The sequence below is a fragment of the Phoenix dactylifera genome, chromosome 6 (assembly GCF_051530095.1).
Source record: "Phoenix dactylifera cultivar Ajwa chromosome 6, Ajwa_hap1_PhDact_Kaust_v1.1, whole genome shotgun sequence".
NCBI lineage: Eukaryota > Viridiplantae > Streptophyta > Magnoliopsida > Arecales > Arecaceae > Phoenix > Phoenix dactylifera.
This window is the reverse complement of record NC_143195.1, coordinates 26,618,662-26,730,000: the sequence shown is the minus strand read 5'-3', so window position 1 is coordinate 26,730,000 and position 111,339 is coordinate 26,618,662. Positions and strand designations below refer to the sequence as shown.

Sequence of the window (111,339 nt, the reverse complement as noted above, 5' to 3'; positions counted from 1 at the left end):
CGAGCCTTCCCTGTAGATGACTGTCAACCCATTAGAGACATTCATAGCTATAGGAAGGGGTAATCACTCCAGATATTAGATATTTTTAATTAAATGGCAATATGCTTGCTCATTTAAAGTTTTCTTAATTGAGAATTACATCATAACTTAACAAAATTTTCTTTATTAAGAATTTAACCATAGCTTAACATTGAGAGGAAACATATAGCTGGTCATTTCTGGATTCACAACTCGGCACCATATCATAAGTAAACCGAGATTTGTATAGACACAGAGAAGAACATAGAAAATTCAGCCTTGAATAAAATGAGATACATGTAGCATCTCGGGTTAGGATTTCATCATTTCTTCACAATCATTTCTTTCTCGTAATATCTCCTTTTTGAGCGATCCTTCAAATACTCATAACCTCCCTAGTTGTTAGTCAATCTAAACTAAAATTAATTGTAATGTATTTTGATTTTTTAAATCATCAGGAAGAAATCTCATTTAATTTACAATAACTCATCGAAAAATGATCATATGCAAGTTCAAATTATTTCATTAATAAAGTTCTCAATAAAAGAGTGAAGCATTCATAATTTCAATGTAGCGTTGAGAGAGTGGCCCATAATGGTTATAATGCTGATTTCATCAAACATTTATTGAATGAAGGAGAGGACCTTTTCACAATTTTTTAGGTTTTCTTTCATCTCCTTCTAGACTCCAAGGGCTCGTTTGGTTCGCGGGAAAAGAAGGGGGGAAAGTGTGGTCAACGGGAAAGTAATGAGATGCCTCTTGTTTGGTTGGAGTTTTCAAAGAAGAGAAAAGGGAAAGTTGTATTCCCATGGGAATGTGATTTCCACATTTCATGGGAAAGTCTTTCCCATGAGAAACATGGGAAAGTTACTTTCCCATGAGGCGGGAATCACTCCATTTTTACTTTTTCCCAAAAAGTCCCTTCAGCATTAAAGAAGCATTAAAGAGGCATTAAAAACCTAATTTTTATTAAGGGCATAATAGGAATTATATATAACTTTCCTAGAAAAGTGGATGGCCAACCAAACATAAGCACCTTGGAAATTTGTCACTTTCCCATGGTCAACCAAACATGCCAAAAGTACTTTCCTAGGCATCCTCTTCCTAGGAATTTGTTTCCCAGGAATCATATTCCTAGGAAGGAAAATGCTTCCCGCGAACCAAACGAGCCCCAAATGGTATAATCTTCAGGATCATATTCTAGATATGCATTTTCTATAATATTCTATGAATTTTATGAGATGAATGAAGTTGATCTTTTCTTTCCTTTGAGAGAATGAAGTGATAGTTTTAATATTAAAAGTAGAATAATTTGGTTTGAAATACTTACACTATTATTTATATCTATCATCTAACTGATTTTTCTCTTTTTCTTATATAATATCACAATAGCTTGCTTGGAACTTGGTTCCAATACTTAATTTTGTTCATTCTTCCAATACAGAGGAGGTGAATGGTGAATGTAAGAAGAAATAAAGTAAAAAGGTTTTATTGATCTTTCCTCGTATGTAGCAATGTTCTCGTATTCTCGCACCCATGACTTTTAAGATAGTCATGAACACTCAAACTGGAGAAATTAGTCATGCACATGTTCCACGCCACCAAACTATCTAGTAATTGTTAATATCTATTCAAAAGGAAAACGATAGGTAGTAACTATTCAAATCATCACCAAAAAAGTCATAAATAAAGACAGAATCTGATCACACAGATCTTCTATGCTACCTATCTATCTAGCATTTGTCAATATTTATTCAAAAGGAGAAAGAAAGGTGGTCTCTATTCAAACTATGTTGCTTTCGTCATCATCATGATCCTTTTCTAGTATGCCAACAATTTTCTTGGGCACATCTGGTGAGACTTGTTTGCTAATAAGTTTCTTTGGCATGCTTGGTAAGGTTGCCGTGTAGCCATCATCATGCTGCTACATTTGGAGATTGACAAAGCAATTAAGAGTAAATTGGCCATCATACTTAGGCCACTTATGGAGCGATACATGACATCTTTGACTTTAGCGGCAAACTGGTCGAGAGACTTGTTTTCAATATGAAAAACTAATATTTTAAGCCACAACATATTCCTGTGTATACTGTGGCATGATTAACCGATTCTGCTCTATGGTGAATGAATCGGCTATTGGTTATTACATCATGAAAACTAGCAACAAAGCCATGGTTGAAAAAGTTATGTATTAGGAAAAATTTAAATGCGCACGTGACCCGAAATTTGGCCGCGTGCATGTTTGAGAAAAAGGAATGGCCAGCAGGCGTTACGCGTTTGAAAACGGACGCGCTTGAAAACGCATCCGCAAAAGACCATTTTGCCTCCGTTAAAAATTCTATATAAACCCCTATATTTCATCTCTTTTAAAACACGAAAAATTACAGAAAAATAGTAGAAAAACTCTAGAGAAATTCTTGCTCCTCTTAGTCACTTTTGCTTTTTTGCTTGTATATATTTATTTAGTTTATTTTATTCTTTCCATTCCACTCTTTGCTGGATCTGCAAGTCCGATCAGGTTCATTTTGACTTCTTCTGAGACGTGCTGAAGAAGAAGTTGTAGGGTCGTCGTATCTCAGAGGAAGATTGCCGAGAGATCCGTACGTGGGGTCAAATACTTCTTTGGGACAGTCTACGCGCTTCGACCTATCTTCAATTAGGCTAATTTCTTCTACTTTTATTTTTGATTTAATATTAGTAGATTTATAGGATTTGAAATTCTATTATATAAATTTATTAAATGCATATATTTATCTTGTGCTAGAATAGATTTATTTGCATTAAAATAAAATTATTTGGATGCCGAATGGTATATATATATATAACTCCTTTTAAGATTTTCCATTAATTGCATTTATAGATATATTTGTTTATTTAGATAATATATTGCTAACAATCCAAATCTGTTTATTTTTTATTAGTAATATATAATTCATTAAATTCACTTTTACAATTGTGGCATATTAGATTTTAATTGTAATAATTATTTTTGCTAGTACATAATTAATAATAAATTATTCTAAAGAGGTAATAATTTATTTAACCTCCAAGAGGTTTATTATACCTCTATTTAGACTCCTCAAGAAGTAATTTTCAGATCCCATTCAAACAAAAAATTCAAAAATTGGTTAATATATAATAATTAATTTATTGAATTGACTTATTAGATCTCAATCAATTATTCTAATAAAGAAATAAATCTTTTAATTCATTGAATTGACATTTTAGATCTTAATTACAATAATTGATTTGCCATAAAATTAGTAATCAATTATTCTAATAAGGCAATAAATCAATTCTAACATATAATTCATTAAATTGACATTTTAGATCTTAATTAAAATAATTGATTTGCTACTACTAAATTTAGTAATCGATTGTTACTAATTCGGAAAAATCAAACGGAAAATTCAAAAGTTAGTTAATCCATAATAGCAAATTTAAGTTTGCACTTAGGTTATTTTAAAAATTGAATTTGTGTGATTTCTAGTGACTAGATTCACTAACTAATAGTGTCTAGGAAAAGCTTGTCAAGAAGGCATACGTGCCTAAGAAAGGCTGGTACTTAAGTGAGCCTAGTACTCCACCAGCGATCTGGAGTTGATCTGGCTATTAGTTTTTTTGGATATATCAATTAGACATTAATATAAATATTAGTGCAAACTTTTAACATAGATTTTTTTGCCTTCATTCAAGTTTCTGTCTCTATGCTGTAACCTTGATCCTATGGCCTCAAACACTAGTGACCACCTTAGTGCCAAACCTGAAAAATTTGATGACCATAATTTTAGGAGGTGGCAGAACCAAATGCGGTTCTAGCTCCCTACTGAAGTTGATAACGGGTCCAACCCAACTACTTCATGATATACTACTCACGAAAACTCAACCTCCTCCAACACTGAACCTTCTGCCTCCACTAGCACACCCTCTAGGACACCTGATGAGATAGACTATCATTGTATCCATAGAATCCTAGGTGCCATTTCTGAGAGGCTGTATGATATCTATTACACAGCCAAGAGTGCCAAAGAACTCTGGGACATCCTAGAAAGTAAATATGGTCTAAATGATGCTAGGGTGAAGATGTTCAAGGCCTCTGACTTCAACAACTTTAGGATGGTGGACTCAAAGCCTATGAATGACCAAATCCATGATTTTGAAATTCTGATCCAGCAGCTTAGGGCTAATGGAACCAATTTGGTTGAACCATTTCAGGTAGCCTGTCTGATAGATAAACTACCTAACTCCTGGTTTGATTTTGCTAAGACTCTGAGCCATACCTAAAAAGATCTGACCTTAACCCAAGTTTTGAACTTCATGCTAGTAAGCTCAGGAGTACCAAAAAATTTGTGGGGGAAGCTCTACTTTCAACTTATTATATTCTCCATAGGATTCCCTCTAAAAATAATGATCTAACCTTATATGAAGATTACAAACATAGAAAACCTAATCTTAGCTATTTGAAAGTGTGGGGGTGCCTGGCAAAAGTAAAAATACCTAATTTTAAGAGAAAGAAAATAGAGCCTAAAACAGTGGATGCTATATTCATAGGATATGCAGCCAATAGAAATGCCAATGTAAAAATGAACAGGCACTTAAAAGTACGTCATAAATCATTAAAATATAAATTGAAAAATAATGTTATTGCCTTGAATTTTATAAAATCAGAAAATAATTTGGCTGATCAGCTTACAAAAGGTTTATCTAGAACGGTGGTTCTAGAGTCGTCGAGGGGGATGGGGCTTAGCCCATAAAGATAGATCACCACGGTGGGAACCGAACCTTAAAAGGTTCAATGGGTAAAAACAAACTGGAGCGTGACTAAGAGGAGCACTATTTCTTGTTTTCCTCATCCCTATGGCGCTAGTGCTCATAAAAGCAAGCGGTAGGATGAGTTCGTTTGCATAACTCTTAATAAGTCCGAGACCCAAGAGACAGGAGCTTCCTTGCTAGCTTCCTTATTAGGACTCACCTATATGTGCAGTCGTAAGGCCGCGATTATGAAAAATGGGCGATTCCCTAAAAAGCACATGATAGATACCTGCGCATGGTCATAATAGCGCAACCCGTTTAGAATCCAGATCGGGCTATATTATATGTGCTGTTGATTTATTCTGAGCTATGGACCGAGGTTTAAGGTTAAGACCACCTTGGCTCCACAGATATAATCAACTATCACTAAGTGAAGGTTCAAACCGAAAGGTACCTACACCTATTACATAATATAAGATATCCAGCATTTTATTTTGATTTTAAAATTATTTAAATTTTTGAAGAGGATTGTTAGGAAAAATTTAAATGCGCACGCGGCCCAAAATTTGGCCGCATGCGCGTTTGAGAAAAAGGAATGGCCAGCGGGCGTTACGCGTTTGAAAACGCGTCTGCAAAAGACCATTTTGCCCCCGTTAAAAACCCTATATAAACCCCTCTATTTCATCTCTTTTAAAACACAAAAAATTACAGAAAAATAGTAGAAAAACTCTGAAGAAATTCTTCCTCCTCTTAGCCACTTTTGCTTTTTGCTTTTATATATTTATTCAGTTTATTTTATTCTTTCCATTCCACTCTTTGTTGGATCTGCAGGTCCGATCGGGTTCGTTTTAACTTCTTCCGAGACGTGCCGAAGAAGAAGTTGTAGGATCGTCGTATCTCAGAGGAGGATTGTCGGGAGATCCGTACGTAGGATCAAATACTTCTTTGGGACAGCATCTACGTGCTTCGACAGGTCTTCAATCAGGCTAATCTCTTCTACTTTTATTTTTGATTTAATATTAGTAGATTTGTAGGATTTGAAATTTTATTATATAAATTTATTAAATGCATAGATTTATCTTGTGCTAGAATAGATTTATTTTGCATTAAAATAGAATTATTTGGATGCCGAATGATTTATATATATAAATATAACTTCTTTTAAGATTTTTCATTAATTGCATTTATAGATATATTTGTTTATTTAGATAATATATTGCTAACAATGTGCGCGCGCGCGTGTATATATTGCTACTGAGGACCAGTTTGACCCAGGTGCTAAGTAGAAGAGATGTTGAAAGGCTTGGTGGAGAGCTGCTCGAGTCGTGTGAGGCTACTATTTGGAGTGGAAGGTTGTGTCCAAGATCTTGTTCTGCAACCGAACTCTGACCTGAAATAGCAAAGACAAAGAAGTTCTCTTGCTGGAGTATATTCGACAGAGGACCGTCCAATGCTCAAGTCAAAAAGACACTTAGGGAATAGGGGAGGTTCTCAGTGGTTTGTCAGGGCGCTAGAGCACTTACCTGCAAGGTTCCTTGGAGAGTGGATGGTATAAGCAAAGGCAAGCATCTATTGCTCAGAAATTCGGGCACGTGGGTCAACTGGGATTAGCAAGCCTTCACATGCTCCAAGAATCAGGCATGGGTATTTCGCACGTGGATCACGCCTTGCCCATTTTGCTAGCGAGATTTCAGAAACCACTCGGGATTATGGAGGGAGTCTTTTAATTTGAAACTATAATCAACCTACATTATAGAGAGTCTTTTCTCTTTTTGTTTCTTTTTCCCTTTAAATTGAATGAAATTACATTAGAGTAAATCATGTAATGAAGAACCAAATATGTGATTATTCTGCATTAATATTTCTGTATCTAATGAAAAACAAACCTGTAGGAGATCACCAATGTTAACTATTAAAGTTCCTGGCAAGGGAGGAGCATCAACCCATTGATTTTGATGCACCACCTATAAGCCACCAATCTGGTCTTGTAGAAGGATGATCAGGAAGTCTGGATCAGAATGTTTTCTAGCTCCAAGAGTGAGGTGAGGTTCCGTGCAAGGTGGCCAACAACAGCAAGTACTTTGGTGCATTCCATTTCATTAAGATGATCACGATTAAGGCCGAGTGCCTCGGAAGGTAGCCCAAAGAGAGAGATACCCAGTTTTTGAATATGATTCGCATACTGGAAGGTTATTTCTCCACACGAACAAGATGTGGATCCATAAGATGGCCAACTGAAACTTAAACAGGATATATACCATGTCAAATTAAATTTATTTTTATGTTTTTTTAATAGAAAATGGGAAGTCCCGTTAAATTCATTAAGAGTGTGAATTGAAGTTAATGCCTGACAAAGTAATCAGGAAGTTGTTGAGAAATTGATATCTCAAATTAATGTTTCAACTTATTTATAAATTACTTCTATTTTTTTGAGCAAAAAAATGGACAAACTACCATATGTTTAATTAGGGATGAAGTGGTACAAGAGGGAGAAGAAAATAGAACACAATAGAGTGAGAATAAAGAGGAAAAAATAGAAGACCAAAAAAAATAAAAATAGGGAAGCCCAACAGCCCAAACAATGCAATCCCAAAAGTTCAATCCTACTTGGGCCAATGTGGGCCACTTGCAGACCTAGGAGGCCCATAAAATAATTCAACGTCTAAGAGACCACCCGGATCCTACTACACATGCGATGGGGGGACTGATTCACCTAACCTATTAATGTTATTCACCAACGCAACTTTGATGTCGACCACGAAATCTATTCATTGTTCACCAGCTACCTCCTCGACCACCCTCTTCCATCACCCTCTTTCATTGTTCACCGAGCCTTCTCTATGACACGGACTCACACTTAGATAGGGAGGCCCCCCCATGGCCTCGGTTTTACTTCATCCTGTTGGATCCTTCTCCATCCCGGCATCCCTTAATAAGAGACTTACATAACTAATAAGCATTATGATGTACAACAGACCTCGCTTTGATACCACTTATTATGGACTTGCAGCCTAAAAGTTTAAGCTATTGAAAGGAGGACCTGCCTAAACTAATAAACCTTTGTAGCCCTTTTATCAATACATATGAGACTATGATAATCTCTTCTACCTAATCTCATGATGCCCTTATCACGATTGACTCTTACTCGAGAAAGAAGGCACACACATGGCCTAGGTCCTACTCAACTCTGTTGGATCTTCCTTAACCCTGGTATCCCCTAATGAAAGATTTACATGACTAATAGACGTTGTGATGCACAATGACGTTGGCTCGATATCACTTGTTGCATACTTATATTCCCAAAGCTTAAGCTGCTAAAAGAAAGTGCAGGCAGATGAATGAGAAAGTTTGGAGTGCTTTGAGAGGTGTAAGGGGTGTGATCCAATGGTCAATGCTGCGAAACATACAACCTAAATTTGGAGCGGCACATGCTAATAAATCCATCTGGCATATTTTTTATTTGTCAACATGGGACTTTTAACATATGGCTTGTGAAAACCGGCCCATATGGGCCCATCCTGGATTGAAGTCGGCAACACCCACTGACTTCAATTCAAAAATTCAAAAAAAGAAGAAGATTGGAATAGAGGAATCGCGTTCCCCTGTCCGATCCGCCAGCTGTTGAGAGGATAAGGCCATAGAGTCGTGGCTGGTGATGACTCTCAGGCCTTTCAAATAGCTGCCGACTGTTAGGTCATGCATAACCGCTGCCATGATCGCTGGTAGGTGTAACGTTCGCCAAGCTAACTCCCATCCAAAACTTGTATAAATCCCTCCTTTCCTTTTGCTTGATCAATCACAGGGCCTTTTCCCTACTTCTCCTTAGTCTCTGACGGCTGACGTGCAGCCACAATAGACTGCAGCCGCTCAAGATCTCCTCTTTCTCTCTAGCTTTCCCGACCGCTCTCTTCTTCTTTTCCTTTCCTTGTTTTGAGCATTGCTACCACAAAACCATCGGAACCAGTTGTCGTCGGCCGAGCTCCAATGGATGCCACCACTCTTGGTGAGTCCCTCACCTTCTCCATATGGTTATCCGATGAACAAACCCGAAACCGAACCCCATTCTCCTAATTTTGGGCAAAATCGAGACTTTCTTCTCGATCTTGACACCTCCCCAGATTGCTACTGCAGTCACCGCCATCTCTGCCACTGACTCCACCTTGACTGGCCGCCGGATCTCTAGCACCCGCAGTTGGACCTTTTTCTTCCTTTCCTTTTTCTTCTTCGATCTCATTTTTCTTCCTATTTTAATTTACTTTATTTATTTATTAATTTCTATATATATACATACATATAAATTCTGTTTTTCTTCCATGGCTTTTTTTTTTTTTTCTAGCCCACAGACATGATGCATAGGTGATTTTTTTCGATAGACAACCGAACCTTGACCCTTTATTGAATTTGAATTGAGACACTCTCTCTTCTTCCTCTTTCCTCTCTAAGCCAGATCCAAGGATCTTAGTTCAAAGTTCTAACTCTTTTTGTTTAGATTAAAGTTGACCTCTGAATGGAGGATCTGAATCGCTATAGTACCTAAGCAGCGTACCGATCTAATTCTTTAGTCTCATCAAATTATTTCTAAAATTTAATTATTTTTAATATTTATTGAGCCACTTAAATTATATCTCGGTAAGTTCAACTTACTTTGCTCAAACCAATTCATGAAGCCGGTACTTGTTTGAATAAAATCGGTGATACATGCAGCAGCGGGGAAATAAATAATAATAATAATAATAATAATAATAATAAAAAAGCGGTAAAGAAGCATCCACTGAAAGTTGTGGGGACCACTTTGCCATGATACATGTTTACTGTCATGCTGTTAAACCTCACCTACCATCTTCCACCCAGCCCGGTGGAAAGCCATGTCCCCCGACTACGACCGGGCCCGGGAGATCAAAGCCTTCGACGAGACGAAAGCCGGCGTGAAGGGCCTCGCGGACGCTGGCATCACCAAGATCCCTACCTTCTTCTTCCAACCCCCCGACGACTTCGACGATATCGATCCCGCCGATGCTCGCCTGCAAATCCCCGTCATCGACCTCCGAGGCGTCGACTCTGGCGGCGCCCGGCGGGAGGAGGTGGTCTGCGACGTGATACGGGCGGCGGAGACGCTGGGGTTCTTCCAGGTGGTGAACCACGGTATCCCCGCGGCGGTGCTCGACGAAATGCTTGCAGGGGTGCGGAGGTTCCACGAGGAGAAGACCGAGGTGAAGAGGGAGTACTACTCCCGGGATTCTAGGACGAAAGTGAGCTTCTACAGTAATTTTGATCTTTATAAGGCGCCGGCGGCGAATTGGAGGGACTCCGTGTTCTGTTGGATGGCGCCGGAGCCTCCGGAGCCGGAGGAGTTGCCCCTTGCTTGCAGGTATTCAATCTATTTCAAAAGTCAAGACTCCCTTTAATTCAGTTTCTTGATATTAGATGCGAAAGGAAAAAGGAGAGATTTTTCTTGCTTGATGGGACTGAGAACATTCCTAACAGATTGCTGATTTTATTGAAACGCGGTGCCGACTAAGTAAGAATTGAAACTGCTGCAGCTTTTGTTAAATTCCTTGCCTAGTTGCTTTACAAAACCACTTCCAACATGGATCTGGATCCAGTAGTTCCTTTACTGGTTTCCAAGCTGTAATAGATGCCGAGAATCTTCTTCTAAATTACTGCAGTGACCTCACAACTGGTGACACAACATAATTTCTTCCACAAGTTTATCATTTTAGGGAATTTACCTGCCAATGTTTATAAGAGGACACCCTTATTTTGGATCATGGAGAAAGTCTCCGTATTCTCTTATCCAGATCTTTCTAAATTTCTTTAGATTTTTTTTCTAGACAAAGTAGATCTTCCTAATTTTCTTCCTTGTAATTCCATTCTTTTCTAATTGGATTATAGCAAGGAGACTTCGCTGAAGTTTCTCATTCTATTCGATGCACCTGGTCATGCCTGCCAAAGCGTTGGACTCTGAATGTAGTAATATCTCTAATATTAAGCTGATTTATCCTCTTCCCCTTGGCAATGGAACAGATAAAATTCAACTCATATTGTCTGTATATTGTATCTCATATTATTTTGGCACATTCCATATATCTTTATATATATATATATATATATATATATATATATATATATATATATAATTCCAGATTCCTCTTCATCAAGAGCATTTATTAAACAATGCCTTTGTAGTTCAGTGGTCATAGTGGTGCGCCACCTGACCAACAATCTTTAGTTTCTGTCATATATATTCCATCTTCATTAGACTACTTTGGAGCAGTGCGCTAGTTTGGGATAGTCCTCCATACCAAGTTTCCATGCTGAATATCAGCCATTTCGTGGTTCACGGTTAATAAGCTCTCTATCAGATGCATATAACTTTTATAGTTCTGGTTTCTGTATCCTTTGCACTAGATTGTAGCTGGGCAGCTTTCTTAGCGACTATGGTTCCATTTGGGGAAGCTTTTGGAGGGCCAAAAAGCACTTTCTGGCCCTCCAAAAGCACTTTTGGTAAAAATTTCAGGAAGCTGTTTTAGCTTTTTTAGAAAGCTAAAAACAGCTTTATGGGAGAAATTCTATTTTGGAGCTTTCCGAAAAAGCTGTTTTGAGCTTTGTCGGAAAGTTATTTTTTTAACCAAAATACTTGTAATAAAATATAACAAATATATACTTTATAATCTGCTGGTGCCCTAACAAAAAACTCTAGCCGTGGATCAAGCTTTCGTTCGTGCAAAAAAAGGTATTCTTGTTTTCTATTATTGTATTATACTATAAATATAATATTATATTACATTATATCATAATACATTAATATGTTATGTTAAATAATTTAATATTATATTATATTATGAAAAATTAATGTACACTAATAATTATAATATTTTGTACCTTTATTATTGTATTATACTATAAATATAATATTATATTACATTATATCATAATACATTGATATATTATGTTAAATAATTTAATATTATATTAAATTATTATGCTGTAGTATACAATGTTATATTACTATATTATAATAATATTATATTAGATTACAGTAATATTATATTATATCATATATTTATGTATTAATATATATTATATTTTATTATGCTCTGTTGTATAATACTATGCAATATGGTAAATTTGTCATTACAAAAGTACTTTTATAGTTTGTTTACCAAATACATGTTAAAGTGCCACAGTACTTTAGAAATATAGTTACCAAACAGCAAACAGATTTTTATAAAAACTTTACTTTAGAAGGCTCTACTTTCAAAAGCTCTACTGCCAACAGCTCTCTTAAATGGGCCCTAACTCTGTTTGCATAGTTGGTAACTTTGTTATATTGATACCTCAGTTTTGACATCTTATTTAGAAAGAAAAAATTTTATCCAAGTGATAAAAGGGATCTTACAATGGTCTCCTGATTCATTCGAGATGAATTTTGGGCACTCCATCTTCATCTCATTATGATCCACCTGGGAATTTACAAAAGACCAATCATATCAATTGCAACTCTAGTGGCATTGCTTGGATCGGGCCTATTTTGCTTGCTTCTGATTGCAACTCTGCTTTCCATTGGTCCATCTGTACTTTGTTGGCAAACGACTGAAGGAGAACACTGAAACCACCACACACAATTCTGCCAATTGAACTACTATGCACAAGTACTTGAGTTGACTACACAATTCATTGGATATTGGGATCTTTACTTTTCTCACAGACCTAAAATTTACTGCAGATTTTTGAACTGAAAAGATGCAAGCAATAAATGAAATAACAACTATAATTATGTAGATCATGGTGATTTGTGATCGTAGTAATTTAAATAGTATCTATAGAAGTAGGAGGAGCAAGAATAATTAGAAGAAGGTAGTTTGTATTGAATGAATCTGCCCACTTTAACAATCTCTCTTCATTGTATTACTGGGTGAATTTCATATCAATATCCTTTTGTTAATTAGGAAACCACATAAAAATTTTAGTAGATAAAAATTATTTGTTGATTCAGGTTTACCTCTTCATTCAACATCCTGGAGTAAATTTAGCTACCATGTCATATGTCTGTGTTTCTCATGTTATCCCTATTTATGAAGATAAGTGTACATCTGATGAAATAGCGATTGATAATCTTTGTTTAAAAAAAAAAGAGGTGCCCCAGTGCTCAGAAAGGAAGATGACTATCCCAAAGATAAAGCAGCCCAAAATCAAGGTCTCAACTATGTCAGTCTCTATGCTCAGGTATCAAGTGGAGGGCACAGTTGCTTTCTGGGTCCTGTACTTGTTGACTTATGGTTGAGGCAGTCTTTGTTCTAGGGTGCAGTCTTTGTTTTGAACCTGATCAACTAAGCAGCTGACTGCTTCCATTGTTTTTTTTTGCTTCATCATGGCCGGGAAAATAGTGATTGATCACCTAAAACTTCTTTAATGGAGAAGTAAACAACACATAATGAGGTATATAATTCAGATTTCAGGAAATACGACAGTAATCATCTCAATGGGCTTTTTCTTTCTATCTTTGTAGAATTCAATAAACCTTATCTATAAACTAATTTTCACTCCTAAAAAAATGGGTGATTTCTGCAATGTTTTCAACAGATCTAAAGTGTACCAATTATTCTTGCACCCTCAGGATCAGAAGCAAATTTAGAGTCACATGAGTTCCTTTTGAAATGTATACCATTTTTCTTTTTTTCTTTGATAGGAATTTATATTAGATCTTTAATTTATACCATTTTTTACTAAGAATTTGCCTGTGACATGCAAATCATTATTATGAATAACACTATTCTTGTTTTGACTTCATTTTTAATTGGAAAAAAATGGAATCGAAACAAATAATACTGTTATTCATAATATTTATTTGCATGTCACAGGCAAATTCTTCGTAAATGACAGTTTAATTGAAAATCTGAAAACTGATTAACGAACTTTGCTACTTTGCCTAACTAATCCTCTCTTCGAGTTTGTAGACAAATAACCTTTGAATATTCAGATCATGTCAAGAGACTGGGAAATGTTTTGTTCGAATTACTATCAGAAGCCCTTGGCCTTCCCTCCAGCTACTTGAAAGAGATGGAGTGTGCTAAAGGGCATGCCCTTGTTTCAAACTATTATCCACCATGTCCAGAGCCACACCTCACTCTTGGAACTAGCAAGCATTCTGATCCAGACTTCCTTACCATCCTTCTACAAGACCATGTTGGTGGTTTGCAAGTACTTCATCAGCAACAATGGGTGGATGTACCTCCCATGGCAGGGGCTTTGGTGGTTAACATAGGCGACCTTCTACAGGTATGTTTCCATCTAAACAACACGTATGCTTGTATTCAGGGACGCTGATGCCAAATGTCTTATGAGATGCATAATATTCACATCTAGTAAAATTTTTCTTTTTAGTGACACTACAGTTTAATCATATAATTCGCAGAATTAAGCTTTTGTGGGCCTTTGTGATTCATTTTGCAAGATCTCCATCTTTAAATGTTTCTTGCTCTTTTGAATGCCTTTCTGTATGCAGTTGATCTCCAACGACAGGCTCAAAAGCGTCGAGCACAGAGTGCTTGCGAACAATGTAGGCCCAAGAGTTTCAGTTGCATGCTTCTTCACCATGCATCTTTACCCATCCTCAAGGCTATATGGTCCGATCAAGGAGTTGCTATCTGATGAAAGCCCGCCATTGTATAGAGAGATCCTACTCAGGGATTTTATCTCGTACTATGACTCAAAAGGACTCGATGGACAATCAGCTTTAAGTTATTTTAAGTTGTAATGAAGAGTGAACAGAACCTGTATCCAAAAAAAAAGGAGTGATCCAAAACATTTGTATTTTATATAAAAATACAATAATCACCTGCTCAAGAAACATCTTTAAATTAAGGAATTACAAATACTTAGTGTTGATGGTAATAAAATTAATTCATCAATTGCCTCTTAATATATACAACAACCGACATCTTGAAATTAAAAGTCATTATGGAGTGAAAAAGATAATCGGGACCATAGTTGGCTGGTTTTAGTACCATTACATTATATAAAGAAGCAGCAATCAGGAATTTCAACTCGAATCTCTCAATAAAATTTAAAAAAATAAAAAAAATGAAAATAGGATTTATGTTCTTTTTTTTATTGATGATCCACACCTCAAAAATTGAGGTACATAATCTTATTTATAATAGTAGCGAGGTCCAGCCTTTTACACTTTGGATTGGATTCCTCTTTTAGTTGTATATTTTGAAAAATAAATATAACTAATAAAAATAATTATAAAAAATACTAAAATTCTAAAAAAAGATAGTTTTTGATTTTTATATCAACTTTGCTTTCATCGCTTTGCCTAATTCTTCATATATTGAAAAATACGCCATGTCAAAATCTTTTTCGAAAAAAAAAATTTATTTGATTCGCTTGCTTTAGAGCACAAATGATAGAATTGTAGTATATTTCAACCCTATAAGGGGTTGGCCAAAAGTTATAAATCTCAAAAAGTTACCTAACTTAAAAAAAAAAAAGATCATTTTAATCAGGGATCGTATGACCAAGTTATTGTCTCTAAAAGTTTGGTTTGCTACTCAGCTCTATTAAATCCTTCTTATAATGGCCAAAATAATCAACATCGAGTTGGGTGATTCTTCTAGATACCTGAAGTGGCCAACATGATCCACGTCAAGTTTGGTGATCCTCTTGAATATCCATAGTAGTCAAAATAGTCCACATTAATCTAGTGATCTTGTTGAATACTTTTGGTGGCTAAAGTGGTCCACATGGAGTCTGGTGATCCTCTTAAATTAAGACTTCCCTTGTTTAGGATATTTAGCTCCTGCTAAGTAAAAACGGAAGATGGAAAAATGCTTGCTTCCTTGCCTCACGGTTGAACCACTTGGTTTTGCACGAAGATGATTTTTGGCTTTGGTCATCTCATCTCAAGATATAGGAAATAGCTTTGCTATAGAAGTTGCTGGTGCTTGTGTTTATAGACATGATGTTGGAGAGTTAGATAATATTCTCCCCTTTTTTAGTAATTATTTGATAGATTTTCACTATTCTTCTTATCTTATTCATATTTCATCACTTCAATAATTGTTTGTGCCTTTAAGGAGCACAGAGGGCTGCACATACGATGGTAAAGAAAGCAAAGAGATTCCTGACAAAACCCAAAAAACAAAGATACAGAGATCCATACAAGGTAAATGTTTTCTCATCATGCTGTAGCAAGCAATAGTGTACCATGTCAATGCATTTGGTGAGTTGTGCAGTCTTATCTTCATGTGTTGTATTGTCCCTTGACATAAATTGATGATATCTGAATTACATTTTAAGGAACTTCTTGCATATAATTCTGCAAAAACAACATTACAATCTGGTGTTTGTGCCATTAGTGGTCATTAGAATGCTTCCCAACTTGTAGAAGGTTTTTTTTTTCTTTTTCCCTCCAGTTTTAGGGCTATATGGAGCTACTTTTGGTTCCTTATTTGGAGGTCATTTAGTCGGAGTTCTGAAATGTTCTCTTCCAACCACTGTAAATGTCTCATTTTTCCCCTCAACTTGCCGCTTTTTTTCCTGAGCATTTTAAGGGTTCCAAATGATACCCCTTTGTTTTGCGCTGCTGCTACTTTTCTTCCTGCAACCCTGTCGCCCCTCCTTTAGGTCCTTGTAGGAGATCTCACACTCTTGCTATAGGTAGCTATGCTTAGTTTAATCAAAAGTGTGTGCAAGATACAACTACCTCTCTTTCTTCATGCTTGGTTTCCTTCTTTTACCCTTTTAACATCCTCTTATTCTTCCATTTTCCACATTTCCCCATCCTTTGCGTTTTGCTCCTTGTTCAGTAGTTTGCTATTTACACAAAGCAACATATATTCTGGCTCTATTTACCTCTTCCACTCTTCCTCCATTCCCATCTATTTCTCTAACCACTTATTTCCTACTCTCTTTCAGCATATATTCTGACTTACTTCCTCTCAATTGCACCCTTACTCATTTGCACTTTCTCATTATCTTATTTATTTGGGCCTTTCTACTTGGTTGCTGCACCACCTTCTTCCAATAGTACGCTAGTATCATGTTCCCTGTGAATGACCTTTCTTGCATTACGTAGTTATACTTTTTTGTAAGCAAGATTTCTCCAAGGGTCTACATTTGTTGAACCATGCTAGGCCAGTACAAACATCAACACGAGGTCAACATGGAACCCACTGATTCTGTTTTTTTCTGAAATCTGAACCTTTTTATTTTTATTTAGGTATTTTTTTCAGTTTCGAGATGAGATGGCACAATAGGCCCTTGCTAGTAACACTCGATTCCTCAATTCAAGCTTATTTCAGGAACATGACAGGAATGCCAGCATTTGGATTCAAACCTGGTACCTCCCCTTAACAAGACCAAGTTCCTTCAGGCAAAGTATATCTTTCTCGAGTTCCTATTTGACTCTCAGGGCACCATTCCTCAATTCTCTTTTACTTTGATCAATCGATAACTCCTCAAGCAGATGCCTAAGCTGGTCTAATTGGCCTTGTGCACTATTGACACCTATTCCTGAAGAAGCCTTTTTTGTTCTCATTTACTAGTTCCTTGAGCACTTACCTAGTTCTTCGTTTCCAGGAGAGCGGTAAGCTTTTCACTTGCCTCCTAAGTTTTGTTCCAGACCGCAGTCTGGGCAGCAGGGTAGATCCTGTGTTAGAACTGAACAGAACTGCAACCATGCGCATCAGCCATGCCTGCAAAACACAGAGACTGATGGAAATTGTCTGTCAGTATTAATTTGTCTTCACCATTGTCTTCACAAGTTGCAATTATCAAGCCACTGACAAGCTAGCCTTTACCATATTTAATCAATTTCTTCCAGCTATGAGTCATTTCTTATGACTATTCTCAATATCACAATACAAAGGTGGAACTAAGCTATGTGTCTGTCAGCAAGCGATGATTAATTCTTAGTTAAACGGATCACTATAAGGCATGCCAATGGACTTGCAACTTTATTCAGGAGCACGACAATGATTTTGCAAAAACATTTTTTCCTAGTTTATTAGATGGTCATGAAGAATGTGCTGCTTCGAATTTGTATGAAGTTGGTATAGAAGCTCTAGCATAGAAGCATTTGACAATATGTTTACCTCAACTCAAGCGTGAAATTATACTTTTCCTGCCCACTTTTAGTTTTTGGTTGTTGCACTAATATCATTGATGTCCTCATTGTTGCCTACGAAAATAAGATTCTTTTTCTTCAGTGACGCTGAATAAGGCTTTCAATCCAATGATAAGAGATCAAGGCAATGATTCTTATACCACACCACACATGGACCAGTGTAGTATAACACAGTACACTCAGTATCTACTTGCAGTTCTGTGATAAAAGCACAAAAGAGAAACATGTTTAATAACTATCATAAGGTTCCAAGAGCTTTGACAAGTCTATCACAAAAAGTTGGAATTCACTTTCTCAAATTCATGTGCATAGAATCAAATAAGCACGATCAAGATTCACAGACAGGCTACTCAAGTAATCTGCCACTCATGATGGTAAAACAGATTTCCTAAAACTGTGTAAGATACTTGACATTTTAAAAGTGTTTATGAATAATATCTCTTTAAAATGTCCTGCTCAAAAAATTATCTAATGCTGGTGCATCATATAGTTAACGTATCTCGTAAAAGTCCTAACTGTGAAACTTATGCAACTAACATATTCAAGTCAAACAGAAGTGGAAGGTGATCAACTCAGCTGAAATTCAAGTCGCTAGATATCCTACAAGAAACATATTGCATTGGAGGAGAATCACAATTCAAGAAGTATTGAAGTTGGTGGGGAGGAGTGGGTGGAGATAATTTCAGGTGACCATAGGATGGTGCAGCTTGTCTGATACATGAATTTTTATCTTAACTAGTATCTGTGCCCCTAATTTATTCGATAAGGTATCGTACTATTACCAAAACGTACACACAGAATTTATTTGAAATTTCTACTTTGCCATCATGAACAACTGTGGTTTTTCGTTGTGGCGATGTGAGGTGAGGCCAAACTGAACCAGTTGCAGCAACGAACTCCCATCAGTCATGATGTCCACTCACCAAAACATTACAAGACACGAGCTTCATTCTTCAACTTGTCAACGAGCTCATCCACATAGGAAACGATAACACCAGCTTTCCTTTTTGGAGGTTCAGTGACCTGAACCACCTCTAGATCTGACTTAATCTCCACATTTAACTCTTTAGGAGTAAATTTCTTGATGACCTTTGATTTAGCTTTCATTATATTGGGGAGCGTTGCATATCTTGGCTGATTTAACCTCAAGTCCGTGCTGCAACAAAAATAAAACCATGTCCAAAAATTAACTGAGAAATGGACCTGATAAAAAAGATACTGGCTTGGTACCAGTCAAATACTAAGGTGATAAGCCAAAGCAAATTGAAATTTTTAGTACTAATGTTTTCATGAAGGTGGATCATACCTGGTTTCCAATTAATGTCAAGCAAAATATTGAATTTTTAAAAGTCAAATACTAATTAGCAGCATGACATGCAATAAAGCCAACACTGAAGCAAATATAAGATATGGTCGATAAAGAATATCTTAACCTGCCCATGTTAGAACATACTCGAAATTTTGCACCTAAAGCTCATGAATCAACATCATGCAGTATTGCAGTAATGTTCTTATTTGACATACGGTATGGTCCGACTAAGTTGATTTAATAAGATGAAATAAATTTATCTAACATAGATGATCAAAATGCAGCCTATGCAAGTGATGCTTGGTTGACTGAAGGTCATAATTGATGATTCAGCAATCACTTTTCTTCTTTCAGCATGATCGGACCGGACCGGAACCCCTGCTTTAGCCCTGACCAGGACGGACTTGGGCTCTTGGCTTTTGTTCTGTAATAATAATGTGTTGGACCAGGATTAGGTTGAGGGGTGGCCAAATTTTGTCTCACTTGCTCAACTGATACAGCCTTGCTTGGCAAAAGATTGGGTCCATACAGTATATAATCACTGTTCAACTTTCTGGCATGGACAAAAAGAAATTGTCCAAATCTAAGACCGAGCCAGGTTTAGTCTACAAATTCAGACAATTTGGACTCTTATCTATGGCTTTTGGAAATCTGGACAATCCAGATTCTTACTACTTACCATAACACTTTTCGACCGGAGGAAATCTGGTTGGCATCAGATTGACCTAAGTGAAACCATATTAATTTTATAGAACTTTACTCTTAAATTGTATGCAAGATTTTAATGTTTAGGTTAATCAAATCGAGTCAGGAAAAAAAAATTTATCGCTATAGATTTAACCCAAATCGAACCCGAGCTAGAATTTTGCCACACCTAATACCATGGTTTGGAAGCCATGTATTCAAATCATTTGAGGTTATTTTTGTTCTGCAACAGCTTTTCCTCTATCTTCTCTACTCACTAAGCTAGAGTGTAGTTGTAGAACTTCATTATTCTTCATAAAACAGAAATTGATTAGATTAAGTGAGGTCATGAGGCTCATGGATTGTCTAAACACAAATATATTTTGCTAATACGTGCCAACCTGAATATAATCTACCTCTATTTTGATCAAAATTTTTGACCTGAACACAGCCATTTTGTGGGGATTGTTTCAGGTGGTGAACCTTGGGATCACAATTGGTGTGCTGGAGGACATGCTTAAAGGTGTAAGAAGGTTCCATAAGCAGGATAAGGAGGAGAGATCAAAATTCTACAGTCATGAATCTATGAGGAAAGTAAGATATACTAGCAATTTTGGTCTATTCAAATCAGGCACTGCCTATCCTGTTTCATCGATGATATGTTGGATACCAACAGTATGCCGTCAATTTGCAAGTATATATTACATCTTAGGTTGGCTATTGATTAGATTAGATAAGGATCGTGAGGCTCATGGCTTGTCAAAACAAAAATATATTTGGTAATAAGTGCCAATTTGAATATAATTTGCCTATATTTTGATCAAAATGTTTAACCTGAACATAGTCATTTTATTAATAGGTGTTGGAATATTTCAAAATTCCAAGTCTGCCCTTCTTTGTCTTTTGTCTTTTATCTTTTGTCTGGTGTATTTTCTTTAGTCCCATATTGGAAAGAGATAAAACTCAAAAGGTCTTTATGTAGTCTTCAACCTTTTAACTTGGTGAAGCAAAGAAAGTAAGTAGCCCACGCGCGCATGAGCCCAATAGAGGTCCAAGCCAAAATTGGCAGATTCGATTCGGAAACGTGTTAACCGGGCGTGTCGCGCTCGATCATCGCGTGTAGGGGAGGTGTTCGATAGAGTCACTGCATCTGCGAGTGTACGCTTCGAGATTCATTCTCCGAGGGGCGCGATCTATTCTTAAGGACAGTGAAATTACGCCTCAACTGATAACTTATTTACTTTGGCTCCATCAATACAATCAACTTGAACTGGATTCTTATATCTTTTGCAATGATTTCTACTACTTTATGTCGTCTATGTGATGCCTTGCCACCTAAAATAAATGTGCTACATAATTCATTTTATCTAAAATTATTTGAATAATTTACCCAATCATTTTAGTTAAATAACATTGCTATTTAACTCTTATTACTAATAGTCTTGTTGAATTATAGGAAGTGCCATATATGATATAGCAGATATTGTGAGTTAGTATAACAATTGAGGATGATTTAGAATCTCATTTAAAAAAGCTAGTTGGAAGGTATTATTGAATTATTTTGTCCTGTATAAATACCCAAGATTTTTTTAATGCATAACTTTTATGGAATTAAACACACACCCACATGGTCCTAACATTCTTCCCCCATTTAAGTACCATAATTAGCCCGCGATCAACCTTAAAATGCCCATGCTATAATGTCTCTAGTTTATATGGGTTATAGAATGAGTCCCCTCTAATATCATTTGTAATGACCCATAATCTCATTTACAGGCTAATTAGAAGGTATTATTTGAGTCTTTTTGGCTCTCTATAAATATCCAAAATCTGTCCAGTACATAATTGTTATGATCTAAACACATGCCCACATAGGTCCTCGCAATGAGTTGTTATTAGAGGCTTTTAAATTGAGTCTAAATGTCTAAAAGCATTAAGAACAATAAAAGACATCTCCTTTCATATTAATTGAGATAAATCGATATCGGTTCGTCTTAGTGTCACCTGCTGAGAATATTGCTAACATTTCAAGATGTAGAATCCATTCTATGAATTAGTACAGACCTTGTGGAATCATGAGGACCTGCAACAAAATACTTCATACAATTTCTCCATTACAATAAACACAGATATCTATATATATCTTCAATCCTTTGGATTTCAGTGAAATTCGGCAGACTAAATTGTTCTGACTTTTAATCATATCTTAAAATAGTTCAGTGCTGATTGTCCATCAAGTCCTTTCGAGTTGTAGTAGGTGACATAATCCTTCACTGATACTTCTTTATACATCGGTCTTTCGTTGGATAATAACTTCTTGATAGGGCCATAGAGCTTCGTAGATGGGTAAAAATGTGTGGTAAAGAAGCATGCCACTGAAATTCTAGGGCCCACACTCTTATTTGCAAGCACCCTGTGCTCCACGCTCTTAAGCCTATCATTGGAGATCAGCTGTAGATTCCAGAAATACAATAGGAAAATGATAATCTAGCAATGAGAATCTATATCCTTCGAATTTAATACTATAATCAGGCTATGTTAGAGTGAATCTTTTCCTTCTTTCTTTGTTTTTTTTTTTAATGAATGAAACTACATTAGAGTAAATCATGTAATGAAGTACCAAATATGTGATTTTTCTGCATTAAAACTTCTGTACCTAATGAAAAACATACCTGTAGTAGATCACCAATGTTAACTATTAAAGCTCCAGGCAAAGGAGGCACATCAATCCATTGGTTTTGATGCACCACTTGTAAGCCACCAATCTGGTCTTGTAGAAGGATGGTCAGGAAGTCTGGATCAGAATGTTTGCTAGTTCCAAGAGTGAGGTGAGGCTCCGGGCAAGGTGGATAGTAGTGGGCAACAACACCAAGTCCTTTGGCACATTCCATTTCATTAAGATGATCACGATTAAGGCCGAGTGCCTCGGAAAGTAGCTCAAAGAGAAAGATCCCCACTTTTTGAATATGATTTGCATACTGGAAGGTTATTTCTCTGCACAAACAAGATGCAGATCCATGAGATGCTAAATGAAACTTAAACGGGATTTTACCAACAATATATCGAATTAAAGTTCTTTTTATATTTTTTAAATAGAAAATGGGAAGTCCCATTAAGTTCATTAAGAGTGTGAATTGAGGTTAATGCCTGATAAAGTAATCAGAAAGTTGTTGAGAATTTGGTATCTCAAGTTAATGTTTCAACTTATTTATAAATTACTTCTAATTTTTTGAGCAAAAAGATGGACAAACTACCATATGTTTAATTAAGAATGAAGTGGGTACAAGAGGGAGAAGAAAATAGAACATGATAGAGAGAGAATAAAGTGAAAAAAATAAAAGAGAAAAATAAATAAAAATAAGAAAGCCCAACAGCCCAAACAAAGAGTTCCCAAGGATCAATCCTACGTACAACCCGCACATCCCAGGTCCAATGTGGGCCACTTGCAGGGCTAGGAGGCCCATAAAACAAAATACAATGTGTAAAGGGCCACACGGATCCTACTACCCATGCGATGGGGGGACCGATTCACTTAACCCGTTAATGTTATCCACCAATGCTACCTCTGATCTCTACCACAAGAACTATTTATTGTTCACCAGCTACCTCCTCAGCCACCCCCTCCATCACCAACGACATTGCTGGTTTGTCTCGAGGCTTCTCTTATGTGGCATGGACTGATGCCCTTATTATGGTTGGCTCGAACTTTGAGAGAGGGAGGCCCACCTATGGCTTCGGTTCTACTCGATCGTATCGGATCCTTCTTGACCTTGTTATCTCCTAATAAGAGGTAGAAAGAATCTCGCTTTAATACCACTTATCATGGACTCGCAGCCTAAGAATTTAAGCTATTGGAAAGATACTGATAAGATACTATGTTTTCGAGGTATATGATATTTCGAAAACATTGCTTCTCATGCGGAAACTAATGTTCAGGAAATCAATATTCGCTTCCAAAGAGTCGAGCACGCGCGCCCGTGGTCATTAGCCTAATTCCATAAAGCATGATTTGGGCTTCTTGGAAAAAGAAATCTATTTAAACAAGAAGACTTGCTTCCACATATCTGATGGAAGACTAAAAAAAAAGAGTTTTAAAATCTTTGAAATACTTAACACATATCACACAAGATTGGTTTTATTTTTTAAAATTTAAATCTTTTCATAAGTTACAAACTCCAAATATGCTCCACTTCAATCAAAAAGGGAGAGAAGGGAGAAGGAGATGGGGAGAGAGGGTGTGTTTTCCGGCCATGTATGCCAAAGAACCCAATTGGAACACACTTGGACCCTCTCTCGCTATCTCTCTTTCTCCCTCAAAATCTTAGACCTCTTCTTTAGAAAGGGCTAGAGAGAAGTTAACAAGGTCCTTAGTTACCCATAGACTATTAAAGTTTTGAAGAAGTTTTTGATAAATCGATATATCAAATTAAAGTTTCAAGTTATCTATATAAATTGGTATAATTAAACTAAGAAAAACTAAGATAGCATTTGATTGGAAAATTAACTGAGTAGAATAAATACACATACGGCAAATTCAATCTTGGACCATATGATCTTGGACTACTACATCCATGATTGCGGGGCTGGATCTGATCCACCATACCCGAACTACAAAGGATCTAAATTTTAATTAACAAAAATGCTTTAGTAACTAAAAAAAATCTAATTGTCAAAAAAACACTTAGCTGGTTTGTTGCATTCTCATTGCTCCCTTTGTATTTTCAGTTGTGAATGGTGCCTCATAATGAACCAATGGAGTGCTGGCAAGTTAGTTGAGCGATCTTTTTTAGAGTGGTTCTTCTGAATTACCGTAGCATTTCTCTCATTTAAAAACTTGTAAACACAAATAGAAATTAAATAACTCGCGATATGAAAGGAGAGTAGGGCGCGATTGCCATCCCAATCTAAACCAACGGGTCAAATACCTGCAAGCCAGAGGCAGTTCATCCGGTCTTGGAGGTTCCGGCGCCATCGCACAGAACATGGTGTCCCTCCAATTTGCCGCCGGCGCCTGGTACAGATCGAAATTACTATTGAACTGCACCTTCTTCGCCGGATCCCTGGTGTAGTATTCCCTCTTCACCTCGGCCGCCGCCTCGTTAAACGTCCTCACTCCTGCAAGCATTTCGTCGAGCACCGGCGCAGGGACGCCGTGGTTGACCACCTGGAAGAACCCCAGCGTCTCAGATGCCCGCCTCACCTCGGCCACAACCTCCTTTCGCCGGGCGCTGTCAGAGTCGGAGCCTCGGAGGTCGATGACGGGGATTTGGAGGCGAGCAGTGGCACCGTCCGAGTTGGAGGGGTTGATACCGTCCAAGTGGTCGGGTGGCTGGAAGAAGAAGGGAGGGATCTTGCGGATGCCGGCGTCGACGAGGCCCTTCACGCCGGCTTTCGTCTCGTCGAATGCTTTCATCGCACCGGCCCGGTCGTCGTCGATGGACATGGTGGCTACTTTGAATTGAGTGCTATGCGTTATGAGAATTGTGGGAGGAGGGTGTGTGGTTTTAAAGTACTCCACTGGGAGGGTGGTGGGTGAGGGGAAGACCTTTTCTGTGGCGGATTTTTCTTTCCAAAATTAGTACTGCGGAGTGTATTTGGAAGAGATCAACATTGAAAGAGAAACAAAACAAACCGGAGTTGGATTGCGGTATGGGACAGGGCTTCTCTCACTGTCGAAGTAACGTGGGCAAACAAAAGACTTATCTGTGGGAAAAATTAAATGCTGCGTGCACTGTTTGGATTTGGAAACGGTCGGACGCCAAAGAAAAAATTAAATACGCATGCGGACCGAAACTCGATCCACATGCGCATTTGAGAACGAAAATAGCCGTATGTATTTGAAAATTAAAACGTCCGTTGGACGTTTTAGGTATTGAGCCAGCGCTTGTGTGCGCTTAATTATCGCATGAAGAACGCGGACGCATCCACGGAATGCGCCCGCATGTCCGAAAAATGACCAAAATGTTCCATTAAAAATTTTTATATAAACCCTCCATTTCATCCTATTTTAAAGACAAAAAAATAGTAGAAAAACTCTGGAAAAATTCTTCCTCCTCTTAGCCACTTTTGCTTTTTTGCTTTTATATATTTATTTAGTTTATTTTATTCTTTCCATTCCACTCTTTGCTGGATCTGCAAGTCTGATCGGGTTCGTTTTGACTTCTTCCGAGACATGCTGAAGAAGAAGTTGTAGAGTCGTCGTATCTCAGAGAAGGATTGCCGGGAGACCCGTACGTGGGGGCAAATACTTCTTTGGAACAGCGTCTACGCGCTTCGACCTACCTTCAATCAGGCTAATTTCTTCTACTTTTATTTTTGATTTAATATTAGTAGATTTGTAGGATTTGAAATTCTATTATATAAATTTATTGAATGCGTAGATTTATCTTGTGCTAGAATAGATTTATTTTGCATTAAAATAGAATTATTTGGATGCCGAATGATATATATATATAACTCCTTTTAAGATTTTCCATTAATTGCATTTATAGATATATTTGTTTATTTAGATAATATATTGCTAACAATCCAAAGAAGTACTTGTTTATTTTCTGAAGTTGATAACGGGTCCAACCCAACTACCTCTTCCAATACTGAATATTCTGCCTCCACTAGCACACCCTCTAGGACACATGATGAGATAGATTATCATTGTATCCATAGAATCCTAGGTGCTCTTTCTGAGAGGCTGTATGATATCTATTACACAGCCAAGAGTGCCAAAGAACTCTAGGATATGCTAGATAGCAAATATGGTCTTGATGATGCTGGGGTAAAGAGGTTCAAGGCCTCCGACTTCAATAAATTTAGGATGGTGGACTCAAAGCCTATGAACGACCAAATCCATGATTTTGAAATCCTGATCCACCAGCTTAGGGCTAATGGAACCAATTTGGATGAATCATTCCAGGTAGCCTGTCTGATAGATAAACTACCTACTTCCTGGTCTGATTTTGCTAAGACCCTGAGCCATACCCAAGGAGTTCTCACCCTAACCCAAGTCTTGAACTTCATTAGGATTGAAGAGCAGCACAGGTTGAGAAGTAATACCTCTACTGGACCCAAGAAAAATGCATATAATGTAGAGGCCCCTCCTAAGAAAAATCAGAACCGACCCTTCCGTAAGAATTTCAAAAAGAAACCCTACAACCCTAGAAAATCAAACCACCACTACAATGGGAAACCTATTCAATCCCAAGAGCAGCAGAAGAAGAAAGAGGAAGGTGGTGCTTGTTTCTGTTATGTGTGTGGTCGGACCAACCATTTGTCTCTCCAGTGCTCCTATAAAAAGACTGCACCTCTTCAATCTAAGAAGAAGGGTCCACACACAACCAGTGCTCAAGTCAACATGGTGACTTCCGGCGTTGGCTCTCTGAGACAGCTTTCAGGTCTGTTTCCTTCACTCCTTAAGTTAACATAACTTTATAAGCACTTGATTGGTGGATTGATACCGGAGCTGGTATTCATATTTGTTCGGATCGCTCCTGGTTTTTTTCTTACCATATCTCAAATGGAGGAGCTGTGATCATGGCAAACAGCTCGGAGGCACGTGTGCTAGGAGTAGGACGTGTGGACTTAAAGCTTACCTCTGGTAAAGTCCTGTCACAAAGCACTCCCTTATCTAAGGATTAGGTTATGGAACGTTTCCCCCCCAACCCCCTCGGGGGGAGTGTTTATATGGACGTTTCCCCCCCAACCCCCTCGGGGGGAGTCCTTACAAGTGAAAGTTTCTCCGACACAACTCCGATCGGAGAAACTGCACGGCGTTCAACATGTTCCAGTTGTTAGAAGAAACCTCATTAGTGGTTCCTTGCTTATCCAGCAAGGCTTTCGTCTTGTTTTGAGTCCAATAAAGTTGTAATTTCTCATAGTGTAATGTTTATTGGAAAAGGATTCCTTAGTGAAGGATTATTCAAGTTGAATATAATAGCTCCTTCAATAAATGAAAATTCTTTGATTATGAATATAGAACCCCCTTCTATCTAGCATGGTAGATTAGGTCATGTAAATTATAATTCAATTAAACAACTTATGAACCTAAATCTAATACCAAAAAGTGATCTCAAGGACCATGAGAAATGTCAAACTTGTGTAGAAGCCAAACTCCCTAGGAAGCCTTTTAAATCTGTTAATAGGGATTCAGATCTATTAGAGTTGATCCATAGTGATGTTTGTGACTCGGGTAGAACTTCTAGGGAAGGTAAGAGATATTTTGTGACCTTCATAGATGATCTATCCAAATTCTGTTTTATCTATCTAATTAAAACCAAGGATGAGGTGCTCAGCAAATTTAAAATTTTTAAGATCGAAGCTGAGAACCAACAGGAAAAGAAAATTAAAATCCTTAGATCAGATCGGGGAGGTGAATATACATCTAATGAGATAACTCAATTTTGTGAAGATCATGGAATCATTCATGAAGTGACTGTTCCCTATTCTCCCCAATCAAATAGAGTAGCAGAAAAAAAGAATAGCACTTTAATGGATATGGTGAACTCCATGCTTATAAGCTCAGGAGTGCCAGAGAATTTGTGGGGGGAAGCTCTAGTTTCAGCCTGTTATATCCTTAATAGGATTCTCTCTAAAAATAATGATCTAACCCCATATGAAGTTTGGAAACATAGAAAACCTAATCTTAGCTATTTGAAAGTGTGGGGGTGCTTGGCAAAAGTAAAAATACATGATTTCAAGAGAAAGAAAATAGGGCCTAAAATAGTGGATGCCATATTCATAGGTTATGCAGCCAATGGTAATGCCAATAAATTTCTGGTGATAAATTCAGAAGTAAGTGATATTAGTAACAACACTATCATAGAAGCCAGAGATGCAACATATTTTGAAGACACCTTTCCACTTAGGACTAGAGTAGATAGCGGTATAGCTAATAGCTCTAGTAGAATAAGGACAAGAGAAATAGAAGTAGAAGCAGAACCTAGGAGGAGTAAAAGATCCAGGGTAGAGAAAACATTTGGAGATGATTTCTATACCTTCCTTATAGAAGACTCTCCAACTACCTTTGAGGATGCAATGAAATCTTTGGATTCACCTTTTTGGAGAGAAGCTGTGGACAATGAGATGCAGTCAATTATCCAAAATCATACTTGGGAATTGACTAATCTTCCTCCTGGTTGTAAAACTATAGGGTACAAATGGATCTTTAAGAAGAAACTTAGGCCTGATGGCTCTATAGATAAATTTAAGGCTAGATTAGTTGCCAAGGATTTTACTCAAAGACCTGGGGTAGATTTCTTTGATGTTTATACACCTGTAGCTAGGATTACTACTATTAGGGTCCTTATAGCATTAACCTCCATTCATAGATTAGTGATTCATCAGATGGATGTTAAAATAGCTTTTCTAAATGGAGACTTAAATGAAGAAATTTATATGGAATAGCCAGAGGGATTTAAAATTCCATGCCAAGAAAATAAAGTTTGTAGACTAGTCAGATCTCTCTATGGTCTTAAACAAGCACCCAAGCAATGGCACTTGAAATTTGATGAAACCATACTGACATTTGGATTTAAAATCAATAGTACAGACGAATATGTATACCACAAGAGAGTTGGACACAAATATGTGATCTTGTGCCTCTATGTAGATGATATACTGATCTTTGGGACAAATCTTCAGATAATTGATGAAGTAAAACAATTCTTAAGTCATAAGTTTGATATGAAAGACTTGGGACAAGCTGACTTAATTTTAAATACCAAAATAATTAGAAGTGGAAATAGTATTGAGCTATCCCAAAGTCATTATGTTGATAAAATACTCAATAAATTCAATTATACCGATTGTCAGCTTGTCTCTACTCCATTTGATCCCTCTACTCATCTTAAGAAGAACTTAGGAACTCCTGTCCTTCAAAGTCTATATGCTCAAATCATAGGCTCACTAGAATTCCTAACAAATTACACCAGGCCAGACATAGCATATGCTGTAAATAGACTTAGCAGATATACTGTTAATCCAAATAGAGATCACTGGACAATATTAGAAAGGATCCTTAGGTATCTTAAGGGTACCAAGTCTTATAGTTTGCACTTTAGTGGATTTCCAGCTGTTCTAGAAGGCTATAGTGATGCCAACTGGATCAGCGACCCTTAGATGTTAAATCCACCACAGGATATGTCTTTTTTCTAGGAGGAGCTGTTGTGTTTTGGAAATCTACCAAACAAACTTTGATATCTAGGAGTACCATGGAGTCTGAACTGATAACTTTAGACACTACTAGCACTGAGGCTGAATGGCTCAGAGATCTACTAATAGACCTTTCAGTATATGAGTCACCTTTACCACCTGTCTCCTTACATTGTGACTGTAAATCTGCAATAGATAAATGCAACCAAGAAAATGCCAATGTAAAAATGAACAGGCGCTTAAAAGTACGTCATAAATCATTAAGATATAAATTGAAAAATAATGTTATTGCCTTGAATTTTGTAAAATCAGAAAACAATTTGGCTGATCAGCTTACTAAAGGCTTGTCTAGAACAGTAGTTCTGGAGTCGTCGAGGGGGATGGGGCTTAACCCATAAAGATTGATCACCACGGTGTGAACCCAACCTTAAAAGGTTCAATGGGTAGAAACAAATCAGAGTGTGACTAAGAGGAGCACTATTTCATGTTTTCCTCATCCCTATGGTGTTAGTGCTCATAAAAGCAAGCGGCAGGATGAGTTCGTTTGTATAACTCTTAATGAGTTCGAGACCTAAGAGGCAGGAGCTTCCTTGCTAGCTTCCTTATTAGGACTCACCTATATGTGCAGTCGTGAGGCCGCGATTATGAGAAATGGGCGATTTCCTAAAAAGCACATGATAGATACCTGCGCATGGCCATATTAGCGCAACCCGCTTAGAACCCAGATCGGGCTATATTATGTGTGCTATTGATTTATTCTGAGCCATGGACCGAGGTTCAAGGTTAAGACCACCTTGACTCCATAGATATATCAATTGTCACTAAGTGAAGGTTCAAACAGAAAGGTACCTACACCTATTACATAATATAAGATATCCAGCATTTTATTTTGATTTTAAAATTATTTTAAAAAAAATTATTTTTTTGTGGGGGATTGTGGGAAAAATTAAATGCGCACGCGGCCGAGTCTCGGTCCGCGTGCGCGTTTGGATTTGGAAACGGCCGGGTGCTAAAGGAAAAATTAAATGTGCACGCAGTCGAGTCTCGGTCCGCGTGCGCGTTTGAGAACGAAAACGGCCGTACGCGTTTGAAAATTAAAACGTCCGTTGGACGTTTTTAGTATTGAGCCAGTGCCCGCGTGTGCTTAATTATCGCGTGAAGGATGCGGACGCATCCACGGAATGCGCCCGCGTGTCCGAAAAATGACCAAAATGCCCTATTAAAAACCCCTATATAAACCCCCCATTTCACCCTATTTCAAAAACGAAAAATTATAGAAAAATAGTTGAAAAACTCTGGAGAAATTCTTCCTCCTCTTAGCCACTTTTGCTTTTTGCTTTTATATATTTATTTAGTTTATTTTATTCTTTTCATTCCACTCTTTGCAGGATCTGCAAGTCCGATCGGGTTCGTTTTGACTTCTTCCGAGACGTGCCGAAGAAGAAGTTGTAGGGTAGTCGTATCTCAGAGAAGGATTGCCGGGAGAACCTACGTGGGGGCAAATATTTCTTTGGGACAGCGTCTACGCGCTTCGACCTACCTTCAATCAGATTAATTTCTTCTACTTTTATTTTTGATTTAATATTAGTAGATTTGTAGGATTTGAAATTCTATTATATAAATTTATTAAATGCATAGATTTATCTTGTGCTAGAATAGATTTATTTTGCATTAAAATAGAATTATTTGAATGCCGAATGATATATATATATATATATATATATATATATATATATATATATATATATATATATATATATATATATATATATATATATATATATGTATAACTCCTTTTAAGAGTTTCCATTAATTACATTTATAGATATATTTGTTTATTTAGATAATATATTGCTAACATTATCAAGAGATGCGGTAAAGAAGCATCCACTAGGGTAGCATGAGCAGCCGAGCCCGGTGGAAAACCATGTCCCTCCGACTACGACCGGGCCTTGGAGATCAAAGCCTTCGACGACACGAAAGCCGGCGTGAAGGGCCTCGTGGACGCCGGCAGCACCAAGATCCCTCCCTCCTTCTTCCAACCCCCCAACCACTTCGACGATATCGATCCCGCCGACTCCGCGAGGAGGTGGTCAGCGAGGTGAGATGGGTGGCGGAGACACTGGGGTTCTTCCAGGTGGTGAACCACGGAATCCTCGCGGCGGTGCTCGACGAAATGCTTGCAGGGCTGTGGAGGTTCCACGAGGAGAAGGGCGAGGTGAAGAGGGAGTTCTCCTCCCGGGATTCGAGGAGGAAAGTGGTCATGGTGGTGCTCCACCTGACCAACAATCTTTAGTTTCTGGCAAATATATTCCATCTTCATTAGACTACTTTGGAGCAGTGCGCTGGTTTAGGATGGTTCTCCATACCAATGTTCCATGCGGTTTCATGGTTTTCCATTAAGGAGCTCTCTATTGGATGCATATAACTTTCATGGTTCTGGGTTCTGTATCCTTTGCACTAGATTGTAGCTAGGCAGCTTTCTTAGTAACTAAGTAATTTAATTTCAAAAATAAAATCATTGTAATTACACGACGTACGACTAAGTTATTGTCTTCGGAAGTTTAATTTGTGACTCAGCTTCTTGATGTGGCGGATCTCACTTCTGAATTCTATTCAATCATTCTTGTAATAGCCAAAATAATCCACATCGAGTTCGGTGATTCTCCTAAATATCTGTAGTAGCAAACGTGATTTACATTGAGTTTGGTGATCTTTCTGAATATCCATAGTAGCCAATGTGATCCACATTGAGTTTGATGATTTTTCTAATATTTGTAGTGGCGATTGTAGTACATATTGAATTTAATGATCTTCTTAAATACTTATAGTGGCTAAAATGGCCCACATGGAGTCTGGTGTTCCTTAAAGATTAGCGCTCTCTTTGTTTAGGAGATTTAGCTCCCGCTAATCAATACAAAAGATTGGAAAATGCTTGCTTCTTTGCCTCGGGGCTAAACCACTTGGTTTTGCTCGAATATGATTTCCAGCTTTGGTCTTCTTTACTAAATGATAGATCTTCATCTCGAGATGTTGGAGATAGTTTTGCTATAAAAGTTGCTAGTACTTGTGTTGAAGGTGTCGCCAATCGAGACATGATCTTTATGAGTTAGGCAATATTCTTCTTTAGTTGTGTGAGATGTAACTTTATCTTATAATCCATCAAAGTAGAACTAGCAGTTATACTCATCTTTATCCTTCGATGTACATCAAGCATGAATAGCCCTTCTCTCAACTGCTTGTACCACTTGCGCATCTGAACCATGCACTAAAGTTTCTATAGATGTAGAGGATTGAAGCTCTGATACCAACTTGATTCGATCAATCAAGTTAGAATTTTGCTAGGTAAGAGTATGACTCTGATACCAACTTGCCTCTGTAGATGTAGAGAAACTTGGCTATGATACTAACTTGATCCGATTGTAAAGAAGAAAGAATTTCTTCAATCTGCACAACTCAAATCTCTCAACAAAAAATTAGAAAAAGATAAAAAAATTCAAAAGTAGAATTTACGTCTCCTTTTCTTTTATTGATGATCCACACCTCAAAAACTAAGGTACATATTTCTTATTTATAATAGTAGTGAGATCCTCTCTTGCATAATTCAGATTAGATTTCTCTCCTAGTTCAAATAGATTTAGATCTCCAAAAATAAATATGACTAATAAAAATAATTATAAAAATTTAAAATTCTATAGAAGATAGATCTCGACTCTTACATCAATTTTTTCTTCTATCGCTCTTCATGGACTGAGAAATACGCTCAGTCAAAATTATTCTCAAAAAGAAACCTATAGTTTGACCAGCTTGAATATCCATAGTGGTTAAAATGGTCCACATCGAGTTTAGCGATCTTCATGAATACTCGTAGTAGCCAAAGTAATCCACATCGAGTCTAATAATCTTTTTGAATACTTATAGTGACTCAAATGATTTACATCGAGTCTGGTGATTCTCCTAGATTATATTTATAAAAACTTGTTCAAAGGATCAATTCTTACTGTTGCTATAAAATGGTCCATGTGGCATATCACTTAGGTTGATTCTCACTTAGGGTGTACGTGCGCCGTGCTCGTGCGCACATAGGCTACTTACTTTCTTTGCTCACTAATTTAAAAAGGTTGAGAACTATATAAAGACCATTTGAGTTTCATTTCTTTTCAATGTGAGACTAAAAAAAGTACATAATAAAAAAGAAAGGTAGGCTTGGAATTTTGAAATACTCCAACACACTGTAGATGATTGCCATCCCAATTAGCTGATGTACAAGACCTTCAAGACAGAGGTGCTATGGTAAACTAAAAAGTTTTCTTTATTGAGAATTTAACAGTGTAGCTTAACATCGAGAGGCAACATAGAGGCATTCCATAACTATAGCTGATCATTTCTTGATTCACAACTCGACACCATGTCATAATCAAACGAGATTAGTGTAAACACAAAGAAAAAACTATATAAAATTCAGCATGGAAACAAAAAAATATAGGATTTGATTAATTCTTTCACCATTATTTCTTTCTCACAATCTCTCTTTCTTTCACCATAGGAAGGTGTTAAAATCATCTACGGAGCTGTTACAATCATCTGCAGAGCCTTAAAACAAATGTAGAAGACCTTTAGGACAAAACTGTTACAATCATCTGCAGAGCCTTAAAACAAATGTAGAAGACCTTTAGGACAAAACTGTTACAATCATCTACCGAGCCTTCTCTGTAGATGACTGTCAACCCATTAGAGACATTCATAGCTATAGGAAGGGGTAATCACTCCAGATATTAGATATTTTTAATTAAATGGCAATATGCTTGCTCATTTAAAGTTTTCTTAATTGAGAATTACATCATAACTTAACAAAATTTTCTTTATTAAGAATTTAACCGTAGCTATTAATATATTATGATATAATGTAATATAATATGTTGGTCTCTATTCAAACCTAATAGGAAACAAGAAAGAAAGGTGGTCTCTATTCAAACTATGTTGCTTTCGTCATCATCATGATCCTTTTCTAGTATGCCAACAATTTTCTTTGGCACATCTGGTGAGACTTGTTTGCTAATAAGTTTGTTTGGCATGCTTGGTAAGGTTGTCGTGTAGCCATCATCATGCTACTACATTTGGAGATTGACGAAGCAATTAAGAGTAAATTGGCCATCATACTTAGGCCACTTATGGAGCGATACATGACATCTTTGACTTTAGTGGCAAACAGATCGAAAGACTTGTTTTCAATATGAAAAACTAATATTGTAAGCCACAACATATTTCGGTGTATACTGCGGCATGATTAACCGATTCTGCTCTATGGTGAATGAATCGGCTATTGGTTATTACATCATGGAAACTAGCAGCAAAGCCATGGTTGAAAAGTTGTGCGCACGCGCGTGTATATGTTGCTACTGAGGACCAGTTTGACCCAGGTGCCGAGTGGAAGAGATGCTGAAAGGCTTGGTGGAGAGCTGCTCGAGTCGTGTGAGGCTACTATTTGGAGTGGAAGGTTGTGTCCAAGATCTTGCTCTACAACCGAACTCTGACCTGAAATAGCAAAGACAAAGAAGTTCTCTTGCTGGAGTATGTTCGACAGAGGACCGTCCAATGCTTAAGTCAAAAAGACACTTAGGGAATAGGGGAGGTTCTGGGTGGTTTGTCAGGGCGCTAGAGCACTTACCTACAAGGTCCCTTGGAGAGTGGATGGTATAAGCAAGGCAAGCATCTATTGCTCAGAAATTCGGGCACGTGGATCAACTAGGATTAGCAAGCCTCCGCATGCTCCAAGAATCAGGCATGGGTATTTCGCACGTGGATCACGCCTTGCCCGTTTTGTTAGCGAGATTTCAGAAACCACTCGGGATTATGGAGGGAGTCTTTTAATTTGGAACTATAATCAGCCTATATTATAGGGAGTCTTTTCTCTTTTTGTTTCTTTTTCCCTTTAAATTGAATGAAATTACATTAGAGTAAATCATGTAATGAAGAACCAAATATGTGATTATTCTGCATTAATATTTCTGTACCTAATAAAAAACAAACCTGTAGGAGATCACCAATGTTAACTATTAAAGTTCCTGGCAAGGGAGGAGCATCAACCCATTGATTTTGATGCACCACCTGTAAGCCACCAATCTGGTCTTGTAGAAGGATGATCAGGAAGTCTGGATCAGAATGTTATCTAACTCCAAGAGTAAGATGAGGTTCCGTGCAAGGTGGCCAATAACAGCAAGTACTTTGGTGCATTCCATTTCATTAAGATGATCACGATTAAGGCCGAGTGCCTCGGAAGGTAGCTCAAAGAGAGAGATACCCAGGTTTTTGAATATGATTCGTATACTAGAAGGTTATTTCTCCACACGAACAAGATGTGGATCCATGAGATGGCCAAATGAAACTTAAACAGGATATATACCATGTCAAATTAAATTTATTTTTATGTTTTTTTTAATAGAAAATGGGAAGTCCCATTAAATTCAGTAGGAGTGTGAATTGAAGTTAATGCCTGATAAAGTAATCAGGAAGTTGTTGAGAAATTGATATCTCAAATTAATGTTTCAACTTATTTATAAATTACTTCTATTTTTTTGAGCAAAAAGATGGACAAACTACCATATTTTTAATTAGGGATGAAGTGGTACAAGAGGGAGAAGAAAATAGAACACAATAGAGTGAGAATAAAGAGGAAAAAGTAGAAGAGAAAAAGAAATAAAAATAGGGAAGCCCAACAGCCCAAACAACGCAATCCCAAAAGATCAATCCTACTTGGGCCAATGTGGGCCACTTGCAGGCCTAGGAGGACCATAAAGCATAATTCAACGTCCAAGAGACCACTTCACCTAACCCATTAATGTTATTCACCAACGCAACTTTGATGTCGACCACGAAATCTATTCATTGTTCACCAGCTACCTCCTCGACCACCCTCTTCCATCACCAAAGACATCTCATGTTTGTCACCGAGCCTTCTCTATGACACGGACTCACACTTTGATAGGGAGGCCCCCCCATGGCCTCGGTTTTACTTCATCCTGTTGGATCCTTCTCCATCCCGGCATCCCTTAATAAGAGACTTACATAACTAATAAGCATTATGATGTACAACGGACCTCGCTTTGATACCACTTATTATGGACTTGCAGCCTAAAAGTTTAAGCTATTGAAAGGAGGACCTGCCTAAACTAATAAACCTTTGTAGCCCTTTTATCAATACATATGAGACTATGATAATCTCTTCTACCTAATCTCATGATGCCCTTATCACGATTGACTCTTACTCGAGAAAGAAGGCACACGCATGGCCTAGGTCCTACTCAACTCTGTTGGATCTTCCTTAACCCTGGTATCCCCTAATGAAAGATTTACATGACTAATAGACGTTGTGATGCACAATGACGTTGGCTCGATATCACTTGTTGCATACTCATATTCCCAAAGCTTAAGCTGCTAAAAGAAAGTGCAGGCAGATGAATGAGAAAGTTTGGAGTGCTTTGAGAGGTGTAAGGGGTGTGATCCAATGGTCAATGCTGCGAAACATACAACCTAAATTTGGAGCGGCACATGCTAATAAATCCATCTGGCATATTTTTTATTTGTCAACATGGGACTTTTAACATATGGCTTGTGAAAACCGGCCCATATGGGCCCATCCTGGATTGAAGTCGGCAACACCCACTGACTTCAATTCAAAAATTCAAAAAAAGAAGAAGATTGGAATAGAGGAATCGCGTTCCCCTGTCCGATCCGCCAGCTGTTGAGAGGATAAGGCCATAGAGTCGTGGCTGGTGATGACTCTCAGGCCTTTCAAACAGCTGCCGACTGTTCGGTCATGCATAACCGCTGCCATGATCGCTGGTAGGTGTAACGTTCGCCAAGCAAACTCCCATCCAAAACTTGTATAAATCCCTCCTTTCCTTTTGCTTGATCAATCACAGGGCCTTTTCCCTACTTCTCCTTAGTCTCTGACGGCTGACGTGCAGCCACAATAGACTGCAGCCGCTCAAGATCTCCTCTTTCTCTCTAGCTTTCCCGACCGCTCTGTTCTTCTTTTCCTTTCCTTGTTTTGAGCATTGCTACCACAAAACCATCGGAACCAGTTGTCGTCGGCCGAGCTCCAATGGATGCCACCACTCTTGGTGAGTCCCTCACCTTCTCCATATGGTTATCCGATGAACAAACCCGAAACCGAACCCCATTCTCCTAATTTTGGGCAAAATCGAGACTTTCTTCTCGATCTTGACACCTCCCCAAATTGCTACTGCAGTCACCGCCATCTCTGCCGCTGACTCCACCTTGACTGGCCGCCGGATCTCTAGCACCCGCAGTTGGACCTTCTTCTTCCTTTCCTTCTTCTTCTTCTTCTTCGATCTCATTTTTCTTCCTATTTTAATTTACTTTATTTATTTATTAATTTCTATATATATACATACATATAAATTCTGTTTTTCTTCCCTGGCTTTTTTTTTTTTTTTCTAGCCCACAGACATGATGCATAGGTGATTTTTTTCGATAGACAACCGAACCTTGACCCTTTATTGAATTTGAATTGAGACACTCTCTCTTCTTCCTCTTTCCTCTCTAAGCCAGATCCAAGGATCTTAGTTCAAAGTTCTAACTCTTTTTGTTTAGATTAAAGTTGACCTCTGAATGGAGGATCTGAATCGCTATAGTACCTGAGCAGCGTACCGATCTAATTCTTTAGTCTCATCAAATTATTTCTAAAATTTAATTATTTTTAATATTTAGTGAGCCACTTAAATTATATCTCGGTAAGTTCAACTTACTTTGCTCAAACCAATTCAGGAAGCCGGTACTTGTTTGAATAAAATCGGTGATACATGCAGCAGCGGGGAAATAAATAATAATAATAATAATAATAATAATAATAAAGCGGTAAAGAAGCATCCACTGAAAGTTGTGGGGACCACTTTGCCATGATACATGTTTACTGTCATGCTGTTAAACCTCACCTACCATCTTCCACCCAGCCCGGTGGAAAGCCATGTCCCCCGACTACGACCGGGCCCGGGAGATCAAAGCCTTCGACGAGACGAAAGCCGGCGTGAAGGGCCTCGCGGACGCTGGCATCACCAAGATCCCTACCTTCTTCTTCCAACCCCCCGACCACTTCGACGATATCGATCCCGCCGATGCTCGCCTGCAAATCCCCGTCATCGACCTCCGAGGCGTCGACTCCGGCGGCGCCCGGCGGGAGGAGGTGGTCGGCGAGGTGATACGGGCGGCGGAGACGCTGGGGTTCTTCCAGGTGGTGAACCACGGTATCCCCGCGGCGGTGCTCGACGAAATGCTTGCAGGGGTGCGGAGGTTCCACGAGGAGAAGGCCGAGGTGAAGAGGGAGTACTACTCCCGGGATTCGAGGAGGAAAGTGAGCTTCTACAGTAATTTTGATCTTTATCAGGCGCCGGCGGCGAATTGGAGGGACTCCGTGTTCTGTTGGATGGCGCCGGAGCCTCCGGAGCCGGAGGAGTTGCCCCTTGCTTGCAGGTATTCAATCTATTTCAAAAGTCTAAACTCCCTTTAATTCTGTTTCTTGAGATTAGATGCGAAAGGAAAAAAGGAGAGATTTTTCTTGCTTGATGGGACTGAGAACATTCCTATCAGATTGCTGATTTTATTGAAACGCGCCGCCGACTAAGAATTGAAACTGCTGCAGCTTTTGTTAAATTCCTTGCCTAGTTGCTTTACAAAACCACTTCCAACATGGATCTGGATCCAGTAGTTCCTTTACTGGTTTCCAAGCTGTAATAGATGCCGAGAATCTTCTTCTAGATTACTGCAGTGACCTCACAACTGGTGACACAACATAATTTCTTCCACAAGTTTATCATTTTAGGGAATTTACCTGCCAATGTTTATAAGAGGACACCCTTATTTTGGATCATGGAGAAAGTCTCCATATTCTCTTATCCAGATCTTTCTAAATTTCTTTAGATTTTTTTTCTAGACAAAGTAGATCTTCCTAATTTTCTTCCTTGTAATTCCATTCTTTTCTAATTGGATTATAGCAAGGAGACTTCGCTGAAGTTTCTCATTCTATTCGATGCACCTGGTCATGCCTGCCAAAGCGTTGGACTCTGAATGTAGTAATATCTCTAATATTAAGCTGATTTATCCTCTTCCCCTTGGCAATGGAACAGATAAAATTCAACTCATATTGTCTGTATATTGTATCTCATATTATTTTGGCACATTCCATATATCTTTATATATATATATATATATATATATATATATATATATATATATATATATATATATATATATATATATATCTTTATATATATATATATATATATATATATATATATATATATATATATATATATATATATATATATATTGAAATCTTTAATTCCAGATTCCTCTTCATCAAGAGCATTTATTAAACAATGCCTTTGTAGTTCAGTGGTCATAGTGGTGCGCCACCTGACCAACAATCTTTAGTTTCTGTCATATATATTCCATCTTCATTAGACTACTTTGGAGCAGTGCGCTAGTTTGGGATAGTCCTCCATACCAAGTTTCCATGCTGAATATCAGCCATTTCGTGGTTCACGGTTAATAAGCTCTCTATCAGATGCATATAACTTTTATAGTTCTGGTTTCTGTATCCTTTGCACTAGATTGTAGCTGGGCAGCTTTCTTAGCGACTAAGGTTCCATTTGGGGAAGCTTTTGGAGGGCCAAAAAGCACTTTCTGGCCCTCCAAAAGCACTTTTGGTAAAAATTTCAGGAAGCTGTTTTAGCTTTTTTAGAAAGCTAAAAACAACTTTATGGGAGAAATTCTATTTTGGAGCTTTCCGAAAAAGCTGTTTTGAGCTTTGTCGGAAAGTTATTTTTTTAACCAAAATACTTGTAATAAAATATAACAAATATATACTTTATAATCTGCTGGTGCCCTAACAAAAAACTCTAGCCGTGGATCAAGCTTTCGTTCGTGCAAAAAAAGGTATTCTTGTTTTCTATTATTGTATTATACTATAAATATAATATTATGTTACATTATATCATAATACATTAATATGTTATGTTAAATAATTTAATATTATATTATATTATGAAAAATTAATGTACACTAATAATTATAATATTTTGTACCTTTATTATTGTATTATACTATAAATATAATATTATATTACATTATATCATAATACATTGATATATTATGTTAAATAATTTAATATTATATTAAATTATTATGCTGTAGTATACAATGTTATATTACTATATTATAATAATATTATATTAAATTACAGTAATTTTATATTATATCATATATTTATGTATTAATATATATTATATTTTATTATGCTCTGTTGTATAATACTATGCAATATGGTAAATTTGTCATTACAAAAGTACTTTTATAGTTTGTTTACCAAATATATGTTAAAGTGCCACAGTACTTTAGAAATATAGTTACCAAACAGCAAACAGATTTTTATAAAAACTTTACTTTAGAAGGCTCTACTTTCAAAAGCTCTACTGCCAACAACTCTCTTAAATGGGCCCTAACTCTGTTTGCATAGTTGGTAACTTTGTTATATTGATACCTCAGTTTTGACATCTTATTTAGAAAGAAAAAATTTTATCCAAGTGATAAAAGGGATCTTACAATGGTCTCCTGATTCATTCGAGATGAATTTTGGGCACTCCATCTTCATCTCATTATGATCCACCTGGGAATTTACAAAAGACCAATCATATCAATTGCAACTCTAGTGGCATTGCTTGGATCGGGCCTATTTTGCTTGCTTCTGATTGCAACTCTGCTTTCCATTGGTCCGTCTGTACTTTGTTGGCAAACGACTGAAGGAGAACACTGAAACCACCACACACAATTCTGCCAATTGAACTACTATGCACAAGTACTTCAGTTGACTACACAATTCATTGGATATTGGGATCTTTACTTTTCTCACAGACCTAAAATTTACTGCAGATTTTTGAACTGAAAAGATGCAAGCAATAAATGAAATAACAACTATAATTATGTAGATCATGGTGATTTGTGATCGTAGTAATTTAAATAGTATCTATAGAAGTAGGAGGAGCAAGAATAATTAGAAGAAGGTAGTTTGTATTGAATGAATCTACCCACTTTAACAATCTCTCTTCATTGTATTACTGGGTGAATTTCATATCAATATCCTTTTGTTAATTAGGAAACCACATAAAAATTTTAGTAGATAAAAATTATTTGTTGATTCAGGTTTACCTCTTCATTCAACATCCTGGAGTAAATTTAGCTACCATGTCATATGTCTGTGTTTCTCATGTTATCCCTATTTATGAAGATAAGTGTACATCTGATGAAATAGCGATTGATAATCTTTGTTTAAAAAAAAAAGAGGTGCCCCAGTGCTCAGAAAGGAAGATGACTATCCCAAAGATAAAGCAGCCCAAAATCAAGGTCTCAACTATGTCAGTCTCTATGCTCAGGTATCAAGTGGAGGGCACAGTTGCTTTCTGGGTCCTGTACTTGTTGACTTATGGTTGAGGCAGTCTTTGTTCTAGGGTGCAGTCTTTGTTTTGAACCTGATCAACTAAGCAGCTGACTGCTTCCATTGTTTTTTTTTGCTTCATCATGGCCGGGAAAATAGTGATTGATCACCTAAAACTTCTTTTTTTTTTTTTTTTTTTTTTTGGTAAATCGGCCGCTCACACATGACGGGCGTGAAGCTGGCCTACAAAATCAGAAAACAAAATGCTACGCAAGGACGCAGGCACAGCATCGTGGCCCGCCCAAAGAAAATCTCCCGAATGATGAGCCGCGAAAGAAGCAACCCAGTCAGCCGCACCGTTTGCCTCCCGATATACGTGCGAGGCTTGGTAGGAGACAGTCTCCCCCAGCGCTCTACGAATATCATGAAGCAGCGGCCGGTCCTCGACTGAGTACCCCCCTTCCCGGATCCACCCAACCACCGTGGTCGAGTCTCCCTCGAGAAGGAAGTGACCCTCACCAAGTACCCGCCTCGCATAGGAGACACCCTCCCAGGCCGCCTGAAGCTCTGCGGTCGCCACTGATGAGTCAAAAATCCTGCGTCCACCTGCCGCCACAAGTCTGGCATCATGATCCCTAATGATAAATCCCACACCTCCGCAGCTCCCATCCGCTGATACACTGCCATCGAAGTTCACCTTGAGAAAGCCAGGGGGTGGGGGCACCCAGGATACAAGTATCGTTCTAGACCTAAAACTTCTTTAATAGAGAAGTAAACAACACATAATGAGGTATATAATTCAGATTTCAGGAAATACAACAGTAATCATCTCAATGGGCTTTTTCTTTCTATCTTTGTAGAATTCAATAAACCTTATCTATAAACTAATTTTCACTCCTAAAAAAATGGGTGATTTCTGCAATGTTTTCAACAGATCTAAAGTGTACCAATTATTCTTGCACCCTCAGGATCAGAAGCAAATTTAGAGTCACATGAGTTCCTTTTGAAATGTATACCATTTTTCTTTTTTTCTTTGATAGGAATTTATATTAGATCTTTAATTTATACCATTTTTTACTAAGAATTTGCCTGTGACATGCAAATCATTATTATGAATAACACTATTCTTGTTTTGACTTCATTTTTAATTGGAAAAAATGGAATCGAAACAAATAATAATGTTATTCATAATATTTATTTGCATCACAGGCAAATTCTTCGTAAATGACAGTTTAATTGAAAATCTGAAAACTGATTAACGAACTTTGCTACTTTGCCTAACTAATCCTCTCTTCGAGTTTGTAGACAAATAACCTTTGAATATTCAGATCATGTCAAGAGACTGGGAAATGTTTTGTTCGAATTACTATCAGAAGCCCTTGGCCTTCCCTCCAGCTACTTGAAAGAGATGGAGTGTGCTAAAGGGCATGCCCTTGTTTCAAACTATTATCCACCATGTCCAGAGCCACACCTCACTCTTGGAACTAGCAAGCATTCTGATCCAGACTTCCTTACCATCCTTCTACAAGACCATGTTGGTGATTTGCAAGTACTTCATCAGCAACAATGGGTGGATGTACCTCCCATGGCAGGGGCTTTGGTGGTTAACATAGGCGACCTTCTACAGGTATGTTTCCATCTAAACAACACGTATGCTTGTATTCAGGGACGCTGATGCCAAATGTCTTATGAGATGCATAATATTCACATCTAGTAAAATTTTTCTTTTTAGTGACACTACAGTTTAATCATATAATTCGCAGAATTAAGCTTTTGTGGGCCTTTGTGATTCATTTTGCAAGATCTCCATCTTTAAATGTTTCTTGCTCTTTTGAATGCCTTACTGTATGCAGTTGATCTCCAACGACAGGCTCAAAAGCGTCGAGCACAGAGTGCTTGCGAACAATGTAGGCCCAAGAGTTTCAGTTGCATGCTTCTTCACCATGCATCTTTACCCATCCTCAAGGCTATATGGTCCGATCAAGGAGTTGCTATCTGATGAAAGCCCGCCATTGTATAGAGAGATCCTACTCAGGGATTTTATCTCGTACTATGACTCAAAAGGACTCGATGGACAATTAGCTTTAAGTTATTTTAAGTTGTAATGAAGAGTGAACAGAACCTGTATCCAAAAAAAAAGGAGTGATCCAAAACATTTGTATTTTATATAAAAATACAATGATCACCTGCTCAAGAAACATCTTTAAATTAAGGAATTACAAATACTTAGTGTTGATGGTAATAAAATTAATTCATCAATTGCCTCTTAATATATACAGCAACCGACATCTTGAAATTAAAAGTCATTATGGAGTGAAAAAGATAATCGGGACCATAGTTGGCTGGTTTTAGTACCATTACATTATATAAAGAAGCAGCAATCAGGAACTTCAACTCGAATCTCTCAATAAAATTTAAAAAAATAAAAAAAATGAGAATAGGATTTATGTTCTTTTTTTTATTGATGATCCACACCTCAAAAATTGAGGTACATAATCTTATTTATAATAGTAGCGAGGTCCAGCCTTATACACTTTGGATTGGATTCCTCTTTTAGTTGTATATTTTGAAAAATAAATATAACTAATAAAAATAATTATAAAAAATACTAAAATTCTAAAAAAAGATAGGTTTTGATTTTTATATCAACTTTGCTTTCATCGCTTTGCCTAATTCTTCATATATTGAAAAATACGCCATGTCAAAATCTTTTTCGAAAAAAAAAAATTATTTGATTCGCTTGCTTTAGAGCACAAATGATAGAATTGTAGTATATTTCAACCCCATAAGGGGTTGGCCAAAAGTTATAAATCTCAAAAAGTTACCTAACTTAAAAAAAAAAGATCATTTTAATCAGGGATCGTATGACCAAGTTATTGTCTCTAAAAGTTTGGTTTGCTACTCAGCTCTATTAAATCCTTCTTATAATGGCCAAAATAATCAACATCGAGTTGGGTGATTCTTCTAGATACCTGAAGTGGCCAACATGATCCACGTCAAGTTTGGTGATCCTCTTGAATATCCATAGTGGTCAAAATAGTCCACATTAATCTAGTGATCTTGTTGAATACTTTTGGTGGCTAAAGTGGTCCACATGGAGTCTGGTGATCCTCTTAAATTAAGACTTCCCTTGTTTAGGAGATTTAGCTCCTGCTAAGTAAAAACGGAAGATGGAAAAATGCTTGCTTCCTTGCCTCACGGTTGAACCACTTGGTTTTGCACGAAGATGATTTTTGGCTTTGGTCATCTCATCTCAAGATATAGGAAATAGCTTTGCTATAGAAGTTGCTGGTGCTTGTGTTTATAGACATGATGTTGGAGAGTTAGATAATATTCTCCCCTTTTTTAGTAATTATTTGATAGATTTTCACTATTCTTCTTATCTTATTCATATTTCATCACTTCAATAATTGTTTGTGCCTTTAAGGAGCACAGAGGGCTGCACATACGATGGTAAAGAAAGCAAAGAGATTCCTGACAAAACCCAAAAAACAAAGATACAGAGATCCATACAAGGTAAATGTTTTCTCATCATGCTGTAGCAAGCAATAGTGTACCATGTCAATGCATTTGGTGAGTTGTGCAGTCTTATCTTCATGTGTTGTATTGTCCCTTGACATAAATTGATGATATCTGAATTACATTTTAAGGAACTTCTTGCATATAATTCTGCAAAAACAACATTACAATCTGGTGTTTGTGCCATTAGTGGTCATTAGAATGCTTCCCAACTTGTAGAAGGTTTTTTTTTTTCTTTTTCCCTCCAGTTTTAGGGCTATATGGAGCTACTTTTGGTTCCTTATTTGGAGGTCATTTAGTCGGAGTTCTGAAATGTTCTCTTCCAACCACTGTAAATGTCTCATTTTTCCCCTCAACTTGCCGCTTTTTTTCCTGAGCATTTTAAGGGTTCCAAATGATACCCCTTTGTTTTGCGCTACTGCTACTTTTCTTCCTGCAACCCTGTCGCCCCTCCTTTAGGTCCTTGTAGGAGATCTCACACTCTTGCTATGGGTAGCTATGCTTAGTTTAATCAAAAGTGTGTGCAAGATACAACTACCTCTCTTTCTTCATGCTTGGTTTCCTTCTTTTACCCTTTTAACATCCTCTTATTCTTCCATTTTCCACATTTCCCCATCCTTTGCGTTTTGCTCCTTGTTCAGTAGTTTGCTATTTACACAAAGCAACATATATTCTGGCTCTATTTACCTCTTCCACTCTTCCTCCATTCCCATCTATTTCTCTAACCACTTATTTCCTACTCTCTTTCAGCATATATTCTGACTTACTTCCTCTCAATTGCACCCTTACTCATTTGCTCTTTCTCATTATCTTATTTATTTGGGCCTTTCTACTTGGTTGCTGCACCACCTTCTTCCAATAGTACGCTAGTATCATGTTCCCTGTGAATGACCTTTCTTGCATTACGTAGTTATACTTTTTTGTAAGCAAGATTTCTCCAAGGGTCTACATTTGTTGAACCATGCTAGGCCAGTACAAACATCAACACGAGGTCAACATGGAACCCACTGATTCTGTTTTTTTCTGAAATCTGAACCTTTTTATTTTTATTTAGGTATTTTTTTCAGTTTCGAGATGAGATGGCACAATAGGCCCTTGCTAGTAACACTCGATTCCTCAATTCAAGCTTATTTCAGGAACATGACAGGAATGCCAGCATTTGGATTCAAACCTGGTACCTCCCCTTAACAAGACCAAGTTCCTTCAGGCAAAGTATATCTTTCTCGAGTTCCTATTTGACTCTCAGGGCACCATTCCTCAATTCTCTTTTACTTTGATCAATCGATAACTCCTCAAGCAGATGCCTAAGCTGGTCTAATTGGCCTTGTGCACTATTGACACCTATTCCTGAAGAAGCCTTTTTTGTTCTCATTTACTAGTTCCTTGAGCACTTACCTAGTTCTTCGTTTCCAGGAGAGCGGTAAGCTTTTCACTTGCCTCCTAAGTTTTGTTCCAGACCGCAGTCTGGGCAGCAGGGTAGATCCTGTGTTAGAACTGAACAGAAGTGCAACCATGCGCATCAGCCATGCCTGCAAAACACAGAGACTGATGGAAATTGTCTGTCAGTATTAATTTGTCTTCACCATTGTCTTCACAAGTTGCAATTATCAAGCCACTGACAAGCTAGCCTTTGCCATATTTAATCAATTTCTTCCAGCTATGAGTCATTTCTTATGACTATTCTCAATATCACAATACAAAGGTGGAACTAAGCTATGTGTCTGTCAGCAAGCGATGATTAATTCTTAGTTAAATGGATCACTATAAGGCATGCCAATGGACTTGCAACTTTATTCAGGAGCACAACAATGATTTCGCAAAAACATTTTTTCCTAGTTTATTAGATGGTCATGAAGAATGTGCTGCTTCGAATTTGTATGAAGTTGGTATAGAAGCTCTAGCATAGAAGCATTTGACAATATGTTTACCTCAACTCAAGCGTGAAATTATACTTTTCCTGCCCAGTGTCAGTTTTTGGTTGTTGCACTAATATCATTGATGTCCTCATTGTTGCCTACGAAAATAAGATTCTTTTTCTTCAGTGACGCTGAATAAGGCTTTCAATCCAATGATAAGAGATCAAGGCAATGATTCTTATACCACACCACACATGGACCAGTATAGTATAACACAGTACACTCAGTATCTACTTGCAGTTCTGTGATAAAAGCACAAAAGAGAAACATGTTTAATAACTATCATAAGGTTCCAAGAGCTTTGACAAGTCTATCACAAAAAGTTGGAATTCACTTTCTCAAATTCATGTGCATAGAATCAAATAAGCACGATCAAGATTCACAGACAGGCTACTCAAGTAATCTGCCACTCATGATGGTAAAACAGATTTCCTAAAACTGTGCAAGATACTTGACATTTTAAAAGTGTTTATGAATAATATCTCTTTAAAATGTCCTGCTCAAAAAATTATCTAATGCTGGTGCATCATATAGTTAACGTATCTCGTAAAAGAGTCCTAACTGTGAAACTTATGCAACTAACATATTCAAGTCAAACAGAAGTGGAAGGTGATCAACTCAGCTGAAGTTCAAGTTGCTAGATATCCTACAAGAAACATATTGCATTGGAGGAGAATCACAATTCAAGAAGTATTGAAGTTGGTGGGGAGGAGTGGGTGGAGGTAATTTCAGGCGACCATAGGATGGTGCAGCTTGTCTGATACATGAATTTTTATCTTAGCTAGTATCTGTGCCCCTAATTTATTCGATAAGGTATCGTACTATTACCAAAACGTACACAAAGAATTTATTTGAAATTTCTACTTTGCCATCATGAACAACTGTGGTTTTTCGTTGTGGCGATGTGAGGTGAGGCCAAACTGAACCAGTTGCAGCAACGAACTCCCATCAGTCATGATGTCCACTCACCAAAACATTACAAGACACGAGCTTCATTCTTCAATTTGTCAACGAGCTCATCCACAGAGGAAACGATAACACCAGCTTTTCTTTTCTAGATGATCAAAATGCAGCCTATGCAAGTGATGCTTGGTTGACTGAAGGTCATAATTGATGATTCAGCAATCACTTTTCTTCTTTCAGCATGATCGGACCCGACCGGAACCCCTGCTTTAGCCCTGACGAGGACGGACTTGGGCTCTTGGCTTTTGTTCTGTAATAATACTGTGTTGGACCAGGATTAGGTTGAGGGGTGGCCAAATTTTGTCTCACTTGCTCAACTGATACAGCCTTGCTTGGCAAAAGATTGGGTCCATACAGTATATAATCACTGTTCAACTTTCTGGCATGGACAAAAAGAAATTGTCCAAATATAAGACCGAGCCAGGTTTAGTCTACAAATTCAGACAATTTGGACTCTTATCTATGGCTTTTGGAAATCTGGACAATCCAGATTCTTACTACTTACCATAACACTTTTCGACCGGAGGAAATCCATCAGATTGACCTAATTAAAACCATATTAATTTTATAGAACTTTACTCTTAAATTGTATGCAAGATTTTAATGTTTAGGTTAATCAAATCGAGTCAGGAAAAAAATTTATCACTATAGATTTAACCCAAATCGAACCCGAGCTAGAATTTTGCCACACCTAATACCATGGTTTGGAAGCCATGTATTCAAATCATTTGAGGTTATTTTTGTTCTGCAACAGCTTTTCCTCTATCTTCTCTACTCACTAAGCTAGAGTGTAGTTGTAGAACTTCATTATTCTTCATAAAACAGAAATTGATTAGATTAAGTGAGGTCATGGGGCTCATGGATTGTCTAAACACAAATATATTTTGCTAATACGTGCCAACCTGAATATAATCTACCTCTATTTTGATCAAAATTTTTGACCTGAACACAGCCATTTTGTGGGGATTGTTTCAGGTGGTGAACCTTGGGATCACAATTGGTGTACTGGAGGACATGCTTAAAGGTGTAAGAAGGTTCCATGAGCAGGATAAGGAGGAGAGATCAAAATTCTACAGTCATGAATCTATGAGGAAAGTAAGATATACTAGCAATTTTGGTCTATTCAAATCAGGCACTGCCTATCCTGTTTCATCGATGATATGTTGGATACCAACAGTATGCCGTCAATTTGCAAGTATATATTACATCTTAGGTTGGCTATTGATTAGATTAGATAAGGATCGTGAGGCTCATGGCTTGTCAAAACAAAAATATATTTGGTAATAAGTGCCAATTTGAATATAATTTGCCTATATTTTGATCAAAATGTTTAACCTGAACATAGTCATTTTATTAATAGGTGTTGGAATATTTCAAAATTTCAAGTCTGCCCTTCTTTGTCTTTTGTCTTTTATCTTTTGTCTGGTGTATTTTCTTTAGTCCCATATTGGAAAGAGATAAAACTCAAAAGGTCTTTATATAGTCTTCAACCTTTTAACTTGGTGAAGCAAAGAAAGTAAGTAGCCCACGCGCGCATGAGCCCAATAGAGGTCCAAGCCAAAATTGGCAGATTCGATTCGGAAACGTGTTAACCGGGCGTGTCGCGCTCGATCATCGCGTGTAGGGGAGGTGTTCGATAGAGTCACTGCATCTGCGAGTGTACGCTTCGAGATTCATTCTCCGAGGGGCGCGATCTATTCTTAAGGACAGTGAAATTACGCCTCAACTGATAACTTATTTACTTTGGCTCCATCAATACAATCAACTTGAACTGGATTCTTATATCTTTTGCAATGATTTCTACTACTTTATGTCGTCTATGTGATGCCTTGCCACCTAAAATAAATGTGCTACATAATTCATTTTATCTAAAATTATTTGAATAATTTACCCAATCATTTTAGTTAAATAACATTGCTATTTAACTCTTATTACTAATAGTCTTGTTGAATTATAGGAAGTGCCATATATGATATAGCAGATATTGTGAGTTAGTATAACAATTGAGGATGATTTAGAATCTCATTTAAAAAAGCTAGTTGGAAGGTATTATTGAATTATTTTGTCCTGTATAAATACCCAAGATTTTTTTAATGCATAACTTTTATGGAATTAAACACACACCCACATGGTCCTAACATTCTTCCCCCATTTAAGTACCATAATTAGCCCGCGATCAACCTTAAAATGCCCATGCTATAATGTCTCTAGTTTATATGGGTTATAGAATGAGTCCCCTCTAATATTTAAGATGATCACGATTAAGGCCGAGTGCCTCGGAAAGTAGCTCAAAGAGAAAGATCCCCACTTTTTGAATATGATTTGCATACTGGAAGGTTATTTCTCTGCACAAACAAGATGCAGATCCATGAGATGCTAAATGAAACTTAAACGGGATTTTACCAACAATATATCGAATTAAAGTTCTTTTTATATTTTTTAAATAGAAAATGGGAAGTCCCATTAAGTTCATTAAGAGTGTGAATTGAGGTTAATGCCTGATAAAGTAATCAGAAAGTTGTTGAGAATTTGGTATCTCAAGTTAATGTTTCAACTTATTTATAAATTACTTCTAATTTTTTGAGCAAAAAGATGGACAAACTACCATATGTTTAATTAAGAATGAAGTGGGTACAAGAGGGAGAAGAAAATAGAACATGATAGAGAGAGAATAAAGTGAAAAAAATAAAAGAGAAAAATAAATAAAAATAAGAAAGCCCAACAGCCCAAACAAAGAGTTCCCAAGGATCAATCCTACGTACAACCCGCACATCCCAGGTCCAATGTGGGCCACTTGCAGGGCTAGGAGGCCCATAAAACAAAATACAATGTGTAAAGGGCCACACGGATCCTACTACCCATGCGATGGGGGGACCGATTCACTTAACCCGTTAATGTTATCCACCAATGCTACCTCTGATCTCTACCACAAGAACTATTTATTGTTCACCAGCTACCTCCTCAGCCACCCCCTCCATCACCAACGACATTGCTGGTTTGTCTCGAGGCTTCTCTTATGTGGCATGGACTGATGCCCTTATTATGGTTGGCTCGAACTTTGAGAGAGGGAGGCCCACCTATGGCTTCGGTTCTACTCGATCGTATCGGATCCTTCTTGACCTTGTTATCTCCTAATAAGAGGTAGAAAGAATCTCGCTTTAATACCACTTATCATGGACTCGCAGCCTAAGAATTTAAGCTATTGGAAAGATACTGATAAGATACTATGTTTTCGAGGTATATGATATTTCGAAAACATTGCTTCTCATGCGGAAACTAATGTTCAGGAAATCAATATTCGCTTCCAAAGAGTCGAGCACGCGCGCCCGTGGTCATTAGCCTAATTCCATAAAGCATGATTTGGGCTTCTTGGAAAAAGAAATCTATTTAAACAAGAAGACTTGCTTCCACATATCTGATGGAAGACTAAAAAAAAAGAGTTTTAAAATCTTTGAAATACTTAACACATATCACACAAGATTGGTTTTATTTTTTAAAATTTAAATCTTTTCATAAGTTACAAACTCCAAATATGCTCCACTTCAATCAAAAAGGGAGAGAAGGGAGAAGGAGATGGGGAGAGAGGGTGTGTTTTCCGGCCATGTATGCCAAAGAACCCAATTGGAACACACTTGGACCCTCTCTCGCTATCTCTCTTTCTCCCTCAAAATCTTAGACCTCTTCTTTAGAAAGGGCTAGAGAGAAGTTAACAAGGTCCTTAGTTACCCATAGACTATTAAAGTTTTGAAGAAGTTTTTGATAAATCGATATATCAAATTAAAGTTTCAAGTTATCTATATAAATTGGTATAATTAAACTAAGAAAAACTAAGATAGCATTTGATTGGAAAATTAACTGAGTAGAATAAATACACATACGGCAAATTCAATCTTGGACCATATGATCTTGGACTACTACATCCATGATTGCGGGGCTGGATCTGATCCACCATACCCGAACTACAAAGGATCTAAATTTTAATTAACAAAAATGCTTTAGTAACTAAAAAAAATCTAATTGTCAAAAAAACACTTAGCTGGTTTGTTGCATTCTCATTGCTCCCTTTGTATTTTCAGTTGTGAATGGTGCCTCATAATGAACCAATGGAGTGCTGGCAAGTTAGTTGAGCGATCTTTTTTAGAGTGGTTCTTCTGAATTACCGTAGCATTTCTCTCATTTAAAAACTTGTAAACACAAATAGAAATTAAATAACTCGCGATATGAAAGGAGAGTAGGGCGCGATTGCCATCCCAATCTAAACCAACGGGTCAAATACCTGCAAGCCAGAGGCAGTTCATCCGGTCTTGGAGGTTCCGGCGCCATCGCACAGAACATGGTGTCCCTCCAATTTGCCGCCGGCGCCTGGTACAGATCGAAATTACTATTGAACTGCACCTTCTTCGCCGGATCCCTGGTGTAGTATTCCCTCTTCACCTCGGCCGCCGCCTCGTTAAACGTCCTCACTCCTGCAAGCATTTCGTCGAGCACCGGCGCAGGGACGCCGTGGTTGACCACCTGGAAGAACCCCAGCGTCTCAGATGCCCGCCTCACCTCGGCCACAACCTCCTTTCGCCGGGCGCTGTCAGAGTCGGAGCCTCGGAGGTCGATGACGGGGATTTGGAGGCGAGCAGTGGCACCGTCCGAGTTGGAGGGGTTGATACCGTCCAAGTGGTCGGGTGGCTGGAAGAAGAAGGGAGGGATCTTGCGGATGCCGGCGTCGACGAGGCCCTTCACGCCGGCTTTCGTCTCGTCGAATGCTTTCATCGCACCGGCCCGGTCGTCGTCGATGGACATGGTGGCTACTTTGAATTGAGTGCTATGCGTTATGAGAATTGTGGGAGGAGGGTGTGTGGTTTTAAAGTACTCCACTGGGAGGGTGGTGGGTGAGGGGAAGACCTTTTCTGTGGCGGATTTTTCTTTCCAAAATTAGTACTGCGGAGTGTATTTGGAAGAGATCAACATTGAAAGAGAAACAAAACAAACCGGAGTTGGATTGCGGTATGGGACAGGGCTTCTCTCACTGTCGAAGTAACGTGGGCAAACAAAAGACTTATCTGTGGGAAAAATTAAATGCTGCGTGCACTGTTTGGATTTGGAAACGGTCGGACGCCAAAGAAAAAATTAAATACGCATGCGGACCGAAACTCGATCCACATGCGCATTTGAGAACGAAAATAGCCGTATGTATTTGAAAATTAAAACGTCCGTTGGACGTTTTAGGTATTGAGCCAGCGCTTGTCTACGCGCTTCGACCTACCTTCAATCAGGCTAATTTCTTCTACTTTTATTTTTGATTTAATATTAGTAGATTTGTAGGATTTGAAATTCTATTATATAAATTTATTGAATGCGTAGATTTATCTGGTGCTAGAATAGATTTATTTTGCATTAAAATAGAATTATTTGGATGCCGAATGATATATATATAACTCCTTTTAAGATTTTTCATTAATTGCATTTATAGATATATTTGTTTATTTAGATAATATATTGCTAACAATCCAAAGAAGTACTTGTTTATTTTCTGAAGTTGATAACGGGTCCAACCCAACTACCTCTTCCAATACTGAATATTCTGCCTCCACTAGCACACCCTCTAGGACACATGATGAGATAGATTATCATTGTATCCATAGAATCCTAGGTGCTCTTTCTGAGAGGCTGTATGATATCTATTACACAGCCAAGAGTGCCAAAGAACTCTAGGATATGCTAGATAGCAAATATGGTCTTGATGATGCTGGGGTAAAGAGGTTCAAGGCCTCCGACTTCAATAAATTTAGGATGGTGGACTCAAAGCCTATGAACGACCAAATCCATGATTTTGAAATCCTGATCCACCAGCTTAGGGCTAATGGAACCAATTTGGATGAATCATTCCAGGTAGCCTGTCTGATAGATAAACTACCTACTTCCTGGTCTGATTTTGCTAAGACCCTGAGCCATACCCAAGGAGTTCTCACCCTAACCCAAGTCTTGAACTTCATTAGGATTGAAGAGCAGCACAGGTTGAGAAGTAATACCTCTACTGGACCCAAGAATAATGCATATAATGTAGAGGCCCCTCCTAAGAAAAATCAGAACCGACCCTTCCGTAAGAATTTCAAAAAGAAACCCTACAACCCTCGAAAATCAAACCACCACTACAATGGGAAACCTATTCAATCCCAAGAGCAGCAGAAGAAGAAAGAGGAAGGTGGTGCTTGTTTCTGTTATGTGTGTGGTCGGACCAACCATTTGTCTCTCCAGTGCTCCTATAAAAAGACTGCACCTCTTCAATCTAAGAAGAAGGGTCCACACACAACCAGTGCTCAAGTCAACATGGTGACTTCCGGCGCTGGCTCCTCTGAGACAGCTTTCAGGTCTGTTTCCTTCACTCCTTAAGTTAACATAACTTTATAAGCACTTGATTGGTGGATTGATACCGGAGCTGGTATTCATATTTGTTCGGATCGCTCCTGGTTTTTTTCTTACCATATCTCAAATGGAGGAGCTGTGATCATGGCAAACAGCTCGGAAGCACGTGTGCTAGGAGTAGGACGTGTGGACTTAAAGCTTACCTCTGGTAAAGTCCTGTCACTGCACGGCGTTCAACATGTTCCAGTTGTTAGAAGAAACCTCATTAGTGGTTCCTTGCTTATCCAGCAAGGCTTTCGTCTTGTTTTGAGTCCAATAAAGTTGTAATTTCTCATAGTGTAATGTTTATTGGAAAAGGATTCCTTAGTGAAGGATTATTCAAGTTGAATGTAATAGCTCCTTCAATAAATGAAAATTCTTTGATTATGAATATAGAACCCCCTTCTATCTAGCATGGTAGATTAGGTCATGTAAATTATAATTCAATTAAACAACTTATGAACCTAAATCTAATACCAAAAAGTAATCTCAAGGACCATGAGAAATGTCAAATTTGTGTAGAAGCCAAACTCCCTAGGAAGCCTTTTAAATCTGTTAATAGGGATTCAGATCTATTAGAGTTGATCCATAGTGATGTTTGTGACTCGGGTAGAACTTCTAGGGAAGGTAACAAATATTTTGTGACCTTCATAGATGATCTATCCAAATTCTGTTTTATCTATCTAATTAAAACCAAGGATGAGGTGCTCAGCAAATTTAAAATTTTTAAGATCGAAGCTGAGAACCAACAGGAAAAGAAAATTAAAATCCTTAGATCAGATCGGGGAGGTGAATATACATCTAATGAGATAACTCAATTTTGTGAAGATCATGGAATCATTCATGAAGTGACTGTTCCCTATTCTCCCCAATCAAATGGAGTAGCAGAAAGAAAGAATAGCACTTTAATGGATATGGTGAACTCCATGCTTATAAGCTCAGGAGTGCCAGAGAATTTGTGGGGGGAAGCTCTAGTTTCAGCCTGTTATATCCTTAATAGGATTCCCTCTAAAAATAATGATCTAACCCTATATGAAGTTTGGAAACATAGAAAACCTAATCTTAGCTATTTGAAAGTGTGGGGGTGCTTGGCAAAAGTAAAAATACATGATTTCAAGAGAAAGAAAATAGGGCCTAAAATAGTGGATGCCATATTCATAGGTTATGCAGCCAATGGTAATGCCAATAAATTTCTGGTGATAAATTCAGAAGTAAGTGATATTAGTAACAACACTATCATAGAAGCCAGAGATGCAACATATTTTGAAGACACCTTTCCACTTAGGACTAGAGTAGATAGCGGTATAGCTAATAGCTCTAGTAGAATAAGGACAAGAGAAATAGAAGTAGAAGCAGAACCTAGGAGGAGTAAAAGATCCAGGGTAGAGAAAACATTTGGAGATGATTTCTATACCTTCCTTATAGAAGACTCTCCAACTACCTTTGAGGATGCAATGAAATCTTTGGATTCACCTTTTTGGAGAGAAGCTGTGGACAATGAGATGCAGTCAATTATCCAAAATCATACTTGGGAATTGACTGATCTTCCTCCTGGTTGTAAAACTATAGGGTACAAATGGATCTTTAAGAAGAAACTTAGGCCTGATGGCTCTATAGATAAATTTAAGGCTAGATTAGTTGCCAAGGATTTTACTCAAAGACCTAGGGTAGATTTCTTTGATGTTTATACACCTGTAGCTAGGATTACTACTATTAGGGTCCTTATAGCATTAACCTCCATTCATAGATTAGTGATTCATCAGATGGATGTTAAAATAACTTTTCTAAATGGAGACTTAAATGAAGAAATTTATATAGAATAGCCAGAGGGATTTAAAATTCCATGCCAAGAAAATAAAGTTTGTAGACTAGTCAGATCTCTCTATGGTCTTAAACAAGCACCCAAGCAATGGCACTTGAAATTTGATGAAACCATACTGACATTTGGATTTAAAATCAATAGTACAGACGAATATGTATACCACAAGAGAGTTGGACACAAATATGTGATCTTGTGCCTCTATGTAGATGATATACTGATCTTTGGGACAAATCTTCAGATAATTGATGAAGTAAAACAATTCTTAAGTCATAAGTTTGATATGAAAGACTTGGGACAAGCTGATTTAATTTTAAATACCAAAATAATTAGAAGTGGAAATAGTATTGAGCTATCCCAAAGTCATTATGTTGATAAAATACTCATTAAATTCAATTATACCGATTGTCAGCTTGTCTCTACTCCATTTGATCCCTCTACTCATCTTAAGAAGAACTTAGGAACTCCTGTCCTTCAAAGTCTATATGCTCAAATCATAGGCTCACTAGAATTCCTAACAAATTACACCAGGCCAGACATAGCATATGCTGTAAATAGACTTAGCAGATATACTGTTAATCCAAATAGAGATCACTGGACAATATTAGAAAGGATCCTTAGGTATCTTAAGGGTACCAAGTCTTATAGTTTGCACTTTAGTGGATTTCCAGCTGTTCTAGAAGGCTATAGTGATGCCAACTGGATCAGCGACCCTTAGATGTTAAATCCACCACAGGATATGTCTTTTTTCTAGGAGGAGCTGCTGTGTTTTGGAAATCTACCAAACAAACTTTGATATCTAGGAGTACCATGGAGTCTGAACTGATAACTTTAGACACTACTAGCACTGAGGCTGAATGGCTCAGAGATCTACTAATAGACCTTTCAGTATATGAGTCACCTTTACCACCTGTCTCCTTACATTGTGACTGTAAATCTGCAATAGATAAATGCAACCAAGAAAATGCCAATGTAAAAATGAACAGGCGCTTAAAAGTACGTCATAAATCATTAAGATATAAATTGAAAAATAATGTTATTGCCTTGAATTTTGTAAAATCAGAAAACAATTTGGCTGATCAGCTTACTAAAGGCTTGTCTAGAACAGTAGTTCTGGAGTCGTCGAGGGGGATGGGGCTTAACCCATAAAGATTGATCACCACGGTGTGAACCCAACCTTAAAAGGTTCAATGGGTAGAAACAAATCAGAGTGTGACTAAGAGGAGCACTATTTCATGTTTTCCTCATCCCTATGGTGTTAGTGCTCATAAAAGCAAGCGGCAGGATGAGTTCGTTTGTATAACTCTTAATGAGTTCGAGACCTAAGAGGCAGGAGCTTCCTTGCTAGCTTTCTTATTAGGACTCACCTATATGTGCAGTCGTGAGGCCGCGATTATGAGAAATGGGCGATTTCCTAAAAAGCACATGATAGATACCTGCGCATGGCCATATTAGCGCAACCCGCTTAGAACCCAGATCGGGCTATATTATGTGTGCTATTGATTTATTCTGAGCCATGGACCGAGGTTCAAGGTTAAGACCACCTTGACTCCATAGATATATCAATTGTCACTAAGTGAAGGTTCAAACAGAAAGGTACCTACACCTATTACATAATATAAGATATCCAGCATTTTATTTTGATTTTAAAATTATTTTAAAAAAAATTATTTTTTTTGTGGGGGATTGTGGGAAAAATTAAATGCGCACGCGGCCGAGTCTCGGTCCGCGTGCGCATTTGGATTTGGAAACGGCCGGGTGCTAAAGGAAAAATTAAATGTGCACGCGGTCGAGTCTCGGTCCGCGTGCGCGTTTGAGAACGAAAACGGCCGTAGTTTGAAAATTAAAACGTCCGTTGGACGTTTTTAGTATTGAGCCAGTGCCCGCGTGTGCTTAATTATCGCGTGAAGGATGCGGACGCATCCGCGGAATGCGCCCGCGTGTCCGAAAAATGACCAAAATGCCCTATTAAAAACCCCTATATAAACCCTCCATTTCACCCTATTTCAAAAACGAAAAATTATAGAAAAATAGTTGAAAAACTCTGGAGAAATTCTTCCTCCTCTTAGCCACTTTTGCTTTTTGCTTTTATATATTTATTTAGTTTATTTTATTCTTTTCATTCCACTCTTTGCTGGATCTGCAAGTCCGATCGGGTTCGTTTTGACTTCTTCCGAGACGTGCCGAAGAAGAAGTTGTAGGGTAGTCGTATCTCGGAGAAGGATTGCCGGGAGAACCTACGTGGGGGCAAATACTTCTTTGGGACAGCGTCTACGCGCTTCGACCTACCTTCAATCAGACTAATTTCTTCTACTTTTATTTTTGATTTAATATTAGTAGATTTGTAGGATTTGAAATTCTATTATATAAATTTATTAAATGCATAGATTTATCTTGTGCTAGAATAGATTTATTTTGCATTAAAATAGAATTATTTAAATGCCGAATGATATATATATATATATATGTATATATATATATATATGTATATATATATATATATGTATATATATATATATGTATATATATATATATATATATATGTATATATATATATATATATGTATAACTCCTTTTAAGAGTTTCCATTAATTGCATTTATAGATATATTTGTTTATTTAGATAATATATTGCTAACATTATCAAGAGATGCGGTAAAGAAGCATCCACTAGGGTAGCATGAGCAGCCGAGCCCGGTGGAAAGCCATGTCCCTCCGACTACGTCCGGGCCTTGGAGATCAAAGCCTTCGACGACACGAAAGCCGGCGTGAAGGGCCTCGTGGACGCCGGCAGCACCAAGATCCCTCCCTCCTTCTTCCAACCCCCCAACCACTTCGACGATATCGATCCCGCCGACTCCGCGAGGAGGTGGTCAGCGAGGTGAGATGGGTGGCGGAGACACTGGGGTTCTTCCAGGTGGTGAACCACGGAATCCTCGCGGCGGTGCTCGACGAAATGCTTGCAGGGCTGTGGAGGTTCCACGAGGAGAAGGGCGAGGTGAAGAGGGAGTTCTCCTCCCGGGATTCGAGGAGGAAAGTGGTCATGGTGGTGCTCCACCTGACCAACAATCTTTAGTTTCTGGCAAATATATTCCATCTTCATTAGACTACTTTGGAGCAGTGCGCTGGTTTAGGATGGTTCTCCATACCAATGTTCCATGCGGTTTCATGGTTTTCGATTAAGGAGCTCTCTATTGGATGCATATAACTTTCATGGTTCTGGGTTCTGTATCCTTTGCACTAGATTGTAGCTAGGCAGCTTTCTTAGTAACTAAGTAATTTAATTTCAAAAATAAAATCATTGTAATTACACGACGTACGACTAAGTTATTGTCTTCGGAAGTTTAATTTGTGACTCAGCTTCTTGATGTGGCGGATCTCACTTCTGAATTCTATTCAATCATTCTTGTAATAGCCAAAATAATCCACATCGAGTTCGGTGATTCTCCTAAATATCTGTAGTAGCAAACGTGATTTACATTGAGTTTGGTGATCTTTCTGAATATCCATAGTAGCCAATGTGATCCACATTGAGTTTGATGATTTTTCTAATATTTGTAGTGGCGAATGTAGTACATATTGAATTTAATGATCTTCTTAAATACTTATAGTGGCTAAAATGGCCCACATGAAGTCTGGTGTTCCTTAAAGATTAGCGCTCTCTTTGTTTAGGAGATTTAGCTCCCGCTAATCAATACAAAAGATTGGAAAATGCTTGCTTCTTTGCCTCGGGGCTAAACCACTTGGCTTTGCTCGAATATGATTTCCAGCTTTGGTCTTCTTTACTAAATGATAGATCTTCATCTCGAGATGTTGGAGATAGTTTTGCTATAAAAGTTGCTAGTACTTGTGTTGAAGGTGTCGCCAATCGAGACATGATCTTTATGAGTTAGGCAATATTCTTCTTTAGTTGTGTGAGATATAACTTTATCTTATAATCCATCAAAGTAGAACTAGCAGTTATACTCATCTTTATCCTTCGATGTACATCAAGCATGAATAGCCCTTCTCTCAACTGCTTGTACCACTTGCGCATCTGAACCATGCACTAAAGTTTCTATAGATGTAGAGGATCGAAGCTCTGATACCAACTTGATTCGATCAATCAAGTTAGAATTTTGCTAGGTAAGAGTATGACTCTGATACCAACTTGCCTCTGTAGATGTAGAGAAACTTGGCTATGATACTAACTTGATCCGATTGTAAAGAAGAAAGAATTTCTTCAATCTGCACAACTCAAATCTCTCAACAAAAAATTAGAAAAAGATAAAAAAAATTCAAAAGTAGAATTTACGTCTCCTTTTCTTTTATTGATGATCCACACCTCAAAAACTAAGGTACATATTTCTTATTTATAATAGTAGTGAGATCCTCTCTTGCATAATTCAGATTAGATTTCTCTCCTAGTTCAAATAGATTTAGATCTCCAAAAATAAATATGACTAATAAAAATAATTATAAAAATTTAAAATTCTATAGAAGATAGATCTCGACTCTTACATCAATTTTTTTTTCTATCGCTCTTCATGGACTGAGAAATACGCTCAGTCAAAATTATTCTCAAAAAGAAACCTATAGTTTGACCAGCTTGAATATCCATAGTGGTTAAAATGGTCCACATCGAGTTTAGCGATCTTCATGAATACTCGTAGTAGCCAAAGTAATCCACATCGAGTCTAATAATCTTTTTGAATACTTATAGTGACTCAAATGATTTACATCGAGTCTGGTGATTCTCCTAGATTATATTTATAAAAACTTGTTCAAAGGATCAATTCTTACTGTTGCTATAAAATGGTCCATGTGGCATATCACTTAGGTTGATTCTCACTTAGGGTGTACGTGCGCCGTGCTCGTGCGCACATAGGCTACTTACTTTCTTTGCTCACTAATTTAAAAAGGTTGAGAACTATATAAAGACCATTTGAGTTTCATTTCTTTTCAATGTGAGACTAAAAAAAGTACATAATAAAAAAGAAAGGTAGGCTTGGAATTTTGAAATACTCCAACACACTGTAGATGATTGCCATCCCAATTAGCTGATGTACAAGACCTTCAAGACAGAGGTGCTATGGTAAACTAAAAAGTTTTCTTTATTGAGAATTTAACAGTGTAGCTTAACATCGAGAGGCAACATAGAGGCATTCCATAACTATAGCTGATCATTTCTTGATTCACAACTCGACACCATGTCATAATCAAACGAGATTAGTGTAAACACAAAGAAAAAACTATATAAAATTCAGCATGGAAACAAAAAAATATAGGATTTGATTAATTCTTTCACCATTATTTCTTTCTCACAATCTCTCTTTCTTTCACCATAGGAAGGTGTTAAAATCATCTACGGAGCTGTTACAATCATCTGCAGAGCCTTAAAACAAATGTAGAAGACCTTTAGGACAAAACTGTTACAATCATCTGCAGAGCCTTAAAACAAATGTAGAAGACCTTTAGGACAAAACTGTTACAATCATCTACCGAGCCTTCTCTGTAGATGACTGTCAACCCATTAGAGACATTCATAGCTATAGGAAGGGGTAATCACTCCAGATATTAGATATTTTTAATTAAATGGCAATATGCTTGCTCATTTAAAGTTTTCTTAATTGAGAATTACATCATAACTTAACAAAATTTTCTTTATTAAGAATTTAACCGTAGCTATTAATATATTATGATATAATGTAATATAATATGTTGGTCTCAATTCAAACCTAATAGGAAACAAGAAAGAAAGGTGGTCTCTATTCAAACTATGTTGCTTTCGTCATCATCATGATCCTTTTCTAGTATGCCAACAATTTTCTTTGGCACATCTGGTGAGACTTGTTTGCTAATAAGTTTGTTTGGCATGCTTGGTAAGGTTGTCGTGTAGCCATCATCATGCTATTACATTTGGAGATTGACGAAGCAATTAAGAGTAAATTGGCCATCATACTTAGGCCACTTATGGAGCGATACATGACATCTTTGACTTTAGTGGCAAACAGATCGGAAGACTTGTTTTCAATATGAAAAACTAATATTGTAAGCCACAACATATTCCGGTGTATACTGTGGCATGATTAACCGATTCTGCTCTATGGTGAATGAATCGGCTATTGGTTATTACATCATGGAAACTAGCAGCAAAGCCATGGTTGAAAAGTTGTGCGCACGCGCGTGTATATGTTGCTACTGAGGACCAGTTTGACCCAGGTGCCGAGTGGAAGAGATGCTGAAAGGCTTGGTGGAGAGCTGCTCGAGTCGTGTGAGGCTACTATTTGGAGTGGAAGGTTGCGTCCAAGATCTTGTTCTACAACCGAACTCTGACCTGAAATAGCAAAGACAAAGAAGTTCTCTTGCTGGAGTATGTTCGACAGAGGACCGTCCAATGCTTAAGTCAAAAAGACACTTAGGGAATAGGGGAGGTTCTGGGTGGTTTGTCAGGGCGCTAGAGCACTTACCTGCAAGGTCCCTTGGAGAGTGGATGGTATAAGCAAGGCAAGCATCTATTGCTCAGAAATTCGGGCACGTGGATCAACTGGGATTAGCAAGCCTCCGCATGCTCCAAGAATCAGGCATGGGTATTTCGCACGTGGATCACGCCTTGCCCGTTTTGTTAGCGAGATTTCAGAAACCACTCGGGATTATGGAGGGAGTCTTTTAATTTGAAACTATAATCAGCCTATATTATAGAGAGTCTTTTCTCTTTTTGTTTCTTTTTCCCTTTAAATTGAATGAAATTACATTAGAGTAAATCATGTAATGAAGAACCAAATATGTGATTATTCTGCATTAATATTTCTGTACCTAATGAAAAACAAACCTGTAGGAGATCACCAATGTTAACTATTAAAGTTCCTGGCAAGGGAGGAGCATCAACCCATTGATTTTGATGCACCACCTGTAAGCCACCAATCTGGTCTTGTAGAAGGATGATCAGGAAGTCTGGATCAGAATGTTATCTAACTCCAAGAGTAAGGTGAGGTTCCGTGCAAGGTGGCCAATAACAGCAAGTACTTTGGTGCATTCCATTTCATTAAGATGATCACGATTAAGGCCGAGTGCCTCGGAAGGTAGCTCAAAGAGAGAGATACCCAGGTTTTTGAATATGATTCGTATACTGGAAGGTTATTTCTCCACACGAACAAGATGTGGATCCATGAGATGGCCAAATGAAACTTAAACAGGATATATACCATGTCAAATTAAATTTATTTTTATGTTTTTTTTAATAGAAAATGGGAAGTCCCATTAAATTCAGTAGGAGTGTGAATTGAAGTTAATGCCTGATAAAGTAATCAGGAAGTTGTTGAGAAATTGATATCTCAAATTAATGTTTCAACTTATTTATAAATTACTTCTATTTTTTTAGCAAAAAGATGGACAAACTACCATATTTTTAATTAGGGATGAAGTGGTACAAGAGGGAGAAGAAAATAGAACACAATAGAGTGAGAATAAAGAGGAAAAAGTAGAAGAGAAAAAGAAATAAAAATAGGGAAGCCCAACAGCCCAAACAACGCAATCCCAAAAGATCAATCCTACTTGGGCCAATGTGGGCCACTTGCAGGCCTAGGAGGACCATAAAGCATAATTCAACGTCCAAGAGACCACTTCACCTAACCCATTAATGTTATTCACCAATGCAACTTTGATGTCGACCACGAAATCTATTCATTGTTCACCAGCTACCTCCTCGACCACCCTCTTCCATCACCAAAGACATCTCATGTTTGTCACCGAGCCTTCTCCATGACACGGACTCACACTTAGATAGGGAGGCCCCCCCATGGCCTCGGTTTTACTTCATCCTGTTGGATCCTTCTCCATCCCGGCATCCCTTAATAAGAGACTTACATAACTAATAAGCATTATGATGTACAACGGACCTCGCTTTGATACCACTTATTATGGACTTGCAGCCTAAAAGTTTAAGCTATTGAAAGGAGGACCTGCGTAAACTAATAAACCTTTGTAGCCCTTTTATCAATACATATGAGACTATGATAATCTCTTCTACCTAATCTCATGATGCCCTTATCACGATTGACTCTTACTCGAGAAAGAAGGCACACGCATGGCCTAGGTCCTACTCAACTCTGTTGGATCTTCCTTAACCCTGGTATCCCCTAATGAAAGATTTACATGACTAATAGACGTTGTGATGCACAATGACGTTGGCTCGATATCACTTGTTGCATACTCATATTCCCAAAGCTTAAGCTGCTAAAAGAAAGTGCAGGCAGATGAATGAGAAAGTTTGGAGTGCTTTGAGAGGTGTAAGGGGTGTGATCCAATGGTCAATGCTGCGAAACATACAACCTAAATTTGGAGCGGCACATGCTAATAAATCCATCTGGCATATTTTTTATTTGTCAACATGGGACTTTTAACATATGGCTTGTGAAAACCGGCCCATATGGGCCCATCCTGGATTGAAGTCGGCAACACCCACTGACTTCAATTCAAAAATTCAAAAAAAGAAGAAGATTGGAATAGAGGAATCGCGTTCCCCTGTCCGATCCGCCAGCTGTTGAGAGGATAAGGCCATAGAGTCGTGGCTGGTGATGACTCTCAGGCCTTTCAAATAGCTGCCGACTGTTAGGTCATGCATAACCGCTGCCATGATCGCTGGTAGGTGTAACGTTCGCCAAGCTAACTCCCATCCAAAACTTGTATAAATCCCTCCTTTCCTTTTGCTTGATCAATCACAGGGCCTTTTCCCTACTTCTCCTTAGTCTCTGACGGCTGACGTGCAGCCACAATAGACTGCAGCCGCTCAAGATCTCCTCTTTCTCTCTAGCTTTCCCGACCGCTCTGTTCTTCTTTTCCTTTCCTTGTTTTGAGCATTGCTACCACAAAACCATCGGAACCAGTTGTCGTCGGCCGAGCTCCAATGGATGCCACCACTCTTGGTGAGTCCCTCACCTTCTCCATATGGTTATCCGATGAACAAACCCGAAACCGAACCCCATTCTCCTAATTTTGGGCAAAATCGAGACTTTCTTCTCGATCTTGACACCTCCCCAGATTGCTACTGCAGTCACCGCCATCTCTGCCGCTGACTCCACCTTGACTGGCCGCCGGATCTCTAGCACCCGCAGTTGGACCTTCTTCTTCCTTTCCTTCTTCTTCTTCGATCTCATTTTTCTTCCTATTTTAATTTACTTTATTTATTTATTAATTTCTATATATATACATACATATAAATTCTGTTTTTCTTCCATGGCTTTTTTTTTTTTTTTCTAGCCCACAGACATGATGCATAGGTGATTTTTTTCGATAGACAACCGAACCTTGACCCTTTATTGAATTTGAATTGAGACACTCTCTCTTCTTCCTCTTTCCTCTCTAAGCCAGATCCAAGGATCTTAGTTCAAAGTTCTAACTCTTTTTGTTTAGATTAAAGTTGACCTCTGAATGGAGGATCTGAATCGCTATAGTACCTGAGCAGCGTACCGATCTAATTCTTTAGTCTCATCAAATTATTTCTAAAATTTAATTATTTTTAATATTTAGTGAGCCACTTAAATTATATCTCGGTAAGTTCAACTTACTTTGCTCAAACCAATTCAGGAAGCCGGTACTTGTTTGAATAAAATCGGTGATACATGCAGCAGCGGGGAAATAAATAATAATAATAATAATAATAATAATAATAAAGCGGTAAAGAAGCATCCACTGAAAGTTGTGGGGACCACTTTGCCATGATACATGTTTACTGTCATGCTGTTAAACCTCACCTACCATCTTCCACCCAGCCCGGTGGAAAGCCATGTCCCCCGACTACGACCGGGCCCGGGAGATCAAAGCCTTCGACGAGACGAAAGCCGGCGTGAAGGGCCTCGCGGACGCTGGCATCACCAAGATCCCTACCTTCTTCTTCCAACCCCCCGACCACTTCGACGATATCGATCCCGCCGATGCTCGCCTGCAAATCCCCGTCATCGACCTCCGAGGCGTCGACTCCGGCGGCGCCCGGCGGGAGGAGGTGGTCGGCGAGGTGATACGGGCGGCGGAGACGCTGGGGTTCTTCCAGGTGGTGAACCACGGTATCCCCGCGGCGGTGCTCGACGAAATGCTTGCAGGGGTGCGGAGGTTCCACGAGGAGAAGGCCGAGGTGAAGAGGGAGTACTACTCCCGGGATTCGAGGAGGAAAGTGAGCTTCTACAGTAATTTTGATCTTTATCAGGCGCCGGCGGCGAATTGGAGGGACTCCGTGTTCTGTTGGATGGCGCCGGAGCCTCCGGAGCCGGAGGAGTTGCCCCTTGCTTGCAGGTATTCAATCTATTTCAAAAGTCAAGACTCCCTTTAATTCAGTTTCTTGATATTAGATGCGAAAGGAAAAAGGAGAGATTTTTCTTGCTTGATGGGACTGAGAACATTCCTAACAGATTGCTGATTTTATTGAAACGCGCTGCCGACTAAGTAAGAATTGAAACTGCTGCAGCTTTTGTTAAATTCCTTGCCTAGTTGCTTTACAAAACCACTTCCAACATGGATCTGGATCCAGTAGTTCCTTTACTGGTTTCCAAGCTGTAATAGATGCCGAGAATCTTCTTCTAAATTACTGCAGTGACCTCACAACTGGTGACACAACATAATTTCTTCCACAAGTTTATCATTTTAGGGAATTTACCTGCCAATGTTTATAAGAGGACACCCTTATTTTGGATCATGGAGAAAGTCTCCATATTCTCTTATCCAGATCTTTCTAAATTTCTTTAGATTTTTTTTCTAGACAAAGTAGATCTTCCTAATTTTCTTCCTTGTAATTTCATTCTTTTCTAATTGGATTATAGCAAGGAGACTTCGCTGAAGTTTCTCATTCTATTCGATGCACCTGGTCATGCCTGCCAAAGCGTTGGACTCTGAATGTAGTAATATCTCTAATATTAAGCTGATTTATCCTCTTCCCCTTGGCAATGGAACAGATAAAATTCAACTCATATTGTCTGTATATTGTATCTCATATTATTTTGGCACATTCCAAATATCTTTATATATATATTGAAATCTTTAATTCCAGATTCCTCTTCATCAAGAGCATTTATTAAACAATGCCTTTGTAGTTCAGTGGTCATGGTGGTGCGCCACCTGACCAACAATCTTTAGTTTCTGTCATATATATCCATCTTCATTAGACTACTTTGGAGCAGTGCGCTGGTTTGGGATAGTCCTCCATACCAAGTTTCCAGGTTTGGGATAGTCCTCCATACCAAGTTTCCATGCTGAATATCAGCCATTTTGTGGTTCACGGTTAATAAGCTCTCTATCAGATGCATATAACTTTTATAGTTCTGGTTTCTGTATCCTTTGCACTCGATTGTAGCTGGGCAGCTTTCTTAGCAACTAAGGTTCCATTTGGGGGAGCTTTTGGAGGGCCAAAAAGCACTTTCTGGCCCTCCAAAAGCACTTTTGGTAAAAATTTTAGGAAGCTGTTTTAGCTTTTTCAGAAAGCTAAAAACAGCTTTTTGGAAGAAACTCTATTTTTGGAGCTTTCCGAAAAAGCTGTTTTGAGCTTTGTCGGAAAGTTATTTTTTTGACCAGAATACTTATAATAAAATATAACAATTATATACTTTATCTCTTTATAAACCTAAAAATCTGCTGGTGCCCTAACAAAGAACTCTAGCCGTGGATCAAGCTTTCTTTCGTGCAAAAAAGGTATTCTTGTTTCCTATTATTGTATTATACTATAAATATAATATTATATTACATTATATCATAATACATTAATATGTTATGTTAAATAATTTAATATTATATTATATTATGAAAAATTAATGTACACTAATAATTATAATATTTTGTACCTTTATTATTGTATTATACTATAAATATAATATTATATTACATTATATCATAATGCATTGATATATTATGTTAAATAATTTAATAATATATTAAATTATTATGCTATAGTATACAATGTTATATTACTATATTATAATAATATTATATTAGATTACAGTAATATCATATTATATCATATATTTATGTATTAATATATGTTATATTTTATTATGCTCTGTTGTATAATACTATGCAATATCCTTTATGCTAATTTTGTCATATAAAAGTAATTTTTCAGTTTGTTTACCAAATACATGTTAAAGTGCCAGAGTACTTTAGAAATATAGTTACCAAACAGCAAACAGATTTTTATAAAAACTCTACTTTAGAAAGCTCTACTTTCAAAAGCTCTACTGCCAACAGCTCTCTTAAATGGGCCCTAACTCTGTTTGCATAGTTGGTAACCTTGTTATATTGATACCTCAGTTTTGACATCTTATTTAGAAAGAAAAAATTTTATCCAAGTGATAAAAGGGATCTTACAATGGTCTCCTGATTCATTCTGAGATGAATTTTGGGCACTCCATCTTCATCTCATTATGATCCACCTGGGAATTTACAAAAGACCAATCATATCAATTGCAACTCTAGTGGCATTGCTTGGATCGGGCCTATTCTGCTTGCTTCTGATTGCAACTCTGCTTTCCATTGGTCCATCTGTACTTCAGTTGACTACACAATTCATTGGATATTGGGATCTTTACTTTTCTCACAGACCTAAAAGTTACTGCAGATTTTTGAACTGAAAAGATGCAAGCAATAAATGAAATAACAACTATAATTATGTAGATCATGGTGATTTGTGATCGTAGCAATTTAAATAGTATCTATAGAAGTAGGAGGAGCAAGAATAATTAGAAGAAGGTAGTTTCTATTGAATGAATCTACCCACTTTAACAACCTCTCTTCATTGTATTACTGGGTGAATTTCATATCAATATCCTTTTGTTAATTAGGAAACCACATAAAAATTTTAGTAGATAAAAATTATTTGTTGATTCAGGTTTACCTCTTCATTCAACATCCTGGAGTAAATTTAGCTACCATGTCATATGTCTGTGTTTCTCATGTTATCCCTATTTATGAAGATAAGTCATACGTCTGATGAAATAGCGATTGATAATCTTTGTTTAAAAAAAAAAGAGGTGCCCCGGTGCTCAGAAAGGAAGATGACTATCCCAAAGATAAAGCAGCCCAAAATCAAGGTCTCAACTATGTCAGTCTCTATGCTCAGGTATCAAGTGGAGGGCACAGTTGCTTTCTGGGTCCTGTACTTGTTGACATATGGTTGAGGCAGTCTTTGTTCTAGGGTGCAGTCTTTGTTTTGAACCTGATCAACTAAGCAGTTGACTGCTTCCATTGTTTTTTTTTGCTTCATCATGGCCGGGAAAATAGTGATTGATCACCTAAAACTTCTTTAATAGAGAAGTAAACAACACATAATGAGGTATATAATTCAGATTTCAGGAAATACAACAGTAATCATCTCAATGAGCTTTTTCTTTCTATCTTTGTAGAATTCAATAAACCTTATCTATAAACTAATTTTCACTCCTAAAAAAATGGGTGATTTCTGCAATGTTTTCAACAGATCTAAAGTGTACCAATTATTCTTGCACCCTCAGGATCAGAAGCAAATTTAGAGTCACATGAGTTCCTTTTGAAATGTATACCATTTTTCTTTTTTTCTTTGATAGGAATTTATATTAGATCTTTAATTTATACCATTTTTTGCTAAGAATTTGCCTGTGACATGCAAATCATTATTATGAATAACACTATTCTTGTTTTGACTTCATTTTTAATTGGGAAAAAAATGGAATCGAAACAAATAATAATGTTATTCATAATATTTATTTGCATGTCACGGGCAAATTCTTTGTAAATGACAGTTTAATTGAAAATCTGAAAACTGATTAACAAACTTTGCTACTTTGCCTAACTAATCCTCTCTTCGAGTTTGTAGACAAATAACCTTTGAATATTCAGATCATGTCAAGAGACTGGGAAATGTTTTGTTCGAATTACTATCAGAAGCCCTTGGCCTTCCCTCCAGCTACTTGAAAGAGATGGAGTGTGCTAAAGGGCATGCCCTTGTTTCAAACTATTATCCACCATGTCCAGAGCCACACCTCACTCTTGGAACTAGCAAGCATTCTGATCCAGACTTCCTTACCATCCTTCTACAAGACCATGTTGGTGGTTTGCAAGTACTTCATCAGCAACAATGGGTGGATGTACCTCCCATGGCAGGGGCTTTGGTGGTTAACATAGGCGACCTTCTACAGGTATGTTTCCATCTAAACAACACGTATGCTTGTATTCAGGGACGCTGATGCCAAATGTCTTATGAGATGCATAATATTCACATCTGGTAAAATTTTTCTTTTTAGTGACACTACAGTTTAATCATATAATTTGCAGAATTAAGCTTTTGTGGGCCTTTGTGATTCATTTTGCAAGATCTCCATCTTTAAATGTTTCTTGCTCTTTTGAATGCCTTTCTGGATGCAGTTGATCTCCAACGACAGGCTCAAAAGCGTCGAGCACAGAGTGCTTGCGAACAATGTAGGCCCAAGAGTTTCAGTTGCATGCTTCTTCACCATGCATCTTTACCCATCCTCAAGGCTATATGGTCCGATCAAGGAGTTGCTATCTGATGAAAGCCCGCCATTGTATAGAGAGATCCTACTCAGGGATTTTATCTCGTACTATGACTCAAAAGGACTCGATGGACAATCAGCTTTAAGTTATTTTAAGTTGTAATGAAGAGTGAACAGAACCTGTATCCAAAAAAAAAGGAGTGATCCAAAACATTTGTATTTTATATAAAAATACAATAATCACCTGCTCAAGAAACATCTTTAAATTAAGGAACACAAATGATAGAATTGTAGTATATTTTAACCCCATAAGGGGTTGGCCAAAAGTTATAAATCTCAAAAAGTTACCTAACTTAAAAAAAAAAAAAGATCATTTTAATCAGGGATCGTATGACCAAGTTATTGTCTCTAAAAGTTTGGTTTGCTACTCAGCTCTATTAAATCCTTCTTATAATGGCCAAAATAATCAACATCGAGTTGGGTGATTCTTCTAGATACCTGAAGTGGCCAACATGATCCACGTCAAGTTTGGTGATCCTCTTAAATATCCATAGTGGTCAAAATAGTCCACATTAATCTAGTGATCTTGTTGAATACTTTTGGTGGCTAAAGTGGTCCACATGGAGTCTGGTGATCCTCTTAAATTAAGACTTCCCTTGTTTAGGAGATTTAGCTCCTGCTAAGTAAAAACGGAAGATGGAAAAATGCTTGCTTCCTTGCCTCACGGTTGAACCACTTGGTTTTGCACGAAGATGATTTTTGGCTTTGGTCATCTCATCTCAAGATATAGGAAATAGCTTTGCTATAGAAGTTGCTGGTGCTTGTGTTTATAGACATGATGTTGGAGAGTTAGATAATATTCTCCCCTTTTTTAGTAATTATTTGATAGATTTTCACTATTCTTCTTATCTTATTCATATTTCATCACTTCAATAATTGTTTGTGCCTTTAAGGAGCACAGAGGGCTGCACATACGATGGTAAAGAAAGCAAAGAGATTCCTGACAAAACCCAAAAAACAAAGATACAGAGATCCATACAAGGTAAATGTTTTCTCATCATGTTGTAGCAAGCAATAGTGTACCATGTCAATGCATTTGGTGAGTTGTGCAGTCTTATCTTCATGTGTTGTATTGTCCCTTGACATAAATTGATGATATCTGAATTACATTTTAAGGAACTTCTTGCATATAATTCTGCAAAAACAACATTACAATCTGGTGTTTGTGCCATTAGTGGTCATTAGAATGCTTCCCAACTTGTAGAAGGTTTTTTTTTTTCTTTTTCCCTCCAGTTTTAGGGCTATATGGAGCTACTTTTGGTTCCTTATTTGGAGGTCATTTAGTCGGAGTTCTGAAATGTTCTCTTCCAACCACTGTAAATGTCTCATTTTTCCCCTCAACTTGCCGCTTTTTTTCCTGAGCATTTTAAGGGTTCCAAATGATACCCCTTTGTTTTGCGCTACTGCTACTTTTCTTCCTGCAACCCTGTCGCCCCTCCTTTAGGTCCTTGTAGGAGATCTCACACTCTTGCTATAGGTAGCTATGCTTAGTTTAATCAAAAGTGTGTGCAAGATACAACTACCTCTCTTTCTTCATGCTTGGTTTCCTTCTTTTACCCTTTTAACATCCTCTTATTCTTCCATTTTCCACATTTCCCCATCCTTTGCGTTTTGCTCCTTGTTCAGTAGTTTGCTATTTACACAAAGCAACATATATTCTGGCTCTATTTACCTCTTCCACTCTTCCTCCATTCCCATCTATTTCTCTAACCACTTATTTCCTACTCTCTTTCAGCATATATTCTGACTTACTTCCTCTCAATTGCACCCTTACTCATTTGCTCTTTCTCATTATCTTATTTATTTGGGCCTTTCTACTTGGTTGCTGCACCACCTTCTTCCAATAGTACGCTAGTATCATGTTCCCTGTGAATGACCTTTCTTGCATTACGTAGTTATACTTTTTTGTAAGCAAGATTTCTCCAAGGGTCTACATTTGTTGAACCATGCTAGGCCAGTACAAACATCAACACGAGGTCAACATGGAACCCACTGATTCTGTTTTTTTCTGAAATCTGAACCTTTTTATTTTTATTTAGGTATTTTTTTCAGTTTCGAGATGAGATGGCACAATAGGCCCTTGCTAGTGACACTCGATTCCTCAATTCAAGCTTATTTCAGGAACATGACAGGAATGCCAGCATTTGGATTCAAACCTGGTACCTCCCCTTAACAAGACCAAGTTCCTTCAGGCAAAGTATATCTTTCTCGAGTTCCTATTTGACTCTCAGGGCACCATTCCTCAATTCTCTTTTACTTTGATCAATCGATAACTCCTCAAGCAGATGCCTAAGCTGGTCTAATTGGCCTTGTGCACTATTGACACCTATTCCTGAAGAAGCCTTTTTTGTTCTCATTTACTAGTTCCTTGAGCACTTACCTAGTTCTTTGTTTCCAGGAGAGTGGTAAGCTTTTCACTTGCTTCCTAAGTTTTGTTCTAGACCGCAGTCTGGGCAGCAGGGTAGATCCTGTGTTAGAACTGAACAGAAGTGCAACCATGCGCATCAGCCATGCCTGCAAAACACAGAGACTGATGGAAATTGTCTGTCAGTATTAATTTGTCTTCACCATTGTCTTCACAAGTTGCAATTATCAAGCCACTGACAAGCTAGCCTTTACCATATTTAATCAATTTCTTCCAGCTATGAGTCATTTCTTATGACTATTCTCAATATCACAATACAAAGGTGGAACTAAGCTATGTGTCTGTCAGCAAGCGATGATTAATTCTTAGTTAAATGGATCACTATAAGGCATGCCAATGGACTTGCAACTTTATTCAGGAGCACAACAATGATTTTGCAAAAACATTTTTTCCTAGTTTATTAGATGGTCATGAAGAATGTGCTGCTTCGAATTTGTATGAAGTTGGTATAGAAGCTCTAGCATAGAAGCATTTGACAATATGTTTACCTCAACTCAAGCGTGAAATTATACTTTTCCTGCCCACTGTCAGTTCTTGGTTGTTGCACTAATATCATTGATGTCCTCATTGTTGCCTACGAAAATAAGATTCTTTTTCTTCAGTGACGCTGAATAAGGCTTTCAATCCAATGATAAGAGATCAAGGCAATGATTCTTATACCACACCACACATGGACCAGTATAGTATAACACAGTACACTCAGTATCTACTTGCAGTTCTGTGATAAAAGCACAAAAGAGAAACATGTTTAATAACTATCATAAGGTTCCAAGAGCTTTGACAAGTCTATCACAAAAAGTTGGAATTCACTTTCTCAAATTCATGTGCATAGAATCAAATAAGCACGATCAAGATTCACAGACAGGCTACTCAAGTAATCTGCCACTCATGATGGTAAAACAGATTTCCTAAAACTGTGTAAGATACTTGACATTTTAAAAGTGTTTATGAATAATATCTCTTTAAAATGTCCTGCTCAAAAAATTATCTAATGCTGGTGCATCATATAGTTAACGTATCTCGTAAAAGTCCTAACTGTGAAACTTATGCAACTGACATATTCAAGTCAAACAGAAGTGGAAGGTGATCAACTCAGCTGAAATTCAAGTCGCTAGATATCCTACAAGAAACATATTGCATTGGAGGAGAATCACAATTCAAGAAGTATTGAAGTTGGTGGGGAGGAGTGGGTGGAGATAATTTCAGGTGACCATAGGATGGTGCAGCTTGTCTGATACATGAATTTTTATCTTAACTAGTATCTGTGCCCCTAATTTATTCGATAAGGTATCGTGCTATTACCAAAACGTACACAAAGAATTTATTTGAAATTTCTACTTTGCCATCATGAACAACTGTGGTTTTTCGTTGTGGCGATGTGAGGTGAGGCCAAACTGAACCAGTTGCAGCAACGAACTCCCATCAGTCATGATGTCCACTCACCAAAACATTACAAGACACGAGCTTCATTCTTCAACTTGTCAACGAGCTCATCCACAGAGGAAACGATAACACCAGCTTTCCTTTTTGGAGGTTCAGTGACCTGAACCACCTCTAGATCTGACTTAATCTCCACATTTAACTCTTCAGGAGTAAATTTCTTGATGACCTTTGATTTAGCTTTCATTATATTGGGGAGCGTTGCATATCTTGGCTGATTTAACCTCAAGTCCGTGCTGCAACAAAAATAAAACCATGTCCAAAAATTAACTGAGAAATGGACCTGATAAAAAAGATACTGGCTTGGTACCAGTCAAATACTAAGGTGATAAGCCAAAGCAAATTGAAATTTTTAGTACTAATGTTTTCATGAAGGTGGATCATACCTGGTTTCCAATTAATGTCAAGCAAAATATTGAATTTTTAAAAGTCAAATACTAATTAGCAGCATGACATGCAATAAAGCCAACACTGAAGCAAATATAAGATATGGTCGATAAAGAATATCTTAACCTGCCCATGTTAGAACATACTCGAAATTTTGCACCTAAAGCTCATGAATCAACATCATGCAGTATTGCAGTAATGTTCTTATTTGACATACGGTATGGTCCGACTAAGTTGATTTAATAAGATGAAATAAATTTATCTAACATAGATGATCAAAATGCAGCCTATGCAAGTGATGCTTGGTTGACTGAAGGTCATAATTGATGATTCAGCAATCACTTTTCTTCTTTCAGCATGATCGGACCGGACCGGAACCCCTGCTTTAGCCCTGACCAGGACGGACTTGGGCTCTTGGCTTTTGTTCTGTAATAATACTGTGTTGGACCAGGATTAGGTTGAGGGGTGGCCAAATTTTGTCTCACTTGCTCAACTGATACAGCCTTGCTTGGCAAAAGATTGGGTCCATACAGTATATAATCACTGTTCAACTTTCTGGCATGGACAAAAAGAAATTGTCCAAATCTAAGACCGAGCCAGGTTTAGTCTACAAATTCAGACAATTTGGACTCTTATCTATGGCTTTTGGAAATCTGGACAATCCAGATTCTTACTACTTACCATAACACTTTTCGACCGGAGGAAATCTGGTTGGCATCAGATTGACCTAAGTGAAACCATATTAATTTTATAGAACTTTACTCTTAAATTGTATGCAAGATTTTAATGTTTAGGTTAATCAAATCGAGTCAGGAAAAAAAAAATTTATCGCTATAGATTTAACCCAAATCGAACCCGAGCTAGAATTTTGCCACACCTAATACCATGGTTTGGAAGCCATGTATTCAAATCATTTGAGGTTATTTTTGTTCTGCAACAGCTTTTCCTCTATCTTCTCTACTCACTAAGCTAGAGTGTAGTTGTAGAACTTCATTATTCTTCATAAAACAGAAATTGATTAGATTAAGTGAGGTCATGAGGCTCATGGATTGTCTAAACACAAATATATTTTGCTAATACGTGCCAACCTGAATATAATCTACCTCTATTTTGATCAAAATTTTTGACCTGAACACAGCCATTTTGTGGGGATTGTTTCAGGTGGTGAACCTTGGGATCACAATTGGTGTGCTGGAGGACATGCTTAAAGGTGTAAGAAGGTTCCATAAGCAGGATAAGGAGGAGAGATCAAAATTCTACAGTCATGAATCTATGAGGAAAGTAAGATATACTAGCAATTTTGGTCTATTCAAATCAGGCACTGCCTATCCTGTTTCATCGATGATATGTTGGATACCAACAGTATGCCGTCAATTTGCAAGTATATATTACATCTTAGGTTGGCTATTGATTAGATTAGATAAGGATCGTGAGGCTCATGGCTTGTCAAAACAAAAATATATTTGGTAATATAAGTGCCAATTTGAATATAATTTGCCTATATTTTGATCAAAATGTTTAACCTGAACATAGTCATTTTATTAATAGGTGTTGGAATATTTCAAAATTCCAAGTCTGCCCTTCTTTGTCTTTTGTCTTTTATCTTTTGTCTGGTGTATTTTCTTTAGTCCCATATTGGAAAGAGATAAAACTCAAAAGGTCTTTATGTAGTCTTCAACCTTTTAACTTGGTGAAGCAAAGAAAGTAAGTAGCCCACGCGCGCATGAGCCCAATAGAGGTCCAAGCCAAAATTGGCAGATTCGATTCGGAAACGTGTTAACCGGGCGTGTCGCGCTCGATCATCGCGTGTAGGGGAGGTGTTCGATAGAGTCACTGCATCTGCGAGTGTACGCTTCGAGATTCATTCTCCGAGGGGCGCGATCTATTCTTAAGGACAGTGAAATTACGCCTCAACTGATAACTTATTTACTTTGGCTCCATCAATACAATCAACTTGAACTGGATTCTTATATCTTTTGCAATGATTTCTACTACTTTATGTCGTCTATGTGATGCCTTGCCACCTAAAATAAATGTGCTACATAATTCATTTTATCTAAAATTATTTGAATAATTTACCCAATCATTTTAGTTAAATAACATTGCTATTTAACTCTTATTACTAATAGTCTTGTTGAATTATAGGAAGTGCCATATATGATATAGCAGATATTGTGAGTTAGTATAACAATTGAGGATGATTTAGAATCTCATTTAAAAAAGCTAGTTGGAAGGTATTATTGAATTATTTTGTCCTGTATAAATACCCAAGATTTTTTTAATGCATAACTTTTATGGAATTAAACACACACCCACATGGTCCTAACTTTCTTCCCCCATTTAAGTACCATAATTAGCCCGCGATCAACCTTAAAATGCCCATGCTATAATGTCTCTAGTTTATATGGGTTATAGAATGAGTCCCCTCTAATATCATTTGTAATGACCCATAATCTCATTTACAGGCTAATTAGAAGGTATTATTTGAGTCTTTTTGGCTCTCTATAAATATCCAAAATCTGTCCAGTACATAATTGTTATGATCTAAACACATGCCCACATAGGTCCTCGCAATGAGTTGTTATTAGAGGCTCTTAAATTGAGTCTAAATGTCTAAAAGCATTAAGAACAATAAAAGACATCTCCTTTCATATTAATTGAGATAAATCGATATCGGTTGGTCTTAGTGTCACCTGCTGAGAATATTGCTAACATTTCAAGATGTAGAATCCATTCTATGAATTAGTACAGACCTTGTGGAATCATGAGGACCTGCAACAAAATACTTCATACAATTTCTCCATTACAATAAACACAGATATCTATATATATCTTCAATCCTTTGGATTTCAGTGAAATTCGGCAGACTAAATTGTTCTGACTTTTAATCATATCTTAAAATAGTTCAGTGCTGATTGTCCATCAAGTCCTTTCGAGTTGTAGTAGGTGACATAATCCTTCACTGATACTTCTTTATACATCGGTCTTTCGTTGGATAATAACTTCTTGATAGGGCCATAGAGCTTCGTAGATGGGTAAAAATGTGTGGTAAAGAAGCATGCCACTGAAATTCTAGGGCCCACACTCTTATTTGCAAGCACCCTGTGCTCCACGCTCTTAAGCCTATCATTGGAGATCAGCTGTAGATTCCAGAAATACAATAGGAAAATGATAATCTAGCAATGAGAATCTATATCCTTCGAATTTAATACTATAATCAGGCTATGTTAGAGTGAATCTTTTCCTTCTTTCTTTGTTTTTTTTTTTAATGAATGAAACTACATTAGAGTAAATCATGTAATGAAGTACCAAATATGTGATTTTTCTGCATTAAAACTTCTGTACCTAATGAAAAACATACCTGTAGTAGATCACCAATGTTAACTATTAAAGCTCCAGGCAAAGGAGGCACATCAATCCATTGGTTTTGATGCACCACTTGTAAGCCACCAATCTGGTCTTGTAGAAGGATGGTCAGGAAGTCTGGATCAGAATGTTTGCTAGTTCCAAGAGTGAGGTGAGGCTCCGGGCAAGGTGGATAGTAGTGGGCAACAACACCAAGTCCTTTGGCACATTCCATTTCATTAAGATGATCACGATTAAGGCCGAGTGCCTCGGAAAGTAGCTCAAAGAGAAAGATCCCCACTTTTTGAATATGATTTGCATACTGGAAGGTTATTTCTCTGCACAAACAAGATGCAGATCCATGAGATGCTAAATGAAACTTAAACGGGATTTTACCAACAATATATCGAATTAAAGTTCTTTTTATATTTTTTAAATAGAAAATGGGAAGTCCCATTAAGTTCATTAAGAGTGTGAATTGAGGTTAATGCCTGATAAAGTAATCAGAAAGTTGTTGAGAATTTGGTATCTCAAGTTAATGTTTCAACTTATTTATAAATTACTTCTAATTTTTTGAGCAAAAAGATGGACAAACTACCATATGTTTAATTAAGAATGAAGTGGGTACAAGAGGGAGAAGAAAATAGAACATGATAGAGAGAGAATAAAGTGAAAAAAATAAAAGAGAAAAATAAATAAAAATAAGAAAGCCCAACAGCCCAAACAAAGAGTTCCCAAGGATCAATCCTACGTACAACCCGCACATCCCAGGTCCAATGTGGGCCACTTGCAGGGCTAGGAGGCCCATAAAACAAAATACAATGTGTAAAGGGCCACACGGATCCTACTACCCATGCGATGGGGGGACCGATTCACTTAACCCGTTAATGTTATCCACCAATGCTACCTCTGATCTCTACCACAAGAACTATTTATTGTTCACCAGCTACCTCCTCAGCCACCCCCTCCATCACCAACGACATTGCTGGTTTGTCTCGAGGCTTCTCTTATGTGGCATGGACTGATGCCCTTATTATGGTTGGCTCGAACTTTGAGAGAGGGAGGCCCACCTATGGCTTCGGTTCTACTCGATCGTATCGGATCCTTCTTGACCTTGTTATCTCCTAATAAGAGGTAGAAAGAATCTCGCTTTAATACCACTTATCATGGACTCGCAGCCTAAGAATTTAAGCTATTGGAAAGATACTGATAAGATACTATGTTTTCGAGGTATATGATATTTCGAAAACATTGCTTCTCATGCGGAAACTAATGTTCAGGAAATCAATATTCGCTTCCAAAGAGTCGAGTGTTAGCAATATATCTCCTAACTAAATAAATAAATCTATAAATTCAATTAATAAAAAAAAAATCTTAAAGGAAATAATATACATGCATATCATTCGGCATCCAAATAATTCTATTTTAATACAAAATAAATCTATTCTAGCACAAAGTAAATCTATGCATTTAATAAGTTTATATCATAGAATTTCAAATCCTACCAATCTACTAATATTAAATTAAAAATAAAGGTAGAAGAAATAGCCTGATTGAAAGCAGGTCGAAGCGCGTAGACGCTGTCCCAAAGAAGTATTTGCCCCCACGTACGGGTCACCCGGCAATCCTTCTCGGAGATACGACAACCCTACAACCTCTTCTTCGGCACGTCTCGGAAGAAGTCAAAGCGAACCCGATCGGACTTGCAGATCCAGCAAAGAACGGAATGAAAAGAACTAAATAAACTGAATAAAAAATGTAAAATAAAATTTGGAAGTGGCTAAGAGGGAGAAGAATTTTTCCAGAATTTTTCCACTATTTTTCTGAAATTTTTCGTATACCTAAAGAGATGAAATGGAGGGGTTTATATAGGGATTTAATCGGGGGCAATATGGTCTTTTCGGCGGACGCGTCCGCGCCTTCCACGGACGCGTCCGCGCAACGTGCGCCAACGGGCGCACGCGTCCATTTAATGCGAACGAAAACGCCCGTTGGCGTTTTCGTTTTCAAATGAGCACGCGGCCGCGGCCGCGGCCGTTTCCAAAGCGTAACGCCCGCTGGGCGTTACCCTTTTATTTTTTTTCTTCTCTCAAACGCGCACGCGGCCAAATTTCGGGCCGCGTGCGCATTTAAATTTTTCCCAACAATCCCCCACAAAAAATTTAAATAATTTTAAAATCAAAATAAAATGCTGGATATCTTATATTATGTAATAGGTGTAGGTACCTTTCGGTTTGAACCTTCACTTAGTGACAATTGATTACATCTGTGGAGCCAAGGTGGTCTTAACCTTGAACCTCGGTCCATGGCTCAGATTAAATCAACAACACACATAATATAGCCCGATCTGGGTTCTAAGCGGGTTGCGCTGTTATGGCCATGCGCAGATATCTATCATGTGCTTTTTAGGGAATCGCCCATTTCCCATAATCGCGGCCTCACGACTGCACATATAGGTGAGTCCTAATAAGGAAGCTAGCAAGGAAGCTCCTGCCTCTTGGGTCTCGGACTCATTAAGAGTTATACAAACGAACTCATCCTACCGCTTGCTTTTATGAGCACTAGCGCCATAGGGATGAGGACAACATAAAATAGTGCTCCTCTTAGTCACACTTCGGTTTGTTTCTACCCATTGAACCTTTTAAGGTTGGGTTCCCACCGTGGTGATCTATCTTTATGGGCTAAGCCCCATCCCCCTCGACGACTCTAGAACCACTGTTCTAGATAAACCTTTTGTAAGCTGATCAGCCAAATTATTTTCTGATTTTACAAAATCCAAGGCAATAACATTATTTTTCAATTTATATCTCAATGATTTATGACGTACTTTTAAGTGCCTGTTCATTTTTACATTGGCATTTTCTTGGTTGCACTTATCTATTGCAGATTTACAGTCACAATGTAAGGAGACAGGTGGTAAAGGTGACTCATCTACAGGAAGGTCTATAAGTAGATCTCTGAGCCACTCAGCCTCAGTGCTAGTAGTGTCTAAAGCTATCAGTTCAGATTCCATGGTACTCCTAGATATTAAGGTTTGTTTGGTGGATTTCCAAGACACAGCAGCACCTCCTAGGAGAAAGATGTATCCTGTGGTGGATTTAACATCTAAGGTATCGCTGATCCAGTTGGCATCACTATAGCCTTCTAGAACAGCAGGAAACCCACTAAAGTGCAAACTATAGGACTTGGTACCCTTAAGATACCTAAGAATTCTCTCTAATGCTGTCCAATGATCTCTATTTGGATTAACAGTATATCTACTAAGTCTATTTACAGCATATGCTATGTCTGGCCTAGTGTAGTTAGTTAGGAATCCTAGTGAGCCTATGATTTGAGCATATAGGCTTTGAAGGATAGGAGTTCCTAAGTTCTTCTTAAGATGTGTAGAGGGATCAAAGGGAGTAGAGACAGGCTGACAATCCGAATAATTAAATTTGTTGAGTATCTTGTCAACATAATGACTTTGGGATAACTCAATTCCATTTGCACTTCTAATTATTTTGGTATTTAAAATTAAGTCAGCTTGTCCCAAGTCTTTCATATCAAACTTATGACTTAAAAATTGTTTTACTTCATCAATTATCTGAAGATCTGTCCCAAAGATCAGTATATCATCTACATAAAGGCACAAGATCACAAATTTGTGTCCAACTCTCTTATGATATACACATTCGTCTGTGCTATTGATTTCAAATCCAAATGTCATTATGGTTTCATCAAATTTCAAATGCCATTGCTTAGGTGCTTGTTTAAGACCATAAAGAGATCTGACTAGTCTGCAAACTTTATTTTCTTGGCCTGGAATTTTAAATCCCTCTGGCTGGTCCATATAAATTTCTTCATTTAAGTCTCCATTTAGAAAAGCTGTCTTAACATCCATCTGATGAATCACTAATTTATGAATGGAGGCTAATGCTATAAGGACTCTAATAGTAGTAATCCTAGCTACAGGTGCATAAACATCAAAGAAATCTACCCCAGGTCTCTGAGTAAAGCCCTTGGCAACTAATCTAGCCTTAAATTTATCTACAGAGCCATCAGGCCTAAGTTTCTTCTTAAAGATCCATTTGCACCCTATAGTTTTACAACCAGGAGGAAGATCAGTCAATTCCCAAGTATGATTTTGGATAATTGACTGCATCTCATTATCCACAGCTTCTCTCCAAAAAGGTGAATCCAAGGATTTCATTGCGTCCTCAAAGGTAGTTGGAGAGTCCTCTATAAGAAAAGTATAGAAGTCATCTCCAAATGTTTTCTCTACCCTGGATCTCTTACTCCTTCTAGGATCTGCTTCTACTTCTACTTCACTTGTCCTTATTTTACTAGAGCTACTAGCTATACCACTATCTACTCTAGTCTTAAGTGGAAAGGTGCCTTCAAAATATGTTGCATCTCTGGCTTCTATGATGGTGTTGTTACTAATATCACTTTCTTCTGAATTTATCACTAGAAATCTATTGGCATTACTATTGGCTGCATAACCTATGAATATGGCATCCACTGTTTTAGGCCCTATTTTCTTTCTCTTAAAATCAGGTATTTTAACTTTTGCCGAGCACCCCCACACTTTCAAATAGCTAAGATTAGGTTTTCTATGTTTCCAAACTTCATATGGTGTTAGATCATTATTTTTAGAGGGAATCCTATTAAGGATATAACAGGCTGAAACAAGAGCTTCCCCCCACAAATTTTCTGGCACTCCTGAGCTTATAAGCATGGAGTTCACCATATCCATTAAAGTCCTATTCTTCCTTTCTGCTACTCCATTTGATTGGGGAGAATAGGGTGCAGTCACTTCATGAATGATTCCATGATCTTCACAAAATTGAGTTATATCATTGGATGTATATTCACCTCCCCGATCTGATCTCAGAATTTTAATTTTCTTTTCTTGTTGGTTCTCAGCTTCGATCTTAAATATTTTAAATTTGCTGAGCACCTCATCCTTGGTTTTAATTAGATAGATATAACAGAATTTGGATAGATCATCTATGAAGGTCACAAAATATTTGTTACCTCCTCTAGAAGTTCTACCAGAGTCACAAACATCACTATGGATCAACTCTAATAGATCTGAATCCCTATTAACGGATTTAAAAGGCTTCCTAGGGAGTTTAGCTTCTACACAAATTTGACATTTCTCATGGTTCTTAAGATCACTTTTTGGTATTAGATTTAGGTTCATAAGTTGCTTAATTGAATTATAATTTACATGACCTAATCTACCATGCCAAATAGAAGGGGGTTCTATATTCATAATCAAATGATTTTCATTTATTAAAGGAGCTATTACATTCAACTTGAACAATCCTTCACTAAGGAATCCTTTTCCAATAAACATTACACCATGAGAAATTACAACCTTATTGGACTCAAAAATAAGACGAAAGCCTTGCTGGACAAGCAAGGAACCACTAATGAGATTTCTCCTAACAACTGGAACATGTTGGACGCCGTGCAGGGACAGGACTTTTCCAGATGTAAGCTTTAAGTCCACACGTCCTACTCCTAACACACGCGCCTCCGAGCTGTTTGCCATGATCACAGCTCCTCCACTTGAGATCTGGTAAGAAGAAAACCAGGAGCGATCCGAACAAATATGAATACCAGCTCCGGTATCAATCCACCAATCAAGTGCTTGTAAAGTCATGTTAACTTCAGGAGTGAAGGAAACAGACCTGAAAGCTGTCTCAGAGGAGCCAGCGCCGGAAGTCACCATGTTGACTTGAGCACTGGATGTGTGTGGACCCTTCTTCTTAGATTGAAGAGGTGCAGTTTTCTTATAGAAGCACTGGGGAGACAAATGGTTGGTCCGACCACACACATAACAGAAACGAGCACCACCTTCCTCTTTTTTCTTCTTCTGCTCCTGGGATTGAATAGGCTTCCCATTGTAGTGGTGGTTAGGGTTTCTAGGGTTGTAGGGTTTCTTCTTGAAATTCTTACGGAAGGGTCGGTTCTGATTTTTCTTAGGAGGAGCTTCTACATTATATGCATTATTTTTGGGTCCAGTAGAGGTATTATTTCTGAGCCTATGCTGCTCTTCAATCCTAATGGAGTTTAAGACTTGGGTTAGGGTGAGAACTCCTTGGGTATGGCTCAGGGTCTTGGCAAAATCAGACCAGGAAGTAGGTAGTTTATCTATCAGACAGGCTACCTGGAATGATTCATCCAAATTGGTTCCATTAGCCCTAAGCTGGTGGATCAGGGTTTCAAATTCATGAATTTGGTCATTCATAGGCTTTGAGTCCACCATCCTAAACTTATTGAAATCGGAGGCCTTGAACCTCTTTACCCCAGCATCATCAAGACCATATTTGCTATCTAGGGTGTCCCAGAGTTCTTTGGCACTCTTGGCTGTGTAATAGATATCATACAGCCTCTCAGAAAGAGCACCTAGAATTCTATGGATACAATGATAATCTATCTCATCAGGTGTCCTAGAGGGTGTGCTAGTGGAGGCAGAATGTTCAGTGTTGGAAGAGGTAGTTGGGTTGGACCCATTATCAACTTCGGTCGTACTTTCACCTATGGCTGAGATTAACCCTAATGTGGTGAGCCAGAACCGCATTTGATTCTGCCACCTCCTAAAGTTATGGCCATCAAATTTTTCAGGTTTGGCACTAAGATGGTCACTAGTGTTTGAGGCCATAGGATCAGGGTTACAGAATAGTGACAGAAACCTGATTGAAGGCAAAAAATCTATGTCAAAAGGTTGCACTAATATTTATATTGAACTTTGGATGTCTAATTGATATATTCAAAAAACTAATAGCCAGATCAGCTCCAGATCGGTGGTGGAGCACTAGGCTCACTTAAGTACCAGCCTTTCTTAGGCACGTATGCCTTTTTGACAAGCTTTTCTTAGACACTATTAGTTAGTGGATATAATCACTAGAAATCACACAAATTCAATATTTAAAATAACCTAAATGCAAATTTAAACGAATTAACTAATTTTTGAATTTTTCGTTTGACCTTTCCGAATTAGTAACGATTGATTACTAAATTTAATTCTAGCAAAACAATTATTGTAATTGAAATCTAATTTATCAATTCAATAAATTATATATATTAGAATTGATTTATTTTCTTATTAGAATAATTAATTACTAATTTTGTAGCAAATCAATTATGTAATTAAGATGTCAATTCAATGAATTAAAAGATTTATTTCTTTATTAGAATAATTGATTGAGATCTAATAAGTCAATTCAATGAATTAAAAGATTTATTCCTTTATTAAAATAATTGATTGAGATCTAATAGGTCAATTCAATAGATTAATTATTATGTATCAACCAATTTCCGAATTTCTCGTTTGAATGGGATCTGGAAATTACTCCTTGAGGAGTCCAAATGGAGGTATAATAAACCTCTTGGAGGTTAACCAAATTATTACCTCTTTAGAATAATTTATTATTAATGATGTGCTAGCAAAAACAATTATTGCAATTAAAATCTAATATGCCACAATTGTAATAAAAAAAATTTTAATTAATTATATATTACTAACAAAAGCAAATACTTCTTTGGATTGTTAGCAATATATCTCCTAACTAAATAAATAAATCTATAAATTCAATTAATAAAAAAAAAAATCTTAAAGGAAATAATATACATGCATATCATTCGGCATCCAAATAATTCTATTTTAATACAAAATAAATCTATTCTAGCACAAAGTAAATCTATGCATTTAATAAGTTTATATCATAGAATTTCAAATCCTACCAATCTACTAATATTAAATTAAAAATAAAGGTAGAAGAAATAGCCTGATTGAAAGCAGGTCGAAGCGCGTAGACGCTGTCCCAAAGAAGTATTTGCCCCCACGTACGGGTCACCCGGCAATCCTTCTCGGAGATACGACAACCCTACAACCTCTTCTTCGGCACGTCTCGGAAGAAGTCAAAGCGAACCCGATCGGACTTGCAGATCCAGCAAAGAACGGAATGAAAAGAACTAAATAAACTGAATAAAAAATGTAAAATAAAATTTGGAAGTGGCTAAGAGGGAGAAGAATTTTTCCAGAATTTTTCCACTATTTTTCTGAAATTTTTCGTATACCTAAAGAGATGAAATGGAGGGGTTTATATAGGGATTTAATCGGGGGCAATATGGTCTTTTCGGCGGACGCGTCCGCGCCTTCCACGGACGCGTCCGCGCAACGTGCGCCAACGGGCGCACGCGTCCATTTAATGCGAACGAAAACGCCCGTTGGCGTTTTCGTTTTCAAATGAGCACGCGGCCGCGGCCGCGGCCGTTTCCAAAGCGTAACGCCCGCTGGGCGTTACCCTTTTATTTTTTTTTTCTTCTCTCAAACGCGCACGCGGCCAAATTTCGGGCCGCGTGCGCATTTAAATTTTTCCCAACATCGAGCACGCGCGCCCGTGGTCATTAGCCTAATTCCATAAAGCATGATTTGGGCTTCTTGGAAAAAGAAATCTATTTAAACAAGAAGACTTGCTTCCACATATCTGATGGAAGACTAAAAAAAAAGAGTTTTAAAATCTTTGAAATACTTAACACATATCACACAAGATTGGTTTTATTTTTTAAAATTTAAATCTTTTCATAAGTTACAAACTCCAAATATGCTCCACTTCAATCAAAAAGGGAGAGAAGGGAGAAGGAGATGGGGAGAGAGGGTGTGTTTTCCGGCCATGTATGCCAAAGAACCCAATTGGAACACACTTGGACCCTCTCTCGCTATCTCTCTTTCTCCCTCAAAATCTTAGACCTCTTCTTTAGAAAGGGCTAGAGAGAAGTTAACAAGGTCCTTAGTTACCCATAGACTATTAAAGTTTTGAAGAAGTTTTTGATAAATCGATATATCAAATTAAAGTTTCAAGTTATCTATATAAATTGGTATAATTAAACTAAGAAAAACTAAGATAGCATTTGATTGGAAAATTAACTGAGTAGAATAAATACACATACGGCAAATTCAATCTTGGACCATATGATCTTGGACTACTACATCCATGATTGCGGGGCTGGATCTGATCCACCATACCCGAACTACAAAGTATCTAAATTTTAATTAACAAAAATGCTTTAGTAACTAAAAAAAATCTAATTGTCAAAAAAACACTTAGCTGGTTTGTTGCATTCTCATTGCTCCCTTTGTATTTTCAGTTGTGAATGGTGCCTCATAATGAACCAATGGAGTGCTGGCAAGTTAGTTGAGCGATCTTTTTTAGAGTGGTTCTTCTGAATTACCGTAGCATTTCTCTCATTTAAAAACTTGTAAACACAAATAGAAATTAAATAACTCGCGATATGAAAGGAGAGTAGGGCGCGATTGCCATCCCAATCTAAACCGACGGGTCAAATACCTGCAAGCCAGAGGCAGTTCATCCGGTCTTGGAGGTTCCGGCGCCATCGCACAGAACATGGTGTCCCTCCAATTTGCCGCCGGCGCCTGGTACAGATCGAAATTTCTATTGAACTGCACCTTCTTCGCCGGATCCCTGGTGTAGTATTCCCTCTTCACCTCGGCCGCCGCCTCGTTAAACGTCCTCACTCCTGCAAGCATTTCGTCGAGCACCGGCGCAGGGACGCCGTGGTTGACCACCTGGAAGAACCCCAGCGTCTCAGATGCCCGCCTCACCTCGGCCACAACCTCCTTTCGCCGGGCGCTGTCAGAGTTGGAGCCTCGGAGGTCGATGACGGGGATTTGGAGGCGAGCAGTGGCACCGTCCGAGTTGGAGGGGTTGATACCGTCCAAGTGGTCGGGTGGCTGGAAGAAGAAGGGAGGGATCTTGCGGATGCCGGCGTCGATGAGGCCCTTCACGCCGGCTTTCGTCTCGTCGAATGCTTTCATCGCACCGGCCCGGTCGTCGTCGATGGACATGGTGGCTACTTTGAGTTGAGTGCTGTGCGTTACGAGAATTGTGGGAGGAGGGTGTGTGGTTTTAAAGTACTCCACTGGGAGGGTGGTGGGTGAGGGGAAGACCTTTTCTGTGGCGGATTTTTCCTTCCAAAATTAGTACTGCGGAGTGTATTTGGAAGGGATCAACATTGAAAGAGAAACAAAACAAACCGGAGTTGGATTGCGGTATAGGACAGGGCTTCTCTCACTGTCGAAGTAACGTGGGCAAACAAAAGACTTACCTGTGGGAAAAATTAAATGCCGCGTGCACTGTTTGGATTTGGAAACGGTCGGACGCCAAAGAAAAAATTAAATACGCATGCGGACTGAAACTCGATCCACATGCGCATTTGAGAACGAAAATAGCCGTATGTATTTGAAAATTAAAACGTCCGTCGGACGTTTTTGGTATTGAACCAGCGCTTGTGTGCGCTTAATTATCGCATGAAGAACGCGGACGCATCCACGGAATGCGCCCGCATGTCCGAAAAATGACCTAAATGTTTTATTAAAAATTTCTATATAAACTCTCCATTTCATCCTATTTCAAATACAAAAAAATAGTAAAAAAACTCTAAAAAAATTCTTCCTCCTCTTAGCCACTTTTATTTTTTTACTTTTATATATTTATTTAGTTTATTTTATTCTTTCCATTCCACTCTTTACTGGATCTGCAAGTCTGATCGGGTTCGTTTTGACTTCTTCCGAGATATGTTGAAGAAGTTGTAGGGTCGTCGTATCTCAGAGAAGGATTGCCGGAAGACCCATACGTGGGGGCAAATACTTCTTTGGAACAGCGTCTACACGCTTCGACCTACCTTCAATCAGGCTAATTTCTTCTACTTTTATTTTTGATTTAATATTAGTAGATTTGTAGGATTTGAAATTCTATTATATAAATTTATTGAATGCATAGATTTATCTTGCGCTAGAATAGATTTATTTTGCATTAAAATAGAATTATTTGGATGCCGAATGATATATATATATATATATATATAACTCCTTTTAAGATTTTCCATTAATTGCATTTATAGATATATTTGTTTATTTAGATAATATATTGCTAACAATCCAAAGAAGTACTTGTTTATTTTCTGAAGTTGATAACGGGTCCAACCCAACTACCTCTTCCAATACTGAACATTCTGCGTCCACTAGCACACCCTCAAGGACACCTGATGAGATAGATTATCATTGTATCCATAGAATCCTAGGTGCTCTTTCTGAGAGGCTGTATGATATCTATTACACAGCCAAGAGTGCCAAAGAACTCTAGGATACGCTAGATAGCAAATATGGTCTTGATGATGCTGGGGTAAAGAGGTTCAAGGCCTCCGACTTCAATAATTTTAGGATGGTGGACTCAAAGCCTATGAACGACCAAATCCATGATTTTGAAATCCTGATCCACCAGCATAGGGCTAATGGAACCAATTTGGATGAATCATTCCAGGTAGCCTGTCTGATAGATAAACTACCTACTTCCTGGTAGGGCTGTCAACGAGCCGAGCCGAGCCCGAGCCACAGCAGGCTCGGCTCGGCTCGTTCCAACAAAATCTAGGCTCGGGCTCGGGCTCGGGCTCGGTACCGAGCCCTGTACTGGGCTCGGGCTCGGGCTCGCCTAGCACAGCCCCGGCTCGGGCTCGAGCTCGTGAGGCTCGTTTGCCCGAGCCCGAGCCTGCCCCGGCGGCCGGCGCCCCATCTCCGTCGCCTGTCGGAGAGAAGAACCCAGAAGCCTCAAGCCGGCCATCCCCATCCCCATCCCCATCCCTGCCCCCATCTCCGTCGCCTGTCGGAGAGAACAACGAGCAGCCGAGCTCGGTTCCGAGTCCCGACGGTTCGTCGTCGGAGAGAAGAACGAAGGAGAGAGAAAAGAAGAAGAAGAAGAGAAGAAAGAAGGAATTAAGGAAAGAAAGAAAAAAAGAAAAAAAAAAAGAGAGAAGAATAGACTCACCTCATCGCGTGCGGCGGCCGCCGGCTTCGGCCGCGAGCACCTGCACCGCCGGCACGGGCGTCGGCCGCAGGCACGGCTGAGGAAGCCGCGGGCTCGGCCGCGGGCGCCGCCGGCCGTGGCCCAACCCTCCCGTGCGAGGGACTCCTCGGCTCCTTCCCTGATTCGCCGGTGGAGGAGGGCTTCTCATCCCCTCCTCGGCTCCTTCCCTGATTCGCCCGACGCCGGTGGAGGAGGGCTTCTCCTTCCCTGATTCGGCAAAGAGAGGAAAAGGGAGGGGGAGAAACGGAGAACGGGAGAAGAAAGAGGGGGAGGCGCCTCGCGTGCTTCTTTCTCAGGCGGCGGAAGGAGGCAGCGAGGCATCGGCGGAGGAGGAAGGCGAGAGGGGACTCAGGGGAGGGACACCGCCACACTGACACGGGTGCGAGACAGCGGGAGCCGGGAAGTTTCTGGAAAAACCCAGAAGGAAGGAGAAGAAAAAAAATAAAAAGAGAGAGGAGGTGGTCGGTGGAGAGAGGAAATGGGTTATTGGTTGGGCTCGTTTGGGCTCGTGAGCTGCTCGGGCTCGAGCTCGGGCTCAGGCTCGGATTTAAACGGGCCTCATTTTGAGCTCGGGCTCGGGCTCGTTTGACTAACGAGCCGAGCCCGAGCCGGGCTTTTACCGAGCCGGGCCCGAGCCGAGCCCGAGCAGCTCGGCCCGTTGACAGCCCTACTTCCTGGTCTGATTTTGCTAAGACCCTGAGCCATACCCAAGGAGTTCTCACCCTAACCCAAGTCTTGAACTTCATTAGGATTGAAGAGCAGCACAGGTTGAGAAGTAATACCTCTACTGGACCCAAGAATAATGCATATAATGTAGAGGCCCCTCCTAAGAAAAATCAGAATCGACCCTTCCGTAAGAATTTCAAAAAGAAACCCTACAACCCTAGAAAACCAAACCACCACTACAATGGGAAACCTATTCAATCCCAAGAGCAGCAGAAGAAGAAGGAGGAAGGTGGTGCTTGTTTCTGTTATGTGTGTGGTCGGACCAACCATTTGTCTCCCTAGTGCTCCTATAAAAAGACTGCACCTCTTCAATCTAAGAAGAAGGGTCCACACACAACCAGTGCTCAAGTCAACATGGTGACTTCCGGCGCTGGCTCCTCTGAGACAGCTTTCAGGTCTGTTTCCTTCACTCCTTAAGTTAACATAACTTTACAAGCACTTGATTGGTGGATTGATACCGGAGCTGGTATTTATATTTGTTCAGATCGCTCCTGGTTTTCTTCTTACCAGATCTCAAATGGAGGAGCTGTGATCATGGCAAACAGCTCGGAGGCACGTGTGCTAGGAGTAGGACGTGTGGACTTAAAGCTTACCTCTGGTAAAGTCCTGTCACTGCACGGCGTTCAACATGTTCCAGTTGTTAGAAGAAACCTCATTAGTGGTTCCTTGCTTATCCAGCAAGGCTTTCGTCTTGTTTTGAGTCCAATAAAGTTGTAATTTCTCATAGTGTAATGTTTATTGGAAAAGGATTCCTTAGTGAAGGATTATTCAAGTTGAATGTAATAGCTCCTTCAATAAATGAAAATCCTTTGATTATGAATATAGAACCCCCTTCTATCTAGCATGGTAGATTAGGTCATGTAAATTATAATTCAATTAAACAACTTATGAACCTAAATCTAATACCAAAAAGTGATCTCAAGGACCATGAGAAATGTCAAACTTGTGTAGAAGCCAAACTCCCTAGGAAGCCTTTTAAATCTGTTAATAGGGATTCAGATCTATTAGAGTTGATCCATAGTGATGTTTGTGACTCGGGTAGAACTTCTAGGGAAGGTAACAGATATTTTGTGACCTTCATAGATGATCTATCCAAATTCTGTTATATCTATCTAATTAAAACCAAGGATGAGGTGCTCAGCAAATTTAAAATTTTTAAGATCGAAGCTGAGAACCAACAGGAAAAGAAAATTAAAATCCTTAGATCAGATCGGGGAGGTGAATATACATCTAATGAGATAACTCAATTTTGTGAAGATCATGGAATCATTCATGAAGTGACTATTCCCTATTCTCCCCAATCAAATGGAGTAGCAGAAAGAAAGAATAGCACTTTAATGGATATGGTGAACTCCATGCTTATAAGCTCAGGAGTGCCAGAGAATTTGTGGGGGGAAGCTCTAGTTTCAGCCTGTTATATCCTTAATAGGATTCCCTCTAAAAATAATGATCTAACCCCATATGAAGTTTGGAAACATAGAAAACCTAATCTTAGCTATTTGAAAGTGTGGGGGTGCTTGGCAAAAGTAAAAATACATGATTTTAAGAGAAAGAAATAGGGCATAAAACAGTGGATGAAAGATTCATGTTTGGTTCGGGAAGAGATTATGGAAGTTGTGAAATTAATGGTAAGATAATCTACTTTCATTAAATTATTTATTAGATAATCGAAAATAGAGGATCTTGAGTACTATTCGAAATTCGGAAGAATTACGTAGAGGGGCCATTGAGCAGCTCGAAAGAGCCAGGACTCGCTTACGGAAAGTGGAAATAGAAGCAGATGAGTATCGAAACATATTCATAGGTTATGCAGCCAATGGTAATGCTAATAAATTTCTGGTGATAAATTCAGAAGTAAGTGATATTAGTAACAACACTATCATAGAAGCCAGAGATGCAACATATTTTGAAGACACCTTTCCACTTAAGACTAGAGTAGATAGCGGTATAGCTAATAGCTCTAGTAGAATAAGGACAAGAGAAATAGAAGTAGAAGCAGAACCTAGGAGGAGTAAAAGATCCAGGGTAGAGAAAACATTTGGAGATGATTTCTATACCTTCCTTATAGAAGACTCTCCAACTACCTTTGAGGATGCAATGAAATCTTTGGATTCACCTTTTTGGAGAGAAGCTGTGGACAATGAGATGCAGTCAATTATCCAAAATCATACTTGGGAATTGACTGATCTTCCTCCTGATTGTAAAACTATAGGGTACAAATAGATCTTTAAGAAGAAACTTAGGCCTGATGGCTCTGTAGATAAATTTAAGGCTAGATTAGTTGCCAAGGGTTTTACTCAAAGACCTGGGGTAGATTTCTTTGATGTTTATACACCTGTAGCTAGGATTACTACTATTAGGGTCCTTATAGCATTAACCTCCATTCATAGATTAGTGATTCATCAGATGGATGTTAAAATAGCTTTTCTAAATAGAGACTTAAATGAAGAAATTTATATGGAATAGCCAGAGGGATTTAAAATTCCATGCCAAGAAAATAAAGTTTGTAGACTAGTCAGATCTCTCTATGGTCTTAAACAAGCACCCAAGCAATGGCACTTGAAATTTGATGAAACCATACTGACATTTGGATTTAAAATCAATAGTACAGACGAATATGTATACCACAAGAGAGTTGGACACAAATATGTGATCTTGTGCCTCTATGTAGATGATATACTGATCTTTGGGACAAATCTTCAGATAATTGATAAAGTAAAACAATTCTTAAGTCATAAGTTTGATATGAAAGACTTGGGACAAGCTGACTTAATTTTAAATACCAAAATAATTAGAAGTGGAAATAGTATTGAGCTATCCCAAAGTCATTATGTTGATAAAATACTCAATAAATTCAATTATACCGATTGTCAGCCTGTCTCTACTCCATTTGATCCCTCTACTCATCTTAAGAAGAACTTAGGAACTCCTGTCCTTCAATGTCTATATGCTCAAATCATAGGCTCACTAGAATTCCTAACAAATTACACTAGGCCAGACATAGCATATGCTGTAAATAGACTTAGCAGATATACTATTAATCCAAATAGAGATCACTGGACAACATTAGAAAGGATCCTTAGGTATCTTAAGGGTACCAAGTCTTATAGTTTGCACTTTAGTGGATTTCCAGCTGTTCTAGAAGGCTATAGTGATGCCAACTGGATCAGCGACCCTTAGATGTTAAATCCACCACAGGATATGTCTTTTTTCTAGGAGGAGCTGCTGTGTCTTGGAAATCTACCAAACAAACTTTGATATCTAGGAGTACCATGGAGTCTGAACTGATAACTTTAGACACTACTAGCACTAAGGCTGAATAGCTCAGAGATCTACTAATAGACCTTTCAGTATATGAGTCACCTTTACCACCTGTCTCCTTACATTGTGACTGTAAATCTGCAATAGATAAATGCAACCAAGAAAATGCCAATGTAAAAATGAACAGGCACTTAAAAGTACGTCATAAATCATTAAGATATAAATTGAAAAATAATGTTATTGCCTTGAATTTTGTAAAATCAGAAAATAATTTGGCTGATCAGCTTACTAAAGGCTTGTCTAGAACAGTAGTTCTGGAGTCGTCGAGGGGGATGGGGCTTAACCCATAAAGATAGATTACCACGGTGTGAACCCAACCTTAAAAGGTTCAATGGGTAGAAATAAATCAGAGTGTGACTAAGAGGAGCACTATTTCATGTTTTCCTCATCCCTATGGTGTTAGTGCTTATAAAAGCAAGCGGCAGGATGAGTTCGTTTGTATAACTCTTAATGAGTTCGAGACCCAAGAGGTAGGAGCTTCCTTGCTAGCTTCCTTATTAGGACTCACCTATATGTGCAGTCGTGAGGCCGCGATTATAAGAAATGGGCGATTTCCTAAAAAGCACATGATAGATACCTGCGCATGGCCATATTAGCGCAACCCGCTTAGAACCCAGATCGGGCTATATTATGTGTGCTATTGATTTATTCTGAGCCATGGACCGAGGTTCAAGGTTAAGACCACCTTGACTCCATAGATGTATCAATTGTCACTAAGTGAAGGTTCAAACAGAAAGGTACCTACACCTATTACATAATATAAGATATCCAGTATTTTATTTTGATTTTAAAATTATTTTAAAAAAATTATTTTTTTGTGGGGGATTGTGGGAAAAATTAAATGCGCACGCGGCCGAGTCTCGGTCCGCGTGCGCGTTTGGATTTGGAAACGGCCGGGTGCTAAAGGAAAAATTAAATGTGCACGCGGTCGAGTCTCGATCTGCGTGCGCGTTTGAGAACGAAAACGGCCGTACGCGTTTGAAAATTAAAACGTCCGTTGGGCGTTTTTAGTATTGAGCCAGTGCCCGCGTGTGCTTAATTATCGCGTGAAGGATGCGGACGCATCCGCAGAATGCGCCCGCGTGTCCGAAAAATGACCAAAATGCCCCATTAAAAACCCCTATATAAACCCTCCATTTCACCCTATTTCAAACACGAAAAATTATAGAAAAATAGTAGAAAAACTCTGGAGAAATTCTTCCTCCTCTTAGCCACTTTTGCTTTTTGCTTTTATATATTTATTTAGTTTATTTTATTCTTTCCATTCCACTCTTTGCAGGATCTGCAAGTCCGATCGGGTTCGTTTTGACTTCTTCCGAGACGTGCCGAAGAAGAAGTTGTAGGGTAGTCGTATCTCAGAGAAGGATTGCCGGGAGATCCGTACGTGGGGACAAATACTTCTTTGGGACAGCGTCTACGCGCTTCGACCTACCTTCAATCAGGCTAATTTCTTCTATTTTTATTTTTGATTTAATATTAGTAGATTTGTAGGATTTGAAATTCTATTATATAAATTTATTAAATGCATAGATTTATCTTGTGCTAGAATAGATTTATTTTGCATTAAAATAGAATTATTTGAATGCCGAATGGTGTATATATATATATATATATATATATATGTATAACTCCTTTTAAGATTTTTCATTAATTGCATTTATAGATATATTTGTTTATTTAGATAATATATTGCTAACATTATCAAGAGATGCGGTAAAGAAGCATTCGCTAGGGTAGCATGAGCAGCCGAGCCCGGTGGAAAACCATGTCCCCCCGACTACGACCGGGCCTTGGAGATCAAAGCCTTCAACGACACGAAAGCCGGCGTGAAGGGCCTCGTGGACGCCGGCAGCACCAAGATCCCTCCCTCCTTCTTTCAACCCCCCAACCACTTCGACGATATCGATCCCGCCGACTCCGCGAGGAGGTGGTCAGCGAGGTGAGATGGGTGGCGGAGACACTGGGGTTCTTCCAGGTGATGAACCACGGAATCCTTGCGGCGGTGCTCGACGAAATGCTTGCAGGGCTGTGGAGGTTCCACGAGGAGAAGGGCGAGGTGAAGAGGGAGTTCTCCTCCCGGGATTCGAGGAGGAAAGTGGTCATGGTGGTGCTCCACCTGACCAACAATCTTTAGTTTCTGGCAAATATATTCCATCTTCATTAGACTACTTTGGAGCAGTGCGCTGGTTTAGGATGGTTCTCCATACCAATGTTCCATGCGGTTTCATGGTTTTCGATTAAGGAGCTCTCTATTGGATGCATATAACTTTCATGGTTCTGGGTTCTGTATCCTTTGCACTAGATTGTAGCTAGGCAGCTTTCTTAGTAACTAAGTAATTTAATTTCAAAAATAAAATCATTGTAATTACACGACGTACGACTAAGTTATTGTCTTCGGAAGTTTAATTTGTGACTCAGCTTCTTGATGTGGCGGATCTCACTTCTGAATTCTATTCAATCATTCTTGTAATAGCCAAAATAATCCACATCGAGTTCGGTGATTCTCCTAAATATCTGTAGTAGCAAACGTGATTTACATTGAGTTTGGTGATCTTTCTGAATATCCATAGTAGCCAATGTGATCCACATTGAGTTTGATGATTTTTCTAATATTTGTAGTGGCGAATGTAGTACATATTGAATTTAATGATCTTCTTAAATACTTATAGTGGCTAAAATGGCCCACATGGAGTCTGGTGTTCCTTAAAGATTAGCGCTCTCTTTGTTTAGGAGATTTAGCTCCCGCTAATCAATACAAAAGATTGGAAAATGCTTGCTTCTTTGCCTCGGGGCTAAACCACTTGGCTTTGCTCGAATATGATTTTCAGCTTTGGTCTTCTTTACTAAATGATAGATCTTCATCTCGAGATGTTGGAGATAGTTTTGCTATAAAAGTTGCTAGTACTTGTGTTGAAGGTGTCGCCAATCGAGACATGATCTTTATGAGTTAGGCAATATTCTTCTTTAGTTGTGTGAGATGTAACTTTATCTTATAATCCATCAAAGTAGAACTAGCAGTTATACTCATCTTTATCCTTCGATGTACATCAAGCATGAATAGCCCTTCTCTCAACTGCTTGTACCACTTGCGCATCTGAACCATGCACTAAAGTTTCTATAGATGTAGAGGATTGAAGCTCTGATACCAACTTGATTCGATCAATCAAGTTAGAATTTTACTAGGTAAGAGTATGACTCTGATACCAACTTGCCTCTGTAGATGTAGAGAAACTTGGCTATGATACTAACTTGATCCGATTGTAAAGAAGAAAGAATTTCTTCAATCTGCACAACTCAAATCTCTCAACAAAAAATTAGAAAAAGATAAAAAAATTCAAAAGTAGAATTTACGTCTCCTTTTCTTTTATTGATGATCCACACCTCAAAAACTAAGGTACATATTTCTTATTTATAATAGTAGTGAGATCCTCTCTTGCATAATTCAGATTAGATTTCTCTCCTAGTTCAAATAGATTTAGATCTCCAAAAATAAATATGACTAATAAAAATAATTATAAAAATTTAAAATTCTATAGAAAATAGATCTCGATTCTTACATCAATTTTTTCTTCTATCGCTCTTCATGGACTGAGAAATACGCTCAGTCAAAATTATTCTCAAAAAGAAACCTATCGTTTGACCAGCTTGAATATCCATAGTGGTTAAAATGGTCCACATCGAGTTTAGCGATCTTCATGAATACTCGTAGTAGCCAAAGTAATCCACATCGAGTCTAATAATCTTTTTGAATACTTATAGTGACTCAAATGATTTACATCGAGTCTGGTGATTCTCCTAGATTATATTTATAAAAACTTGTTCAAAGGATCAATTCTTACTGTTGCTATAAAATGGTCCATGTGGCATATCACTTAGGTTGATTCTCACTTAGGGTGTACGTGCGCCGTGCTCGTGCGCACATAGGCTACTTACTTTCTTTGCTCACTAATTTAAAAAGGTTGAGAACTATATAAAGACCATTTGAGTTTCATTTCTTTTCAATGTGGGACTAAAAAAAGTACATAATAAAAAAGAAAGGTAGGCTTGGAATTTTGAAATACTCCAACACACTATAGATGATTGCCATCCCAATTAGCTGATGTACAAGACCTTCAAGACAGAGGTGCTATGGTAAACTAAAAAGTTTTCTTTATTGAGAATTTAACAGTGTAGCTTAACATCGAGAGGCAACATAGAGGCATTCCATAACTGTAGCTGATCATTTCTTGATTCACAACTCGACACCATGTCATAATCAAACGAGATTAGTGTAAACACAAAGAAAAAACTATATAAAATTCAGCATGGAAACAAAAAAATATAGGATTTGATTAATTCTTTCACCATTATTTCTTTCTCACAATCTCTCTTTCTTTCACCATAGGAAGGTGTTAAAATCATCTACGGAGCTGTTACAATCATCTGCAGAGCCTTAAAACAAATGTAGAAGACCTTTAGGACAAAACTGTTACAATCATCTGCAGAGCCTTAAAACAAATGTAGAAGACCTTTAGGACAAAACTGTTACAATCATCTACCGAGCCTTCTCTGTAGATGACTGTCAACCCATTAGAGACCTTCATAGCTATAGGAAGGGGTAATCACTCCAGATATTAGATATTTTTAATTAAATGGCAATATGCTTTCTCATTTAAAGTTTTCTTAATTGAGAATTACATCATAACTTAACAAAATTTTCTTTATTAAGAATTTAACCGTAGCTATTAATATATTATGATATAATGTAATATAATATGTTGGTCTCTATTCAAACCTAATAGGAAACAAGAAAGAAAGGTGGTCTCTATTCAAACTATGTTGCTTTCGTCATCATCATGATCCTTTTCTAGTATGCCAACAATTTTCTTTGGCACATCTGGTGAGACTTGTTTGCTAATAAGTTTGTTTGGCATGCTTGGTAAGGTTGTCGTGTAGCCATCATCATGCTACTACATTTGGAGATTGACGAAGCAATTAAGAGTAAATTGGCCATCATACTTAGGCCACTTATGGAGCGATACATGACATCTTTGACTTTAGTGGCAAACAGATCGAAAGACTTGTTTTCAATATGAAAAACTAATATTGTAAGCCACAACATATTCCGGTGTATACTGTGGCATGATTAACTGATTCTGCTCTATGGTGAATGAATCGGCTATTGGTTATTACATCATGGAAACTAGCAGCAAAGCCATGGTTGAAAAGTTGTGCGCACGCGCGTGTATATGTTGCTACTGAGGACCAGTTTGACCCAGGTGCCGAGTGGAAGAGATGCTGAAAGGCTTGGTGGAGAGCTGCTCGAGTCGTGTGAGGCTACTATTTGGAGTGGAAGGTTGTGTCCAAGATCTTGTTCTACAACCGAACTCTGACCTGAAATAGCAAAGACAAAGAAGTTCTCTTGCTGGAGTATGTTCGACAGAGGACCATCCAATGCTTAAGTCAAAAAGACACTTAGGGAATAGGGGAGGTTCTGGTTGGTTTGTCAGGGCGCTAGAGCACTTACCTGCAAGGTCCCTTGGAGAGTGGATGGTATAAGCAAGGCAAGCATCTATTGCTCAGAAATTCGGGCACGTGGATCAACTGGGATTAGCAAGCCTCCGCATGCTCCAAGAATCAGGCATGGGTATTTCGCACGTGGATCACGCCTTGCCCGTTTTGTTAGCGAGATTTCAGAAACCACTCGGGATTATGGAGGGAGTCTTTTAATTTGAAACTATAATCAGCCTATATTATAGAGAGTCTTTTCTCTTTTTGTTTCTTTTTCCCTTTAAATTGAATGAAATTACATTAGAGTAAATCATGTAATGAAGAACCAAATATGTGATTATTCTGCATTAATATTTCTGTACCTAATGAAAAACAAACCTGTAGGAGATCACCCATGTTAACTATTAAAGTTCCTGGCAAGGGAGGAGCATCAACCCATTGATTTTGATGCACCACCTGTAAGCCACCAATCTGGTCTTGTAGAAGGATGATCAGGAAGTCTGGATCAGAATGTTATCTAACTCCAAGAGTAAGGTGAGGTTCCGTGCAAGGTGGCCAATAACAGCAAGTACTTTGGTGCATTCCATTTCATTAAGATGATCACGATTAAGGCCGAGTGCCTCGGAAGGTAGCTCAAAGAGAGAGATACCCAGTTTTTGAATATGATTCGTATATTGGAAGGTTATTTCTCCACACGAACAAGATGTGGATCCATGAGATGGCCAAATGAAACTTAAACAGGATATATACCATGTCAAATTAAATTTATTTTTATGTTTTTTTTAATAGAAAATGGGAAGTCCCATTAAATTCAGTAGGAGTGTGAATTGAAGTTAATGCCTGATAAAGTAATCAGGAAGTTGTTGAGAAATTGATATCTCAAATTAATGTTTCAACTTATTTATAAATTACTTCTATTTTTTTGAGCAAAAAGATGGACAAACTACCATATTTTTAATTAGGGATGAAGTGGTACAAGAGGGAGAAGAAAATAGAACACAATAGAGTGAGAATAAAGAGGAAAAAGTAGAAGAGAAAAAGAAATAAAAATAGGGAAGCCCAACAGCCCAAACAACGCAATCCCAAAAGATCAATCCTACTTGGGCCAATGTGGGCCACTTGCAGGCCTAGGAGGCCCATAAAGCATAATTCAACGTCCAAGAGACCACCCCGATCCTACTACACGTGCGATGGGGGGACTGATTCACCTAACCCATTAATGTTATTCACCAACGCAACCTTTGATCTCGACCACGAAATCTATTTATTGTTCACCAGCTACCTCCTCGACCACCCTCTCCATCACCAAAGACATCTCATGTTTGTCACCGAGCCTTCTCTATGACACGGACTCGCACTTAGATAGGGAGGCCCCCCCATGGCCTCGGTTTTACTTGATCCTGTTGGATCCTTCTCCATCCCGGCATCCCTTAATAAGAGACTCACATAACTAATAAGGATTATGATGTACAATGGACCTCGCTTTGATACCACTTATTATGGACTTGCAGTCTAAAAGTTTAAGCTATTGAAAGGAGGACCTGCCTAAACTAATAAACCTTTGTAGCCCTTTTATCAATACATGTGGGACTATAATAATCTCTTCTACCTAATCTCATGATGCCCTTATCACGATTGACTCTTACTCGAGAAAGAAGGCACACGCATGGCCTAGGTCCTACTCAACTCTATTGGATCCTCCTTAACCCTGGTATCCCCTAATGAAAGATTTACATGACTAATAGACGTTGTGATGCACAATATCATTTGGCTCAATATCATTTGTTGCATACTCATATTCCCAAAGCTTAAGCTGTTAAAAGAAAGTGCAGGCAGATGAATGAGAAAGTTTGGAGTGCTTTGAGATGTGTAAGGGGTGTGATCCAATGGTTAATGCTGCGAAACATACAACCTAAATTTGGAGCGGCACATGCTAATAAATCCATCTGGCATATTTTTTATTTGTCAACATAGGACTTTTAACATATGGCTTGTGAAAACCGGCCCATATGGGCCTATCCTGGATTGAAGTCGGCAACACCCACCGACTTCAATTCAAAAATTCAAAAAAAGAAGAAGATTGGAATAGAGGAATCGCGTTCCTTTGTCCGATCCGCCAGCTGTTGAGAGGATAAGGCCGTAGAGTCGTGGCTGATGATGACTCCTCAGGCCTTTCAAACAGCTACCGACTGTTAGGTCATGCATAATCGCCGCCATGATCGCTGGCAGGTGTAACGTTCGCCAAGCTAACTCCCATCCAAAACTTGTATAAATCCCTCTTTTCCTTTTGCTTGATCAATCACGGGGCCTTTTCCCTACTTCTCCCTAGTCTCTGACGGTTGATGTGCAGCCACAATAGACTGCAGCCGCTCAAGATCTCCTCTTTCTCTCTAGCTTTCTCGGCGGCTCTGTTCTTCTTTTCCTTTCCTTGTTTTGAGCATTGCTACCACAAAACCATCGGAACCAGTTGTCGTCAGCCAAGCTCCAATGGATGCCGCCACTTTTGGTGAGTCCCTCACCTTCTCCATATGGTTATCCGATGAACAAACCCGAAACCAAGCCCCATTCTCCTAATTTTGGGCAAAATCGAGACTTTCTTCTCGATCTTGACACCTCCCCCGATCGCTACTGTAGTCACCGCCGTCTCTGCCATTGACTCCACCTTGACTGGCCGCCGGATCTCTAGCACCCACCGTTAGACCTTCTGTTTTTCTTCCCTGGCTTTTTATTTCTTTTTTCTAGCCCACAGATGCAGAGGTGATTTTTTCGATAGACAACCGAACCTTGACTCTTCACTGAATTTGAATGAGACTCTCTCTCTTCTTCCTCTTTCCTCTCTAAGTCAGATGCAAAGATCTTAGTTCAAAATCCTGACTCTTTTTGTTTAGATCTACGTTGACCTCTGGATGGAGGGCCTGAATCGCTATAGTACCTGAGCTACGTACCGTTCTAACTCTTTAGTCTTACCAGATTATTTTTAGAATTTGGTCATTTTTGTTATTTATTGGGCCACTTAAATTATATCGCGATAAGTTTAATTTAATTTGCTCAGACCAATTCAGGAAGCCGGTACTAGTTTGCATAAAATCGGTGATACATGCAGAAGCTGGGAAATAGGCCACTTAAATTATATCGCGATAAGTTTAATTTAATTTGCTCAAACCAATTCAGGAAGCCGGTACTAGTTTGGATAAAATCGGTGATACATTCAGCAGCGGGGAAATAAATAATAATAATAATAAAAAAGCGGTAAAGAAGCATCCACTGAAAGTTGTGGGGACCACTTTGCCATGATACATGTTTACTGTCATGCTGTTAAACCTCACCTACCATCTTCCACCCAGCCCGGTGGAAAGCCATGTCCCCCGACTACGACCGGGCCCGGGAGATCAAAGCCTTCGACGAGACGAAAGCCGGCGTGAAGGGCCTCGCGGACGCTGGCATCACCAAGATCCCTACCTTCTTCTTCCAACCCCCCGACCACTTCGACGATATCGATCCCGCCGATGCTCGCCTGCAAATCCCCGTCATCGACCTCCGAGGCGTCGACTCCGGCGGCGCCCGGCGGGAGGAGGTGGTCGGCGAGGTGATACGGGCGGCGGAGACGCTGGGGTTCTTCCAGGTGGTGAACCACGGTATCCCCGCGGCGGTGCTCGACGAAATGCTTGCAGGGGTGCGGAGGTTCCACGAGGAGAAGGCCGAGGTGAAGAGGGAGTACTACTCCCGGGATTCGAGGAGGAAAGTGAGCTTCTACAGTAATTTTGATCTTTATCAGGCGCCGGCGGCGAATTGGAGGGACTCCGTGTTCTGTTGGATGGCGCCGGAGCCTCCGGAGCCGGAGGAGTTGCCCCTTGCTTGCAGGTATTCAATCTATTTCAAAAGTCAAGACTCCCTTTAATTCAGTTTCTTGATATTAGATGCGAAAGGAAAAAGGAGAGATTTTTCTTGCTTGATGGGACTGAGAACATTCCTAACAGATTGCTGATTTTATTGAAACGCGCTGCCGACTAAGTAAGAATTGAAACTGCTGCAGCTTTTGTTAAATTCCTTGCCTAGTTGCTTTACAAAACCACTTCCAACATGGATCTGGATCCAGTAGTTCCTTTACTGGTTTCCAAGCTGTAATAGATGCCGAGAATCTTCTTCTAAATTACTGCAGTGACCTCACAACTGGTGACACAACATAATTTCTTCCACAAGTTTATCATTTTAGGGAATTTACCTGCCAATGTTTATAAGAGGACACCCTTATTTTGGATCATGGAGAAAGTCTCCATATTCTCTTATCCAGATCTTTCTAAATTTCTTTAGATTTTTTTTCTAGACAAAGTAGATCTTCCTAATTTTCTTCCTTGTAATTTCATTCTTTTCTAATTGGATTATAGCAAGGAGACTTCGCTGAAGTTTCTCATTCTATTCGATGCACCTGGTCATGCCTGCCAAAGCGTTGGACTCTGAATGTAGTAATATCTCTAATATTAAGCTGATTTATCCTCTTCCCCTTGGCAATGGAACAGATAAAATTCAACTCATATTGTCTGTATATTGTATCTCATATTATTTTGGCACATTCCAAATATCTTTATATATATATTGAAATCTTTAATTCCAGATTCCTCTTCATCAAGAGCATTTATTAAACAATGCCTTTGTAGTTCAGTGGTCATGGTGGTGCGCCACCTGACCAACAATCTTTAGTTTCTGTCATATATATCCATCTTCATTAGACTACTTTGGAGCAGTGCGCTGGTTTGGGATAGTCCTCCATACCAAGTTTCCAGGTTTGGGATAGTCCTCCATACCAAGTTTCCATGCTGAATATCAGCCATTTTGTGGTTCACGGTTAATAAGCTCTCTATCAGATGCATATAACTTTTATAGTTCTGGTTTCTGTATCCTTTGCACTCGATTGTAGCTGGGCAGCTTTCTTAGCAACTAAGGTTCCATTTGGGGGAGCTTTTGGAGGGCCAAAAAGCACTTTCTGGCCCTCCAAAAGCACTTTTGGTAAAAATTTTAGGAAGCTGTTTTAGCTTTTTCAGAAAGCTAAAAACAACTTTTTGGAAGAAACTCTATTTTTGGAGCTTTCCGAAAAAGCTGTTTTGAGCTTTGTCGGAAAGTTATTTTTTTGACCAAAATACTTATAATAAAATATAACAATTATATACTTTATCTCTTTATAAACCTAAAAATCTGCTGGTGCCCTAACAAAGAACTCTAGCCGTGGATCAAGCTTTCTTTCGTGCAAAAAAGGTATTCTTGTTTCCTATTATTGTATTATACTATAAATATAATATTATATTACATTATATCATAATACATTAATATGTTATGTTAAATAATTTAATATTATATTATATTATGAAAAATTAATGTACACTAATAATTATAATATTTTGTACCTTTATTATTGTATTATACTATAAATATAATATTATATTACATTATATCATAATACATTGATATATTATGTTAAATAATTTAATAATATATTAAATTATTATGCTATAGTATACAATGTTATATTACTATATTATAATAATATTATATTAGATTACAGTAATATCATATTATATCATATATTTATGTATTAATATATGTTATATTTTATTATGCTCTGTTGTATAATACTATGCAATATCCTTTATGCTAATTTTGTCATATAAAAGTAATTTTTCAGTTTGTTTACCAAATACATGTTAAAGTGCCAGAGTACTTTAGAAATATAGTTACCAAACAGCAAACAGATTTTTATAAAAACTCTACTTTAGAAAGCTCTACTTTCAAAAGCTCTACTGCCAACAGCTCTCTTAAATAGGCCCTAACTCTGTTTGCATAGTTGGTAACCTTGTTATATTGATACCTTAGTTTTGACATCTTATTTAGAAAGAAAAAATTTTATCCAAGTGATAAAAGGGATCTTACAATGGTCTCCTGATTCATTCTGAGATGAATTTTGGGCACTCCATCTTCATCTCATTATGATCCACCTGGGAATTTACAAAAGACCAATCATATCAATTGCAACTCTAGTGGCATTGCTTGGATCGGGCCTATTCTGCTTGCTTCTGATTGCAACTCTGCTTTCCATTGGTCCATCTGTACTTCAGTTGACTACACAATTCATTGGATATTGGGATCTTTACTTTTCTCACAGACCTAAAATTTACTGCAGATTTTTGAACTGAAAAGATGCAAGCAATAAATGAAATAACAACTATAATTATGTAGATCATGGTGATTTGTGATCGTAGCAATTTAAATAGTATCTATAGAAGTAGGAGGAGCAAGAATAATTAGAAGAAGGTAGTTTCTATTGAATGAATCTACCCACTTTAACAACCTCTCTTCATTGTATTACTGGGTGAATTTCATATCAATATCCTTTTGTTAATTAGGAAACCACATAAAAATTTTAGTAGATAAAAATTATTTGTTGATTCAGGTTTACCTCTTCATTCAACATCCTGGAGTAAATTTAGCTACCATGTCATATGTCTGTGTTTCTCATGTTATCCCTATTTATGAAGATAAGTCATACGTCTGATGAAATAGCGATTGATAATCTTTGTTTAAAAAAAAAAGAGGTGCCCCGGTGCTCAGAAAGGAAGATGACTATCCCAAAGATAAAGCAGCCGAAAATCAGGGTCTCAACTATGTCAGTCTCTATGCTCAGGTATCAAGTAGAGGGCACAGTTGCTTTCTGGGTCCTGTACTTGTTGACATATGGTTGAGGCAGTCTTTGTTCTAGGGTGCAGTCTTTGTTTTGAACCTGATCAACTAAGCAGTTGACTGCTTCCATTGTTTTTTTTTGCTTCATCATGGCCCGGAAAATAGTGATTGATCACCTAAAACTTCTTTAATAGAGAAGTAAACAACACATAATGAGGTATATAATTCAGATTTCAGGAAATACAACAGTAATCATCTCAATGGGCTTTTTCTTTCTATCTTTGTAGAATTCAATAAACCTTATCTATAAACTAATTTTCACTCCTAAAAAAATGGGTGATTTCTGCAATGTTTTCAACAGATCTAAAGTGTACCAATTATTCTTGCACCCTCAGGATCAGAAGCAAATTTAGAGTCACATGAGTTCCTTTTGAAATGTATACCATTTTTCTTTTTTTCTTTGATAGGAATTTATATTAGATCTTTAATTTATACCATTTTTTGCTAAGAATTTGCCTGTGACATGCAAATCATTATTATGAATAACACTATTCTTGTTTTGACTTCATTTTTAATTGGGAAAAAAATGGAATCGAAACAAATAATAATGTTATTCATAATATTTATTTGCATGTCACGGGCAAATTCTTCGTAAATGACAGTTTAATTGAAAATCTGAAAACTGATTAACGAACTTTGCTACTTTGCCTAACTAATCCTCTCTTCGAGTTTGTAGATAAATAACCTTTGAATATTCAGATCATGTCAAGAGACTGGGAAATGTTTTGTTCGAATTACTATCAGAAGCCCTTGGCCTTCCCTCCAGCTACTTGAAAGAGATGGAGTGTGCTAAAGGGCATGCCCTTGTTTCAAACTATTATCCACCATGTCCAGAGCCACACCTCACTCTTGGAACTAGCAAGCAATCTGATCCAGACTTCCTTACCATCCTTCTACAAGACCATGTTGGTGGTTTGCAAGTACTTCATCAGCAACAATGGGTGGATGTACCTCCCATGGCAGGGGCTTTGGTGGTTAACATAGGCGACCTTCTACAGGTATGTTTCCATCTAAACAACACGTATGCTTGTATTCAGGGACGCTGATGCCAAATGTCTTATGAGATGCATAATATTCACATCTGGTAAAATTTTTCTTTTTAGTGACACTACAGTTTAATCATATAATTTGCAGAATTAAGCTTTTGTGGGCCTTTGTGATTCATTTTGCAAGATCTCCATCTTTAAATGTTTCTTGCTCTTTTGAATGCCTTTCTGTATGCAGTTGATCTCCAACGACAGGCTCAAAAGCGTCGAGCACAGAGTGCTTGCGAACAATGTAGGCCCAAGAGTTTCAGTTGCATGCTTCTTCACCATGCATCTTTACCCATCCTCAAGGCTATATGGTCCGATCAAGGAGTTGCTATCTGATGAAAGCCCGCCATTGTATAGAGAGATCCTACTCAGGGATTTTATCTCGTACTATGACTCAAAAGGACTCGATGGACAATCAGCTTTAAGTTATTTTAAGTTGTAATGAAGAGTGAACAGAACCTGTATCCAAAAAAAAAAGGAGTGATCCAAAACATTTGTATTTTATATAAAAATACAATAATCACCTGCTCAAGAAACATCTTTAAATTAAGGAATTACAAATACTTAGTGTTGATGGTAATAAAATTAATTCATCAATTGCCTCTTAATATATACAACAACCGACATCTTGAAATTAAAAGTCATTATGGAGTGAAAAAGATAATCGGGACCATAGTTGGCTGGTTTTAGTACCATTACATTATATAAAGAAGCAGCAATCAGGAACTTCAACTCGAATCTCTCAATAAAATTTAAAAAAATAAAAAAAATGAAAATAGGATTTATGTTCTTTTTTTTATTGATGATCCACACCTCAAAAATTGAGGTACATAATCTTATTTATAATAGTAGCGAGGTCCAGCCTTATACACTTTGGATTGGATTCCTCTTTTAGTTGTATATTTTGAAAAATAAATATAACTAATAAAAATAATTATAAAAAATACTAAAATTCTAAAAAAAGATAGGTTTTGATTTTTATATCAACTTTGCTTTCATCGCTTTGCCTAATTTTTCATATATTGAAAAATACGCCATGTCAAAATCTTTTTCGAAAAAAAAAAATTATTTGATTCGCTTGCTTTAGAGCACAAATGATAGAATTGTAGTATATTTCAACCCCATAAGGGGTTGGCCAAAAGTTATAAATCTCAAAAAGTTACCTAACTTAAAAAAAAAAAAGATCATTTTAATCAGGGATCGTATGACCAAGTTATTGTCTCTAAAAGTTTGGTTTGCTACTCAGCTCTATTAAATCCTTCTTATAATGGCCAAAATAATCAACATCGAGTTGGGTGATTCTTCTAGATACCTGAAATGGCCAACATGATCCACGTCAAGTTTGGTGATCCTCCTGAATATCCATAGTGGTCAAAATAGTCCACATTAATCTAGTGATCTTGTTGAATACTTTTGGTGGCTAAAGTGGTCCACATGGAGTCTGGTGATCCTCTTAAATTAAGACTTCCCTTGTTTAGGAGATTTAGCTCCTGCTAAGTAAAAACGGAAGATGGAAAAATGCTTGCTTCCTTGCCTCACGGTTGAACCACTTGGTTTTGCACGAAGATGATTTTTGGCTTTGGTCATCTCATCTCAAGATATAGGAATGGTGCTCGTGTTTATAGACATGATGTTGGAGAGTTAGATAATATTCTCCCCTTTTTTAGTAATTATTTGATAGATTTTCACTATTCTTCTTATCTTATTCATATTTCATCACTTCAATAATTGTTTGTGCCTTTAAGGAGCACAGAGGGCTGCACATACGATGGTAAAGAAAGCAAAGAGATTCCTGACAAAACCCAAAAAACAAAGATACAGAGATCCATACAAGGTAAATGTTTTCTCATCATGCTGTAGCAAGCAATAGTGTACCATGTCAATGCATTTGGTGAGTTGTGCAGTCTTATCTTCATGTGTTGTATTGTCCCTTGACATAAATTGATGATATCTGAATTACATTTTAAGGAACTTCTTGCATATAATTCTGCAAAAACAACATTACAATCTGGTGATTGTGCCATTAGTGGTCATTAGAATGCTTCCCAACTTGTAGAAGGTTTTTTTTTCTTTTTCCCTCCAGTTTTAGGGCTATATGGAGCTACTTTTGGTTCCTTATTTGGAGGTCATTTAGTTGGAGTTCTGAAATGTTCTCTTCCAACCACTGTAAATGTCTCATTTTTCCCCTCAACTTGCCGCTTTTTTTCCTGAGCATTTTAAGGGTTCCAAATGATACCCCTTTGTTTTGCGCTACTGCTACTTTTCTTCCTGCAACCCTGTCGCCCCTCCTTTAGGTCCTTGTAGGAGATCTCACACTCTTGCTATGGGTAGCTATGCTTAGTTTAATCAAAAGTGTGTGCAAGATACAACTACCTCTCTTTCTTCATGCTTGGTTTCCTTCTTTTACCCTTTTAACATCCTCTTATTCTTCCATTTTCCACATTTCCCCATCCTTTGCGTTTTGCTCCTTGTTCAGTAGTTTGCTATTTACGCAAAGCAACATATATTCTGGCTCTATTTACCTCTTCCACTCTTCCTCCATTCCCATCTATTTCTCTAACCACTTATTTCCTACTCTCTTTCAGCATATATTCTGACTTACTTTCTCTCAATTGCACCCTTACTCATTTGCTCTTTCTCATTATCTTATTTATTTGGGCCTTTCTACTTGGTTGCTGCACCACCTTCTTCCAATAGTACGCTAGTATCATGTTCCCTGTGAATGACCTTTCTTGCATTACGTAGTTATACTTTTTTGTAAGCAAGATTTCTCCAAGGGTCTACATTTGTTGAACCATGCTAGGCCAGTACAAACATCAACACGAGGTCAACATGGAACCCACTGATTCTGTTTTTTTCTGAAATCTGAACCTTTTTATTTTTATTTAGGTATTTTTTTCAGTTTCGAGATGAGATGGCACAATAGGCCCTTGCTAGTAACACTCGATTCCTCAATTCAAG

General features: G+C 38.1%; 6 protein-coding genes, 1 long non-coding RNA gene and 1 pseudogene across 19 annotated transcripts; 5 read left to right on the top strand and 3 right to left on the bottom strand.

Moving 5' to 3' along the window:
• The first annotated feature begins 9,578 nt into the window (after positions 1 to 9,578).
• Positions 9,579 to 14,634, top strand: LOC103699544 (1-aminocyclopropane-1-carboxylate oxidase homolog 1-like). The gene is made up of 3 exons (XM_039122837.3): positions 9,579 to 10,138; positions 13,728 to 14,049; positions 14,276 to 14,634. The coding sequence occupies exons 1-3, from the start codon at positions 9,636 to 9,638 to the stop codon at positions 14,525 to 14,527; spliced, it is 1,077 nt and encodes a 358-aa protein (XP_038978765.3). The 5' UTR covers positions 9,579 to 9,635; the 3' UTR covers positions 14,528 to 14,634.
• Positions 14,635 to 18,863: 4,229 nt separating this feature from the next.
• Positions 18,864 to 25,573, bottom strand: LOC149753381 (1-aminocyclopropane-1-carboxylate oxidase homolog 1-like). Of its 2 annotated transcripts, none has more exons than XM_089923937.1 (3): positions 24,821 to 25,573; positions 22,568 to 22,889; positions 18,864 to 19,058 (listed from the first exon to the last, which is right to left on the bottom strand). In XM_089923937.1, the coding sequence occupies exons 1-3, from the start codon at positions 25,336 to 25,338 to the stop codon at positions 18,999 to 19,001; spliced, it is 900 nt and encodes a 299-aa protein (XP_089780063.1). In that variant the 5' UTR covers positions 25,339 to 25,573; the 3' UTR covers positions 18,864 to 18,998. The 2 variants fall into 2 exon arrangements, with proteins under 2 accessions (XP_089780063.1, XP_089780062.1); XM_089923936.1 differs by lacking the exon at positions 18,864 to 19,058 and adding an exon at positions 21,829 to 22,346 and having other exon boundaries at positions 24,821 to 25,557.
• Positions 25,574 to 38,963: 13,390 nt separating this feature from the next.
• LOC149753380 (1-aminocyclopropane-1-carboxylate oxidase homolog 1-like) lies at positions 38,964 to 50,702 on the top strand. Of its 3 annotated transcripts, none has more exons than XM_089923927.1 (4): positions 38,964 to 39,530; positions 43,795 to 44,116; positions 45,925 to 46,005; positions 49,863 to 50,702. In XM_089923927.1, the coding sequence occupies exons 1-4, from the start codon at positions 39,028 to 39,030 to the stop codon at positions 50,169 to 50,171; spliced, it is 1,215 nt and encodes a 404-aa protein (XP_089780053.1). In that variant the 5' UTR covers positions 38,964 to 39,027; the 3' UTR covers positions 50,172 to 50,702. The 3 variants fall into 3 exon arrangements, with proteins under 3 accessions (XP_089780053.1, XP_089780054.1, XP_089780055.1); XM_089923929.1 differs by lacking the exon at positions 49,863 to 50,702 and adding an exon at positions 48,525 to 48,665 and having other exon boundaries at positions 38,982 to 39,530; XM_089923928.1 differs by lacking the exons at positions 45,925 to 46,005; positions 49,863 to 50,702 and adding an exon at positions 44,343 to 44,681 and having other exon boundaries at positions 38,972 to 39,530.
• On the bottom strand, positions 47,222 to 53,940 carry LOC149753379 (1-aminocyclopropane-1-carboxylate oxidase homolog 1-like). Of its 8 annotated transcripts, none has more exons than XR_016395758.1 (3): positions 53,164 to 53,935; positions 52,766 to 52,998; positions 51,143 to 51,232 (listed from the first exon to the last, which is right to left on the bottom strand). XR_016395758.1 is itself a non-coding variant. In XM_089923930.1 (2 exons), exons 1-2 carry the CDS (start codon positions 53,679 to 53,681, stop codon positions 47,400 to 47,402), a joined length of 672 nt encoding a protein of 223 aa, XP_089780056.1. In that variant the 5' UTR covers positions 53,682 to 53,940; the 3' UTR covers positions 47,222 to 47,399. The 8 variants fall into 8 exon arrangements, 4 of the variants coding, with proteins under 4 accessions (XP_089780056.1, XP_089780058.1, XP_089780057.1 ...); XR_016395759.1 differs by having other exon boundaries at positions 52,766 to 53,038; positions 53,164 to 53,933; XM_089923930.1 differs by lacking the exons at positions 51,143 to 51,232; positions 52,766 to 52,998 and adding an exon at positions 47,222 to 47,553 and having other exon boundaries at positions 53,164 to 53,940.
• A 12,869-nt stretch (positions 53,941 to 66,809) lies between these two features.
• Positions 66,810 to 71,804, top strand: LOC149753377 (1-aminocyclopropane-1-carboxylate oxidase homolog 1-like). Its single transcript, XM_089923935.1, has 3 exons — positions 66,810 to 67,367; positions 70,912 to 71,233; positions 71,460 to 71,804. The coding sequence occupies exons 1-3, from the start codon at positions 66,865 to 66,867 to the stop codon at positions 71,709 to 71,711; spliced, it is 1,077 nt and encodes a 358-aa protein (XP_089780061.1). The 5' UTR covers positions 66,810 to 66,864; the 3' UTR covers positions 71,712 to 71,804.
• Positions 67,374 to 68,526, top strand: LOC149753378 (uncharacterized). Its single transcript, XR_016395761.1, has 2 exons — positions 67,374 to 68,255; positions 68,288 to 68,526. It is a non-coding gene; the product is annotated as an uncharacterized LOC149753378 (long non-coding RNA).
• Positions 71,805 to 75,508: 3,704 nt separating the features above from the next.
• Positions 75,509 to 89,300, bottom strand: LOC103700480 (1-aminocyclopropane-1-carboxylate oxidase homolog 1-like). 2 transcript variants are annotated; one of them, XM_089923934.1, is made up of 3 exons: positions 88,547 to 89,300; positions 79,222 to 79,543; positions 75,509 to 75,709 (listed from the first exon to the last, which is right to left on the bottom strand). In XM_089923934.1, exons 1-3 carry the CDS (start codon positions 89,062 to 89,064, stop codon positions 75,650 to 75,652), a joined length of 900 nt encoding a protein of 299 aa, XP_089780060.1. In that variant the 5' UTR covers positions 89,065 to 89,300; the 3' UTR covers positions 75,509 to 75,649. The 2 variants fall into 2 exon arrangements, with proteins under 2 accessions (XP_089780060.1, XP_038982674.3); XM_039126746.3 differs by lacking the exon at positions 75,509 to 75,709 and adding an exon at positions 78,491 to 79,000 and having other exon boundaries at positions 88,547 to 89,290.
• Positions 89,301 to 103,917: 14,617 nt separating this feature from the next.
• Positions 103,918 to 108,922, top strand: LOC149753376 (1-aminocyclopropane-1-carboxylate oxidase homolog 1-like; annotated as a pseudogene). The gene is made up of 3 exons (XR_016395760.1): positions 103,918 to 104,476; positions 108,021 to 108,342; positions 108,569 to 108,922. The product of XR_016395760.1 is annotated as a 1-aminocyclopropane-1-carboxylate oxidase homolog 1-like (transcript).
• Positions 108,923 to 111,339: the final 2,417 nt, after the last annotated feature.

Bases quoted from the DNA above. Each gene is read 5' to 3' on its own strand.
- LOC103699544 (XM_039122837.3), top strand. From the start codon at position 9,636: ATGTCCCCCGACTACGACCGGGCCCGGGAGATCAAAGCCTTCGACGAG. The intron at 10,139-13,727 runs GTATTCAATCTA...TCGAGTTTGTAG, and splicing joins GAGTTGCCCCTTGCTTGCAG to ACAAATAACCTTTGAATATT. The intron at 14,050-14,275 runs GTATGTTTCCAT...TTCTGTATGCAG, and splicing joins ACATAGGCGACCTTCTACAG to TTGATCTCCAACGACAGGCT.
- LOC149753379 (XM_089923930.1), bottom strand. From the start codon at position 53,681: ATGTCCATCGACGACGACCGGGCCGGTGCGATGAAAGCATTCGACGAG. The intron at 47,554-53,163 runs GTATTTGACCCG...AATTTCCATCAG, and splicing joins GAACTGCCTCTGGCTTGCAG to TCTCTGTGTTTTGCAGGCAT.
- LOC149753377 (XM_089923935.1), top strand. From the start codon at position 66,865: ATGTCCCCCGACTACGACCGGGCCCGGGAGATCAAAGCCTTCGACGAG. The intron at 67,368-70,911 runs GTATTCAATCTA...TCGAGTTTGTAG, and splicing joins GAGTTGCCCCTTGCTTGCAG to ACAAATAACCTTTGAATATT. The intron at 71,234-71,459 runs GTATGTTTCCAT...TTCTGGATGCAG, and splicing joins ACATAGGCGACCTTCTACAG to TTGATCTCCAACGACAGGCT.
- LOC149753381 (XM_089923936.1), bottom strand. From the start codon at position 25,338: ATGTCCATCGACGACGACCGGGCCGGTGCGATGAAAGCATTCGACGAG. The intron at 22,890-24,820 runs GTATTTGACCCG...TTGTTTGTGCAG, and splicing joins GAACTGCCTCTGGCTTGCAG to AGAAATAACCTTCCAGTATG. The intron at 22,347-22,567 runs GTATGTTTTTCA...TGGAATCTACAG, and splicing joins ACATTGGTGATCTACTACAG to CTGATCTCCAATGATAGGCT.
- LOC149753380 (XM_089923927.1), top strand. From the start codon at position 39,028: ATGTCCCCCGACTACGACCGGGCCCGGGAGATCAAAGCCTTCGACGAG. The intron at 39,531-43,794 runs GTATTCAATCTA...TCGAGTTTGTAG, and splicing joins GAGTTGCCCCTTGCTTGCAG to ACAAATAACCTTTGAATATT. The intron at 46,006-49,862 runs GTAAATGTTTTC...GGATTGTTTCAG, and splicing joins GATACAGAGATCCATACAAG to GTGGTGAACCTTGGGATCAC.
- LOC103700480 (XM_039126746.3), bottom strand. From the start codon at position 89,064: ATGTCCATCGACGACGACCGGGCCGGTGCGATGAAAGCATTCGACGAG. The intron at 79,544-88,546 runs GTATTTGACCCG...TTGTTTGTGCAG, and splicing joins GAACTGCCTCTGGCTTGCAG to AGAAATAACCTTCCAGTATG. The intron at 79,001-79,221 runs GTATGTTTTTCA...TGGAATCTACAG, and splicing joins ACATTGGTGATCTACTACAG to CTGATCTCCAATGATAGGCT.